Source organism: Corylus avellana, chromosome ca4 (assembly GCF_901000735.1).
Source record: "Corylus avellana chromosome ca4, CavTom2PMs-1.0".
NCBI classification, from domain to species: Eukaryota; Viridiplantae; Streptophyta; class Magnoliopsida; order Fagales; family Betulaceae; genus Corylus; species Corylus avellana.
Window position 1 is genome coordinate 32,709,132 of NC_081544.1, and position 131,563 is coordinate 32,840,694.

General features: G+C 35.7%; 19 protein-coding genes across 26 annotated transcripts in view; 11 read left to right on the top strand and 8 right to left on the bottom strand.

Annotated features, from left to right (window-relative positions):
* LOC132179146 (hypersensitive-induced response protein 1-like) overlaps positions 1–1,823 on the bottom strand; it is a 4,787-nt gene extending 2,964 nt beyond the window's left edge. Inside the window, exon 1 of one of the 2 annotated variants that reach the window (XM_059591796.1) lies at positions 1,806–1,823. The gene's annotated coding sequence lies outside the window, so the exon portion shown is untranslated. The other variant, XM_059591795.1, reaches the window with a different exon arrangement.
* Positions 1,824–5,475: 3,652 nt separating this feature from the next.
* LOC132179695 (2-oxoadipate dioxygenase/decarboxylase, chloroplastic) lies at positions 5,476–9,868 on the top strand. The gene is made up of 8 exons (XM_059592453.1): positions 5,476–5,932; positions 6,672–6,821; positions 7,294–7,509; positions 7,806–7,927; positions 8,131–8,294; positions 8,736–8,890; positions 9,506–9,619; positions 9,665–9,868. Exons 1-7 carry the CDS (start codon positions 5,702–5,704, stop codon positions 9,602–9,604), a joined length of 1,137 nt encoding a protein of 378 aa, XP_059448436.1. The 5' UTR covers positions 5,476–5,701; the 3' UTR covers positions 9,605–9,619; positions 9,665–9,868.
* An 885-nt stretch (positions 9,869–10,753) lies between these two features.
* LOC132178608 (vacuolar protein sorting-associated protein 25-like) lies at positions 10,754–14,764 on the top strand. 3 transcript variants are annotated; one of them, XM_059591068.1, is made up of 7 exons: positions 10,754–10,880; positions 10,955–11,057; positions 11,502–11,641; positions 13,037–13,090; positions 13,211–13,302; positions 13,402–13,477; positions 14,436–14,764. In XM_059591068.1, the coding sequence occupies exons 2-7, from the start codon at positions 10,999–11,001 to the stop codon at positions 14,555–14,557; spliced, it is 543 nt and encodes a 180-aa protein (XP_059447051.1). In that variant the 5' UTR covers positions 10,754–10,880; positions 10,955–10,998; the 3' UTR covers positions 14,558–14,764. The 3 variants fall into 3 exon arrangements, with proteins under 3 accessions (XP_059447051.1, XP_059447053.1, XP_059447054.1); XM_059591070.1 differs by having other exon boundaries at positions 10,983–11,057; XM_059591071.1 differs by lacking the exon at positions 10,754–10,880 and having other exon boundaries at positions 10,889–11,057; positions 13,214–13,302.
* A 1,114-nt stretch (positions 14,765–15,878) lies between these two features.
* Positions 15,879–19,291, bottom strand: LOC132178708 (protein AE7-like). Its single transcript, XM_059591224.1, has 6 exons — positions 19,183–19,291; positions 18,824–18,961; positions 17,969–18,072; positions 17,745–17,844; positions 16,562–16,607; positions 15,879–16,305 (listed from the first exon to the last, which is right to left on the bottom strand). The coding sequence occupies exons 2-6, from the start codon at positions 18,950–18,952 to the stop codon at positions 16,205–16,207; spliced, it is 480 nt and encodes a 159-aa protein (XP_059447207.1). The 5' UTR covers positions 18,953–18,961; positions 19,183–19,291; the 3' UTR covers positions 15,879–16,204.
* A 1,112-nt stretch (positions 19,292–20,403) lies between these two features.
* LOC132179260 (double-stranded RNA-binding protein 8-like) lies at positions 20,404–25,452 on the top strand. Of its 4 annotated transcripts, XR_009439900.1 has the most exons (6): positions 20,404–20,736; positions 21,588–21,850; positions 22,188–22,295; positions 23,523–23,736; positions 23,827–24,109; positions 24,983–25,452. XR_009439900.1 is itself a non-coding variant. In XM_059591947.1 (5 exons), the coding sequence occupies exons 1-4, from the start codon at positions 20,649–20,651 to the stop codon at positions 23,856–23,858; spliced, it is 597 nt and encodes a 198-aa protein (XP_059447930.1). In that variant the 5' UTR covers positions 20,404–20,648; the 3' UTR covers positions 23,859–24,109; positions 24,983–25,452. The 4 variants fall into 4 exon arrangements, 3 of the variants coding, with proteins under 3 accessions (XP_059447930.1, XP_059447931.1, XP_059447929.1); XM_059591947.1 differs by lacking the exon at positions 22,188–22,295; XM_059591948.1 differs by lacking the exon at positions 22,188–22,295 and having other exon boundaries at positions 23,523–23,617.
* A 1,884-nt stretch (positions 25,453–27,336) lies between these two features.
* Positions 27,337–32,762, bottom strand: LOC132179596 (serine/threonine-protein kinase PBL34-like). The gene is made up of 6 exons (XM_059592336.1): positions 32,050–32,762; positions 30,511–30,848; positions 30,204–30,339; positions 29,034–29,170; positions 28,831–28,954; positions 27,337–28,164 (listed from the first exon to the last, which is right to left on the bottom strand). The coding sequence occupies exons 1-6, from the start codon at positions 32,243–32,245 to the stop codon at positions 27,647–27,649; spliced, it is 1,449 nt and encodes a 482-aa protein (XP_059448319.1). The 5' UTR covers positions 32,246–32,762; the 3' UTR covers positions 27,337–27,646.
* Positions 32,763–35,981: 3,219 nt separating this feature from the next.
* Positions 35,982–45,844, bottom strand: LOC132177835 (uncharacterized). Its single transcript, XM_059590304.1, has 11 exons — positions 45,736–45,844; positions 44,648–44,952; positions 43,954–44,031; positions 43,267–43,835; positions 40,921–41,553; positions 40,623–40,777; positions 38,016–38,230; positions 37,782–37,912; positions 37,324–37,676; positions 36,960–37,063; positions 35,982–36,396 (listed from the first exon to the last, which is right to left on the bottom strand). The coding sequence occupies exons 2-11, from the start codon at positions 44,934–44,936 to the stop codon at positions 36,326–36,328; spliced, it is 2,598 nt and encodes an 865-aa protein (XP_059446287.1). The 5' UTR covers positions 44,937–44,952; positions 45,736–45,844; the 3' UTR covers positions 35,982–36,325.
* A 3,847-nt stretch (positions 45,845–49,691) lies between these two features.
* Positions 49,692–54,456, top strand: LOC132177448 (protein TWIN LOV 1). Of its 2 annotated transcripts, none has more exons than XM_059589778.1 (7): positions 49,692–50,867; positions 51,404–51,611; positions 51,725–51,789; positions 51,921–52,000; positions 52,102–52,137; positions 52,244–52,307; positions 54,146–54,235. In XM_059589778.1, exons 1-6 carry the CDS (start codon positions 50,297–50,299, stop codon positions 52,292–52,294), a joined length of 1,011 nt encoding a protein of 336 aa, XP_059445761.1. In that variant the 5' UTR covers positions 49,692–50,296; the 3' UTR covers positions 52,295–52,307; positions 54,146–54,235. The 2 variants fall into 2 exon arrangements, with proteins under 2 accessions (XP_059445761.1, XP_059445760.1); XM_059589777.1 differs by having other exon boundaries at positions 49,698–50,867; positions 52,102–52,157; positions 54,146–54,456.
* Positions 54,457–56,029: 1,573 nt separating this feature from the next.
* LOC132178439 (aldehyde oxidase GLOX) lies at positions 56,030–57,601 on the top strand. Its single transcript, XM_059590878.1, has one exon. It carries the CDS (start codon positions 56,069–56,071, stop codon positions 57,599–57,601), a length of 1,533 nt encoding a protein of 510 aa, XP_059446861.1. The 5' UTR covers positions 56,030–56,068.
* A 625-nt stretch (positions 57,602–58,226) lies between these two features.
* On the bottom strand, positions 58,227–63,283 carry LOC132179585 (protein NRT1/ PTR FAMILY 4.6). The gene is made up of 5 exons (XM_059592325.1): positions 62,844–63,283; positions 62,592–62,694; positions 62,210–62,427; positions 59,607–60,047; positions 58,227–59,521 (listed from the first exon to the last, which is right to left on the bottom strand). Exons 1-5 carry the CDS (start codon positions 62,844–62,846, stop codon positions 58,544–58,546), a joined length of 1,743 nt encoding a protein of 580 aa, XP_059448308.1. The 5' UTR covers positions 62,847–63,283; the 3' UTR covers positions 58,227–58,543.
* A 9,790-nt stretch (positions 63,284–73,073) lies between these two features.
* Positions 73,074–75,087, bottom strand: LOC132179136 (putative pentatricopeptide repeat-containing protein At5g40405). Its single transcript, XM_059591781.1, has one exon. It carries the CDS (start codon positions 75,013–75,015, stop codon positions 73,168–73,170), a length of 1,848 nt encoding a protein of 615 aa, XP_059447764.1. The 5' UTR covers positions 75,016–75,087; the 3' UTR covers positions 73,074–73,167.
* Positions 75,088–83,095: 8,008 nt separating this feature from the next.
* LOC132177598 (homeobox-leucine zipper protein HAT5) lies at positions 83,096–85,458 on the top strand. Its single transcript, XM_059589983.1, has 3 exons — positions 83,096–83,632; positions 84,431–84,828; positions 84,909–85,458. Exons 1-3 carry the CDS (start codon positions 83,419–83,421, stop codon positions 85,362–85,364), a joined length of 1,068 nt encoding a protein of 355 aa, XP_059445966.1. The 5' UTR covers positions 83,096–83,418; the 3' UTR covers positions 85,365–85,458.
* Positions 85,459–91,090: 5,632 nt separating this feature from the next.
* Positions 91,091–92,851, bottom strand: LOC132179013 (uncharacterized). The gene is made up of 2 exons (XM_059591622.1): positions 92,035–92,851; positions 91,091–91,646 (listed from the first exon to the last, which is right to left on the bottom strand). Exons 1-2 carry the CDS (start codon positions 92,556–92,558, stop codon positions 91,232–91,234), a joined length of 939 nt encoding a protein of 312 aa, XP_059447605.1. The 5' UTR covers positions 92,559–92,851; the 3' UTR covers positions 91,091–91,231.
* An 892-nt stretch (positions 92,852–93,743) lies between these two features.
* On the top strand, positions 93,744–95,234 carry LOC132178839 (uncharacterized protein At1g27050). The gene is made up of 2 exons (XM_059591402.1): positions 93,744–94,187; positions 94,657–95,234. The coding sequence occupies exons 1-2, from the start codon at positions 93,840–93,842 to the stop codon at positions 94,903–94,905; spliced, it is 597 nt and encodes a 198-aa protein (XP_059447385.1). The 5' UTR covers positions 93,744–93,839; the 3' UTR covers positions 94,906–95,234.
* Positions 95,235–97,207: 1,973 nt separating this feature from the next.
* On the bottom strand, positions 97,208–102,684 carry LOC132179059 (protein PTST homolog 2, chloroplastic). The gene is made up of 8 exons (XM_059591685.1): positions 101,867–102,684; positions 101,276–101,441; positions 100,583–100,778; positions 100,257–100,474; positions 99,789–99,934; positions 99,558–99,705; positions 97,644–97,712; positions 97,208–97,553 (listed from the first exon to the last, which is right to left on the bottom strand). Exons 1-8 carry the CDS (start codon positions 102,493–102,495, stop codon positions 97,458–97,460), a joined length of 1,668 nt encoding a protein of 555 aa, XP_059447668.1. The 5' UTR covers positions 102,496–102,684; the 3' UTR covers positions 97,208–97,457.
* Positions 102,685–105,090: 2,406 nt separating this feature from the next.
* Positions 105,091–108,179, top strand: LOC132178440 (putative protein NRT1/ PTR FAMILY 2.14). Its single transcript, XM_059590879.1, has 4 exons — positions 105,091–105,280; positions 105,410–105,627; positions 106,249–106,820; positions 107,339–108,179. The coding sequence occupies exons 1-4, from the start codon at positions 105,091–105,093 to the stop codon at positions 108,177–108,179; spliced, it is 1,821 nt and encodes a 606-aa protein (XP_059446862.1).
* Positions 108,180–109,406: 1,227 nt separating this feature from the next.
* LOC132178927 (protein NRT1/ PTR FAMILY 2.13-like) lies at positions 109,407–113,802 on the top strand. Its single transcript, XM_059591514.1, has 4 exons — positions 109,407–109,709; positions 109,836–110,053; positions 110,622–111,193; positions 112,621–113,802. The coding sequence occupies exons 1-4, from the start codon at positions 109,532–109,534 to the stop codon at positions 113,501–113,503; spliced, it is 1,851 nt and encodes a 616-aa protein (XP_059447497.1). The 5' UTR covers positions 109,407–109,531; the 3' UTR covers positions 113,504–113,802.
* Positions 113,803–120,411: 6,609 nt separating this feature from the next.
* On the top strand, positions 120,412–122,258 carry LOC132178441 (uncharacterized). Its single transcript, XM_059590880.1, has 3 exons — positions 120,412–120,975; positions 121,387–121,589; positions 121,881–122,258. The coding sequence occupies exons 1-3, from the start codon at positions 120,438–120,440 to the stop codon at positions 122,256–122,258; spliced, it is 1,119 nt and encodes a 372-aa protein (XP_059446863.1). The 5' UTR covers positions 120,412–120,437.
* Positions 122,259–122,884: 626 nt separating this feature from the next.
* On the top strand, positions 122,885–127,100 carry LOC132176934 (protein NRT1/ PTR FAMILY 2.13-like). Its single transcript, XM_059589094.1, has 4 exons — positions 122,885–123,088; positions 123,214–123,431; positions 123,997–124,568; positions 126,108–127,100. Exons 1-4 carry the CDS (start codon positions 122,911–122,913, stop codon positions 126,988–126,990), a joined length of 1,851 nt encoding a protein of 616 aa, XP_059445077.1. The 5' UTR covers positions 122,885–122,910; the 3' UTR covers positions 126,991–127,100.
* The last annotated feature ends 4,463 nt before the right edge of the window (positions 127,101–131,563 follow it).

A 131,563-nucleotide genomic window follows, 5' to 3' on the forward strand; every position in this document is an offset into this window, starting at 1 on the left:
ATCTTGAACATGCACAATTGGTAAAAGATTTAACAAGGTATGCAGTCCTCATGGAAGAGATTAAAAAGTAAAAGAAAAAAAAAAAGCCTACATAAATAAATGAATACAACAATCACCACAACAACCTTCAATAGTAGACAAAAAAACACAAATCTTCACATGCTAATAGATTTAATTGTAAATAACTGTAACTTCCTTACTGCACCTACATGAGAGCCTCCTCAAAAGAAAATAGTGACTCAATTGGTTTCCAGATAGTTAGAAAAAGATGAAAACAAAAAATCTTTGAGAAAAAAAAAATTATATATATATAGCAACAGAGGTAAATGCAACTAAAACGCATCATGTCGTACATCCCCCAACAAGAATGACAACAAAAAATGGAAAACATCAGTGTTTGTTTTTTAAATCTTTGGGGAAAGAAAAAAGGCTCTAAAAGGATAGATGATGCCACCTTTTTCCTAATGATATCCAAAGGCAACAATTCTCAATCTGATTCTGGTCATATGAAAGAAGTACTATATATAGTAAGAGAAAAAACCACTTCCCCAGGCAGCAGCGGGACCAAGCAATTCTATCTCACCATCTCATACATAGAACAAACCACAAAGCTTGCTCTAGTCATAGTCATTGCTAATTAAAAGGAAAAAAGGAAAAAGGAAACCAACAGTATGCATTGGCAGATGATATAAAGAATAAAAGCACAAGACAAATAGACATTTAGAGAATTCTTAACTATAATTCTAACAAAAGTTTAGAAAAACACTTCAACATGAGGTCACTGCGTGCGATGAAATCATATTATCATATTTGATAAGCAAACAAACGTTGACCAAACTTATATTGTCATCAATGACATCAGATTAGCCAGGTAGTGTCTGGGAGCCATTATAACAATATCATCGAGCAACCTAGCAAGGAAATGGTCGACAAAGAACATTTCGTGCATAACTGCAGATAATTTAAAACGGGTTGACTTCATCTTAAAGAAGCAACCCCAAAATGCTCAGCCAGGCAGCGTGCCAATAACGTACACATCCTAAAACTCTCTAGATTTACATCAACATAAGCCATGGATTGAGATCATCTGGAAGACAAGGAAACATCAATAATTCACCTGCAATCTAGAGAAGAAAGTTCAAGCTCAACTCGTACACAAGGTTTTCAGTGAAGATAAAGAGAATACAGAAACAGCCTGAAGGAATCTATATAGAAATTTATAATCTAAAAGGAATAACATGTTAAGAAGCAAAGCAAATACCATTCATCGTGAATGGCACGATAATTCAACGCTGAGGTGGTCAACCGTATAAATTACTAGTAAACAACTCTTTTTCAATCAAAATAATACAACAAGAAGAATTTCTGAGGCCAGAATTATATTATACACAATTCATTAAAAATACCAGGAAGAGTAGAAAACCAGGAAAAACCAAATGAATACATACAAATTAGAATATTTAATGCCAAACGAGTGATTTGCAGCTAATATATAAATCAGAATCGTATCTATAAATTGTGAAAGCTTGTGAGTCCATCATAGAGCGAATTTTCAAGGAATATTTCATTATGGTGCACTGTTATCTCCGATATCGAAGTGCACATGGGCAAAAGCAAGCGAAAAATTAACAATAGTTCACCGAATTCATCGATATGTGCAAGCGATAAAGCAAAGATTCTCCGCTCACCTTCCGAACTTTGAGAGGAAACAGGGTTCGGAGAATCGTAATAAAGACAATGAAGTACAAATTATATTCGGTATTTATCGGAGAGAAAAGCGCGTGGAGACGAAATAGCCGCAAAACCTGTGGGCCAGTGGCGCAGCCGCGTAGACATGGTATTCAAGTTTAAATCAAAAGCAAAAATGCTCGCCAAATTTTCTCCCTAAAATCTGTTCTATGCGTTATAATTTCACGAGACTTATGAACTACCAATTTTTTTAAAAAAATAGTAAAAATTATATGAAGTTTCACCCTCTTAAAAAAACACATATATTTTTTTTAATAATATGTATTTTTTACATATTTTTTTTGAATTGAGATCCCTTCCAAATGAGGAGAAATTATAGATTCTCTAATTGTTAATCGTGGTCCTTCATTTTAAATTCAACAGTTTATAAAATGCGAGCTGTTTTTGTATAACTGCTGACTTTTATTTTACTGAGATTTAAATGATTTTATAGACTATTAAAAATTAAAAATTAAAAAATCTCCAATATTTCCCCGATTAGAGAAGATCCGAATTTTTTTTTTTTAATAGCATTAATGAGAACCGTCTCTCAAAATATAACATAATGATTTTACAAATTTTTTAACCTATTCATTGCTGATCTTTCCCCCCTTTTTTTGTTCTCTCTTACTCCAATGTCAATTAGGAATTATTGTGTTTCTTTTCTTTTTTTTTTTTAGTTTAAATAGTTGAGGAATTATTGTGTTATTGTCTGTTAGTTTAGTTTATTTCAATAAGGAGTATCATTACTCCATTGGAGTTAAATCTCCAATACGATGTAATTATGTGAGAAACTACTCGGATAGGTCATATGAGCGTTTGCAAAGGAAAATTGGAAAGACCCGAAGAGCAAGTGTTGATATAATTATGAGCAACGATAAGTGCGCCACGCATTGTTGAGAAAATTCTGAGCACCTTCCATAGACAGAATTGGATCTGCTATGTCCGTACGATCCAGGAGAACATATATAGGATCGTTTCTTTCTAGTGTTTTAAGAAAAAGATTTCATTCAATTCCGTTCAATTTAATTTATTTAGCAACGTTTGCTAATGGATTTTGGTTTGTTTTTTTTGTTTTTTTTTTTATAAATGTGTTCTAATATGACATCAAAGTAAATTGATAAATGTTTAATGCTTTTGTTTTGAAAACAGAAAACAAAGAGAAAACGAGAAAAGATAAAAAAAAATTAAAATATAAAAACAAATAAATCTGGTTTAAAACTTATGATTTAGGGTTTGGAGAGGCAAATTTGTTCACAGTTTCATATAAAATATATATTTTTTGTGTTTCCAAGAGGTAGCTCAATTGGTTAAGATATATATATATATATATATATATATATAGTCCTGTTATTTGGCTGCCAAGAGTCAGACAAGTGTCTGCCAAAGTCTGACATGACTTTATTAAAAAAAAAAAAAATCATAAAAATCTCTCTCTCTCCCCCCATTTCGTATTTTTTTTGTTAGTTAAATTTTTATGAATTAATATTTAGCTTTTAATGCTTCAAAACTTATTTCTGAATTCAAAACTAAAATCTAGGGGTGGAAAGTTAACAATTTATGGATGGTATCACCCAAAAGAGATTCAATCATCCTAAATTTAGTGATAATGTCTCAAATTTGGTGCTAATATCTCAAATTTGAATTCTCCTTTAATGTTTATCTTCTTTAATTAAAAAAAAAAAAAAATTGTAAATGTCTGACGCTTGAGGCAGCCGTAAATCTTTACTCTCTCTCTCTATATATATATATATATAAGATAATTTAAATTTTCAGAATTGTTTATATGTCTCCTCATCATCCTTAAAAGAATAATAAATAAATAAATAAAATCTGTATCCTAACTGCCTACGGAATTTCTCGGAAAGAATGGTGTATAATGCTGTCTCGATTTCTGAGTGACACTGGTATTTTGTTGTGTGTGTATATATATATATATATATAATATAATTTTCTATTTCACTGACCTATCCTGAAGAGGCCATCACGTTGGGGGTAACTACGACAATGACGTTACGTATTGGGTTTGGATTAGAGTGAATGAGTGATGGACAAAATACGTTTACTTATTGAGTCAATATGGCTAAGCATTGGTAGGTGAGTGATGGCACCACTCATATGAAAGATGTGGTGGCACCACTAATATGAAAGCTAAGTTTGATGCTGAGTGTTTTCCCTAATAAGATTGTGTATTGCAAAAAAAAATTGATTGTTTGAAATTATATTTTTTAAAAATTATGATATGAAAAAGTAAAAAATTTGTGTTTTTAAAGTCGCAGCAAATAAGGTGTTTTTTTTTTTAAAACATGTAATTTTTTAATGACTAAACTACGATTTTATCAAATATTTAACTGCATTTTTAAAAATTACGTTTTTAAATTTCATATTTTAAAATCGCAAACTCAAATGAATCATAAATGTGGACGTTTTCAAAGGCTATATATTGGATACTTATGCAACATGTTACATTTGATAGTGATTTTAGAATTTATAATATTTTTTTTTTTAATTACATGGTATCCTTATCCTTTTTTTTTTTTTTTTTGAAAATACATGGTATCCTTATCCTTAAATATTGATATTAACTCGGAGTGGTCTAATAGAATAGCATAATGGTTTAAGACTTAAGTTGTGTTATTTCTTACTTGCTAACCTGTTGGGTGAGATTTTGAGAGAAATGCTAAAGGTCAATTAGTTTTTTATATTTGGCCTATATTTTCTTATAATTAATCATTAGATTTGCGAGGTCCACTAGTGACTTATATGGGATCTACATTAGTTTACAAATCTAATAGTTAACTGTAAGAAAATATAAATAAAAAATATAAGTAGCTTATTGACCTCTACCATTATTAAAGTAAATATGAGGTATTGTAGATTTGGTTAGCTGACGAGGCTGTCAAACTCGTTGATAATCATGGTGAGTTGGGACGAGAAGTGATTGAGGAGGAGCTGACCAAGAGTTTGAGTTTCTTTTTTCTTTCTTTTTGTAACATATAATTTTTAGTTATTTATTTAGATTAATTTTGTAATTTTAAAAATTTAAAAGAAATATTTTATTTATTTACCATCTGACATAACCCAAAACTTAACGAGATAAATAATATTGCAAACTTTTAATAGTTAGATATACAAAATGGAGAGTTTAAACTTCAGAGAATGATTGGAAATAGATGAAAGTTTATGATGTTAAAGTGAAATTTTTTTCTAATTATTATATGTCAATTTATGCATAATTAAATCTATAAAATTTAATTTAGAGAATAAAATAATTCTTCCCCGTTTGACCCGTAATCCAAATAAACAGTCCTTTCAGTTACGCTGTTATGTGTTTTTTTATTAACATCTCTATCCCCTGCTAACGTTCTTATTTATTTATTTCATTTTTTTAATTCAAAAGGATGAAAAGGCAGACAAGTGTAATTTTTCTTTTTGGGAGTGACCATCATGATTTTTACTAATATTCGGTTTAAGCCATAATTACATCTTGAAAATGCAAGTTCAAGCCAATAAAGTTTTTTCTTAATAGCATTTGCTTCAGGCAACTACTATTAGAAACGAATTCGAACACACGATTTGAAAGAAAGGAGAAAATTTAACCCTGCTGCTTTACCAACTCCACTGCCCCTTGCTGCAAGCGTACTTGTTTTATCCTCGTATGGGTCTTTGAACATTTCCAGGTGGGAAGTCAGGACTAAAGAAACAAACGAAATTACGTGGCACCCAAAAAACGAAACTTAACCCTGCTGCCTTCCCAACTCCACTGCCACTTGATGCAAACGTACTTGTTTTATCCTCGTATGGGTCTTTGAACATTTCCAGGTGGGAAGTCAGGACTGAACAAACAAACGAAATTACGTGGCACCCAAAAATAGCAGGCGCTAGAAGGCGTGAAGCTAAGGCAAACAGAACAGAAACAGGGACAGCGTTTGTACATAAGAGTGGCAACTTGTTGGATCAATCGCACAAATCCATGAGAACTTCCACCATGATCTCGTTATGCTACTCATCAACGTTCAAAGCTTTCCCATCATCGCTTTATTCTCTCACCTCCGATTTCTTCCCTCTCCAACCCAAATCCCGCAACTTCGTTTCCCTCAAGGAATCATCATTTCCCGGGAATTCAATCTCCACCAAGCGACGAAGTCTCTGCGTGGTTTCCGGCTCCAAATCGGACAATGGGTTCCAGGAATCTTCCTTTCAGGTGAGATCAAATTTGGATATGCAATTCTATGATTGAAAATGGAAAGTCCGATATTGTTCTTTGTTTTAATTTTTCCCTACTAATGTTTATCCAAAGGGGCTGGATATAATTAGAAAAATTAAATCTCCCTCAACCCTCTGTAAGCCCATGCATGAGAATATGTGAGTAGTAAAATATTCTTAGGGAATGAACTTCATAAAATCAAATTTAAACCAATAAATCAAAATGACAGAAACTATTTATGACATGTTCATCAAATATGATTTATTTCGCTTTCCTTTTTCAAAACAGTTCTTACTTTTTTCTTTGTCTGTAAATTCCTTTACATAATTTTTGAAGAGAAAAATGATAGAAAAGCTAGGTTGAAGAAGTTGACAGTACTTTTTTCTTTCTCAAGATTGGTTTATTGAGTAATTTGATTCTACAATGGACCTTTGGGAGGGAATGATCCAAAATTGTGAAAAAGAGAAGAAAATATACAAAAGATAAAAGATGTCGTTACTTCTTCCTTCTACTTTATGACATTTTCTCATGATTTTTTTTTTTTTTTTAAAAAATAAAAATAAAAATGTTTTGTTGTCTTAGGCAAACTAGCTAGTATCAGTATCTAAATATTGAGAGGCAGGGTAAAAAAAAGAAGAAAACTGTAGTGGGACGGACCTTTGAGAGGGGGGGTTGAGTCCATCCATGGTTAGATGGTATTCTTCCATGTTCAAGTGTGATAATGTCTATGTTGCAGGGAGCTGAATCATTCTTTAGGAGCGTGCTGGCAAGTATGGAAACGGTGTACTTAAACAGGAACCCCACAGCGAAAGCAATCTTGGAGCTTGTTCAGTCTGTGGACGGTGAACAAATTTGCTATGATCATCTTGCATTTAGGACATTTGGGGTATTTTTTGTCTTTAATTTTGCACATTCTGTTAGTCACCAGTCACAAGGTGTTGGTATCCATTTTTAATTATGATATACATATCATGTGTGGTTATTCATCTGATTGCATTTAGATGCCAAATTAAAATTCATGCTATTTGTGAGCTCGTTAAGTATGAGTAATAAATTATTTACTTGTTTGATGCTTCTTAATAGACCCTTAACTATTGAGAACTTTTGAATGATGTCTCTCATCTTCGTATTTATACAAACAACATATTTAAATACGTAAGCATGTGACTGGATTAGGAGAAAATTTACCTAATGCACACTCTCATGCACTTGCACATGCACAATACACACTCATTTACTGAACTTGATCCCAGGTTTTTGCTTTAGCATTGTTGCATTGGGATACCTTTTTTATTTTTTATTTTTTTTTACTTTATGTGTTATAATGTACAAGTTCTCTTTCTTTTGGAACATACTAGGTGAACGGTTATGGTATTGACTCGATGGCTAAATTTTTCCTTGATTTTGGCTATACACCACGGGAGGAGTTGAGGTTTCCTGCTAAGAAATTGAAAGCATTGTGGTTTTCTCCTCCTAGTGTTTCCCTTCTTGATGATGGTAGCGGTGTCAATGGGCCTTTGCCAAGAGTTTTTATCTCAGAGCTTCTTGTAGATCAGATGGGTACACAAACTCAGGTTTGTCCTAGGAACTATTCTTGATGGAGAATAATATGTTATTTGATATTTTCTATTCTGTCTCAAATTCATTGCCATGCCACTGCTTCTCTTATTTGTCTTACTCTTGCACAGTCATGTTGATACTCACCTTTCCAACATCTAATTAGACAAGACTTAGAATTCCATAATGTATTACTTATGTTTGATACCTTCCGTCTTGTGCTCTTTTTCTTTTATATATCCTCACATATTAACTTCTTCATGGTACTTGTATTAGTTACATTGTTGTTCTAACTTTTGGTTTCTGCATTCAGGATATAATTAGGAAATACACTGAAATATCTAGTGGTGGAAATAAGCACGCAGCTCTTGCAAGTGCAATCGGATCTCTAACATGGGGAAAACCCATATATTCTGAATTCCAACAATTGGCAAGGTATTTGTTTCTGTGTGTACACAGCCATGTTTATGTGGACAAATATTTGACCTGATCAGATAGGATCAACAATTGAGCAATATCTTCAGGCATCATATTCTTGGTCAGGACTATGGTTATATGGAAGTACTATAGCATAGTTTATATATTTAGGACTTTAATTTCCATTTTCAAAGGCTTCTGTTTGGTTTCTGGAAACTTAGGGAAAGTGAATATGCTGCATGGACCCTTGTCAATGGGTACGCACTGAACCATGCTACTATTTCGACTCATCGACTAAAATCTCACTTGAGAAATATCAAAAGTCTAAATCAGTTTATTGAAGACAATGGATTCAAGTTGAATTCCGAAGGGGGAGTTCTGAAAGGTTTGTCACCTATTCTCTTTGTGCCTTTTCTTTTTCAGATTCCTAATTTTGCTCCAAAACAAGAGTTATGCAGTGATGTGCTATGGCCATTGTTGAAATTAATAATTGTAAGCTGTTTATTTACACACATGAATCTGTGAGACTTGGCCAAACTTGCATCAAAGAGAGAGAAAAAAAAAAAAAAAAGATTCTGTGATAGTAAACTATGCAGGTCAATGCTGATATCCTTTGTAAAATATGTGATTGGAATCTGGTGTCCCATCTAATCAATTGAATTGAAGCAAAATGCAAGCAACCCTAAATTTTAAATTTATTACGAGCAAATCTCTCAGTTTAATTGAGCTATTATTGAGTTGTTGCTAATGCAACCATAATAAAAGTTCAAGGCTGGAGATGATGAATATATGACTTTTTTTTTTTTATTACTATTGCTGTTACTAGTGAGCCCTGACGGCCTTCTGCAGCAAAGTTCAACTGTAGCAGATTCGGTTTCTTTCCAATTTTCTGACGGCATCACTGATTTAGTTCCCTGTTCATACATTGAGTTTGCTGAACGTTTGGTGCTACCTCAGTATACAAATATACCTGAGAGAGAGGTAACCAATCTTTTGTTTTCTTTTGGAAAATTATTTTGATTTATTCGTTTAAATTTGATTTTATGAGATTGATGACAGAAAAATGAAAAATCTAAGATCAAGTTTGAACTTTAGGCCCTTACTCATTCAGTCCACTGTTCCTCTAAGTAAACCCCTTCTTAGAGCACTAGCAGTCGTTTCTTTTGATTTTCTTAAAGTTTGTGGAAATAGTTTCATTTACCTTTCCCTATACATTAAAATATTATTTCTTTACAAAATATAAGTTCTATTCCTACCCTCCAATTTTTTACAAAATCCCAATACAATCCTCAATAAAAGGCAAAAAGATAAAAGAGAAGAGAAGAAAGAGAAATATTTATATTAAAATAATTTATAGGAAAACCCTTTTGGTTCCCTACATATTGGGTAGTACTATAGCATTTTCAATGTTTATGGAAACTGCTGCATGTGACTTTTGTGTTTTTTTTTTTAGATTTTTCCTATATATATAGGGAATGAAATGGGTTATAGAGTGTCTGTTGATAGTGCTCCATGAATTTGCTAAGTAACCTCCCATGTAGCTTCTTATTTTTTCTTTTTTGCACAACTGCCAACCAATTATCAAATTTTGGATAGGTTAAAGAGTTCCACAGGAGAGATGGATTCGAGGTTGGCAATGCTGACAAGATCTTTGAGAGCACATCCAAGGAGCAGCTGACCAGGAAAGCTGCATGAGATGCAAAACCAACTTCTTTGGCACAATGCTTTTGAGGGAAATAATAAGGATTTGGTAAATCTTGCTGGAGGTTCCATCAAAGGTGGCCTTCGAGTCTGAGATGTTAATGAATACCATATATTTTCCCAAGTTCAAAAGGTTGAATCATGTACCGTTGGTTTGCTTCTGATAATAAGGAGGACAGTAAGTTTGTAAATTGAATGGTTTCCTTTCGAACTGTATAGAGCCTATGTAAGCGCCTATGCAAGGCTTTCGCATCGTCATGGTAAATAGTGAAACATAAACGAATATTAGCACAAAAAATTTGAACATTGCTAACAAAAAAAAAAAAAAAAAAAAAGCATGAACGGTTCAGATTGATTGTTACTGCAAAACGTGTAACCAACCATTGGATCAATGTGGTCAAAGCACACATACTCACTGTATTCAATGGTACTTTTCACTGTCACGTCAGATAATGAACACTTAGAAGTATGCATAACACTTTTCTTAAAGAAATAACACGTAAAGAAAAATCTTGAATTAACACTGAAATGAAAATAAACAAGGATAAGGGCTAATTCAAGGAATTACAATCTCTTGTAGATGAATTTAAATTTATAAGAAGGTGTAAATTTAATTAATGAATTAACATTTTAATTTTAGAAAATTAATAGTTACCTTTATTATTCTCATTTTGTTGGTTCTTTTTATATACAAAATAATTGTTCAAGTTTGGTTTGATACAGTCGGATCTTATTGTAAAAAATTAGAAAGGGAACACCTTCTAAATTATGATCTCTCTTCCTTCAAATTAACCGAAAAATATCCCGTTAGTCATATTGAATGTGTATTTTTGTTTTCTCAAAAAATGAAAAAATTGTTCTCAATGGGTAGTTCAATCAGTTGTGGGCCACGCTTCATAAAACGGAGGTCACTAGTTCGAATCCCCTTTCGCCCTTTCCTTGTGTGGACATTTCAAAAAAAAAAAAAAAAAGACAAAAATACTGCTCAAATATAACTAACTGAATCCTCTTCAGTTTCTCTTTCAATTTTGATACGAGACCTATCTGGGCCTGCAAATTTATGGGTTCTGTGGGCTTTAATTGGGCCCAAAGCTCAAAACATAAAATTTTCTTACGTTTTCCTTCGGTTTCTCAGCACCCAAACGGACATCCTTCCGAGCTTGATCAACCGAACGTTTCAAAAAAAAAAAACGTAGCCCCCACCCCATCAGTAGTAGCTGAGACTCAACCAATCAAAATCGCTCTTACCTTCTCTGCCTTGATTCCTCAGGTATCATTCACTTTCAAGGCACATTGATCCTTCTTCTTTTAATTTTGGCCCTCTTTGAATTTCTTCAATTACAGAGATGCTATTATAGGTCTCCTCTTGTAGTGGAAACCCCATAGAGATGCAGAAATTGGGTGATTTCAAGCTACCTCACTTCTTCAATTACCCACCGTACTTCACGTAATCTTCAGTTCCCATATTGACAATTTAATATAAATAGATTTATTTCTGCCTTTTTTTAATCATTATGTCAATATAATTTGTTTGGCCCTTATTAAATCTGAATATTGGGTAAAAGTATATGCATGGTGCTTTTCTTGCTGATATTGGAGTGGAAGCTACTGGAATTATAGTTTGAGACCTTATGGACAAACTCGTTGCAGGATCACTGGATCAGTATCCAAATTCTAATGTAGTTCAGCTTTGACTAATATAGGAGTTATTTTTAAAACAGTGAGGAAGTAAAAATCTTCTACTGAAATGTAATGTTTCATGAAAATATTTATTCTCTTTCATTGTAAATATTTTTTCCTTGTGGTCTTTCGCTTTTTCATTTTTTATTCTTTTTGTTATTTGGAACATCGTGATTCGATTTAGAACATAACTTTGGTGCATGTTTTTCAGTTTGCAGCCAGTAAGGGACACCCGTGAGAAGCAGGTACAAGTTTGGAAGGAACTCATTCTTGATTACTGTAGAACACAGAAAATATTTGTGATTGGACTGGAAGAAGATTTTCCACTATTTTCAAATCCTGTGATTGAAAGTGAGTTCATCATTCTTGTTAGTTTCTAATTTGGTCATTGAAGCAGCTGAGTCCTAAAAGTGTTTGACGTACTTGTGTTAGTGCCAATAAGCTTTGCTATTGTACATGACCTTTGTAAGTGGCTTAAAGGAAAAAGTTGGGATATATTTTTCTATTATAATTGCAAGAATTGTCCCGACCTAGAAAAGGCGCTAACCACATCTATACTATTATTCCACAATGACTAGTTATAGTTACAATTAGAGCTTCTTAAAATCCTCTTTAAAGTTTAGTTTCATTTAGAAATGAATCAATGTGGAACTTAGCACCCATGTAACACCTTTGTAATCCACCCACCCAATATTTAACTTTTCGAGGTGTCACCATCCCCCACGAAAATACCTAACGTCCTCATCAAGGGTCACGTCACTTTGTAGTGCTCCAATGCCACATGGTATTATTAAGTAATGCTAGCCATATCTGCGTTATTACCCTTGAATGACTAGTCAAAGTCACGACTAGAGCTTTCTAAAATAATTCTCACATAGTAAAGAACTAGTATGAAACTTGGCACCCATGTAATACTTTGGCAATCCACTCACCTGATATGAGACTTAATGTTCAAGATGTCACTAGAATGTCCTTCCTTCTAGGAGACTTGTTAGTAATAGTAGTTGGAGGATCTGGTTCGATTATATCATTGCATCAGTATTACTCAAGAAGTGTAATGCATTTATAAAAGCACCAATGTTGGTGGTCTGGTATATTGGAGGGCTGGAGCAGATAGTTCTTATCCATTTTGGAGCTTTCTTCTCAACTTTCTTTTCCCACCTTGCACTCATTAACAAGTTATTGAGAGGTGTTCCAAATTGAAGATAAAGTCAAATTGGATGATGAGCAGACATAAAAGGGACATTCTTGCATACCGTGATGCTTACAGATTTTCCTTCCTTCAATTCTCCGGGGATTCTATCTTATCAGATGGATTAAGATGCTCAAGCTAGCGTTAGGCATTATATTGGTTGTGTCAGAGGAGATAAGATGGAGGAGAAAAACTGATGGTTGTTGATAGCAAAGTTGTAGTTGATAATTTTTTTTTTTTGATAATTTTTTTTTTTTTGATGAAATTTCAACACAATTCCCAGTAAAAGGCAAAAATTCCGTATGTTCATTATGCTGCATTTATATTATAAAAATAAGAAGAAGAAAATTATGAAATGATGTATGAAAAATTATAAGGTATTGGGTGTAGGAGTACTAAAAAAGTCATCCTTCTTGGTGCAAGACACCCTTTACCAATTAAAAGAAAAAGTCATTTCTAAGTCAAATGATGTCCTGTATTCAGATTTTTCTGTAGTATGTTTTACATGCTTCTTTCGTCAGATATGTATTTAGTATTCTACTGTCATATTGTAGGATCTCTTAGTCATGAAGCCAGGGAAGCATTCATCTCAGCATTAGTTTCAGAAGGTTTGATATGGTATCAACTGCTTTTTTTTTGTTCTTTCCTTTTCTTTTGTGCTCGCTAAAAGCCTGTGCCACAACATTTATAATTGCATAGGTTGTTGATTAGTTGCCATTCTGATGTAGCAGGACGTGCAGAATGGTTGGGTAAAGGACATAGGAAATGTCTAATTCTCTGGCACCGCATTCAGGATTGGGCAGACATTATTTTACGCTTTGTGAGTTAGAAGTTTGATTTTGAGAATCACATTTCACATTTATAGTTAGTAGTTACTTGTCAATTCTTTTGATTTAAATATTCTTGCATATTTGATTAGGTTAAAGATAATGGGTTAGAGGACAGTGTCATAACAGTTGAGGAAATGCGTTCGGGGGTTGAATGTCGAGGAACAGGTAACTTTGATTGTATATACTGTGTAGTTGAAGTAATTTTGGAAATGATACCAGAAACTCAACTCTTTCATGATTATATTGCTGTTGCTACTTAAGTGTTTGAATACATTGAGGAGGATATTTTTTTAATTTTTTTAATTTTTTTAATTTTGTGGGAAGTGAGGGAGAAAATCTTCTTGTTCTATTTTTCTAAAAGAGATTACCGCAAGAGGACGTTGGAGGAGTTTTTTTTTTTTTTTTTTTTTCTTCTTCTACACTCTTTTATCTTTGGACGGTGGCATTTGTATCCCCTTTAGTGCTTAATTTTCATGGTGTATCAATCAGTTTTTTGTCAATAAATAATTTCCTTTTTTCTATCTCTCTCTCTCTCTCTGTCTTAATTGATTTCTTTCAGTATTAAATTATCTTGATTTTTCTTCCTGCTGATGTGCATGTATTTTCTTATGAGTTTATAACGGCTCTGTTTTCAACTTTGATGCAAAGCGATCAGTACAGATATGATTGATTATTCTTAACTAAATTCGTACTGTTTTGCAACGGCTATTTCTAGTGTTTCTTTCTCAATCAACTTACACACATGCTCTTTTATATTCAATTGATAGAATTTCCATGTATTGTGTAGTATAATTGGCATTTTGGATGCTTAATGTTAACTGACATTTCTGCTGAGTGCCCTTACTCTTCTTGTGGACAATGTTGAGTGCATTGGTCTGATTGCTTCTGGTTTAGTGTGGGTCGGAGTTTTGTATATAAACATGTCTTGTATTATGTCCGTATCTAGGAATCATTATATTTATGAGGACCTCTCTCTCTCTCTCTCTATATATATATGTGTGTACACACTTTAGCATGCACACCTTCAGAATACATTTTTGGGCTTATGATTTTGTATAAATTTTGCATGCAAGTTCATACACTTTATGACTAAAATCTCTCTCTTATTCTGTTTATACTTCAGAACTTCATGGGATTGACCGTGCAATACTAATGCGAGCTTTGAGACTACTAGAACAAAAGGGGAAGCTTGCTATATTCAAGGGAACTTCGGCTGATGATGAAGGCGTAAAATTCTCCATGTAATCCTTTCACTTGGTAGTTGGTTCCTTCCGTACGTTATCAAGCAGTGCCGCCTGTTACTGCTGGTCTGTTAAGAGTTTGCAAGTGTTACTGTTGATCAGGTTGAGGTTCTTTGTTCTTTTTTGGGCTCTTGTGAATTGGTGAAGACTAGCTCGTGACGTTTGGTTGTGTTGAATTCAAGCTTGTTAAAAAAATATGTATTTGTATGTCCTCGTTTTGTTATAAGAGAAACCCTATTGCAGACTCAAAGTCAAGGATGAGAATGGGAGCTTAAGATGCCTCTGGTGTGTCCTAGACTCTTAGATAAAGGCTTAAGAGAGGTTGGCTTTTCTCATTACTGATAGATGTCTCAGATTTCATCGATCTTGTGCGAATATGTGGGATTAGTTGGGGGAAAAAGAAGGATGATACGAAGAGGTTTCTTAAGCTTCCCCTCAAGAACCTAGCCCATTTATCCGATTAGCAATATCGCAACTCATTTTGCGTTGGACTCTGATTTTCATATAGACTTGTGCGCTAAACACGTTCCCTCCCACGAAATGCCTTAAAAGCTGCACCATGGCCGCATTGCCGTGGACCACTAAAGCAATCAAAATGAGTCATCTCAAGTGCTGTCGGGACAAAATTCTAGCCGAGTGGTGGAACCATGAGTCCATGACCAAGTCATGCTCTTCAATTACAAATGCAGAAACCTGAAATTTCCACACAACATGAAAGACAAGATAACTCGAACGTGGATACGGAGGGATTTGGATTCTCAGTAATTTATTGTCCAAATGCTAACATCAGATAGTAAATATGAAATAACTTTTATTAGTAAATATGAGAGAACTTTTATGACGCACCAATGTGAGCTGTCTAAAACTTGTTTGGGTGAGTAAACTTTTCATAAAGGCTCTTTCTAACTAAATTCGTAGAAATTCGAATAGTAAAATTGTTAGAAATTTCTATCCGACATGAAGAGCAGAAAAGATATAGCATGAAATTTGTAGCAATAGCATGATTAATTGGAGGAGAAACTCGTAACAAAAATGAAGTGTCCTCGACACTCATTCCAACCTGCCAGGCTTATTCAAATCAAGTAGCCCATGTAGCATAACACATCGTTCTTGAAAGGATGATTTCTAACCTTATCTCTATCGCTGACTTCAACTCCTAAACATCTGAATCCATTAACTTTTTTCGCACATGAGCAAAACTGGATCGATCTAAATATCTCTATGTTGTAGAGAGAGAGAGAGAGAGACCAATCTTCCATCGAACTACAAATAATGCCAAAGTTTCCACTGAAGAATAAGTTTGAATTATTACAATTTCACTCATGATGTTACACACGTAAAATCTTTTATTTCAATAACAATAATAATAATAATAAAATATACTATAAATATCCAATGTTTTCACATTTCTATCTAAGATACCAAAAAACTCTATAAATCAATGTAATGACCTACATTACAAGACTTAAAAAAAAATTATAGGACATTGAAATTATTCTAACTCATATTACACAACAGACATAGCCAAAAAAAAAATGCATGTATGAGATGGGGAAAGAAAATCGTATACTAATCATGGACAGGAGCTGATTCTAGGAAAGGCTCCAACAGACTATTCATCAAACTGCTTTGCATGGACGTACAACATAGTTCATCCATAAGATGGAGCCAGGCATTCACCAACCATATCCAAGAGATTTGGGTTCTCCAGTGCTGCTGCAACCCGTTCTTTATCATTCAATTGTTTGTTAACTGCATATACAACAGAAATACGAAGGACATGAAAATTAGGTCAAACTTTTTATGAGATCGTTCATTGACCAAGAATACTAGAAAAGGTTTTAGCAACTTTTGAAAAATGCATCATTTCTTCATCATCATTGAGGTTGCAGGTTGTACTTTTTCATTCAAGCACTTAATATATTTCTCTCTAGGCAATATTCAAGCAGCTCTTCAAGTTCAAAGTACCACATGTATACTACACTCTAGCCACACAGAGAGAGGGTACCTGCAGCTTCAGATGCATGAGATCCAGGGGCTACCCTTATATCAACCTAGCCAAAATTAAGAAAGAGCTGTAAGAAAAGGAGGTATAACTTGTACACACCATAGGAGCTGCCAAGCACAGTTCAAATTCCAGAGTTTGATTCTCTAAGCAAGCAGGTTTTAAACACACACACACGCACAAAGAGCAACAGAACCATGGTTTACACAAATCATGTTCCAATATGAAACCATAAAGTAACAATTTTTTTAATTTTTTATATAAGTACAAAGTGGAAATTGCATATCACCAGAAAGTAATTGGCCAGTATAAGCATCTTACAGCCTTAAAAAGTGAACCCTCCCCACCATCATGGACTTGTTTATATGCGATTCATTGCATTTTAACTACGCAAGAAGTTGAGTGGTCTAACTTCAATCTCAGTAATGGCGGTAAGCATATGCCTCCTAGGTGGGGTAGGCAGGAAATAGAATTTCCACAAAATTGCCTTTTAGAACGAGCTAAAACTCACCCCTTGTCACTGAAAATGTAAAGTTGCCTATCGATCTCAATCAGGTGCTTGCAGTGGTAGTTGTTTAGATACAGGTAACAGTAATGAATGAAGGCATCGATTATCTAGCTTTGATTGCACTTTTCTTTTCTTTTCTTTTTTTCCCTACGTATGAAAAACATTATGTAGTTGATTCTTTGCATGAAAATTGAAAACTCTATTTCTCTGCCAAACAAAGAGGATTGGAGAGAGAGAGAGAGAATAAGAATTCTGGTTTGTGGTTCTCAAGATATGAACTTACCCAATAATATATATTTCCTGAAGCACCTACATGAACACAGCGATATATGCCAAATGTTTTTAATAAGCAGTTACTGTATTTGTGTCCTTCTATCCACATTAGACTAATATCATTAGTTAAAAAAAAGTAAACATAATTCATCCTAAACTGATTATTGAGATGATTGTAAAATTCTATGCATGCATCCCTTAGCCATATACTCCTTTCTACCTAGGAAGCCATCAATGCATTCAAGGAAAGATAGGCACATTCCGTCAATCTTATGCATTAATCAGCCTGTTTAGAGCAGTGTAAAAAGTAATTGTGAAATCCTCATATTCAATAATACGTTTCACCTATATGATGAATGAACAATGTCATCAACAAAGTTCATGATAAGGAAATAAGGCTGATACCTTGTAACGAGAGGGCAAGCTCCTCAAAAGTTTCACTCGCAAGCAAAGCCCAATAATTGTTGCCATACTACAATGTTCAACTGTGGGAGTAAATGTAACCCTGAAGGGAAGCATCATGATGCATCATGAATAAAAGTTTCATTTTACTCATGTTCGAATGAGAGAACACAATAAAATGAAAATGCATTGCATGAATAAGAATGAGACAGAAGAACTGCGTTTACCTAACATTACTTTGTTTGTCATCTACTTCGATTGCATCTTCTGTTATAACTTTGAGCTCCTCCAAAGAGTATGGGTGCTCTGGGTCTTTTATATCTCTTACATGATTTAAGAATGTTAAGAAAAAAATAGAAAAATACAATTTTCAGTGAGACTGCCTACATAATCAGGCGGAGAACAGAAGTTTTAAGTTCTTTTCCATATAACAAGAGAACATGTATAATCAACGTCAAACACATATTAGAAGCATGATGTTCCGAAGAAAAAGGAACATAAACATATATTTTAATAAGTTCATCATAAAACCAAAGGACTAACACTTCATACGTAATATGTCAAGCACACAATATTACAATGTTTAGGTGATACATGTCATGTAACTAAAATCAAAGTAATTATTTGTTTGCACCTGCATCTCTGTGTGTGGGCATGTGGGGTGGCATGTAAGAGAAATGAGAACCAAATCCCATGTTTGATATATGTCCTAAAAAAAAAGAACTGTTTCATTGATTCACAGAAACTTTGAAGTTTAGTAAATGCACCCTGAAGCTAATACAGAACCAAATGAATTCCCTATCCATTTCATCACATTTTTACGTCAAAAGTAGATGAATGAAACCAAACATGAGCCAAAACAACTCGAAAGCAACAAAAAAAAACACAACCTTAATATGCGAAGTTTCCTCTATTAACTATTAAGTACTAAAAGTACACTGAATAGAAAGAAAGGAAAAAAAAAAAAAAAAAGTGCTAAAAGTACATAAACCAATATAAATAAATAATAACAATTGAAACCCAAAAACAAAAAGTGAAAAGAAAAAAAAAAAAAAAAACGAGCATAAGTCAAGGGAAAGGATATCAAAAACTTCTTGTTGGTCAATGGGTTCCACGGCGTATTCATCCGCATAATCACTCGGCTCGCTTCGAGCTCGACGCTCTTTCTTCTCGTAAACGATTGGGTTCGCGTTTATTAATTCAGAAACCATTTCTACCTACTAAAAATTAAATAAAATATATAAATGATTCATTTAACGAAACAAATTAAATTCCTAAATAGAATTCAATTTCTAAATCTATCATACTAAGATTACGTACCCAGAAATTCAAGGGACAAAATTACTTAACTTCGAGGTATGCCCAATTAAAACTCGGGCTTCTTATCATTTCAGAGGAAACAAGGGTTACAAAAAAGAGATAGAAAGAGAACAAAACTAACCACTTCGATTGTTGTTATTCTTCCTCTTGTTTTTCTCTTCCTCGTCTCGGAGTGCCTTGGTGATGTGTTTGGTAAAGAGACTATTGTAGTTGGTTTTTACTTGAATAGCAGCAAGAAAGAGACTACTGTGATATTAAATGTGAAATTATATTGAATGTTTTGTGTGAGGACAATAAAAAAAGTTATTTAGTAATCATTTTGAAAATATAACCCTTTTTTTTTTTTTCAGCAATGCAAACAAGGGAGAGTAGAAGTAGGATGAAACCGCTAAGTACTTTTGAAGATGGTTATGAAAAATCCTTAACCGTCTAGGTTGGTTACCATTTGCGGGTTTAAGTTTTTAAAAAATCACTAACAACTAACCGCCTTATATATAAATGTGTGCATGAAACGAAGTTGTTTTCGTGTTTAAATATATATAAAAATTTAGAAAGAATGTAGTAGGGTATTATTATATTACCAGATAAAAGATGTCATTTTGTTTTTTTTGTTTTTTTTTTTTTTCTTTAAATTGAATTTTTTAATTTTTATTTAAAAAATGATTATTAAGGTCATTAACCGCTAACTGCATAAGCGGTTAAGGAAGGCGATTAATAAATTTTACTAACGGTCTTTTTACCCCTAAGTAAAAGTCTACTTTTTTGGAAAAACATAACTTTTCGAGGACTTGTCAAGAGAACATTACAAAGAGGTCTTTGTTTGTAAAAGGCCTAATTAAGTCCCATTTTTTTTTAATTTTCTAATATATTTATTTTTTATTATTATTTAAATAAAATATTAATAATTTTTTTTTTAATCTTCCATACAAAAAAAATCAGAATTTAAAGAGAAGAGACATATCTTAAATATAGTTTGCTTAGAACATATATGATATATGATCTCTTAATTGTATTTGTATATAGTTTAGCGAAAAATTAAAGTCATAGATATCACATGATTGCTAAATTTTTTGTTAGCATGTAGTTATAATTTTGTAGAACTTTATTCTTTGTGTTGTAAGAATATTTTGTTATGTTACGTAAAAACTCTATCCTCATGTTTTTAATCAATGAAATGATCCTCATGTTTCCGTTAAAAAAAAAAATACCGCAAAATGTTTTATTTTCACTTTTTTAAATTAATATTATTAAATCACTGCTCCTGTTAATCAACTTCAAATATTTTCTTTTAAGTGTCTCGCACTTTTTTTTTTTTTTTTTTTTAAATGGTTGTATTTGGAAAAGAGCTTGGAGATGACAAATGAGGAATTGATTGATCGATGTATATTTCTTGGGGCGGGAAAAGCAGACGTTTGACAGCCTTTGTCATAAATCAGATGCGTAATCCGAGGCTTATGAGAGCTTGTCAGATGCGTAGGTGGAGGTATGAGAGTTCAAACAGAATTTTGAATTTCCCGCTCCAGCACCTCTACAAAGAAACAACCCAGATCGTTTCACTCACTGGTGGCCGCAACCCAACCCGTAGAAATGGGGCAGCCCATGGTATGTGCTCCAGCTGCAACAGCGACTCCGGCTCCTTCTGCCGCGCCGGGGACAAAGAAAGTTCTCCACCCAAGTAAAATTTTAGGGTTTTTTCTTTAATATTTCTTACGTTTTGCTTGTTCTCTGTCCAAAAAGATCTGTTACTCATTTTTTCTAATCGTGTATGCAATAGGTATCTACCAAATTTTTTGAATATAATAGTGAACGTCCATTTGTACGAACAAAACCTAAATAGCTGTTTTTGTTAGTGCTATTTTGCTGTTTTTGCTCTTTTCTTTTTCCATCATCATCTCAGCTTTCGTATTTTTCCCTGATTTTTAAGCTTTTTTTTTTGTTAGTTTCCTTTATTTCCTGTTATTAATAAATAGTTAATTATTATTATTATTATTAGTTGTTAAGTTTGCTCTTCTTTTGGCCGTGAAAATGGTGCATGTTTATTAAGCTTTACAATTTCGTGGACTCCGTGAGTAAAAAGGAAAGGAAAATAATCAGAATTTGGAATGTGATATTCATGTAGAGTGTGCAGTGCAGATTCATATTTAGTTATTCAATTTATTGACAATGATATGAGCAAACCCAACTGTTTGATTCAATTTGTTATTTGTAATTTATTTGGTAATTCACTTGTTTAAATAGGGCCTAAAATTGGTGATGCTTCGATTTTTATTTTTTGGTGTCTAAATCATTGTAGGTTAGTTCACTTCTATTATACTCCATATAAAGGATTGTGTGTGCCTTTGGAACTGCCCTTTAAGATATCACGTGATATTGGAAAATGCCCAAAAATATATGTTTATCGTTGTTTGTGCTTTACTGATGTAGATTATCAGCATGTAGCATGCCAAAAATTTTGGTTGAATTTGTTATGCCAATACTGGTGGAGGAGTAATATCTAAATGTTATGCGGATTGAATTTTGTTTTAGAAATTCTAGAACACTTGAGGTACAAGAAGCTCTTGCAGCAATACACTAAAAGAAGATGTATTCCACTGCCAATATACCAGACCATCAATGAAGGATCTCAAGGCGCCCTACAGTTTAGAGCAACAATATTGGTAGATGGAGTGAGTTATACGTCTTTGTATACTATTTCTGATCGAGAAGCAGCCGAATGGAACGTTGCCAAACTAGCATTGGAGGGCATATCTCAAAAGATCAAGGATGAAGGACGCCGTCTCATTTGTGAGGTTTGTTGCAGTGTGATTGTAGATTTAGACTTTGGATGTTTAGTAAGTCCTTGTTTGGATCAAATTGTATTCTTCTCTAATTCAATCTTCTGCATGATATCTTCTCTTTCCTAGTAGAACCAAGGTCTCAAAGGAGTTGTCAAGTTCTTTTTTCCATACTATGTTAGTTGCTAAAGCCAATATGCTTTTTGGGAAAAGATCTAATTAAATTTGTAGGAGCATGCATTACTACCATATTAGTGTGGAGGTCAACCATTCTATTAGCAAACCAAATTCATATTTTATTTGCATTGTAATTTGCATCCTTTCTTTCATAATTTTTTACTTGATGATGTAGGTTTTCCTTTTTTCAACCACTCACAACAAATATGGATTGCCTAATCATCTTGTTTGTGTATATCCTTTTCAAAATTTTGGACGAGGTCACTGCTCAATGCTTTCTTAAGTAAGTGGCAACCTCCTTAGCCCTTTCTTTTGATTTCATATAGGGGCTCACATTTTATATTCCTGTATACAGTATAGAATCCATTTAACCAGCCATTGGCCTTGACTCATCCATTCAAGCTTGATTCAGCCATGGAATTCTGGGAAGGAGTCATGTTAACTTACTTTTAAATTTCTTTGAATTTGGACCCTTTTGTTGGAGATAAATATATTTCTTTCCCTTGTATTATGATATGGGCAGTTTAATTATGAAGATAATCTTTTCACTTTATTTCAGTAAATTTTTGATAAACTGTCAAAACATAAGTATTTATGTTGCATCTTTTCTAAGTTTTATTAATTTTGAATATCAGCAATCCAGTTTGAGTCATATCTATTTTAACTGTTGGTAACCAATATTCCTTAGTGTCTATCTCTTTTTGTTCTTAGAAACAAAATTTGTTTATCAAAAGCACAACCTTCTCATCTGATTAGCATGTGTGAGATATTAATTTTGTTGGATCTGGCTTAGATGCTGCCAAAAAAACCAACGATTTAGATTGAACAATTTTTTTTAACAAACAGCAACGTTTTATTCTAATCACATCTCTTTGTCTCCCAACTCCATCATCTTCTTCGTTGTCAGCTGTTTTGAACTTTAGTGGATGCTAGCCATCATGCTGCCTCCCTGTTTTGAACTTTAATCAAATCCCCGCCTTTATAACCATAGGCAAGCGTTCCCATTAATCTCCTCTTCAATAGCCAGACCTTCCTCCCATTTTCTTGTTCATCTTCAACACCACCAGCTTCTTCCTTGTCACTGAACATGGCAGATCATTCTCATGCTTACAATGAATTCTAAGGTAGCAAGTCAAATTGACTCTTGGGACTGATGTCAGAGATGGATGTTCCAGTTTCAAACGTGAATGTTCTTTATAGTAGAAGCTTTGTGGGGTCAGAAACTGAGGTGAAGTTAGGGAAGAAAAAGGGTGAGAAGAAGATAAGAAAACTAAGATATGCCTTTCAAACAAGGAGCCAGGTCGATATGCTGACCCAGTTGCCTAAGAAGATGTTTGGTTAAAAAATGAGAGATGTGATTAGAATAAAATGTTGCCGTCTGGTTTAATATTAGGCGTTGGATTCTCATGCCATATATTACATTAAGTCTTCTATAATTGCTTTAAATATTATCCAATGTCTTAGTTTTTATTGTTTTAATAAACTTTTTTTTATTGTTGCTATTTTCCAGAATAAGGTGCCATGCAAGTCTACCCTTAATGCTTTTGCTGTCAAGATGAATCTAGAAATGCCTACTTACAACACCATCAAGCAAAAGCGAAAAAGGTTGCTTCCTTTCATATCTTCTTTGGTTTTCAATGGTGTAAGTTACATTGGTGAAGCTGGTAGAAACGAGGGAGAAGCTGAAGTATTGGCAGCACGCGCTGTTATTCTCTATCTTCTTGGTATCCATTTTCTCTGCGATCAATATGAATTTGTTTTGATTTACTCATGCATTCTTGTGTAGTTGACTATTTGAAGATAATATAATTCAGGTAGTTCAGATCCGGGAACACTTCTTTTTTAGATGAGCAAGCGTGATGTCAAATATCAACATGCTTTACTGCGTAAAGCCAAATTTTATGCTGCTCTGTATACAGTGAAGTACACATGCTATTGCCAAATGAGTGTTGTATCACAAGGAAGGAGTATAGGACAAATTAGTGCTATACCTCAAGGGGTATATGTAGGACAGCCTCCGAGTGAAGGTCCAAGTTCTACAAAAAAGCGCCACAAGAATAAGAAAAAATCTAATAAGAAATTGCGATCTGACACTCAGTAAGTTTCACTCTCTTTTTCCATGTTTGGCTTGATTCCTTTGTTTGGTGTGTAGTGGATTTCATTCTCTTCACTGTAATACTACTTTTTGTACTTTGTAACACTTCATTGATTGTGCTTGTTGGTATATTGTTTAAAGCCCTTTGTAAGCACATGCCAAATTTCACGTAGGACAATCAATAATCACTGATTATTAAAGTGAAAGTATGCGAAAGAGAAGAGAAGAAGCCAAAGAGAGAAGAAGGTAAAAGAAGAGAAAGAGAGAGAATCAATTTCTCATAACTTTATTCCATTAAAGTCCGTCTCTATTGGGGTTTCATGCATGCTTAAATAGACTCCAGCTAAACCTTAAGGCAACGCCCATTTATTAAGTTAACGTAATTTTATTAACTTACCTAACATGGCAATGCCTATTAAATTACCCAAAATAATTTAGAGCAACACTTAATATCATTGACTCTTGAAAATTAAATAAAATATAAAATTAAATACTAATAACTCGTTTCGCATCATTCTCTCCTGGTTGAAAAAGACCCCGAGTTTTGAAATACTGAAAATGACATTTACATAAAACATAAAGCCTTAGTTTACATTTTTGTTAAATTACTAACAGTTCTTGGTGTGCAATGTTCCTCACTTAATTTTAAGGGTTTTCTTCTCTTTCTCTGTCTCCATTACTCTAGTACTGTGGGATTCATTTAAGCTAGGCAGCAGCTCTCTCTCTCCCCATGCTTTCTCTGCAACATTAATTTATTTGTGCATATGGATGATGTTCTTCTTTGTGTTAAATTATGGCTATTGTATAGGTATTTATGCTGCTTTATGGAAGTTTATTGTTGCGAGTGTTCATTTGCTTTGCCCTTCAATTTGCAGGTTGCCGGTTGCCGTGCCCATGACTCAAGCCCCACCTACCTACATACACATTCCTGATACTCCCCCCTACATAAACATCCCTGATACTCCTCCTGAGCAACAAAGCTAGGTGGTTTGCTCCATATAAACTTTCTTATGCAGATCCCCATGTAAAGGCGTTTTTGATGTCCAACTAAAACAAAGGCCAATCAAGGTTAGCAACAATAGACATCAACACTCGAACAGAGGAGATCTTGGCAACCGGAGAAAAGGTCTCTTCATAATCTATCCATAGAGGTTTGCGTGTTCAGTAGCCCAATTGACAAAGTGACTCTGTTTGTTTAGTGTGTGTATATTTAGTTAGTCCTTCATCTTTGATTCTGTTAGGCATTATGTGCTTTGTGTGTAAAAACTTTATTTGGATCTGACTGTTTTCTGCACATTACTATTGTGAAAGGCGTCACATCAAGCTAATATTTCTATTTTGTTCTTGCATCATGTCCTACTCTGATGATTATACCAATTTAGATCTGACATTACCTTCATGTTATGTTGCTTTATTATGTGTGCAACATTTAAACATTAACATGGAAATCAGTTATAAGTTGGAAAATGCACCAATGATTTTCTCGCCATTGTAATTTATGATACCAATTCTTATAACTTGGAAATCAGTTGCAGATTATGGTTCACTTTTTCATTTGTGATGCCTTTGATATTATGTTCCTTTGTTTTGTGGGAAACATTTGAACCTAACTTGACTCAGAGAACACTCCAATTTAATATTATGTTGTTTTCTTATGTGTGCAACATTTGAACATTAACATGATTCAGAATAGCATAACTCTCTTTATACATTCTACATGTAACTTACTACGGACATCATATTTGCTTCTGAGTTTGCAAAGATCCCATATGGACTAGATCAGTGCCCGTTGGTGTTGCCCGAACAATGTTTTGTATTTATTTTTCCCAAATATTAACTACCTATAATTGTTTATGGTGTATGATTGAGTACCTAGGCTTATTAAATGAGATGGATTGGAGAGGAGTTGACTCCCTTGATATCAATGCGTAAATTTGGTGCATTGGGTAGAAAGACTGCAATTTCAATGTGTTTGATCAAGCAGCTCTAAGATAAACTCAACGTGAAGTTTTGACATATTACAATTGGGGAGTTACAATGTAAAAAGAGATTTCTTAACCCCTGACTAGAGTTTGGAGTTGTCAACAGTGTACTAGATTTTAATCACGTAAACCAACCCAACGTTTACAGGTTTGAAAATTTTGTTATATTTAGTGTGTTCTATCTGAATTTACATGATTTTACCACAACAACGCTTTGTTAGGTTTGAGAAAATTGCTCTAGTGGTCTTGAGCTTTGATTTTTATCAAATCATTCTTTAAGATTTAAAATTTACCAAATCACTTGCGTATTGTTATCAAATAAATAACTTACTCTACCCATTTGGTTAACTTTTTAACAGTAATGAGTGATGCATGGCAATCAGACCTTTTCATGTCCAATAAAAAATAAACGTGTCTAGAGTATTCAGTAAGTTAGATTACAACATTACACACCATGCAACGTCATTGACATATTAGCCAAAATGCGTCAACAAAAAAAAAACTTCATTTTTTATTTTATTTTTTCAAAACTGCGTTTTTAGTCAGTTTTAGAGTAAAAAAGTCAAATAAATATTTTTGAAATCTTTTATTAAACATGTCAACTTTTTATTTGGCACAATTTTTGAAGTACCAAAAGTACTTTTTAAGCTCCATAACAAATCCTAAACATGCTCTAAGAAATGGTTATCCTATACATGCTCTAAGAAAAGCTCCTAAATATGACGCTGATCAAGTCCGTGCTTCATCTTCTCCTGCGCTGTGGCCCCGCAAATTTGCCCGTTGCTGTCCTTGTCTCTTTCGGATAATCATCTTGAAGGCCTTTGCATGAAAAATATGCAAGAGATAGATCTCTCTTTCAATACGCCTCAATAAAATTCACTCTCTACCCATCTAAATCTTTCCTTTTAACGACTTTGAAGGGACGATTCCCACTGGTGGCATCTTCGATTCAATGACAATTGTATTCCAATTTGCGGTCGAATCAGAAGTCAGTTTGATTTCGTGTGTTCTTCATTATATTCGGCTTGTTTGGTGTAGAAACTAAATAGAGGCACATGGAGTTTGTGGGCTTATATTGAGTTATATGACTCCAAATGTTGATGAGAGTGCTAACCAAACCGGACGGCCAATGATATCTACGAGTACCCCACATCCCAATTCACCGATAAAAGAAGAAAAAAAAAAGGGTGGGGGAAGAGGGCGTTCTTCCTCAATCCACAGGGTCTTAATACCGTGGCAAAGGGGCAGGAGGCAATACACTTTGATATTTCCAAACAAACTGGAGAGAAATACATTGGTTGACATACAGATTTTCCTCAATAAGCTTTCACCTGCCCTCGCATTGTCCCCTGGTGGGAGGTCACCACTCTAAACACAACATAAAGCAGACATGTTTCTCTGTTGCTTTCTCAGTTCTCTAAGAACAAATGCTTTAACAGAAGATACATCTATACCGAGGAAGAATAAAGGGAAAAAGGGGGGGAAAAAAAAGAAGAAAAGAAATGAATGATGCCAAGGGGATGGGGAAAAGAAACAGATAAATTACCAAGGCCAATGCTATGGTTTACCATTGGGTTTGGGTGATGGATGAGGGAACTGATGATGATATGGAGAAGCATAGGAACCATTTATGGAAAGGCTCCTGTGCTGCTGCCCATTCCTTGAAAATGATCCTCCCTGTGTTCGTATGCCGTTTCTAGCATTTGGGCTAGACCCAACGCGGTCACCTTGCATGGTCTGGAAATAATATGATGAGCTAGCCATGTCTTTAAGGTTTGGCAGAGGTTTTAAGGCTTCAACTACTTCACTCATTAGGGGCCTCGCTTTTGGATCCCGACTAAGGCAGTGGGCAGCCAGTTGTGCGGCTTTCTGGGCTCCTTTAATTGAAAAGTGACCTTCAAGCCGAGGGTCTATCAACCGGTAGAATCTTCTTCTCTCTCCTAGATGCGGCCGAGCCCATTCAACCAGGTTATGTTCGCCATTAGGTCGGTTTTTGTCCATAGATCTTCTGCCAGTAAGCATTTCAAGTAGAACCACACCAAAACTGTAGACATCACTCCTTGAAGTAAGATGTCCTACAACAAAAATATGGGTAAGCATTGGTTGTATCTCAGAATTTTGGAATGCAGCTAATGAAAAAGAACAATGAACAAGATAATGAAAGTCTGACTTCTGCATGCTCAAGCACCAAATATGAAGCTAGCAAAACACCTCCATTTCCTAAAAGCAAAATACTGGAGATACAATAGACCTTCACAACGGTTTTGGGGTCCTGAACCATACATTCGACTTTAACAAGGCACTAAAGGGTGGCCTCCTAGCCAACCTATAATAGCTAAAACCAGTTGAATAGGACCTGATGTAACTAGTTATTACAAATAAATTATTTTAAACAATTAAATTACGTGAGACAAGATTGGCAATAGCTATGGGCAACACAAGGAATCCCAGTGCTTTAGGCTCCCTAGCAATTAGGAAAATTCATATGCACCAAGCAGAAGCATCATATGCATAGTGCTGAAAGAGGCCTCCCTAACATATGAAAGGCCAAGTTATATTAGCATCTGTGCATGGGATAACACACAATCAAAATTGGAAAATGCTGCAATTCATAGTCAACATCACATCAAAAGAGCATTAGAACAACTTCTTGATAAATAATAAAATACATGGTCATACAGAGGCCAAATCATAATCCAGCCTACTCAATGTGCATAATACAATTCAGGAACCACACTTACCTGTCATGACATATTCCGGGGCAGCATAACCGTAGGTTCCCATCACACGGGTAGAAACATGGGTTTTGTCACCCTCAGGACCATCTTTGGCAAGTCCGAAATCAGAAAGCTTTGCATTGTAGTCCTGAAATAGCATGTTATTAAGGCGACAAATGATATAAAGGGTAAAACTTTGTTATGTTGCCTTAGTTTTAGTTACATACTGCATCTAATAGGATGTTGGAGGTTTTAAAATCACGATATATAACTGGCCTTTCTGCTTCCTCATGAAGAAAAGCAAGACCCTTTGCGGCACCTAGTGCAATTTTCATTCTAATGGACCATGGAAGAGGCAGGGACCCTGCATATAAAACAAGTGATACAAGAGAACATCAAACAGGATGCAATCTAAAGGCAGAATATTATCACAAAGCAGCAACTGCCAATAAGCCTACACTCAACCACTTTACAGTTATTTAATGAATCACAATGCTCCATTTATGAGATTCCAAAATTCTAAATCGCTACTCTTAAATAGGAAACATGAAGTGGATAGACTACAGCACAATAAGAAATAACTTATGCAAAACCCATTAACATATATATTAAGCTGAGATGTATGCTTCCCCCCCTCCCTTTTTTTCCTTTTTGAACTCAGCCAAGTAATCTTCTTATCAAGATTATTAAAACTGCTTATTCTAAGCTCAAAGCTTCTTCCCCCGTCAATACGTTGTAAGACTGTTCCACAATGGTAGAGCTATTTTTTACCAGAAAAGAAAACTTTTATTTCCACATTAAATCTGCAGTATGTTAGAGAAGAAAGAACCATCCTAATCTAATCACAAAATCCAATCCAAAGTTTCCTAATTCAGAATCTCAGCAACTCACTGTAATACAAAATTTCCAAGGAAGGATATCCAGAAAAGCTCAAAGAGTTCTAAAACTTTCTTGTAAATACTAAGTTCAACAACAATGTAAGACCTACCTACACTTGAAGTTTGTGCTACATATCCACTAGAAGGTTACCACGACATGTAGCAATAACTCTACCTCATAAGTGATATTACCATAAATGAATCCTTCAAATGCATGGTTTCCACCATAAACCACATATTTGAGAGATAAAATATAATTGTCCCTTGTTGGATAACAAAATTTGATTTGATATCAAAATTAAAAAAATAAAATGCTAAATTCTTTGGTATTACAGACAAAGCAATCTCCGTTTTTATGGAAAGAAACATGCAACTTTAGGCAACAAAAGAATTATAAGAAGAGAATAGTTTTAAAACCCAGTACATGGTTCTAAAGATTTTTTTATTCAAGAAGTCCTCAAGAATCTAACATTTATGATCCAAAATGAAAGAGTGGAGGAAAAAGGAAAAGTTACATACTTCTAAACAGATGATTCTCCAAGCTCCCTCGAGGCATGAACTCATATACTAGCAGTCTCTGATCATCTTCAATGCAGTAACCAATTAGTTTGACCAGGTTAGGATGAACAAGATCCCCGAGAAAATTTACTTCCGCCTGTAACATGAGATGAGTCAAGATTAGAAAAAGAATATTAAAAAAAAGAAGAGAAAATTGATTATATAAAATAAGAAGAAAATCATCCAAAAATCAGTAGGGAAAAGAGAAGGAAAGAAAAAATTGTAGCTGAAATTTCATAAAGGAAAAGAAATTAGGAAAGTTACAAACCAGCCATTCTTTATGACCCTGAAGCCCATCATGATTCAGGGTTTTAACAGCAACAGTAAGCCCCGTGCCAGGTTTCACAGGAGCAGTTCCATTTTCTTCAATCCACCCCTTGAATACACAACCAAAACCACCTTCACCAAGAAGACTCTCAGGTCTAAAATTTCTTGTTGCCAACTTAAGATCATTAAATGAGAATTTCCGTAGACGAGAAGCAACTTTAAGCTCCTCTTCCAGTTTGGAAGTGGATGAATTACTTTCTGCATTACTAGTGGTTGAAGATGAGACTATTGGAGCTGCAGGTTGGTCTCTGCTTGTATCATTTGTTGATTTACTTTCAGCTGAAAAAGAACCACGATATAAGAATACAAACTAACAAAAAAGAATAAACAGGGCGGGTCAACAACACTTAGAGCAACACATTTTGCCATTGTGCAAATCAGAGTTAAGCAAATCTAAGAATTTGACATCAGCAGTAATTTGCTTGTATCACATTTTGCCATGTGAGAGTGACAAGATTACAAGGTCCAAGAGATAATCATAATAGATAAAAACAAAATACGAACCACAACATAACACGTTCGAATGTATTCAACATGACAGGAGTAAGGGAGGGAGGGAATGAGATCTGGATAGCAAACCAAAAGACAATTAGAAGAAAGGAAAAAGTATGAATATCTAAAAGAGTAAAAAAAAATTAAACCTAAACATCTATCCCACTTAATTAGTTAATAATTGATTCAAGTAAGGTCCCTTGAACGCAATTATTTCTTCATATATGCATTGCTTCCCACCCCACAGAATTATGTGTAGGCCTAGAGAGCGAGCTCTCACATTATTGTGACAAGCTCTGGCAGATTAGTGTTACTCTCAGGACTGAGGAGTGAGGGGCTCTTAGTTATGGGTTGGCTTTCTGCTTCTCGGAGATGAAATGCACTCTTATTAATATCTGCTCAGAGATTGATCTCTCCACTTTTCCTTAATCACGTCGCTGACCAAAGACGAGCAGAAATAGACATTTGCCCCGAGACCAGAGAAAACCCAGACTATACCAGGTATGCTTCTAACAATTTTCTTGAAAATTCAAGCTTTCATAGTAATCTCCTCACTTCTGCCCAAAACAAAATAAGGGGGGTGATGAAAAAGAAGAAGTTTTCATACAACATAATATTCCATAACAAGTGAACTTATATCGATTGACCTTGACCCTAGTTTTGATGCAGCCATTTTATTAGCACCTCAATCCCAGTCCTCACGTCGCATAATGTTTTCTAGTTAGAATCCGCTAATTACTTAACCAATATTCTGGGGCAAATTAGTCTCAATCACAAAAGTAATTACACCATCAAAACAGGCACTAGTTGGTTAAGGATTGACTTAATCCACGAGACATGCTAACACAAAAAAATTTCCTAAAAAAGACACGCCCAGGCGAAATCAAACATAAAGTAAGTGTAAAACCAGAAACATATTGAGTACAAGAAAACTAGAAGAACATAATATGACCTAGCAAAGAAGTTTTCGAAAGAAAATAGAAGTTACCATAATGAGTAGTGATGCCACTAACTGAGCTATCAACTTTGGATCTTGAAGAAATGCAGCTTCCAAGGAACCTCAGCCTAACCCAACACCCAATCTCTTGCTCTCCCACTTCTCCCACCTCCTTCTTCTTCTTCCCACCCTTTGATTTGCCCTCTTCCCAAGTCCCCACCTTTCCATTCTCGGCACCCAATCCCATATCTCACTAACCTAAACACTCAAGCCACACTTACCATCAGAAACCCCAAAATCCCAAAACACCACCCTATACCCACCTCCCCCACCCCCACCGCCGCTGGCCAGTCTTTCTTTACCAACAAACCCACAAGCAGAACTACCAGATAGCACCAAAAATTTCACAACTTTCCCTCCAAAACTGAGAAATTAGACAAACCCATATGAGAAAAGAGTTAGATCACATGGAGTAGATCAAAATTTTGAAGAAACCTTGACACCCAGAATTTGATCAGCTTGAGGAAACTGTTGGTGTTGAAAAAGTAGTACTAGCTTTACCAGAGAGAAGTAACAAATCTCACTGGAACCCAGAAATGTCTGCCCAAAGATACAGAAATCTCAGAGAGGGCCTCTTGCAAGCTGACCAGTTTAAAGCTGGAAAGAAAAGAAATTTGGAAAATATCAGATATATACTCTGAATTATCGATTCTCTCTCTCTCTATCTATCTATCTCTGTGTTTGTCTCTCTTTTTTTTTTTCTTTTTTTTTTTTTTTTGATAAACAGAATCGAAGACTAGAAAAAGTAAATCGAGCTGCCCGGAGAAAAAGGGTCAGTGAAGGGTTAGCTGCCAGAAGTGCTCGTCGTGTAGCTGACCGGACAGGGTTTGGGAGAACAGGCTCGAGAGTGGGTGTGCTTTGTGACACAATGGCGGGCATGTCGGGCAGAGAGAGAAGTGGGAAATTTGGGCATTTCGGGCAGGAGAGAGAATACAAACCTAGCGGACCCACCTTGATGGTGATGTGTCTTCCTTCCGAGAGCGGACACAAACGCAAGCCCGCGCGTCAGATTGATCTCATCGGTCCCATGCAATTCATTTTTATTTTTTCCCCAAAAAAAAAAAAAAAAAAAACTCTTTTAATGAGATATCTCAATAAGAACATATTAAAAGCTCGTTAATTTATCCATTAGAATGTGATAAGAACATATTATAAATATAATGTGATTATTTGATTATTTTACTCTAAAGTAGGAAGGATCAAACCTTATCTTATCATTATTATAACCTATTATACTTGTTAACGATTAAGTACATGTGGCGTCTATGGAAATTAACTTAAAATTTAAAGTTTATATAATTTGAAAATTAATCATGTCAATTTCGTTATTTTTTTTTCAAAGAGTTTTATTTTGGTCTTTTTCCCTTCTACTAGCTGTAGGACTGATGGTGATACCATGTTGGGACTACTTTTTCTCTCTCTTTTTTTTTTTTTTTTTTTTTTAATGACATGATACAATTTAAAAGCAAAGAACCTGAATTTTGGATAGGGTTGCAATTAAGACAGCTAATTGCAACTGATTTCAGTTCAAAAAGCCATAATCAACACTCAAACACATGAAAAGGATCATCCCCACACTAATCCCATAGGCTTTTAGAAATCCCAACCTCTTTTTTAACAATGGCCGATTGGTGGTCTTTGTTGGTTTCGATTAGGCTTTTTTTTAATTTCAAAATTGTGCCACATCATACATAACTTTCTTATCAATAAATTCCTCCACTTTTGAAAAAACACAAAAGAAAAAAAAAATTAAAATGTTCTTTTACTACATAAAAGCAAATTTTTTTTCGAATTTCGCAAAATTTTGATGAAAAATAAGAGCCCAGTTAGAGCTTAAGTCTCTCCGTCAATCTAAAGTGCAGAACCTACTTATCCAAAACACCCGTATCAGCCCGCTCTCCCACCCCCATCTCTCTCATTTTTGTCCAAATTATGTAGAATTAGAACCAAAAAAAATTCAGCCAATCTCCATCCAGGACCTAGAAAGAATGACAGGTCTTACCAAAAAAGAGAGAAGAAATGAAAAGGAAGAATGAGAGGAACAGGCCAATTTTTTTAATAGATTGTGTGCTCGTTCAAGTAATTGCACTTGACTTTAAGACCAACTCCCATCGCACTACTTAACTACTTATTTTTTTCTTTTATCCCGGCATGCTCCTCAACTACAATACATGTTCCACTTGTTTCATGTTTCAATTAAAGACAAATTCAGCAACCTTCAAAGATGTTGAAGAGCCATTACTCTTAACACTAACTACTCTCTGTCTTGGCTGGCTCAACTTAAAAAACAACAAGGATTGGTCATCCGTTGAAATATTCTCCTTTTTTAAAAATTCATGTGACCGTTAATATGGAATGTCACATATTTTAATGGAATAATGATAAATGTTATATAGACTATTATGTCAATTTTATAAAGAACTTGTAATAAGAGTTGTCGTACTTTTAACAACACTCATTTTTTACACTCCACAATTGCTAGATCTATTTAACTGCATTTATAAAAAAACATATTTTCAAATCGCTATATTTAAATCACAAATTCAAACGGACCTTAGTTAACCAAAATGTGTCTCCCATATTAACAATTTCCAAAAGGGAAAGATAAAGTTGTCTCTTCCACCTGGAAAGTAGTATTTCAAAAGCCGGGTCTGCATAAGAATATACCAAACTATATCATGTTTGACAATAAAATAAGATTAGATAGAGTTTAGGCCACAGAATTCTGAGCCATAATGCGGCTGCATGCCTACAGCCCAAAAGCACTATCATCCCCTTGCTTTCTTTCTCAACCATTACTTCAAAAGTCAAGGTCTAGAAAGGCACGAGGTGTTCAGACTTTGAAGTGCTTCAATAGGGGGGGGATCGAAGATTTAATCAAAATCAAACCAAAATGCCATGTCAATATCAGCACTTGAATAACTTCATGGTTGAAAACTCGCTGGTAGACCTAACCTAAGCCAGTTGAAAAGGCACACACAAGCATCCTCACTACAAGAGCTAGGAGCAATTACAATTTGGATAGTTTTCCTATAACCCCGTCTATTAAATTGCTATTTATTATTTGAGAATGTAAAAAATACTTGTATTTTTAAAAACATTAAAAGAGTTGAGGAAAATTCTACGTACTATTAAAAAATATATGTTTCTCACATGCTAAAGAACACATGGTAATTTTATAAACCAGATTAGAAGAACTTCTAACTTAGTTTGGATAAATACTCTTAGAATTTAATGGGTTTTTTTTTTTTAATATATATATATAATCAAGTTTTATTAAAAGTGTAAGGAGAAGTATACAAGTGAAAACACCGACTTAAAAAAACAAAAACGACCCACCCAAAGCCCGAACCACAAACACCCATGGCAACCAAGACTAGCCCAAAGAACTATCCCACAGAACCACCCAACAGCCCTCAAAGCCCACACGGAGCATTAATGGTTGATAGCAGTATTCTTTGAATACTTCAAGCACTCACAAGACCTTCAAAATTTCAACGAGAAAAAAAAAATTCATAATTATTATTAAGTTGATAGAAAAAAAGTGAATAGAATCACTTATCAATCTTACCAGTTTTCCTTACATGTGAGCTCAAACCCTCTGAACTAAACTTCCCTTTAGTAAGTGCAATCTAACAGATGCAATTCTTAACTTTCAATGGGAGTTAAAATAGAGTCTAGGTTCAAAATCAAAACCATATATTCTAATACAATCATAAATTAACATTTATCCCAAAAACTTAAGTTGACAAGAAATAGTGAATTTGATTACAATGTTTTAACAACTAATACCGATACATTGTACACCAATGGGAAAGAAGACACAGGCGAAATGAAGAAATAAACAGATGACAAAAAGAAAAGCTGAATAAATGATAATGAGCTGACTAGGAATCCAAAGATACAGACTGACCATTTCTGGAAAGAGCTATAACGATTTTTTCTGCTTTTATTCAGTAGTATGAATATGAGTAAAATTTTAACAAAGAAGATAATCTACAAAGCGCACATTCTTTTCCTGTAAAGGGTATATAACAACTACCATTCTCAAGATCATAGTATACAATACACAGTGTGAAGCTAAATTTCTAAAACAAATTGACATGACAATACCAACTTCACTCGAGAGAGGCAAACATGTACTTGGTGCTAGTTTTTTGTATGGCAAGACAAGCTTAATGCTGGTTTAATGGATAAGTTAACACATCAAACTTCTTTTCCCTGTTGAAGATAATGTGGTAAAAATGGAAATTAAAATGGTTCAATCCTAAACAATCACTGTGGAAATGCTGGAAGTTGCATTGATCTTCAGCGAGTGCTCAGGGACATAGGCAAGACCTGTTATGCCAGAAAGTAAATTTCCATAAGAACTTCAGCGTGTGTGGTTAGCTTTTTGGATTAACGTTTGAGGATAACATCAGAAAAGTACAACTGTTTCTAGGGAGCAACATGAAGAAGTAATCATAAAACCAGTCGAGAGCTTTCCAGTATACAAACCCTCCACTGCTAACATATATTAGCCTACAACAGATACTAACTGCTTGGAAAACCAAACAATCAGAGCCCGTAGCTGAGGATAGGAGTGTCAAAGATAAGAACCTTATGGAATCCATGACAGAACACAGCTATATGTGAGTGTGTAGGGTTGGGGGTAGGTTTGTGTCTTTAGATAATGCTAAGCTGTAGCTCCTTCTATGGAGAGTTTCTTTGAAAGCCAACCATGGTCTCATGGTATAAGCAAGAAAAAACATCCCTAAGCATTTACTGCATCTTTAACTCTCCAATCGTTAGGTGAGGACTTCATATGCGTCCAACAGAAATGCATAAATAACTCATTTCTTCTGACAGCTCGAGCATACAGGTATGAAGAAATCAATCAATGAAAATAAACAAATCAATACCTTTCTCCTTGACATCAATTTGTAACGTGTCCAATGTAATTATGCCATCAGTCAATGGAAGCAGCTCAAGCTTGATGGTTGCCGTAGATTGAGATGGAACAGATCTGATGCGACCATAGTAAAATGTAATTATCCTCATTATTTAATATATGTGTGTGTGTATGTATGTATGTATTTGGGTTCTAGGGTCTGTACATGGGATTTTTGTGGGTTTGCGGGTCTTACCTTTGTATACTTTTTGTGTACTGAGAGGCGCATTGCACTTTTTTTGATATATACAATATTATTTATCAAAAAAAAAAAATGTATGTATTTGGTGGGGGCACAGAGAGGGAGAGGAAGAAGAAGAAGAAGAGAGGCATACCCTAATGGAACTCTACTCTGCAGCCACAGATGCGTACAACCCAGACCAGTACTTGGAACAACATCAGATGAAGGAGAAGCCTGCCCATTAAAGGAAACTGACCGAGCTCCAACATCACCATTCTTTTTCTGATTATCTGATAGAAAAGGCGCTGAGCCCAGCCTTTGCATAGCACTACCACGTCTGTCACCAACCCTACTTGTTAGCTCAGAAAACCCAGCAAATGGACTCATTGGTGTTGTTGGTGAGGAATTTAATGACACCACAGAAGGAACAGAAATAAATGAGGCTGGAGCAAGAACTGTCAAAGTAAGAGCTTCAGATGTCAAGTTTGAAGCCTGAAGAGTTAGGACCTGAGAATTTGAACCAGTCAGACAAAAACTAGTTATAGTAGCATGAGTAAGAGATAGGGAGCCTACAGAAACTGAAATAGATGAATAATCAAATTCATATGAAACCTGAACAGGAAGCTGGGAGACTCCATTGGGGCTGGCAGATTGTCCTGACATTTCAGATGCAACAGAGATCATAAGATCCCTTGAGATACGGGGTCGCCATTTTGTTGGCTGCTTGAAAAACAACCTTGACTCTACATTCAACACAAACTGTCGGATAAAAATGGCAATAATAAAAAACAACAAACTGTTTATAGTTTTCCAGAAGACATGGTAAACTAAAAGCAATATAGATACCAGTGTAGTTGCACCGACATGACACCATAATTGCATACTGATCAGCAGTCGAAGCAATCCTCTTCCCTTCAACAGTTTTGGAGAGAAGGCGCAAACTTGATGCTACATTTCCAGATGATAGTTGTGACAACTGTGAGCTTCTTTCACCATGAGCCTTGAGATTCTTCAACATAGAAGTTGCAGGTTTAAGAATAAAAGAGTGCTCTTCGCCCCTCCTGTAATGAGGAAAATATTCAAGACAACATTTTTTTTTTGATAGGTAAAAATATTCAAGACAACATATAAACTTGCTATCTCAAATACTAAATTAAGATTATTTCCATTTACACACCACTTCCTAGACACTACAGAAATAACTCTATTCTTTCTTTCAATTGACACGTACATGCACCCATATATAAATATTACAGCAATATGGACAAATCCGGAATTATGCAATTTGTTACACTCTTTATTCATGATTAAGTTGGCATTAACATGCCATAAAATTACCTCTCACCATGGCACTGGAAACAACATAAAAAAGGGGTGAGAAATTCTTGACACATCCAGCTCATGTGACCCAAATCCAATGTAGAATTAAACGGTTTTGGAACACCTTCACCATGTTTAGGTTCCTCGGAACATGATATGATTGAGATTGTGGTATGCTCCTATTCCTGGTATGTGATACATTGGGGCTAGATTTAGTTGGTTTGCTAATTAGAGCCACGGTTCATATCATACACTGAATTGTGTTGCTTTGATATATATATATATGCAATACCAAACCAAATACAACGAGTAGTTGGGTCCTGAGTTAAGCTTTTTTCTTTCCTTTATCTTACATATAATTATAATTTTGGCCAAACATCCCCTCTTCATTCAACAATGATGAACACAACAGGTTCGGATCCTTTGTTTTAAAGACTTTAATGTGGAAGTACCACCAATCAGGATGCATGATCTCATGTGTGGCTCATAGGATGATTAGGGAATCTGGTAACTCTGGATTATAACCACATTCTATTCATTTATGTATACTTCTTTGGTTTTCTTGCTGAATCAATTTGAACCAAGTTGAAATGCTTAATAAACCAATGACATGATCCAACCTATGTTTTTTTTTTTTTTTTGATAAATAATGAAACTACTTGACCACCAACCAGCACATCACGTAAATGTCCTCCACCTTTCCAGTACACCTCTTCTCTCTCTTTCCTCTTGTCATCTCCTTAACAACTGGGCAACATATAAAAAGGTTCACAGAAGGTACTTTCTCTAGACCTCACTCCTAATATTTCGCACTTTCATCCAGTCTAACATGAAGACAAGATGTAGCAGAGTCACAAAGAGGTTTTCCAAACAGATGGAGCTACAGTTTAGCATTATCAACTTCCCATTGGCTCACTCATAAAAAAGTCACAAAGATGAAACCAATTTTACAACATGATATACTCAACCTAAAAATTTCAAACCATGGGGTTGGCAGTAAATCCACATCCAACATACCCATCAACAGATTGTGTACAATTTTTCTGTCATCTCCCTAGATAGTTTAACAAGGGCAGTAATACTGGTTAGCATATTTCAGTACAGCTTCAGTGTCAAATTAATACTGCAAGCAACATTGCAGAAAGCAATCCATAACAAAGCAGGCAAACTAGTCCTCCATGTTTGACCCAATATTTAGCTGGTCTCTCTTACTTGTGTCTTTATGGCTGTGTTTGGCAAAGGGCCGGACCGGACCGGACCCAAAAATAAAAAAAAATTCTTCTTAAAATCAACTCCAACATTCTTATTTTTTATATCACATCAATCACTTTTTATTAATATTCAAATATAAAAATCACTACAAAACAAATTTTTTCACTTTTTTATACAAAACATTCTTACTTTTTTCTCTCATATCAATCAAATCTACTACAGTACTGTTCCACTCCCTTTTTCCATGCCATTGCCAAACACAGCCTATGTTTCCATTTGTTTCTTTGTTTTGATTTAGTTATGGACTTTGACTACATTTTCTAGTATATTACTTCCAATGCACTTGAAGAAGCTAAAAGGATGCATGAGAATTGGAGGGTTGCTAAAGGCCTGCTACAAAAAGTCTTTAGAGCGTCTTGTAACAAGATTTTGGCATAAATATGAAAATTTCAGATTTGGAATCTTTCTTGAACCTTAAATTTCATGCTTTAAGTTCCAATTTCCTTCTTTGCTACCTTTTGTTTGTTGCTGTGCTAAATCTAGCTCTTAAAAACTGATTATTGCATCTGCTGACTAGAAAAGCGGTGCTTACTGTGTGCGCAGCCAAACTCAAAGTAGTGACCTATTTGCTGTGTCAGCATCAGCATAGACCAAGACCTTTTTTGCATCAAGTTAGTACTAGATCTGCTACCTCATAATTTTATTACTTATCATGCATGTAACAAAGGCTTCGTCCCTTGTAAACAAAATTTCCATAGCATTCAGTTTCCTTTACCCAAAATGTTTGGGATAGCCTACACAAATTATCTCACATTTAGACAATGTATATCCACCATCGATAGCAACAGTGATATATCTGGGGAATACAGTACAAGGGCTAACAATACATAATAAATTAAGATACCTAGAGTGAAGAACAACCTGAGGGCTAGGTTCGGCAAACTGTGTTCATTTCCAGCTTCAATACATGCAATTGGTAATGATGAGGGTGGTCCATCTTTCAAAGCCTCCTCAAAAACAATTGTTATAGCATCTATGTATACCACAATATCAGGTGTATGTGCTGGAGATATGTTCTGCAAACAGAAAAGGGGCAAAAAAATAAACGCAAAACTCGACAAGTATCATTTGTACATAGTATGGTCAAAATATTATATAATTTCTTGGGAAGAAGTGAACTTATTAAATGATTTTATTCAGTGGTAGACATCACTCATACCTTTACTTGAACACATATAAGGTCATCTGTATTGCAGTCAGCAGCAAACGAATGGATTTCTACAGGTTGAATAATTTCAAGTTTTCTCCTCCACCTTTTACCTGGTATATAGATGCCTTCTAATCCACAACGAACAGAAAAACGTTCTCGCTCCAAAGCCACACCTCGGAAAGATAAGAGCTCTTCACTTCCAACCTTTTGACTCTTTGAAGGCTTCTGAGATGAGAACTGATCCCATTCTTCAACGTCAAAGCTTGGCTTAGCACTGGCAGCTTTAGCAGGTCCAGGACTTGGTGCAGTATTTTGAGGTAGTGATGACATGGAGTAACTTCTAAAATGGCCAAAAGAAAAGAGTTGAGAGCCAGAAGAGGAAGAAAAAGTTGACTTTTGAGATGAGTTACCAATTCCTGAAGCGGAACTTAGAGGAGGGGGAGATAAAGGACGAGGTGGAGGGACAGTGTTATCTAAGGGAAGCAACCATTTTAACAGTTCTCCACATGGATCCTGACTTGCACAAACAGAGTTGTCCTGGCTTTCAGAAGACAAATTTCTGTCCTGATATTTCTCAAATTGAAGAATTTCAATGACAGGGTCTCTCAAAAAATCAACACCAACATTCACCTGTAAAAGCACCTGCATCCTTCCAAACAATAGAACAAGATCAGAACTGGTGCTCCAAACAACTGGTAAATGTAGCAATGTGCACCAGGAATATAAGCATTCAGCACTGAACAGTTCTGAGAATCAAAATAATGGATAAGGAATAAGAAGTTATAAAACAAAGCAGAAGCAATGCAGCAAATGCCACATCACTTAAACCTACATATTTATGCTGCAATCATTTTTACAGTCATAAATGCCGGTTACAATTAATTTTTATACAAACTAGGATCACCCAGGTTTTCCTCTAGTAAAATTTGAATACCTTAAAGTGCACGTGACTGGAAGTGACATATAACTCATAACGCATAACAAGGTTCTGTCAAACTGAGTTTCATACATCAACAATCCCTTTTTTGAGGCCGGACATTAATAGTCCCTTTTGGGTAGGCAAAGTATATTACATTCAGCCGCTTTATGTATTTAATTACAACTATAATCAAACATTAAAGAAGACTACACGCTGTAGTGGAGAATTTATTTTTTTGATATGTAAATCAAATTCGAAGAAAGCACAGAGGAGCATAACTCAAGCACACAGTAAGTATATAAGAGAGACCTCCAATTAGGGAGAAAAAGAAGAGCACAAGTCTAGAAAGTCCGCAAAGCTAGAAGAGCGAGGGCTATTGTACACTGCCATCAAAGCATACAAAGATTTGAACATAATGGCTCCAAGTTTTAGTGGAGAAATGAGGATTATAATTGCCATACATTTTTTTTATAATGTGATTCTAACTGCCAAACTGAGTTAGGGGGGAAAGCAAACAAAAGAAGAAGAAAAAGAAAAAAAGTATTAGCTTGATCCTGGAGCAGGATCTTGTCTAAATGATCACCAAAACATATCAAGATCAACTAGCAGCAAATGTAGGCCCGTTATGACATCTCCAAAGCAGACCCCAAGTATGGCAAAATTATAGTTGAGTGCTATCTCCACCAAACCAGAAATTTTGATGGCTGCGATTATATATGCTGAATGAACTATAAACCAAACTGAAATGCTCTTCACTCATACTATGACAAATTACATGTTTTTTTCCTGAGCCTCTTGTGAATTATAAAGGTCCTCCTCCTGTCTAGCCCTTCCCTAGTTCTCTAATTATTTAGCTTTTGTCAAAAAAAATCAATCAATAACTTATAGATCTTCAGCTTGTGGTTGATACCCTTTAATTAATAATAAATAGAGTATGATGTAGGGATTTTTCTAAATGCAAGACAGCAAAGAGATTATTTGTAAGTTGACCCTAAAACATTGATTCCATAAAAATCATTAACAAATCTAATACACAATTGAACTAATTGGATTTGAATGATATTTACGGAAAATTAATTGTTAGTCATGAGGCGCAACCAAAGTACTGAGCTGGCTCACACAGATCGAAACATAACAATAGAAAAATGCGCATCATAATAGCAAGACAAGATTCAAGGTACAAGTTGGCCGCTTCAAATTTGCATCACAGACAGAATGCTTCCCATGACCATAGTAAAACATCCAGCAAATCAGATAGAAATATCGAGCATTAAGTTACAATATCATCCAGCTCCAATATAATATATTGGCATATATGAATATGCACCATGAGTTCTATACATGTAAGAGTAACTAAAATGCAAGAAAAGATTCTAGTCAGTACAAAATAAAACATATTCTATATCATTAATAACCTAGAAGTTTGTGGCACATACCGCTATGTCTCCATTAGAAAGAGAGCAACACTTAATACAATTTCTTGCCACTCCACCAGAAACATTGGCATCAAAATTTCCTCTATCGATAACTGCATTAAAATGAGGGATGCTTTGTGCAGTTTTTTGGGTTCCATTAGCTGTAGAATCTTGACCATTCATCTCCAAAGATTCTGAAGATTTCTTGTGAGAACTTTTTTTTGACCACAGTGAATCACCTGAATCTGCAATCCTAACAAAAAAATGGGAGTTCTCAAACCTTTGCAACAATGTCTCTGTCTGTCTCCTGTGATCTTCCATTCTTAGAAGGGATTCACTAGCAGAAACATTCTCTACAGGATCAATCTTTTCTTCTGATAGCTTTTCACCATTCTTATCAATATCTTGACCATCAGGACTTTGGCCTTCTCCAGCCACTGAATTTGTTCCATCTTCTATGTTTCCATTTTGTTTCTTGGGGCTCTGCCCAATGCCATTCTTACTCATTACTGCAGCAACTTTAAATGGAGTAATAATTTCGGTATCCTGCTTATACGCTGACAAGCATGCCAAGATATGAACTTGTTCACCTGGATAAGAAATAGAATTCAGGTCCCATGTAACAAATGCAACATTTCTGTCATTGAAAAATAACTAATGCATGTCAGAAGTGAAAAATGTATAGAGAGCCAAGAAATAAATAAATACCAGGGAAAACAAAGGAACGGTCAATTGAGCGTAATGAATTAATATCTGGTGCATCATTCCAACTGTTAGGTAGTTCCTCTACAAGAGCAAACCAGGCATTAGATATACCACAACAGAGAAAATTAGTTATGAAGAGAATCTCATACAGCACATCATAGAACAAGCTAAAGGAAGACTTGAATGAAACAAATCTTCAACATAATTCACAAAATAAAATTGGATGATGTAAATCAAGCATTTGAGTCAAATACCAACGTCAGGAAATCCTTATCTTTGTCATAACAACTAGTATATAATCCCATCAACCTTGTTACCATAAGAATGCACTGGTATTTTTTAAAAGACTAAGGGAAGAGCAGAAATCTTTTTGACTTTTAGCCTTTGAGATAGAAGGGGAAGGATCAACAGAATACCAACTCACCCCCTATGATCAAAACCATAACCAAATCCACCATCACAATCCAGTTACCAACTGAGCCCCAATCAACTTATTGCACTATATTTGCTGATAAAAAAATTGTAATTTATCATTCATTTAATGATTTCCTTCCCTATTAAATTTAACTTTTCAAATTTTTCTTGATTTCTGCATGCATCAATCAGAACTATGCACAAAATGCATGTAAATGTCTGCATCTGATCATTTCACTTGATAAACCAATACGCATGTTTAACTAGAATTGCGAGCACGTACTATATGGAATGGTAATACATCCTTCTTCTTCAGAGACATCGGAGTGCTTCACTACAGTAGAGGACTCATTTTTTCCATGTGGATCTCCAACACTGCCATTTTCACCTCCACCTCCAACAGTCCCTCCATTGCGATCATCAACTGCGGAATACCGTGGATATGGATCTTCAGCTATAAGACCCTCCAAAGTTGCTGCAGGTTTTGACTTATAATGTGTATCTGCAGGAGATTCATTTGTAGATGGCTGTTCTGCAGCTGCATTTTGAGCAGGCCGCAGCAGAAAATTCATTGTCCCAAAGATTTATCTGCATAATAAAAAATTTCATCTTCATAATTGCAAGGTGGTAATCGCAAACCAGTGTTATAGGATGTGTATAGTCTTCCATAGATACTAACAAAGTAAACACCACATATTCAATCGTTTAACAAAATAAAGTACATTATCATCAACCCAAAGAATCAAAAATTATACGAGAATACGTGCAAACCATCAACTACATGCAAAACCACAACCATAAAGAATCTCCTCAAACGAAATTTCCATCGAGAAACCAATCTCACACCAAACCTAAATCTCTTCTCCCTCGCCTTCACGAATATTTCCACACGAGACTCCCCATGTAAATTCCAACACTAACTCATTCACCGCAATTTGACAAATTAGTTTTCTGATAAGCGCCCTTACTTAGTGACCACCACGAAGAAAGAAACCAAACAGCAACTACGTGCAGAAACAATAGGAATTAAAAATTATGAACTTCTACAAATGATTGTCCACCTAATCCAACAGATTTTATGCTTAGATTAAGCAGTATTAAGAGCCAGTAAAACTCTCACACTCGCCGCATTTTTGCAATTAGGCAAATAAACAGGATTCAACCAAGAAAGAAATTCCCAATTGATACGATCAATACATTCCTGCCCTCAATCCCATCCTGAAGTAATCAAATCTAATACCATTATCGAGAGAAATGAGAAATAGGAAACGCAAATTCAATTTTCAGATTGTGATCCAAATACTTTTGATTTCAATCAGAAACTAATACGCGTAGAAGATGACGGGAAAACAGGGTTTTTTAAAGGGTTACCTGGTCGGAGATCACGTGGGAGAGAGCGTTTGCCTCTGAACTCAGGTAGAGAGATCCACTCGCAGAGCAAAGCTTAACTCTCTGCTTCGATCTGATTCTGACACCGTGGATTTTGTAAAATTGGGGCTCCGTATGGTTACGATCGGGTCGTTTTGTTTTTTCGAACCCAACCAGAACTTAGACCATTCGGCTTTTGCTGCCAGCCCAACTTAACGCACCCATTGATCTCCAATGTGGGCCTGGCAATGTCTAAACATGCACTGTCGTCGTGTCGTTTCGCCTCCCTCCAGTTAAATCAAAAGAGCTCATACTATCAAGTCCATCCTGATAACACCATTTTTGCAGCTTCCAATTATCATGTGACACATCATCAATTTAAGAAAAATACAAAAAAATAAAAGTGAGAAGAACCATACCAAATCAAAACGCATAAAAGTGAGAACAACCATACCAAATCAAAACGCCAGACCCATGGCGTGGGTCTTGCCAGACCCATGTCGTGGGTCTGGTCATGACCCACGCCGTGGGTCTGGCTGTGACCCACGGCTTCTCCAACCACTTTTTTGCCAAATCGAGCCTCAAAATCTATTTTTAATGCTTCAAAACTTGTATCTAATGCTTCAAAAATCATTTTTAATGCCTCAAAACTTGTTTTTTGATTTAAAACTAAAACCTAGAAGGAAAGATTAACTCTTTAGGGATTATATCACCCTAAAGGCAAAAACAAAAACTTTAATTCGATTATGCAAAATGCAATATTCATGAACATTGTCACGCCACATATCTTATTTTATTTTGTCATTTTTTACATTTTCCTTTATCTCGTTCATGAACAATGTTCATCATTGATTGAATCCCCTCTTTAATGCATATGAAGATTTGTGATGGCAAATTGATTTGCAAGAACACACATGATTTTCGTATGAACAATTTTTTTTTTTTTTTTTTTAAATAGTTGGGTTTAGTTAAACTAAAAAAACCTAGGTTTTGCTTAATCATTTTGCATATAAAGGTAGATAAATTATTGTGAATCCTCTGAAATAGATAAAAGGTACTGTTCAATAGCTATTTTACACAAAATTTTAAAGAATATATTGTAAATGCTTTTTCTTCATCGAAAATGAATCTCTCCTTTGTTTGATTGCCCATAGATATAGTATTGTGTGTCGAAACTACTTATATGTTTGTCTTTTGTTTATGGTCCACACTTTATTTTGCATGGTTGATGTACGACTGATTCTTTATTGCTTTATTTATTGAAATATTTGCTAGATCAATTACTAGCAGCAAGTCTTCATTGCTACACTAAATTTTAAAAAGATTTAAATTAATGTTGAAGCATTTTCGGGTATGTTGGTGCGTTTCCAGGTCCAAGGTTTTGTTACTTCAGCGATTTCCTTAATGGTAGGGTTGAGAGGAGACAACATGCGGCAATGAGACCTAATACTCTCCGATAAGTGAACATATTTATTTGAGAAATTAATAAATAATCAAAAATTGCTTATATATATGTTCTAACAAACTAATGGGTGTGCATTTTATGGTCTTGTCCGTCAGCTACTGATGTCTGGAGTGTTAGAATTTTTTTTTTTTTTTTTTTCCATAAATGTAATGTTGCATATTGGAATTTTTTGCGATTAGTGGAAGAAATTTATGAAAATGGTGGGAAGGAAATGCTTACAGTATTCACTCGACAGGCTAAGAGCATTTGGATGAGAAGGAATGGGGTGATTCATAGAGATTTATTTACTGATCCTAATGAACTAGCCCGGGCAACTACACAGGCGATTGATGATTTTTTGTTGGTTCATTCTTCGTTCAATATGGCTGCTGGGCAGGAGCGGGTGCAGATTACTGCTACTTGGGAAAAACCTGATGTGGGCTGTTTTAAGGTAAACTGGGATGTGGGGATGGGTTGGCTATTGGATCGGTTTGGTATGGGCATGGTGATTCGTGACTTTGATGGACGCTTTGTTGCTGCAAGGGCTGTCTCACGGAATGGTTGTGTGGACTCTGCGGTAGGAGAATCTTTAGTTTCCTTTCAAGCAGTGAATTTTTGTAGGGAACTGGGACTGTCTAGTATTGTTTTGGAAGGGGATGCACAGATTATTGTAAAAGGGGTAAACTCTCCTCATAAGAATTGGAGTAAGTCTGGGCATATAATTGAGGATATCAAGTTAGCACTACAATCAATACCAAGCTGGAGGTGTCAACATGTGAATCATATGACGAATATGACAGTATATACGTTAGCTAAATTAGCAGTCAGCATTTTCATAAATAGGACTTGGGTGGGTGAATCCTCCCACTATATTTGTAATATTATTGAGAGGGAATTACAATCCCTTTTACTTTGATTTTCTATAATGAGAATTCATGAAGTTTCTTTCAAAAATAAAAAACTAATGTGAGAGAGAAAGAGAGAGAGTGTGTGGCGTGAGAGTGTCTACGAGATGGAGATGGAGAGGGAGACGTGAGTCTCTGAATGTGGAAAGGGAGACGTGATGGAGGAGGAAGAATAGGAAGAATAGGAAAAAATCTCCCTCTCCTCCTTCCTTTTTTTCCTTTTATCTAAATGTGCAAAAACAATGTGGACACATGTCTCTCAATTAGTGGATAAGCATATTACAAATAAGCATAAAAAGAATGGGATCCACTGAGAGATATTTTCTCCCCAACAATTAATAATCATTAAGCACCTATTTTAAAACACAAAGACAACTCGCATATGTTATAAATTTAAGTAGGGCATACGACTTATTATTTTAGACTTTTTAGTAAATAGTCGATCTAATTAGGAGAGAGAATATGAAAGAAATGTGAGATTTAAAAAATAAAAAGATTCAAAATAGTTATTTCATATTTATATTAACATTCATTAAATAATTATTTAAAAAGACAAAGATATAGTAAATGAAAAGGACAAATTAATTAAGAGATAGAAAGATAGTGAGACATGATAGAGTGCGGGTATCATGAATTGACTCGGGAACATTATTGATAGAGAATTATTATTATTTTTTTTCCTTTTAAAATATAAATAGGCAATCTAAATAGGAAAGAGAAAGTGAAAGAGATATTAAATTTACAAATAAAATAGTTATTTAAGATTTTAAGTTATGCATAGATTCAAAACCAACTACTCTTTAAATATTAATGCAGTTGTTCTCCATGAACCCTATCTATAATGAAAATTCTCAGTATTAAAATATTTTTTCAAACTAAAAAAAAAAAAAAAAAAACTCAATTAAATATACATTAACAAAAGATGGATACACGTAGGCTCACCTAATCATTAGTAATTACTGGATAATTGTCCGCTGGTGACTGGGTGAGTCAGCAGGGGACACGTGGGAACGCGGCGATGCGCGGTGCTACAAAAATTAAAAAAAAAAAAAAAAACAAAGATGGAGTATATATCGGTGGTGTCCCAAAAATAATGGGCTTTATAAAGTGGACGGCGCAGGATGACTGGAATTGGATAAGGATCAGCGTCGATTTTCGTATCGGTGTGTTTGTTTGCCTTGTTGTTTTCCTCCGGACCATTGAACTGCTTTAGCAACCGCTGTATCGGACAGAAATTGGGACATCTACTGGTTTCCTTTCCCAGTGGATCATAGGTAAATCCGGCTGTACTTTCTTTAACGCCCGGGGAGAAAAGGTAATTTAACAGGGATTTATTTATTAAACCCTTTGAAGCCGATCAATAATGGAGGAATGTTGGGGTCCACGTGCAAATGACTGGGCACGATTCATATCATTATGAGCCATTCTTTTGATGTGCTCGAAGTTGGACCGCTGAAATGTGACGCTAATAGTAAATAGTTAGAGATAATTTTGTTTTAAGAAAAATTTGGACGCAATAATTGAGCTAAAGTTTAGGCCTTTTGGCCAGGAAGCCGAAGCTGAAAATCGATGTACCTACCACTGTTCAAGAAAGAAACCTTGGAATGAGAGGAAAAGCCAATTATAAAAAGGGGCCATGAAGGATAAGACCGAAGGAAAAAAAAAGAATAATAAAAAAATCTTGAAAATTTGTGTGACTCTTGCCGAATCTGCGTTGTACTCGTCAGTGTTCTTGCTGCGTAGTTTCTCTCGCATTCCTAGCCAAACCAAAAACAAAAAGCGATTGATGGGCACGTCTCCACTGTCGCTGCCCTATTCAGTGCCACACACACAGATATTTTCCAATTTTCATCTCTAATTGAAACGGGTCCAGGTTGGAGTTCACTGTTTCAGCTCACTCTTCCACGAGATGATACCTCTTCACGTGATTTTGTGTCTTAGCTTTTCATCAAATCGAATTTCACCTTCTCAGAGAGAATTACTCAGAAATCTATGGCGTTTACGGTGATTATCACTTGGATTTCTGGGTGATCTGCTTCTTTCTATCTTTGTTTTGATTCCAATTTTCTGTTGGGTGTCTTTGAGTTCTGGGTGCTCTGTTTAATTGGGTTTTCCTCGAAGAACACGTGGTTGGGTACCACATGGGATTGGAACCAATCGGTACACCGAGGAGAGCCGTAGAATTCATGCAACAAGTAGTAGGTACCTGGACCACATGGCTCTCATAGAACAGTCATTGAACAGGCGGTACTCGCTCTATGTTCACGAAGAGCTCGACGAATTGTCTGAGAGTTTCACAATCACTGACCCCAGCATCTCGGGCCACCCAATCGTGTTCGCGAGCCTCGGGTTCCTAAAAATGTCGGGGTACTCGAAAGAGGAGGTGATCGGCAAGAATGGCAGGGTATTCCAGGGCCCCAGGACCAACCGAAGGTCGGTTATGGAGATTCGCGAAGCGATTCGGGAGGAGAGGCCGATACAGATCAGTCTGTTGAACTATCGTAAAGACGGGACACCCTTTTGGATGCTGTTTCATATGAGCCCGGTTTTTAGCAAAGATGATGGCAGCGTGATTCATTTCGTGGGAGTTCAGGTGCCGATTTCGCCGAAGCCGAGGCGGTCGAGGAGTGGGGTTGGAAGAAATGGGGTGAATTTGTGTGAGGATGGGTCTAGGATGAGAGGTGACATCGTGTTTGGGTCGTGTAGGAGGGAAGTGTGCTCGGATTCGTTGGTGGAGTTGGGTCCTGTTTTGGATTTGGAGTCGGTCTTGGATTCTGATAGTAGAGGTTTGTTTCTTTGTTTGTGATTTGATTGATAATAAAGATGAGCTTTACTTAGTTGGTAGAATTATATTGTGCTTGTGATAGTGTATTAATGTTCACTCTGGTAGCTGGTTTGAGTTTAATTAATGTGCAAAATAGCTGCAGTGTTTCCCTCCATTCCTTCCACTTTCTTTTGCAACTTCCTTATACTTGTTTTAGTATATAGTTGCAGGTTGGTTTTGCCAGCTTGTGCTTGTTTTAATTGGGAATTTGTTCTATCTTGGGTTGTGTTTTGTTCTGTCTGGCATTTTTTCCCCCTACCGATTATTTTAGATGAATGGAAGCTCACGCAGTTTGCTAACCTATCTTCTATTGCACAATGTGTCTTTTCATGTACAAACTTTATATTCATTATAACTCATCATTTCTAGATTTCTCTTTCATGTGTACTATGTATGTTTGTTCACATTTCTTTTTTTATTTTTTTATTTTGATATAAAATAAAAACTGTGAGCAACTTCTGGTTTTTGTTGTGTTCTGATTTACTCTGAAACACACAGGATTAGATATTGAAGAGACATGTGAGGCAAGCGATCTAGAGAAGCAAAGAGCTGCAAATGCCATTGAGAACATCTCCTCTTTGCTAACCCGCTACAGCGAGATAACAGGCAGATTGGTGTGTGAAAGGAGATGCAGCTTACCTGGGGCAGGCGTTCTCAGTTCATCCTTAATTATTTCTCTTGGTAGAATCAAACAAAGCTTTGTATTGTGAGTTTTTGCAGATTCTCATGTTCTTGCTTTATGGTGGATTCCGTCCATTATGAAGATTTCTGATGTCTTTAGTTTGTGTTTCTTGCAATATATATGTGTTGTCATTGCAGAACTGACCCGCACTTACCTGACATGCCTATAGTTTATGCAAGTGATGCCTTCTTAAGATTGACAGGTATTTGGAGCTTTATCAAACATACAACCTGATCAATTCATTACAATAAATTCCTCTAGACGATGCAGTTATATGCATACATTCAACAATCCATATATGCAATTACCTATATCTGTTGTGTGCTTTTGTAGGTTATGCTAGACGTGAAGTGTTGGGGCACAATTGTAGATTTTTAAGTGGAGAGGATACGGATCCCTCAACTTTATCTAAGGTATCTCCTTTATTTCTTTATATTACTCTTCTTTGATGATTTCATGGGTAACTTTATCAATACTGAACACTTAATTCAATTCTTTGCTTATTGTTTACCAGATGAAGGAGAGCATTCGAGTTGAGCAGGCATGCACAGTACGTATCTTAAATTACAGGTTGAAACTTAACTATACATGCAATTTGTTACAAGATTTGAACTTTAGTCATAAATTTTGAAAATAAGTTGCTGTTTCCTTATCAGGAAGGACAAGAGTTCATTTTGGAATTATCTTCATATATCACCTGTTCGTAATGCTTCTGGAAAGGTATTGTTATATGCTAAGCTTTTATACTCCGTACGTTTTCATCTTGATTTACTTTTGGCTTGATTGAAAGCAAATAGGATCAATTTCATTGCTCTTCTAGTGTCTGAGCAGTCAGGAGCTGAATGTTTAGCTTGTGTATAAAGTTGAATTCTTATTAAACTTCTCAGTCGAAGTTAATTTATTAATAACATAGATTTATCAATTTAGGTTATTGTTAGTTATGGAAACTGGTTGACATTGTTACATTGTATATTCAGTTCAGTAAAGATAGTTTCTGACGGATACTTGTTCACGGATCATGATATTCTATGTTTCTTATATGTAGTATAACCTGCAAAAGAAAATTATTTTGGGGTTTGGACTTTTAGTTGGCTGGTATATCAGGCTTGAAATGTTAGTGATGTCTGCCTTGTTTTGTATTGCGTGCTGGATAATGGTCTCATTTATTATGGTGCTAAATTTGAGGGAACTTATTTTCCTTCATTCTAGTAGTTATTCATTCTTTGGTGCTTGTGCAGTGGCTGTATTTGTTGAATCTTTTGCAAAAGGGAGATTATTTATTCTTAATATATACAAAGTAGTAGTATTATGTTTTCATAATGGATGGCTAAATATGATTATTTTTAAGATTCTGAACATATATATTTATTTGAATTTATCTAGTAATTGATTTGCACTGCTATGTTTAGTAGGAAGTTACTGTGATTATTGCTGTCATGCTTGTGTCAAATTAGTGAATTTAACGGCAGAAGAAGATTAAGTATATTAGATAGGGCTAGAGATGAAAATTGCTATAGATTATGCTAGATTTCTTGGTGTTCTATGACCAAACAAATGTCCAGAGGTTTTAGATGAAGATATGGCATGTTTAATCTCTGTAAAAAAAAAAAAAACTTGGTAGTCTACTAAGAAGGTAAATTTTGCTGCTCTTCTTATGGGCCTTGATTTTCATACTTTATTCTTGATGATGCATTCGTGATCATAGCTGGTGGTGTAGGACAAGAGAGGGAATGGTCAAATGGGTCCTGGTTGTTGGGTTGGAAACAGATTTTTGTTCTCCTATTTCAAAACTGTTCGTGAATTCAATTTTTCTTTTCTTTATTACATAAATGGCTGGATTATTTTTTTCCCATCTAGGAAACACTCTCTCTCCCGTTCTCTCTCTCTCTCTCTCTCTCTCTATATGTGTGTGTGCGTCTTTTGGGTCAGGTGTAAAACTATCAATAAATCTTCCAGGATAACTCCACAAGGCTTTGGCCTGGCCCACCCACCCATCCTACCTCAACTAGCCCCTCATGAAGGGGACGACTTGCCACCATGCAATGATAAGACTCCCATGGACTTCCAACCACCTGTTATACCATCACTTTCTAGATTTGAAAAAGCTGGACCAATCCCTTAATTTTTCCCATCTAGCCATGCTACTGTTATGTTTTGAGTAAGATGCTAATTTCGGACAGCATATTTTTATGGTCTTTCCACATGTCAAACCCATGTCTTAGTTAGAATTCTTCTTTAATATGCGGATTCTTAGCTGTGCGGCACTGCTGTCGTGATGGACTACTGTTACTAGACATTGATCTTTGAGCAAGAAATTCTTGTTGGTTTTTTACATATGGTTGATAGTTGTGATTGCTTGTTGTTAGCCAAGGGGAAAGCAATTAAAGAGAACGATGACATTTTAGATTCAAATTTCCAGTAATGCCCACTCAAACTTGTAAATTTGGTTTTCTTGCTAATGACTACATCTGATATGATGATGGTGGAGAATGAAATGACTCCTGTTCCCTAATACGGTTAGTTCTTTCGCTTCTCTTACTGTGTTTATGTTTGTTCAGATAGCATACTTTGTGGGTGTTCAGATAGAAGAAGGCTGCAAAGACCAGGTCAGACATGGTCTGAGCCCTGAGATGAGGCAGCTTGGTGCAGTTGGCGCAGTAAGGGTAGCAGTAAGGAGTTTATCAATAGGTGCTGGTCCTTCAATGTCATAGGAGAACCTCTGCATTCTTTGCTGCCGATTGTAGTCCATAATGTCACAGGAGAGTTGAAAAGGCACATAGTAAAATGATTTGTCACACGAGTGGACCCCTGTTACATTCATATGGTTTTATATAATAATGTTTCAATATAAGGTTGAAGCTTCGAGTCATATGTTTCAGTTGGACTGACTAGATTTTTTTTTTTTTTTTTTTGCAAGTGGACGGCTTGCTAGATTTTATGATCGAGCCTGTTGGATTTGACACCAACAGATTGAATGATTGTTATGGTTAAGATTGAAATATAAATAACAATGTGGGGGTCACTAATTTCCGATGTGGGCTGGGCCGTTAATGTTTCATACCAATACCATCCGTGGCACCCAGCTCTTCAGCTGCTTCCTTAGGGCGTTAGAAACAGGCCAATGGATTTGGATTATCAAAGCACACATTAGCAATTCATCACAAAAGAACCGAACCTGACAGACACCTTAAAAATAAAATTCATCTTTCAAAAATGAAAACATATATTTTGACATTTTCCTAATTTTTTTTTAATAAATAAAATAAAATATTCTTGTAAAAACGGGGTTAGGCAGGCTGTGGGTGGTAGAGTTGGGCGGCCTTTACTTGGTTGGTGTAAGAGCCGTGAGGCCCAAGTGGGCCCTTGGTATATCGACTACACTAATTGCCCCCAAATTCCCACAAGCGGCAAGGATGCAGGTTGTTTCTTCGTAGTTCTTGTTGTTCATGGCTGTTGAATTTGCTGATGAAGCTCTATCGGACGCACAATATTCCGAAGGGGATCTGGTTGCCCAGGTGGTACGTCTGGGGGAGTCTGTAGTCAATTACTCGGTAGGGACCTTTACCAATTTGGCCTTAAGAAAATAAGTATATCAATAGTGAATCCGGAGTGAAGACATGAATGAATACGGGCTCTTCAATTTTTCGTATGGCAGCAGCCTCTTAAATTAATGTTCAAAGTGACGCAAATCTCACTACTAAATAAAAGAAAAAATAGACAATAAATCTATAGTTCGCGTGTACGGATCGATATCATCATCGTTTACAACTTTCCCATGAAAAGATATCTCCAAATTACTTGTGTGAACTACCACTTTCCCATGAGTACCATTTCAAAAAGAAAGAAAGAAAAAAAAAAAAAATCTCAGAAAAATAAGAAAATAAGTTTTCCACACGTAAAATTAAACCCAAGCTGGGAAAACGTAATTTCGATCGATGGGTTGAAAATTAGTTAGCAATGTATACAATTTTAGTACGTAGAATTAATGTTTAGGCCATGCAAGGAAATATAAATCAAGAGAAGAGCTAAGCATAAAGCATCTACTCCCAAATCTCTATCCATGTATTATAAATGCAAGTTGGAAACATTTAAACGAAAATAAGCATTTCGCAAAAATATACTATTTACCGTCATCTCATCCATCTGATCGTGAATCTCCATATTCCTGTGTATATATCATATATGGATATGGATGGACACCCAAACCCGCTCTTTTTATTCTCGCACACGGCACAACAAAGGAAAGACTAAGAAGGCTAGCTAGCAAATAATTACCATAATACCACGCACAAAGAAACCCCAAGAACGTCCCGAGCATGGGGTCCAAGAACCCTTCTTTACCCTCGTTTCTACTCTTTATGATGACGTGTTGGTCTCTGTTCGCAGTTTGTCCATCCTTGGACGTTAATTTTCTGAGGCTTTCTCCGCCATGGATGGGCGGCCAGTGGTTCCTGCTCCACTCCAGCATCGGCGTCTCCGCCATGCACATGCAGCTCCTCAAAAACAACAAGGTCGTCATCTTCGACCGCATGGACATGGGACCCTCCAACCTCTCTCTCCCCAGAACCTACTGCATTCACAGGCCCAACAAGACCCTGCTAGATTGCACCGCTCACTCCCTCTTATACGACGTCCCTTCCAACACCTTCCGTCCCCTCCTCGTCAAGACCGACACGTGGTGCTCCTCCGGCTCCGTCGACCCCGACGGGACTCTAATCCAAACCGGCGGCTTCACAGATGGGGAGCGCGTCGTCCGCACGTTTACCCCCTGCGACGACAAGGCCTGCGAGTGGCAAGAGTTTCCCGGAGGCCTCAAAGACCGCCGGTGGTACGCGTCGAACCAGGTACTCCCCGACGGGCGCGTGATAATCCTCGGAGGTCGCCAAGCTTACACGTACGAGTTCTTTCCAAACCACAGGCCGCCGCCGCCGACGAGTTACTACATGAGGTTCCTGAGGGAGACGACGGACCGTTACGGCGACGAGAACAATCTTTATCCGTTTCTGCATCTCTTGCCGGACGGCAATCTTTTCGTCTTCGCTAACCGGAGGTCGATCTTGTTCGACTATAAAAGAAACCGGATCGTGAAAGAGCTCCCTCTTATTCCCGGCGCGTACAAGAGGAACTATCCAAGTACCGGGTCTTCGGTGTTGCTTCCTCTCAGGTTGAACGGGACTCATGGCTTGCCCGAAGCGGAGGTGATGGTATGCGGAGGTGCGCCGTGCGGTGCTTTTAACATGTCGGATAAGAATCGGGTATTCGTATCCGCGGCTAATACGTGTGGGAGGCTGAGAGTGACCGACCCGCAGCCCCGGTGGGTGATGGAGGAGATGCCGATGCCTCGGGTCATGTCCGACATGCTACTGTTACCAACTGGTGACGTGCTCCTCATCAACGGTGCAATGAACGGGACAGCTGGCTGGGAGGACGCCACCAACCCGGTTTACAGCCCGGTTATATACCGCCCAAACGAGCCCGACCCGGAACGCAGATTCGTGGTGCTGAAGCCGTCGAGAATCCCCAGGATGTACCACTCCACAGCCGTGCTGCTTCCAGATGGCAGGATATTAGTGGGCGGGAGCAACCCTCACACGAGATACAACTTCACAGCGAAACCTTTTCCAACGGATTTGAGTTTAGAGGCGTATCACCCGTATTACCTGTATCCACTTGTCTCCCCTCTGCGCCCTTCGATCTTATCGGTGGAGTCGTTGGGGAGTACCGTATCGTATGGGCAGGTGTTCTCGGTGACATTCGTGTTGAGGGTGTTTCGGCCGGAACGGGGGATCGATGTGTCGCTCATAGCGCCGCCGTTTAACACTCACTCGTCCTCAATGAGCCAGAGGATGGTTTTTGTGGAGGTGGTTGGACTGGAACAACTGAGCTTCTTTACTTTTAAGATTACGGTTATTGGGCCCCCAACTAAGACTGTGGCCCCACCCGGATACTATATGCTTTTCGTCGTCCACGCTGCAATTCCTAGCCATGCTGTCTGGGTGAAGGTTCAGCACTGAATAATGATAAATAACAAGTGAACAGATAATTCACTTTGATTGGCACAAGTGAATTATTGTGCTGTTGTTTCTGTTTTCTGGTTCTTGTGTTTTTTGGTGGTTGTGAATTATTTTGATTTGAATTAGCAAATGTTTCTTTAAATTGATGTAGTTTGACATGCCTGCAACATATATATATATATATATATATATATATATATATATATATATATAGGTAAGATCATGAATCATGCTAGTAGGAAGGAGGGTTTGGAGTTAGGTGGAGAATATGTGTCTTTCAGAAGGCTCTCTTAGCAAGAAAATTAAAACATTTTCCTTTCACAAAAAGCAATTAAGTAACGTATTGAAAGTCCTATTAATTAAAATTCCAGACCATTTTCTTTTCATATAAGCTAATCAAGGGACGTATTTGAAACTTTCAGATTAGTAGAACTGACCCAGCGATGTGTTTGTGGTCTATTAATTTCATTTCCAAATCGGTACTTTAGATGTTTTTTTCAATTAAGTATCGTGAGATATATATATACAATGTAATTATGTAGGTGATCATTTAGAATATGGGTTATTTGGTTGCTCGCATGAAAATGTAATAAGGTGATGTGTAATTTGCAAACAACAATTGCCGTAGAATTGTCCATGATCAACTTGCATTTTCTAACAGCATGATTCATGAACTAGTACATTCCCTACTATTAGTCTATTACAGTGATTAATCTTGCTTTTGACACGTTTAGCTGACCTTAGGCTCGGCTCGAACCGTCGAGCAGGATCAGGATCTACAACAATTTGGACAGTTTTTGTGAAAAAGTTTCCAGGTTGGTCCAAAATTTATTTGAGCAGCCGAGTCTAACCGCTCCTTCTCATAAAAAAAAACTGCTGGATTACTGAACGCTAAATTGTTGTAGATGCTCAATCATCCGGCCCGAGTGGCCGTAGCTCGTGTTAATTATGTGCTCTTGTTGATCTGTATTTGTACCGGGTGGCCCATAGAAGGTAGTGCAAGAAATTCAATGCGCTGAGCACGCACAGCAGCCAGTAGAATCGTTCCAGGTGGTAATGATTCAAATTGCTACCGGAAAGCCACGGCCGGTGATTGAAGTTACCGGTGGCATCGTTGACCAGTGATACAATGACCGAGCTAAGATAGTAGCCCATTGCCAATGAGGCCCAGGAAAGAGATGTAGCCAGGGATCTCATGCTCGCCGGCGCCTCTGTAAAGAAGAATTCCAACAATCCGGCCAAGGTGAAAAGATCTGCCGACCCGAGAAACAAGTACTGAAAAGCAATCCAAAAGAATGTGATGGGTAATGGGTGCTCCGAGTCTAGTAAGCCCGAGTTGGTCGCCACTCTCTTCCGCTTAATCTCCACAAGAGCTGCCACTGCCATGGCTATAATCGAAAGAACTAAACCAATTCCAATCCGTTGGAGATGAGTGATTCCCATTTCGGATTTTGTTGCTTTCCGAGCAAATGGGATGATGAGATGGTCGTAAACTGGCGCAAGAATCATGATGAAGGTGACAGGAAAAATGGGAAGCGAAGCTGGCGGGACATTGAGGGAACCGAGCTTGGTGTTCATTGTAGCAGCTTGTTGGACAGAGAATGTGGAGAGCTGAGCCAGGCAGCAATTGAGCATAAAGGTGCAAGCAAATATGGGGAGTACTTTTAGCACAATTTTGACGTCTTCTACTTGCTCAACCGTGCATTCTAGTGCTTTGTGGACCGGTTTGTCTACCACCGCTTTGTTTAGGAATTTTAGGCTCTCTGTTGCATTGTGGGTGGTGGACTCCATTGTTTTGTCATTATCCTTTTCAGCTTCCTTGCCGTTTGGCGTTGGGTAAACAGGGCTGGCGCCCATGCTTTCAACAGCAACACTGTGGCTTCTCCGGATGCAGATGTTGAATATTGCAGCTACCAAAACCTGTTTAATCAGAAAACATACACATTGTCAAAAGTTGCAGAAAAGAGATCGACAAGCCCTTGAATTTTGACTGTTAAGAAGTTACCTTGCTGATGGTCGTAAGGGGACTTCCAGAAGGTATTTTGTTTCTGTAAGTAGATGAACCGGCTAGGAAAACAGGGATGGATAAGAAAATGCTCAAGGTGGAGATTCCAAAGCCCCATTCCCAGCCCTTATTGTCCTCAATCCACACAACAAATGTTACTGCAATAAGCCCCCCGCATGAGAGGCAGAAAACAAAGTAGTTGAAAAAGGTTGACCTCTGTTTCCTTCCCTGTGGTGTGTTCTCATCAAATTGCTCAGCCCCATGAGCTGGCAGTGATCCCTTTATCCCTCCAACGCCCAGGGCCACCAGATAGAGCCCTAAGAAGAGCATTGCAGCTTTTCCACCATCGACTTCCTGGCAAGGAATGTTGATGTTCGCTATGTCACATGCCGCTGGCTTTAGTGAAGGTGACCGCGCTTGCACAGTCAGTATAACCAACCCCTGTTTCAGTAGTCGCAAAATGTAAATTTTTTTCAAAGTTCCATAAATTTAATGTACAAAAGTAGGCACCTAAAGCACTCCTGGACTTCACTATTTAGAGGTTGTTGGCTTTCAAGTGGGATGTAGAATGGCCCTACAAGGTATGGGTGGAGTTCTGAGTAGGATCTATCAAGATGGAAACAAGCAATACACGTGGCTCATCCACAGGCATGGAAGAAGACTCAGTTGCCATATTTAGCTCTATACAGTTGTAATCACTGGAGAGAAACGGAGATGAGGTCCATAAAAAGAAAAACAAAAAAACTTTTTCATATGAATGAATGGATTTTCCAACTGGGTCAGTGGCTCTTACTAGTAATTGTGCTTAATATTTTTGTCATTGGTGGACCAAAATTGGCATTATCTTTGATAAGGCCGCACGAGTGTCCCCTATAGGGGGCCTCGTGGCACAAAGACCGGCGTAACATGTGGCATGCGGGTGACACTGGTGGACGAGATTAGGAGGGTCTCATCGTGTACGGTAGCAGAGACAAGATTTTGACAATTCAGAGATATTGCCTTCATGCTCAGATGAGAACACGAAGATTCTCGACTTCTATGTGGGCTCGGATTGGATGCGATGCACAAGGAGGAGTTTGTGTGGGACCAGGATGTTCCCAAATCTAATTTATGGGACTAAAATGATGTATTTGGATTTTGTCATGATTAAGCTCTTGGACATAAAATTGGACATAAAATTGCTGTTTATGAATATATCTCATCATGCATAAATAATAATAATATGGATTTGGAACACAATTTAATGCTTATTTTTTTGGTTGTTGATGAAACATCAATGCATCATACCCCACGAAACTTAAAAGAATAATTCTCTGTAAAATAATAATCATCATTTGATCGAGTCCAATCACATCTCTTCTCACTATCAAGGTCAACCTCAATTTTTTATATGTATATAGGGATATGCACTAAGAATTTAATTTGCGGATAGACAAACTGCACTGAATTATTTTTTGTAAGGATGGATCATCATTCATTAACCAAGTAAAAAATATATATATATTTTACCAAATAAGAAAAATAATATAAATTGATTTTTTTCACTGCATTTTCTTCTGGACTTCGAATTTCTAATTAATCTTACGTCAGAATTCTTCATCCTAAATGTTATTAGTTGAGGTGACATGTTCCATGTTTTTTAGTTTTGTGGCCGAGAAGAAAAAAAAGATTAGAATAACCACAATTGTATGTCTAGTGGCACTCATCAAATGTGAACCTATTGGAATATTTATTAATGGGTGATATTGAACTTATCTGTATATTTAAATAAATTTATATGAACTATTTGAAAAGAAATGTTTAAATTATTGACTTTGAAAAAAAGAAAAAAGAAAAAAAAAAGGAGGGTAGAGGTTTCGTAATTTGTGTCAGTCAAAAAAGAGAAAGAAAATTTATTGAGAGATGATTAATTTTGCAAAAAATTGAGTGCATCAACTTGCTACTCTCACCAGTGAAAGCATGCCTTGTGAGCAGTGCCAAGTAATGCTCCTAAATTCAACTTGTATGTGCTTTAATTTCCACTCCTATAACAATCATAATTCTTGCATGCTTTTTCTTATCCAACAACGAGTTTTGGATTGTTTCAATGTTAAAAAAAAAAATTATTAAAAATAAATGGTGGAGATGAAATAATTAAAAATCATTAATAATTAATTTTTCCACTTGAGTAAGCCAAACTCTTATCTAAACAACGTAAGAAAGGAGCAAACGACAAAAAAACAATAATGATAAGAGCAAACAAATTCTTCGATTCCATGGCTTTGATTTGTTGCATCTGATGCAACTTGGCTCAAAAAGCATTAGGTGTTCACAGGCCACGTTTTCTTTAGATTCCCTTTCAGGAAATTTGCTATACAATTTTAGCTTTTCTTAAAGAAAATGGAAAAAAGGTGGAGAAATTGCACTACAAATCATTACCAAACAAAGATTAAAAATGGGAAACAAAATACAAGAAGTCTAATCTGTCAAGAAAAGCCAAATTAGCTACTGCTAACAAAAAGAGATTATTGTGGCCGACTCAAAAACTAATAATAATAATAATAATAATAATATATTATTAAGAAAAAGGAGGAGGAGGAGTGGAAAGAGGAAGGCAAGTTTACCAGGAATTCAATGACTGCACTTATCAGGTAGATTTGATAAGTAGTGAAAAAGGCATCAGAAAGGAAGCCTCCCAGGAGAGCAAGAAGGAAAGCTGTGCCCATGAAATTAGTGACACTGTTGGCCGATTTGGAGGGAGAGAAGTGCATGTACTTTGATAGATAAAGCACCAAATTGCTTGCATTTGCTAAATATGCCAGGTTCTCCATTATCTCCACCACTACATTCAGATTCAATAAAAAATAAATTAATTAACCAAAATTAAATGTAAACCATTGGAGAGGGCAACTTTTTCACAAACTCAGATATTTCCTGAGGAAAACGTGAATCAAGTGGTAACTTTTTTAAAAGAAGATCATGTGGGTGCTGAAATTTTGCACGGACCCAATACAAAGGAGGCTGCAAGCATGCCGCCATGGCGGCCTCTGACAGCAGGTTTGCTCCTCCAGTCCACATAGCCTTCCCATCTGGTTAGCTGCTCTTCTTCCTGCACATAATCTCTGGATGATTAAGAAAATGAAAGCAATACTTGTTCTAGTTTCCAATTAAGGAAACCAGGAACATGCAGACAGCTATAGTCTATAGAGAAACTGAGGTAAACAAAAAAAGGAGAAAGAGAGGTAGAGAGGAACCCACCATTATCTCCCCCCTTTTTTTTTTTCTCACAACTTGGGTTGATTGGGCTGGATCCCTGGTCTGAGAAAAGCAGAGTGACCCCTGGAGCGTTATGTATATATATATATATAGAGAGAGAGAGAGAGAGAGAGAGAGTTGGAAAAGGAAGAATCCAACTCAGGGAGAATGACTTTGATCCCCTCAAACTCTCGAAGTCTCCCCTTATGTTTTCCCACTAGGAATTTAATTAGCTTTTTTTTTTTTTTTTTTTTGGGTTTTTCAATTTATAATTTCAAATCATGCACATGGCGAGAGAGAGAGAGAGAGAGAGAGAGAGAGAGAAGAGTAGGTTCAGGGTCTTAGCTGGGACTGGTTTTGGTTAAAATAAATGTAATATTTCCAAAAGAGGAGAGTGGAAGATAGGGAGAGAAGCATCAAATCCTCTCTCACCAAAAAGAAAAGCAACGAGCCAAACAGGGAGTACCTTGTTACTACCTTTCTCTTGTTTGACCAAAACCCCCTACATTAAATGCAAAGGTGTTGATTCTTCACCATCCTTCTTATGGTATGTTGGCTTTCACACTCTAGCAAAGTTAAAAGGGCATTTGGCTTCTTTTGCTGTGTTTAAGGGTGGTTCAAATTTAATTTTAATTTTCTTTAGAGCACCTAAGCCGATTGATTCTTTATGCGTACACGTGTAGCATCATGATCCTCTTTAATCAACTTCACTAATCGAAGGGGGATTCATTGGATGAATAACGATAAAGATTAAGGACTTTTGAGTGGAGGTTTGATGACCGTTGGATTAAGGGAGTTCCATCAGATTAAGCAAGAAAAAAACAGAGTACACGTTGCTGATTCGGGTTAAAAGGAACGCGCAAATTGATTTTCAGATGGTCGTAAAGGAACGGTCATGGAGGACCGAAAGTGAGTCAAACTCTGACTTTTTAGGGAACATGCCCACCCACCCCCCCCCACCACCCCCCCACCCTTCCCCACCCTTGCTTAGTGGTACGACCGGAGGAAACATGAAGGTTTCTTTTTATTTTTATTTTTTTAAGTTACTAGAAATCCAATTGCCTCCCTCCGTATGGGGTCGAATCCCTGCTCTCTTTTGTTGTGAGTGCTAATATTATTTTAAATGAGGTTGGGGAATGATTGAACTATCATCACCGTCAGTCACGAGGTTCCCAATCTAGATATTTTGGAAGCATCGATTCTCACTTACAAATAAAAATATCTTCATATATCCTCACGTTATTATCTTAAGTCAGAGTTTAGATTGTGTCAAAATACAAGTAAAAAACGAGTCACATTGTTTAATCCTAACCTAATAATAGTGTCGAGTTCGTGAGTTATGTCAAAAATTGTCAATCTTTGAATTTATTTGGTAACGGGTTTTGGAATTTTAGTAATTTGATACTGTAACAAAAATTGATTGATAAAAAAAAAATGTAAGAATGTTTCGTATGAAAAAAATTTATTTTGTAGTAATTTTTTTTATTTGAATAGTAATAAAAAATTATTGATGTCAGGTAAAAAGTAAGATAATGTTAAAAAAAAAAAAAAAAAAAAAAGATGAATAGTATTGAAACAAAATCGTTTACCAAACGCAACATTTATGTTACGTGTAAGGTTCAAATTATATTTAAGCGTAAATATAATACTATATATGTCAACTATAATTTAATTTAATTAATTTAATAAATCAAATCCTTTAACTATAACTCGGTAATTTAAATTCGTGAGCAGTAAAAAATTGGGTGCCCACATTTTTTAAGTACTTTTAACGGTGCAATATAGCTGTCTTGTTGTGAGATCATGACGACGCTCTGATTGCGAAACCATAACTATTCACTAGCGATCTTTGAAGAGTAACTCTTCTAGCTAGCTTTGTAGTTGTAGCCTTAGCCTAACTAAAACAATTCGACCACAGCATGCCACGTAAGAGAGTAAGATTTGGGCTGTAGTACTTATCTTTCAGCTAAAGAGACAAACAAGTGATTAATTAGCACAATCGCCTTTGGGTTTCCTCAGTTTACAAAAGTAACTGACAGCAATGGTCAATTTGTAGCCAATCAAAAGCTGACACCGTCTGATGACAAGACAAACGGGCAGCTGTCACAAAATTTTTTTTTTAATCGGGCAACTGTTACTATGTTATTACAAAAGAACGAAAGCAGTTTGGATAATGAAAGAAAATGCAACTTGAGAGATAATAAGAGAGTAAATAACCACTAAGTGGTAGTTGAGTTGATAGAAGAACTCCTTTCATCCTAGTGGTTGTGTGTTCGAATTCGCTTGCGGTAGTAGATGCGTGAACCAGATGCTACTATGAAGGGGCTCTACTGGCTCACACTTTGGTGGGGTTGTGGTGACGTGCTCGCCTTCCCAAGCAGTAGCTATGGCTCAAACTGGACATTCCACAGCGGATGGGAACCCCAATGGTCACGCCCAAGGGGAAAAACTACACTGGTCGCCCCTTCCTATCATTTTAATTAGAAAAAAAAAAAAAGAGTAAATATTTATTTTCAAAAGGAAAACCTTATGATGCTTTCATATTCAAAATGGCCATTGATTATAGCACTACAAAAAACTTACCAATTTGTAATTTATCTATTATTCATTACTTTTTGACACATTACCAATTAATAACGTGTCAATTTGTGAAATATTTTAGTAACATGTTAAATGTAACACGTTACTAAAATATCATCTTGATTGATAGTTCAGATACGACTTGAGAAATAATATATATTGATAGCTATTGATGTTGAGAAATTCATCCGAATAAATGTATAGGATATGGATGTATGTTGAAAAATACATTCAAATGGATGTATCGGATATGGATATATGTTGAAAAATGATGTATGTTGGAGTTGGTAAATTGATAGCTATTGTTATCATGGTTTTGTAACGTGTCAAAATTGACACGTTACTATTTAGTAACATGGTTGACACGTTACTAAAGTTTAGTAACGTGTCAATCTTAGCACGTCACTAAATAATAACGTGTTAAAATTGATACGTTACTAAAATGGATTTTGCAACACCTAAATTATTAACACGCCACACAAGTTACTAAACGCACGTTACTAACATTTAGTCAACCCTATTAACATGTTACTAAAGTGCCGTTACAAATTATACAATTTTTTTGTAGTGATATGAGAGTGAAAAAATGTCCACGTTATTTATTAAACTAGATAAGGCGATTCAACATTGCGAATAGATTCATTTCACAAGTAATGACCTTTGACTCTAAATATGGATGCATTAAGGGGGAAAAAAAAAAAGAATTAGAAAACGAAAAAAATAAATAAAATGGCAGCGTTACATTCATGCATGATCCGAAGAAATTATGGGTTGTCCTCATCAAAATAAATAAAATCTTCAGTTGAAAGATTGAAAGCAACTTAGAATTGCAACGTGGAAGATATGATGGGCAACATGTCAACTCTAGTTAACGTCTATGCTTTGGCATTCTTCGTGTCTACATTTTTTTTTTTAATAGCGAAATTAATTTAAGAACATTAATGTGATGCAAGAGTGATGATGTTCTATCAGTGGCCCTATTGGCGGACTACTGTCAAGAAGCCCTTAATTTTAATAGAGATTTTAAAAGACATGTTAAAGAGTAAAATAAGTATATGCAAAACATTACTCTAATTTTAGTTGACAACGTTTGTCTTGAAACACGAATTTATCATCTCTAGGTGTTTTACTATAGAAAAAATTGTCTATTTTTATTAAATTTTTTCCTAACACTCAATTGATTATTTAATCTTTAATAATATTCAATGTGTGTGTACATTAGTGATCCCTAACTCCCACTGTCCCACATTAATGGTACGCTCTTCAAATTATCGTTGGGAGTTTAATGGTAATTTTTAAAAAAATCATGCTAGAGAGTATAAAAAAATTTACGTATCATTACTCTAATTTTAATTGACAACGTTTGTCTTGAAACACATTCATTATTCATCGTCTCTAGGTGTTTTAGTTGGGTCTAAATCGTTTTCAAGCTATAATATAGAAAAACTTTTCCCCTCTTATCCAATTTCTTCCTAACAATCAATCTATTTGTAATCTTTTGCACCACAATATGACAAAATATATATATAGAAAAACTCCAACTACGCTCTTAAAATTATTGTTGGGAGTTTAATGGTAATTTAAAAAACATCATGCTAGAGAGTATAAAAATAAAAATTTATGTAACATTACTCTAATTTTAATTGACAACGTTTGTCTTGAAACACATATTCATTATTCATCGTCTCTAGGTGTTTTAGTTGGGTCTAAATCGTTTTCAAGCTATATACTATAGAAAAACTTTTCCCTTCTTATCCAATTTCTTCCTAACAATCAATCAATTTGTAATCTTCTGCACCACAATCCCTTGGGCACCAAGGGGGTGGCATCCAGTGAGATGGGGGTGGCCACAATTTTTTTTTCTTTTTTTTCTTTTTTGAAAAAATATATATATATATTTTTAATTTTTTTTTTTTTTTAAAAAAATTTAATTAGGTAGTCACTTCATCATTAATGATGTAGCCACTTATACTAGGTGTCGAATTTTAATTGGTCCACGTGTCAATGACGTGGATTTCCGTTAAGTCAACTAACGGTCAATGGATGGAAGGACTAATTTGGTCTTTATTAAAACTATAAATACCTCATGTGATACAAATCAAAATAAAGTGTGCTAACCCTAAGGAATTTTTAGTATTTAACCCTAATGTAAATTGAGACAAAATGTTGGCAGAGGGACCCTACCCAAGAGTGGGTCAGAACAAAGAGAAAGAGATCACTGCCTGGAATAAATATGGTATGAATATTTTATAAATGATGTAATGTGGTGTTTTGCATAGAAATTAGGGAAGAAAGAAAGCGACCAAATATTTTGCGCATGTGGTTCCACTTGTACATAAAAGATTGATTTATGAAATATTTGTCTTATTATTGATCACATTGCTGTCTTGGCCCCAAAAGAAATAATTGATACGTTTACATGTTGGCCAAGCCGCCCAATCTGATTGGCTGTATTTTAAGGAAAAGGGAGGTTACGTATAAATATATATAATTAAAATAATTTGCTGTTACTGTTAGAACTGACATTTCGGCACCCACGTGAACCTCCGATCAACAGAGTCACCGCCGCTTCCGCTGCTCACGTCTCCGCCATTTCAATGCACTCTGAGACTTCAATTGTTTTGTCCCATAACTTTTGAGTTATGATTCCATTTATCCATTTCTCATTTTTTGTTTTTGCTCGGCTTAGGTTCCATTTATATTTTAATACAAGCTCTAAAGCACCACCCATTATCAGAATTTATTAACAAAAATAAAAATAAAAATTCAATAATCATATTGATCTTTTGTCAAGTACTTAATTTATTTATGATTAAAGAATGATATATGCACGAGCCATAGCTTATGTTGAGTTTGTGGACATAGCTTGAAAGAGAAGACTAGAGCAAGAATGACAAATATTGGCATAATTAGGCGTAACGGGAACTACAATGCACAATTATATTAAGAGTATACTCGACGACGGTGGTTTTGGGCCTCAAATTTTGCTTTTTTCCCTTTTAAGAAATAATTCAATCAACGAGTTAGGAGGGATTTTGGCAGCATATTTTGCCGAGATCATTATTTTAAGGGGTAATTTCACTTACTCCATGAACTTACGTGCATTTTAAAAACACTCTCAATGTTCAAAGCTTCTCACTTTAGTGTATCAAACTTTGATTTCCTTCTATTTTTTCCATTCCGTTAAGATTTTCTGCATTATATATACATACACTGGCGATGACTAGAAACACATGGAACATTTTATATTCCTTGCATGCCCATTCCGCCTCGATGCATACAGCTTGCAGTTGATGCTTAATTTTTTTAAAAAAAAATTTATATATATATATATATATATATATATATATATAAAAAAAAAAAAAACTCTATTTATTCTAATTAACCTTAATATACTTCCTTTGTAAGACATGGAATCCTGAATTCAAGCATTATATGACCCAAAATCTGTTTTTTAAAGTAGAAAAAAAATGTGTGTTTGTTTGTCTTTGTAAGATGACAAATTACGTGTTTTTTTTTTTCTTCTAGAAAATTCAGAATCAATTCTAGCAAAAGGGATCGAAGGGAGAGATGCGACATGAGAGGTCATGAGGAAGTGATGGAAATAAACCATAAGCACATCCTCAGATGGATGAACGATGACAAAACCAGACATGGAGAATGTTGTTCACACATGCATGCAAGTAGGCGATAAGTAAAAGCATGAAGGAATCAATTATATCATGCGTGCCTTTTAATAGAAACTGCGTAACCAGCTTCCAAACGAAAACAAATTAAAGAGAAGGTATATATATATATATATATAAAATGTTCTCTCAGTGAATAACTGCATGCCGTGCAGGCAGGAAATTCTTATTCCTCCATACCCAAAAATCGCATCTTCCTGACAGGATTAATGCTGGCATGGAATAGTTAGCAGCCTTCTTAATTTATGCGGATCATTATCCATCGCCCGCCATATCCCATTCTTTCACTTTCTAATCTTGTAATGCGATGGATCTTCAAGTCCGTTTCATACTGTTTTAAAAGTGACATTTTACCTTAATTATTTTTTTAAAAAAAATAATTTAAAAATCACTTTTTTTTTTTTTAATTTTTTAAAAAAAATCAAAAAGGTTAGGGGCGAGGAGACCAATTATGATTATCTTACCTGAGCGTGACCATAGTAGCACCTACTTGCTTGGAGCCGCATAGGAGAGGCCTAGACGGTGGGAACCGCAGTCACTCCCTCAAGTTTGACTGAGCCATAGCCTGACCCAGCCCCGCCAAGACATTAATGAAAATTCAATGCGACTAATATTAATCAGGCATATGTGAAAATTCTCAATTGCGAAAATTCAAACTCACATCCTAGTACATGCCCTGACCTCCATGGGCCATTGAACCACCACCTTTAATGGTGGTAAAAATCACTTTAAAACATGTTCCGTATTTATTATAAGTAATTATTTAAAGTGGTCGTACTCAAATTATGAGTGGAAATCAGTTGTTAGATTTGAAACCATATATATGTTTCTGGCTGGTACTAAAAGAGAGAGTCGAAAGGAGAAGATGCCAAAACAAAAACTTAATTTCAAGTGATGTCATGCAGAACCTTTTTCAGTACCACCATGTAGGGTTGTTATTGCATTTCAACTCCCAGATGCTCTTGCTTTTTTATTATTTGAAAAACACCATCATTTTTTTTGTTTTTTGTTTTGATTTTCTGTCTGTTCTCTGTTTGGAGAAGTTGCCAATTACTAGTAGTATTATTATTATGACCTTTCGAAATACAAGAATTCTAGAACCCAGAAAGGCAAAAGTTTTGAGGAATGAACGGCTGTTGTGGAGTAATTTTCTTTGTGTGATGAAGAAACTAAATACCAATTGCAAGTTGGCTGGACAGAATCAAAGCAACACGTACACGCTTCTGCTTGCTCTTTCGCTTCTCTGAAAAGTTTGAAATGGTTGATTTGATTGCGATAGATTAATTTACTCTTATCTTAAAAACTAGTTTAAGTCGATACAAAACAATTTAATTACTATTTTAACGTTACATTAAACTATGGTTAGGTCAATCGCTGATCGAGGTGAACATCGGTCTTTCGTTGTTGTCTCGTTTCATAAAATATACTATTTCATCAAAAACAAATGGGTCATTCTTGTGGATATATAAATTATAAAGACAGTATTAGTGTTAATATTTTGTCTATCTTATTTTATAAATCAACTATTAGATTTGTAAACTTATATGAATTCCACATAAGTCAATGTTGAACTCTACAAATTTAATTGTTGATTTATTATATATATATATATAAGCAAATTATTAACACCAATTATTTTTCTAAATTATAATACATCTAATCAAATTATTAACACCAATCATTTTTCTAAATTATAATACATCTAATCCTTATATTCCATGTTACACGTGGGAGTTAGGTGGCTTCTCATTAGTTTTAGGACTGCCCCCGTTTATTAATGTTTTTTTTTTAAATAAATAAATAAATATTATGATGTTATATAAGGGTTCAAACAATTTTAAATATTGTGTGTTTTAAGGTTTTTTTTTTTTTTTTTAATATTTTTATTCTGAAAAGACTTTTAACAAACAAAGCCACATGTCTCGTGCTACTTACGGTAAACGCCTATCCCACTCTCTAGTACCTACTTTTTATGATTTTTTTTTGGTTCTTTGGTAGAATAAAATATCAAGTATTAATAATGTTTCACTAAATAACTCCATTGTCGGAGGAGAGGAGTACGGGTGGAGCGGACGCCAATGGATGTGGCGGGATGGCGTATAGACAAAGGAGGTGGGAAATGAGCAATAGAATTGACTTTCAAAGCACAATAAAAAACTAAGAAAATGACAAAGAGAATATTAGGAAGGGAAATGGGGAGAGCAAGAAGTGCTGGAGTTTCCCCCTCTCCGAGCACTCACAAGGATGGAGGCAGCCTCTCGTTTAGAAGTGAAAATCTCCCAAGAAGGGGGAGAGGGAAGAGAGATTTTCTCTTTAATTCTTAGAGAGAAAAAGCATAAAAGTTATATGCTTTTAGAAATTAGAAAGTAGTTAGAGAAGAATAGTAGGGAGTTATTATTGTTAGGGCTTGTTTGGGATTGCGTAAAAAGTTTAAAAATGCTTTTTAACACTCAAAAAGTCTATTTGAAAGAAAAAAAGTTTTCGTTTAATAAAAAAATTAAAAGCGTTTTTAAGCAGCTGGTGGTCATGTTTTGCGGCAGTTTTGCATCAACAGAATCTCTTAAAAAGCTGAAAAACCAAACCTTTTCGGTCAAAAGTGCTTCACAAATCACACACCCAACAAAGCTAAACGAACCAAACGCCGACTTTAGACCTGAAACATGTAAACATTTCTCGCTTTTTATATAAAAGCTTAGGCATCTGAGCCTAACTTACACCACCCCTGTACATCTTTTCACCAAAGTATCTTTTTCTTCATTATTTTCTTTTAACGGGTTGACTCTTTAATTTCTTTTTTTTAGGCTCTCCTATCCAAACAGAAATGTCATTTGCTTAAAGATGGAGACTCTCTACTCAAACATGAGAGTTTTTATGTCCCGTCCTCTTCCGTATTCCAATTAAAAGAAGTTAGCTGGCATTTGTAGGGAAGATGCAATGAATTAACCACTGAGGTACCGTATCAACCATGGCATTTGGCCAGATATGTAATCTTCAACAGTTGGGACCAAGATTTAGGTATCATGACAATGTCAACTGGCCTTTCTTGTGTTACACGTTTTTTTTTATAAGTTGGTACACGTTCTTGAATTTCAATTACTTACAGAATGTTTGGGATTATATTGAAAAATTGAGCTTTTTGGAAAGACAAAAAAAAAAGCTTTATTTTTATTTTTTCTTTTCTGTTCAAACGCTACTTTCTTTATTATTTTTTTATTTAGATATTTATTTTTTAAATCGCTCCTTAAAAGTTTTCAATTTTTAACTGTTACGTTTTTCATAAATATATCCATTATCAAAAGAAAGAAAAATACTCCCCTTGTTTGGTATCATAGTGTATAAGGATTGACATGAGGCATTATATGTAAACTCGAAGAAGCTGACAGGGATGTATGATAACTATTAATGGAAAGAGCTTGAGATGAAGACAATTTTGTATTATTCGTTCAATTCTTACCCCAGAGAGAAGAAGCATAGTGGTGTGGAATTAAATTTCGTTCGATTGGACATGGAGGAAAGTAGTGACATTAAGGATCAACTTGATGCTTTTATTCAAGAAAACAATTGAATAATTCTGAAACAAAGGCCATTTGTGGTGATGTCCAAACCAAATCATGGAAGAATTTTGATAGGGAGCAGTCAAGGTCAAGCTCTCGACAAGGAAGGATGAGACATTATCAGTCCCAGTACAGAAAGTTAAGATTTATTTAGAAGAGTCTAAGAAAAATCATGAAAGCTAAGATTCCGTGGGCACAATGATCACCACAGTAGATAGTGAGATGATTGTGGTGGTAATGTTCGGGTTGTGAAAGTTAGTCAAGGTGTTTTGGTGGTAATAAAGTGAGAGTTTTTAAAAATCTGTAGAAGTTGATTGGCGACAAGATTAAAAGTCTAGCAAATGGTGGAGTAGAAGATAAAATGAGTAGTGTTTGGTTGAAATATCACGAAAGAAAGATGGTGATGGATGGAAAGGAGTAAAAATAGAAGTAAAGAATTTATCAATCTTTAAAGGTGAGTACATTATTACCTTTGAACAAATGAAGGGGGAAGGAGAGTGAGTTGTTTCACCAATAGCCCTTACAAGAACAGTCACCATCTTTAAAATGGTGAAACCTATTCCTGTCTCTCACAATAATCTCTCTGTCAAAAGTTTTAGATATCATTTTCGTTACTTCATGACAATCCCAACAAACCCTAAGGTTCTTCACAATCCTAATGGGTACACCTTCCTTCAAAGTGATCAAACCAAAAGCAATGGCTACCTTCTCAGTGTGTTTACACAAAGCATCCTCTTTCTCTTCCTCTTCTATATCGAACAGCACAGGGTTGGTGTTAGCCACATAACCTGATAGTTTCAGCCGCTTTGAGATCTCTGCCAACATTATCTCAATTTCTTCATGCCTAGGGTGGGTCTTATCCCCAACAATGAACTCATGAACTTCACCATCAACCTCTATAACACTACAACCAGGGAGCTTTTTCACACCTTTGGCCTTCATAATCTCTCGCACACTATCAACCCCTTCCCAGTTCTTGGAATCAGCGTACATATTGGACAGGAGCACATAAGCACCATGATTCTTGGCCTCCAGCTCCACTATCTTTCTTGAGGCAAGTTCACCCAGTTCCATATTTTTATGCATTCTACAAGCATTTAGCAAAGCTCCCCAAGCGCCAGAATGAGGCTTCACAGGCATGTTATTTATGAAGTTTAAGGCTTCATGTAAGCGGCCAGCTCGACCATATAAATCCACCATGCATCCGTAGTGCTCGAGCTGAGGCTCAATACCATACACTTTGCTCATTGACTCAAAATGCTCACGACCTTCTTTGACCAGTCCAACCACACTACAACCTTTAAGAACAGAAACAAAAGTGACCTCATTGGGCCGAACCCCTTCTTGTTTCATGAGGGAAAAAAGTTCAAGACACTTCTCACCAAATCCATGCATGGCTAGCCCACCCACGGCACTAGTCCAAGTATACACATTTTTTTCCTTCATTCCCCAGAAAACTTCCATGGCCTTATTCACGTTTCCACATTTCGCATACATGTCCATCAGAGCAGTCCCCAGCGTCACTGTCATCCTTAGCTTGTTTCTCTCTATATATGCGTGCGCCCATCTCCCTTGATCCAATGCACCCAAGTGGGTACACGCGGATAAAACCGAAACCATAGACACCTCATTGACCCTCACACCCATAATTTGCATCAAATTGAATAAATCCAATGCCTCCCTCGACTTCCCACTCTGCGCATACCCTGCAATCATCGCATTCCACGCAATGGGGTCCCTCTGAGGCATTACCTCAAACAGCTTCCTTGCAAAACCAACATCACCACATTTCGCACAAGCGCTCACCATAGCCGTCTGACACACTAAATCTGGGTCAGGAATTTCTCCGAACACCCGATGACATGAGCTCAAGCAACCCAGTTCAGCGTACATGAAAATTAACCCACTTTGAACATGCAGGTCGTGCTCAAACCCATGTTTTATTAGCGCGCCATGTACAGACGGACCCGTCTCACGCGCCAAAAGCTGCGCGCACGTACGAACCAAGAAATTGAAGGTGTAGTTATCGGGTGAGACATTGTTATTAGAGTGGAGAATTCTGTTGTAGAAGTGAAAACTCTTTTGAGGGGTTGAGCTTTTGCAGTGGGCTCTGATCATAGAGTTTAAGGCGAAGAGGGTAGGGTTCTCGCAGTGGTCCAGAACTTGGTTGGAATAATCAAGATTGTCGTGGTTTTTGAGGGCTGCAGTGGCTACGAATTGTCCCAGGAGGTGAGGGTCGTTAAGAACACCGTTTAGCAGCAGTTGGGTGTGGATTTGCTTCAGCTCTTTGAGCGTGGTGTCTGATTCTACCAGAGAAATGATGGGGTGCTTTGCAAAGCTTCTTAAGGAGTTCATGACCACTGAATCTGAGGTGATGAAGAGGGTTTGTTTAAGGCCAGTTTTCTGAAGAGTACATACAAATTAGGAGGGTTTTTTATTTTTTATTTTTTGTAAGAATATTAGGAGGGATTGAGTTGCGCCTCTCTACTTCGCAGAAAATTGCAGAATTAAGTGAGGGGTAAAATAATTTCTATTATTTTACTCCAAAATAAACTGGGCTTAAGATTTTACGGTATTTAATGGTAAATTGGTGATGGGTAACAGAGATAATATATACATCATTATATATCATACTATATATAACAAAAAACTAGTCTTATTTTTTCAAATTACCACTAAAGTTGTAATGTTCTCCAAACTTTAAAAATTTACAATGTATCCTACAAATCTATCAAGCCCTTTCATTTAGCATTTTTATTTGATCATGTTTCTCTGTTATGAGCATTTGAAATAGGAAAAGATAAAAATGAACGAAGAAAAAATGATAAAAGTACTTACAAAAGATGTATAAGGCCGAGAGTAATTATTGAAGGAAGACACCACTTTATCCTGAGTTGGAAATTTAAGTTTGTTAAACAGTAGTATATGTCGAGATGTGTATATTTTATGATCAGTATAGGGATCACGACCACGATAGCATTTTTTATTAGAGCTATAGCTAGCCAAAAATAATACTATAATGAAAATGAAAGACAAATGATTTTGTGTTAATCAGCCCACATGAATGGTGGGTGTTCTCTTGTATTTATAGAATGCTTTACATAATTGATGCTTATCAATATATACACTAGTGTGTTACAAACGTACAATATAAACATGTCACCCCCAAACAACGTCTGAGTTGTTGCCAAGTTGCCATCGGTGCTTGTCTCCTAGTCTTTGGTGTGTTTGAATTAGCTGACTTGTTGATGAGGATCAGATACATCTGAGATACGATCTCCAGTAAATACATCTTTTGCTTCTAATTAAGGGCCAGTTTAGAACTCAAAATCCAGTCTGATGGAGTTGCTGTTACATTGTATGCTATATATACTGTTCATATCAATGAGAATTTAAGCTGTCAAAAGCATTTCAACCAATGAAACTTTCATGTTATCAAAGCTATCAGTGTACACCAAATATAGTTTAACAATCTCAAGTACTTAATCCAACAAACTGAAAAACAATATAAATCTTTAAAAATATGAACAAAAGTTCAACATTATGATGAATATATAATCCAGTACTATCTCTACACACAATGGCGGAGCCACGTTACTCCTTGGGGGTGCCACGGCACTCCCAAGGATTTTAAATTATTATTATTATTTTTTTATTTTTTATTTTTTTTTTAACCCAAGGCACCCTCAAAATAAAAAAAAAATAAAAAAAAAAAATTTATTTTCACAATTTTACCTACCCATTACCCAAGACACAGCAACCCTTCCACCGCACCCCCATTTAACCCACGGCAATTTGAACACATATTTATGAACTTTTATAGATATTTTTTGTGATGCATATATTGTGTGAATTACAAAAATTTTAGGGTGAAGAAAATTTTTAATACGCCAAAAAAACTTTAGCGATACCCCTAATATAAAATGGCTGACTCCGCCACTATCTACACATCTACCTGGGATTTAGTAAATGAGCATCCTTTTTGGTTGAAAAGTTGATGCAGTCGGCAGCAATGAAAGAAAGAAAAAACAGTCAGGAATGAAGTAAATAGTCGTTTGAATCCGGCCTATTTATCTTCTGATCTTGCATTTTTTGTTGACTAGAAACGTTTTTTCATCCCCTGTTGAGTAAGATATGTGCAAACTAAATCAATAGAATAGATGTTTGCTTCTCTTTTTCAAACATCATTGCGTTTACGGAAAGAGAAAGACTACATACAGTAAAAGTATACTGATCTTATGCAGACGAGGGTGAGTTCAGTCTTCAGCCACAATTAATGATGTTTGTTAAAAATCATATGATTATTTACGTGAAGCAACTATGTACATATATGGCTACAAATCAAACCAGATAAAAACCTTAAGAGATGTCTTTCATAAACCATTGTAAGAGGGTTTTCTTTTTGGTTGATAAATTGTGTTACCGTGGCATAAAAGTGAGATGGGTTTTAAGTTTTATACGCTTAAGCCAATAAATAAAGATATATTTAATTATTTAATTAATATTTTAACAAAAACGAGAAATGAGAGGTTTATTAAACAAGCCCATGAAACAACCTTTTTACTTCATCAATCAACAACTTGATCCTCACTTTCCCTTACAAAACTTTGAAGCATAAATGAGATTTGATTATAACTTCCATTTGGAAAAGGGTATATCATCGGATTCTTTCCTTAAACAAAAGCACTCTCCATGAAACCAGCTAGAGTAAAATGCTGAACAGATATATCGTTGACTAACTTTAAGATAACATGAACAATAAGGCTGTGTTTGGAATTTGGATTCCTTGCGAAAATGGATTTCTATTGTATACCCTCCTTTTTCATAGAAAATGATTATGGAGTCATCTTCTTAAGTAATCCCGTCATGAAGCCGTTGCATTTCCATGTGAAAGCGTAGGTGAATCAAAATAATCAACGGTAAAATGTCAATAAGGCTGTGTTTGGAATTTGGATTCCTTGCGAAAATGGATTTCTATTGTATACCCTCCTTTTTCATAGAAAATGATTATGAGAGTCATCTTCTTAAGTGATCCCGTCATGAAGCCGCTGAATTTCCATGTGAAAGCGTAGGTGAATCAAAATAATCAACGGTAAAATGTCAATTTTAGGACAAGATGCACTTTTGAAATGTTGCAATTATTCAACCAACAATGCATAAGAAAGTAAACGTCCGGGCACCCACGAGCCTTGACTTTAATACACCCCATCACCTGCTTGTGAGCTTGTCAAATACAATCTGTACGGTACTCATATCAAACAGACTAAGACAGCACAAAAAAATGAAGAAAAAAAAAAAACCTATTTGTCTCTTTGACGTGGATTTCCATTTCTTCTTAATTATGGTCATTAAAACTATTAATTTAGTCAACTTAATGTAGCTGAGTGTCATAAAGTATAGTAGGACTAATACTTGACAAATTATGTCTTTGACATTTCATCAAACCATTACTCTGTTAACCCATAGATTGAGAGTAAGAAGCTGTAAGTATACGTGGCAAACATGCAATGGAAGAGGCAGGGGTGCCTAGGGTCTATACACGAGATGATGACTCCAACAAGAATTGTCAATGCCCAATCGAATCCGATGTCTGAGAATGAGAATCATGATGATCGCTGATATGATCATACGTTGTTCAGGGACGAGGATTTGCTGCAATCCTCTGTCCGAGAGATGGCTTCGCAGGGAGCTCACTGCCCGATAGGATAGGGCCTCGCCAAATCTACTCATATCCTCCTGCCCTGTTCAATTACAATTGAGCACGAAAATGCTCACGGTGCATGAGTCACCGTCAAATCGATCTATCCTTTATTTTGAGCAAATAAAAACAAAAAACAAAACAAAACAAAATAAAATAAAATAAGAGCCTTTTTTTTTATTATTATTATTATTTATTATAGTTTTTTGAGTCCTTTAGAGTAAAAGTTAATGAACCATTCCCACTTATTTTTCTCCTTCTCCCTCTTTTCTTATTTTTTCTATTTATAGCGGCAAAGATCCTCTTCTCTCTTGATTGGCAAGTTAACCTCTGTTTTGTATGCTTTTATTTTTTTTATGTAAGTAAATTTTGAGATTCAATCTTAACCGTTGCTTACACTACATCATATATACTGTTATTAAAATAACAACATATAAATCAGATCCGATATAATAATGTAATTACCAAAAAAAAAAAAAAAAAAAAAGGTGGACCAATTAAAATGCAACCATATATACTATACTGGACCAACAATAATAAATAGTTTTAACAACAAAATTGACCTGGAAAAGGACAACCTAAAATAAGTAAATAAGGAGACTTGTTTAATTTTCAACAACGAAGTCAAAAAAACGCAAATGTGGTTGGGTGTTCGAAAAACAGACGTAAGTGTATTTCCTAAAAACCTCTTTTTAACTAAAAAAAAAAAAGTTTAAATATTATTAACAAACATCTTTTATTCACTCTTAGTTACAGAAAAGTCAAAATGTCTTTTTCATGTCACGTCAACACACTATTTTAAATAAAAACATAATAAAACCCATCTAAAAAAGTTTATCAGGCATCACCTATTTTGAAAAGTAATATTTGACCTTTTGAAAATTTCCTTTCATTATTAGCATCCGGTGTTAAATGACGTGCTAATGTTTTACTTAAATTGTTCAATTTATACCTACATTTTTTTTTTTTATATGAAATCTTCAATAATTTATAAAAAAAAAAAAAAAAAGCGCTAAAGTCCACTTAATTTCCTTAAACTACCACTCCAATGACAATTTACCCCTCAAACTATCAATTGAGACAATTTACCTCCAAAATTATCAAAACAATGACAATACACCATCAATTTTAACAAAATGACGAAATTACCCTTACTAAAATAAAAACAAAAATTTTAAATTTTAAATTTTTCAAATTGTAAGGGTATTTTGATCTTATTGAAAATTTTGTAAAAGTAATTTTGTCATTTTGCTAGCATTGAGGGGTACATTATCATTATTTTGATAGTTTGAGAGGTAAATTATCATTAAAATGATAATTTTAATGAGTTAAGTAATCTTTACCAAAAAATAAAAAAAAGACTTATCATTTTCAAAATACGAACACATTAAAAGTGATAACTACCGTCGACCATAAAGTTTAATATGACAAAATCTTAACCATTAAATTATAAACTACTGGCTAGATTCCAAGCACTCGACCACTATGGGTGTGTTTGCCAATGGCCCTGGAATGGTACTGTTCCAGGGCCTCCCTCAATCCCCAAAAAAAAAAAACTTTTCACCTCAAAATTAATCTCAATATCTCTACTTTTTATACCATATCAATCATTTTTATTATTATTATTTAAATAAAAAAATCACTACAAAACAAATTTTTTACATTTTTTCATATAAAATATATTTTTTTACTTTTCCTCATAAAATATTTTCACTAAAACCAATCAAACGCTTATTCTTAAAAAAAGGTTACAGTACCGACCCTGTACCGTTCCAGGGCCATTGACAAAGAGGGCCTATAATATTCTAAAATGTCTAAGAAATCTTGATATCAACTACAGAATAAAAGGGAACTTTTTTTTTTTTTTTTTTTTCTCTTGTAATTCTCATCTGCTTATAAAAAGTAATAACGAAGAAATAAAAAAGTTGGAATTCTAAAAAAAAAGGTTTCCCATTTGAGGCAATGAAATTCGAATTTTGAATTGCACGTCCAAAAAAAAAAAAAAAAAAAAAATAGGGGATAGAGAAAACGCGGCGGCTGGGTGAAAAAGTGTGGAGCCGGAGGAGCCAAAAGGGAGCCGGATAGGCGCTTAGGCGAGGCCGCTAGTGTGAAGAGAGAGAATAGGTAGAGGCCATAGGGATGGTGAGTCATCACCTCTTCCCTAAATCGCGAGCTCCCGTCTGACTACGATTGATTGGACATGTTGCTTTTGTTTTCTTTCGCTCTCCTTCCCACTCCCTCGTTGTCATCTACATTTCCTCGCGATTCTTTTTGCTTCCCAAATTGCCCTTTTCACTCTTATATATATTGTGTTTTTTTTTTTTTTTTTCAATTTATCTTTCAAATGGAAAGCTTAGTAATAATATTTTAATTATTTATTATAAAATAATAAGTGAAGAATTGAAAAAATAATGCATAAACTATTCAATAGCTTAACATTTTTTTTTTAGTGGTTAGGAAACAACGTATAACTTATGTATTGACCTGTATACTTCGATAATGACTCGCTGAAAAATACACATTTTATATATAATTTAGCAAGGCTTAGGTTTTAAAATATAATAACAATAAGATAAAATGTATTTTTTTTTCCTTGCCAATTTGTCCGTTTATGGCCAATGATAAAATGAATAAATTAACAAAACTGTAACCCCCACAAATCTCGATGGAAAATGCCACGAGATTGTATAATTACTCAATTAGATCATTTTTAGGGTCTGTTTTGGATTGCGTTTGAAGGGGACGTAAAAGTGCTTTTAATACTCAAAAAGTCTGTTTGAAAAAAAAAAAAGTACTCGTTTGATAAAAAAAATTACAAACGCTTTTAAGAGTCTAAAAAGCCTAAAAATTGCTAAAACGCACTTTTGGCAAAAGCTTAAAAATAAAGCTTTTGCCCAAAAACACTTTTTAAGTTAAAAGGTCTATTTCTCAAACGCAATCCTAAACAGACTCTTAATTTGACAAGTATTATTTTTTAGGCTTAATTACTATAATTCTTTTTATAATGTCTTTTCAAATATTTCAACTTTTGCAATGTTCATGGTTCACCTTTTGTCACTCAAATGACAAAAATATCTTATATTTTGAGATTTTTTTTTTTTTTTTAAGAAAAAAAAAACAAAAAAAATGAAGTAAAATCTTAGGGTAACAACCGTAACATGCAAGTTTTGCTTTATTTATATATATTTATTTTGTGTCTTTTCGTTTTCCCCCTCATGTGCTCTATGTATAAAGCAGCATCCCTTGATCTTTTTGGCTTCCACTTTTGTATAAAACCAGCAAACTTTAGTTGAGAATCAGAGCATTTTTGTTGCTTCTTGATGTCCAGCACTTTCCCTTCTCTTTACCCTTTTATTCGTCCTATAACCCACCCTTACGAGTTACGGCCCTGAAAAACAAGTACCGTACGCAACCTTTTTTCATGAACTCGGAGATATTTTCTTTGTAACTTTCTCAGGTTCAATGGATTGCGCTTGAAAGGCAATTTTATTCATTTCATGCATTCGAGTAAATCAAAACACATAAAAGTAAATAACAAAAAAGCTGCTACCCTCGACCTTGTCATCACATATGCTTCTTTCTTGTCCTTCCATGGATAAAAAACCCCAACATCCCATGATCAAGATTATGATCAAACAAGTTCAAGATACATGTTCACAAAAGTCTAATCTTCCAAGGGTGGTTTATTGGGTCGCGGCTATAGTTTACTTTGACCTTATTTGCTCAAATATTTTTCTTTACTCATTTGTAGTGGGAAAGACCACCCCTATTAGTTTTGTTTTCTTGTAGTTACTGTTTTGTTTGTGTTCTTTGTGTCTCTTAAAAAAAAAAAAAAAAGGGTTCAAGATACGTTAATAAGCATGTAAAAAGTTCAACTAAGAAAAACACAAAACACACAAAACACAAATTAAGACATCCTAGTATTTCTCTTTTAATTCTGCCTTCTCCAACTCTAAAATTCTTGTTCCGCCTCTTTACGTTGTAATTGTATCACGGAACATGAAGAATACATAAGACGGTGAACTGTTTTATCCTATCGTTTGAAAATTGGGAGGATGGGAGAAGGACTAGGAGAGAAAATGAATCATTTCTCTTTTACTAAAATGACCACCAAAAATAAATGAAGAAAATGATAGAAGAGCAATCACATCCGCTCGCTAAATGTTTACTTCAATTTTAGCAAAAAGATTATATATATATATATATATATATATATATATTTTTTAGTTATCAACTTTTTTAAAACATCTATATCTATCTTAGCATTTTAACTATTTATTTTTCATTTTTTAATTTAAAATATTATTATTTTATTTACTTTTCTTATTCCCAAAAAGAGAAGAAAAATTGATTTATTATTATTATTATTACTACAGGTAAAAATTTGTTGAATTGTACCGTAACGGCTTAGCAAATTTTTAGTTATTTTGTTGAGTCGAAGGTCAAAATTAATCAAAAATAACTTTTTGACTATTCTATTGAAGAGGATGTGAGTGATGATATGAAGGGATAAAATTCGAGTAATTTGGCTGTGAACCCAGATTTTTGAGCATGATTGAAAGGAACTCCTCTTTCTAGAAAAATCCCCTCTCTTCAAGACCTCGGTGTTTATCTGACCCAAATAATATGAGAAAAAGACATTGCCAATTTATTTATTCATTTACGATTTCTTTTACCCATAGTAGGGCATTAAGGTAATTTCAGCCCGCCTGTCCACTCTTCCACAAGAAAAGAAAACCTCCAGTCCTTTCACCTAGCTCCATATAACCCCATCAAGCTCTCCATCCCAGAGAAGAATCTCTCTCTATCTCTCTCTCTCCATCAAAGTTCTCAACTTTGGAGCTCTCCCACCCAAACAGAATACTCTACCTCACGCACAACAGTTATCTGCGAGAAAATTTTTCTCTGACGAACTAAATGTGCTACCTCTTTGTCTTCTTCCGTTGCTGAGTGATGCGTTTGAGCTCTCCCCACTCTCAAACTTCCCACATTACAGTGATCCTCACCACCCGCTTCTTCTGTCAGAGGCTTTAGAGATTTAATCTCTGTACAAAAAGTCTATGACCGTTGCTTTTGGCTTTCTACAATACTACCGTTTAAGTTCCTCTGGGACTTCAAATACACAACTGAAAAAAAAACGAAAAGCTATGGCGGGTGGTAAAGTCTATGGGGGTGCTTCAAACATGAGCGTCTTACTTCAAAGCGAAAGGCTTCCTTGTTCTTCTGAGGTCCTTGAGCCTCTCTGGATTACCAGCTCTGATCCCTCTTTGCACGGTAATTTTCCAAATCCGTGGTGCAATTTTTTCATTTGCTTTTGGGCTTTTTGAGCTATTATTCATCCCGTTCTTTGCCTTCTTTGTTGTGGGGTTCTTGCTTTACCTTCTTTTTTTTTTCCTTTTTATATTAAGCCTCACTTTCAATATTTACCAATGGGTATTTCTTGGTTGATATTGGAGATGAATTGTTTCATCAATTCTTATGCTGGGAGTTCATATTTGTTGATCTTGAATGTTTCCTATTTTTCATTGGTGTATTTTTTTTAATCTGCCTTTTATCTCCGTTACGTGGCTTCATTGGTGAAATTCTAGTATTGATCGATTATTTTGGTTACGAAACAGAGTACCCCTGTTTTGCCAACATATTGAGAAGTAAAGGTTGAAACTTTCCTAGTTTCTGACATTAAGCCGCTGCGTTTGTGTTTTAATGTGCTCTCACTGGTTTATCTGCCTTGATTGTTGATTTTTTTCGGATCATGGCTGGTAGAGCATATGTAGGGTAGGTAGCAGATTCTTTGGCTATTAATTTCATTAGATTTGTTTCATATTAGAGAAGGAAGCAAAGTGGGAGTAGTTGCATAAAGTTGCATCTTTTTTTTCTTTTTTTAAAAAAAAGAAGATGTTTCAAAGCAATCGAGATTAACAAAAAAAAAAAACCACCCCAACCACCCCCAAATCCATTCCTTTTGCGCATCCATCCATGAATTTTGCAAATGAACTAACCAAGATAAGAAAGAAATACGAGCAATTTGAAATTTTTATAACCATCTAATTTTGGGTGTTTTCATCAATTCAGCTTCAAAATCCATGGTTAATTTTGACAAGGCTAGTGGAGGAGACAACACTGCTAGCCCATTTTTCCAACAGCTCAGTAACGATGAAAATGGTGATGAGGAGGATTGTGATGGGTGCTATCATCGACCCGGAAAGAAAAGGCGGCTTACAGCCAATCAAGTTCAGCTTCTTGAGAGAAGTTTTGAGGTGGAAAACAAGCTTGAGCCAGAGAGGAAGATCCAACTAGCAAAGGAACTTGGTTTGCAGCCTCGGCAAGTTGCCATATGGTTTCAAAACCGGCGGGCTCGTTTTAAAACCAAACAACTGGAAAAGGATTATGACTCATTGAAAGCTAGTTATGATAGGCTCAGGGTTGACTATGACAATCTCATCAAGGAGAAGGAAGGCTTGGAAAATGAGGTAAATCCTATATGCTTGCTCTTTAAAATACTAGTCTGGTGGAACTATGGTTCATAGGCTCACTGTTTCATATGCAACAGGTTAATTCCCTGAGGGACAAATTGCTTAGTAGAGAGAAAGGCAAGGAAAATGAGGAACCAATTAATGCCTGCAAGTCATCAAATGCAGAAATCCGAGAGCCGATACCAAATGCAGTTTCTGAGAAGGTTTCCAATGCGCCATTATTGGTGTGTAAACAGGAAGATGCAAGTTCTGTCAAAAGTGATGTTTTTGACTCGGATCGGGATAGCCCAAATTACACTGATGGGAACCATTCTTCATTGTTAGAGCCTGCTGACTCTTCTCATGCCTTTGAGCCAGAGCAGTCAGATTTCTCACAAGACGAAGAAGATAATCACTGCAAGATCCTCCTGCCCCTGCCCCAAGCATGCTTTCTAAAAGTTGAAGATGGTGGATGTAACGATCTCCCGCTTGCAAATTATTGTAATTTTGGTTTCCCTGTGGAAGATCAGTCCTTTTGTTTCTGGAACTACTGAGTTATATCATGTCACTTAAGCTTCTAAATTTCTATGATGCGCACTTAGTTGTAATTATGTTTAGCAAGCAATAAATCCTATTACCTTGCCCTTAGCCAGACTTGACATTGTTTCTATTTTGTGTTTGAGATTCTTTGCGTATCCTGGCAAGCATGTTTAATACTAAACCAGAAGTAAAACCCAACAACAGCAGTGTTTATATCAGCCTGAAAAACCCAATTCGAATCCCAGCCGTGAAAAGAAACGTGAAAGATAAATGCTATATTCACTTTTAAGGATTATCGAACAATTTAGAGTAAGACGTAACACGTCCGGATTGTTAAGTAATCACTTAACAAGTGAATGTAGCAATTTTTGATGGAAGAAAGTGTGCACTTTTAGATTATTGGAAGTGCTTTTAAGCATTTGTCATATGAAAAGGATGGGGAAATTCTTGCCAAGAAAGTCAAGAATTCGGTATGGTTCATCTTCAACAAGTTCTTGGATTGGCGTGGACTTTGATGCCCCTACAGCTTCTTGAGGATGTGGACAGATTGGTCTATTACTTATAAACAATTCACTGCTATTTTTTCTAATAATCTATTTGTTTATTCATTGAGATTGCGTCTGTTGCAGAATATCTTGCTGATGCAAGTTGATTCCCCTATGAAAATTTGTCGAAAATGTCTTTCTCTCTAGATAGGATCTCTCCAATATTTTATTTATTTATTTTGATGGAATATGGATTGCATCAGTAGGCAGTAGGCATCTGAAAATGGACGGACTTGTAATAGACGAGTGCTATTGGTTTCTCACAGTTCACGTGAAAAAGTTCCCGCTTTTTTTTTTTTTTTTTTCTTTTTTTTGTCCTAAGCAAATACAAAGAAGCCACAAGCTGTAAGTAAACATATTTCTTAAGACACCCAATATTGCAAACTTCTTGGGAGTCAAAACTCACAACCAAAATTCTAACATAATTCTGTCTTTATGACGTCGAAGGAACCTTTCCTCATGTGAAAGCAAGAAAACCAAATTTAGGAGGATAAAATAATAAAAGTAAAGGGAGAACCAGAACACATTGAAATTAGATGTTAAAAGTCAACAAAATCACGCTGTTCTTCAAAGTCTACCAAACGGACGTTTGGGATGAACAGCTGTGCACCAGTTATGGACCACGTATCTGCATTCTGAAATCATTAAATTTGATAGCAATAAAAAGCTGTACGTGTACCATCAGATGCTGAAGAGATCCATAAAGAAGAGGAAATTCAGAAGGCAGAGATCAAGGAAGATCTCGAAAAATGCTTGGAAAAGAAAGATTACATTTGTGAACTGAGCACCATCAGAATGGACAGTCATTGATGTTTGCAGAGATCAATAAATTCAAGTTACATTGAACAAGCTTAGATCTATGAAAACCCGCCAAAATTCATCATGGCAAATAAGCATACAATCACTGCATTTTTCGTGTAAGTAGCAATACCCGTGACATTTCCAAACTTACTTCTGCTTTCCTTCTCCCTGGGCGGGAAGATGTGGGTTTGATTCAATAATATTTTTTTTTTTTTTTTTTACATGTCCACACAAGAAAAGAGAAGAAGAATTCGAATTAGTGATTTTCGCTTCATAAAGCGTGATCCTCAGCTGATTGAGCTATCCCTTAGAGACGGATAATTTGCATTTGAACAGGTATTTACATAAAAAGAGAATATTATTTAGTAAATTATTATATGATTGTTATATAATTTGGATAATGTTGCCGTAAAAACTAACCCTTAATTTTTTTTTACAAGTCATAATTAATTTAAAAGGTTAATTTTCACTATAACATTAGCCTAATTATATAGCATTTGGATTAAACAAGTGTATAATTTTTATAGGGTAAGTAACTAATTTTTTTTTTTTTTTTTTAATTCAATTTTGGAAAAGAAAAATGATTAGAGTGGTCGCACAGCCACCCTCTCTTCTCTTCCATTTAAAGTAGCTGCAGTCACCCATCTCTTTCATATGTAAACCCACCCTAATACACTATTAAAAATACTTTTTTCATCTTTATATCACATTATAATATTTAAAAAAAATTAAAAACATAAAACACTCACCAAATACATTAACAAATATAATAAGTAAATAAGTAATGTTTTGTTCCGAAGGACTAGCTTAATTGGTTAGGGTTTTGGTGACGTCTTAATTGGGCCTAAAATAAGATGCTTAAACTCGAAAAATGGTTGATAATTTTTTCAAAATTCAAAAAAGCCTTTTTCGATCAAATCAAAAATATTTTTTATTAATTATTATTTTCTACCTCACAAAATATCAAAAAACTTATATAAATTATTTTTTAAAAATTATTTTACGTCAAAATAAACAAACGTGACCTTATTGATGAATAAATTTGCTGATCTATATATATGACTAAAAAAAGAAAAAGTCATGACAACTCGCCAGGTGTCTACGAGCCCTTGAACTTAGATATTTACTCAGGCGACGATGTCCATCACATAGATGAAACCCACACTTCTTGTCCGCCACGTGTCAAGTTGAGCTTTCCACGCAAACCGAGAGAGCAATCATCGAGTAGCTTCATTGTTGCGCCCCACTAGAGGCCCATTGGACCTCCGCAACGTGGCAGTCTATCGATGTCGAAAGCAAGCCTAGAGAGGGTGGGGTCCAATGCAGAAGTGTCTCGAGAGTATTCCAAAATCCTTTTCCATGAATTTTTTAATTTAATTAATTTAATATTCAAGTTTATGAATATTTTAAATTAATTATTATAAAATAATATTGAAATACTATCCTATCATCTCTATTAAAAAGTTAAAAAAAGAAAAAAGAAACAAGAGTAGAGTAGCAGCTACTTTCCTTTTGATATTGCTCGTGGCAAACTTAGAGGAGGCGACTAAATCAATCATTTCTTATACCACATCAAGTCATCAACAGATGAGTCACCTCATTTGATTTTTTTTGTTTTGAACTTTCCAATTTTTTTTTACGAGAAAAAAGATAATTATTTTTTTAATTTATTATATTATTTAGGTGTTGTTTGGCAAACTACAGCGCAGCTCCTAACACACTTTTTTTTTTGTAAAAAAAAAAAACCCGTGGAGTTGTATAATATTCCCCTCGAGTCACTCTCTTCCAGGAGGTACAGATACTAAAGGGATGTAACGCATGGAATAGGGCCCAAGACTTGATATGGGCTTTGTTGGCAGTAATATTTCTCTTTCGTGCTGATTCGCTTTCATGGGTCCCACGGCCCACGTGCGAACCTCGTCCTCTTGTCAGTGCATTCATGGTTCGACTCGACACAAGGTGCTATGACCTGGCCCCTGGGGAGGAGGTGGCTTCTGGAATATTGTTGCTGAATAAACCAACCACATTGGGCTTCCAGTTATTGAAATGGATGACACTGAAGTTGACCTTTTTCTTTTCTTTTCTTTTTTTAATTTTTTTTTAAATAATTAATTAATTTGCTAAGCAAGATTCTCATTTTTTTAAAAAAAAAATTTTAAAAAAATTTTCGAATAAGCAAGATTCTCATATTGATACACGTATAACAAAGCTGAAAGCAACTATAATTTGTCAGAGTTGGGCTGAAGAACTGGGCTCAAGTGCGGTTGACGCAGCCTGAATAATCCAACACTATTCTTTGTTTGCCAGCCACTTTTAGTTAGGCCCTCATGTAGGTTATTCTTGGTATAACGAGTCCAAATTTCAGAGGGACTTAGAAAATAATTCTTGAAAACTATTTTTAAGGAACAAAATAATAATAATAATAATCACAAATATGATGTTTTAATGATTGTTTTTGAACTTAAGAAAACAGTTTCGCAGTTTCCAATACAATAGAGATCCAAATGGACCCACATGTTATCTTTGTTAAGCGTATGTGATTACCTTGTTGGGTCGAGGTTGATTAGACAAGTATGTTTGTAAATGTGTGTTTGGAGAGTGTTTTTTTATTTAAAAAAACAATGTTTTAATGTGATATAAAAATAAAAATAATTTTTTTTAGAGTGTTTATATTTTAGATTATTTGTTAATATTTTTATTTTGAGAAGATAAAATAAAATACATGAACCAAAATGTTAGCAGCATTAGCTAAAAGCAAAATCATCCTTGGTGCTAATTACATTTTCCACACATGTAGTTCGAGTTGAATTTGAAACGATATATTTATAAATTAAACTCAATGAAAAACTCAGATGAAAAAATAAAATAAAAATAGGCTTAGAAATATTTATACGCCATACACTGGAGTACAATAAAAATATCCTCACTGGATTTTGTAAACCATTTCAAGACAGTGATACTTCGGTGTTAAACTCAATGAAAACCTCAGATGAAAATAATAATAATAATAATAATAATAATAATAATAAAAAAATAGGCTTAGAAATATTTATACGCCATACACTGAAGAGACCTACAGAGTACAATAAAAATATCCTCACTGGATTTTGTAAACCATTTCAAGACATTGATACTTTGGTGGACTCGACAGAAAGATTACTTGAGAGGCATTCCTCTTCAACCTCAAGATCAGGAAAATTTATTTTAGTGGCTCAGAAAGACCTCTCTACAGCTAAAAGCTTTCCATTCATGAGGCTTTGCAGTGCAGATCTCTAATGGCACAAAGAGTTAAAAACTCATCTTCCCTCCAAGTTTCTTACAAGAAGACCAAAACACCAGCTGTCAGGAGATTGGCTCCACACCCCCATCAAAATTTTAACTTTGTTAAACTACCTTTGAGGGGAATATCATTCAAAAAGCAAAGAAGGGAGACTCGGGTTCACTAAGAAGTCAGGCTTCCGTTTGAAATAGATCAAACTTGACAGAACAAATTACCCAACTCTTGGCAGGCATAGATTTTAGAGAAAGGTGCTTTGAGATCAGGAGATGAAAATAATCTCAACTCATGTTATCAAACGGTGTGCATGCAAGAATTTCTACAGAGGCATTAGTGAAAGGAGCAGCTTAGGAGTGATTTCTGAATCAAAATAGTTAATAGACCTGATCTTGGTTGAAAAATAAAGGAGTTCCAAGAAGTAACTAAGATTAACTTAAAAGGGTGGTCTGGATTCTGAAAGTAGAACATAGGATTCAAACAAGTGGGTTTACAATTGGCTTCATCAGCAAATTGTCTTCTTCTTAACTAACAAAAAGAATGCTACTAAATAGCATACAGTTTACTGCTGCTCCCTTATCCTGGAGATCAGAAATGCTTAACACATGGAAGGGACACTACTAAATCCTAAACCACCTCTTTTCTTACATGTTGAGCCAAGCTCCATCCTGCCTACTGCAACCTCTCTCACCCCTTTTCTGGATCCAACAAAAATTAAGCTTGAGCATAAGATAATTAATTGCTAATTGTCTTCAGGTTATTAGACATGAGGTAAATGAGCATGTTCCCAGCAAAATATCTGGCCAAGGTAGAGTGGCCCACCAAAGAAACTTTTAACATCCAACCTTGTATCTCTAATCAACAGTGAAAATTGGCATCTTCTTTTATATCCCAAATATTGAAGCAGAAGTAAGATGGTAAAAGATGCCATAGATCCAACAGCCAGCTAGTTCTATCTTTTTCATATATTACTGCACTAGCACACTAGTAACTTTTGTTTGAGATCACCTCTAATCATGATCAAAAGGATCATAGTGTAAGCAATATGGGAACATAAAACATGATAATGTGGGTATAAATATTAGATTGTAAAAATTGAAAAAAAAAAAAAAAAAAAAAAAAAATCCAATGCAATGTTATTGATAGAATCAAAATTTGCACAGGAAGGAAGATAGGCCTCGACATTGAGATTAAATTTAAAAATGCATAGATTGTCACCCCGCAGCTTTGAGGGGAAAAATGAGTTAAGTTTGTTAATTTATCACTTCGATGAGCTAGAAGACTTCCTGAATTTCCGAAGGATGCTCCACATGAATGTGGAAATAAAGAAGAGGATAACCCCAGTAACAACGGCATACTTGAGACCAAGATTTACCAGCAAATTTACCAGAAGCCCAGCCAACAAAACACCAAAGAAATTTGCAGATAGAGCTGACCAAAATGGCATCTCAAGAACAGAAGCTATAATGGCTCCTGTCCATGCTCCTGTTCCAGGGAAAGGCACAGCCACAAACAGCATCAGACCGAGCCATTGGAACTCTTCCACAGGACCAGCCTTCTTTTTGGCACTCTCAAATAGCATGTCGAGGAACCGAGAAGCAGCCCGATTCCTCCCAGCGAGAAAAGATGCAAATTTCTTCAAGTATAGAATGATGAAGGGCACAGGAACCATGTTCCTGCAGTTGTAGCCGTAAAGTTTGTTAATTTTAATCTCATCAGGCTACCAATCTACTGAAATCAAACTCCCTTGCACAATAATCACAGAGAACTGTAGACACAACAGTATCATGAATTATCCAAAAGCACTGAACCTCAAATACAAGCGCAATTTCTATCAAATGGGCCTAAAGGCGCTGAGAACAATGTATGCTAAAGATAAATGGTCTAAACAATGAAGTGCCTCTTCCACTTATATCACTATATTCATACAAATTCAATCAAACAGGTTCAGAGGAACTGAAAGAACCAAAATGATCAAAGAAAATGGATCAAAATGAGAATTCCAACAACAGCCACATAGAATTTCAGAAATGGGGTTTTGAGAATAAGGGGGAAAAGCCTAACCCAAGTACGGATAGGACGGTTAGGGGAACAGGATTGAGTTGCATCCAATACCCAACAGGAATAGCCCCACGAAGCTCGAGCACAGGAAGCGTAGCGAGAGCAAACACGACGGCCTCATCAGGCCAGCCCAAACGCCGAAGCGCACTCGCAATCTTCAGGCCAGAGCTCGAGGCTCTAATGGAAGCCAAAGCAGCATTAGCCTCCCCAGAAGCCGCAAACCAAACCAGGGATACAGAAGCCCAAAATATTACCCACAACAGAAATTTGCCAGGCCGTGCCTCAAAGGACGGCAAAGTCTCATTCTCCACAACTGACTCAGGAAACCCATCTGAAGAAGCTCTTGTTGCAAGAAGAGGACCAAAATGGTGAGAAGCTTGGAAGGTTAAGCGCCGCGCGTTTGATTTGAATAGAGGCTCTGCACTAGGAATAATGGAAGAAATGACATGGTTGAGAGAAATTTTCGGGTGGGTCTTTCGAGTAGAGAATGTTGAGGTCAATGGTGACACCGATAGAGAGGCAGCCATTGATAATAGAATTATATAGAAGGTTTGGCGTAGGTTACAGTTTATAGAACTTCAGCCCCATAAGCTGTGAATTGAGCAACAGATTCTACGGTCGTACACTCAGTGTGCCTGGCGAATTGGGAATCATGTGATTATGCAACAACAAAAATCATGATACTTTTCCCTCAGCAAGTAAGATACTATTTGGAAAATGCCAGTGTGAGAGAGAAGGGTACAAGGCTACAAAGCAGCATAAGCAAACAAACAAGGAGGATTTTCCGAGGTTAAAAGTTTTTCACATTTTGATAGGCCAAAGCTAGGAAGATAGGCATTGCCGAATGGGATCTATTGAGGGCTTTGCTTCAAGTTTAGTACAGACCACCAAAGAGTGATGACCAATAATTGATTTTTGACCCTTAGATTAGAGACAGATTGTCGATTAAATCAATGTAGTATTTTTAGTTAGAATATGATTGTTGACTCCACCTAATCCTCTATCAAACGGGATTGGGTTTACATTGACTATAATTGTTTGTCCCTATAACCGGGTCAATAATTTTGAGATATTTTTGTGGGTTCTTTCTACATAAGCAGAAGTTTACTTGTCTAAATAAGTGCTCGATCAGTGAACCCCTTACTTTAATATTAGGACCTCGTTGAAGTCTAACAATGTCCTATAATTCCATGAAATTTGTACAAAAAAAAATTGCAGGAAATCACCGTCCTTTCTAATGGACCAAAGCATATAATTGGCTGTATTTGGCAAAGGTCTGGATGACCAAATCCAAGAACTCAAAAAATTATTCTCAAAATCAACTATAATATTCTTATTTTTTACATCACATAAATCATTTTTTATTACTATTTAAATAAAAAAATCACTGAAAAAACAAATTTTTTTATACAAAATATATATATATATTTTTTTTCTTATATCAACCAAATCTACTACAGTACCGTTTTACTCCCTTTTTCCATTCCATTCCCAAACCCAGCCAATTGTTTTCCTAGTAACATTGCCAATGGTTTTGATACCAGTAGCATGATGCGAAGTGAGTTTATTTTTATTTATTTATTTGACATTGAAGAGAAACGAGGGATTCAAAGTTGAAACTAAGTTTCTTTTTAGAAAAAGGAAAAGAAAAGGAAAAAGAAATAAAATCCCAATAAAACTCAATATTTCAAAACATATCAGCACGTGTGGGCAACCTCGCTCTATCCCAACTCCCGTAAGTCCCAACTCCCATCTCAGCTCAGAAGTCAGAACGCAGATGTGTTAGAGAGAGATTCACAAGTAGTATCATGAGCCGCAATCGCAAGCGGGACAGGTCCTACCCCTCGCGCCACGTGCCGACCTCGTCGCTTGCCAAGCGGCGGCGTCCGACGCCTCGTCGAGAGGTAGACGAGGAGATCGTGGACAAGCCGATACAGAAGCCAGCGCCGGCGCCGGCGCTGCTGGTGACGGGGCTGCCCAGGGACTGCTCGGTGCTGGACGTGAAGTCGCGGTTTGAGATCTACGGTTCGATCTCCCGCATCCGCATCGACCGCGATGGTTCCGCCTACATCATGTACCGCGCCAAGGACTCCGCCCAAGCCGCTTTTGCCGCTGCCCTCGACCCCTCTTTCGCCATCACCGTTGATTCCCAAAAAGTACTCTCTCTCTCTCCCTTTCGTTTGGTTGTCGAGAAAGTTGAGGAATTTTAATAGAGGAAAAGCTAAATTGGAATCCTAATTTTTAGTTGCATTTGCTAATAGAGGGGTAATTGGGCTCAATTTGGTTGGTTTCTTTGCTTTTCAATAGAATGTCACTGAGGCTTTTTTGTTGTCTATTAAACTTGTTTTCCATAACCCAAACGGATAAATAGTTTGAATTTCAGAAACTTTCCCGGAAATAAGCCGAAATTTCGAAATTGTGATTTTCGATGTTAATACTTGACAAAGTTTCCAACTTTAGGGAATAGAGTACCTCTGGAATTGCATATTGAGGGAAAATTATATGCCTTGGGAAATCAAACAGTGCATTAACATTAATCTCTTGGTGGTATTCTCTTATTTTCACCTGTTTTCTTGGATTTTAGTTGGCGTTTTGGATATTGAACTGAGAGTGTTCATGTTGCAGGTAGAGGTGATGTGGGCAACCGATCCTCTTGCCCAGTGGAGGGAAGGAGTTGGGCTCGGTGCTAACAGGGATAATGGTTCGTCGTCTTCCAGGCTTTTGCGGGCTGAGGTACCTCTGAGCAGACATGGACGAGGTAATAAGCTTGCTTCAGCTATAGTGAGCCCCAAAAGTGATAATGATGGTCCTTCTAGTGCTTTACAAGTGCCTTTCAGGGGCAGAGAAATCGTTGCTTATGATGACATCCTGTAATTATAGGATTAGGTTTAGCTATATATATAGAATTTTTATGTAGGCCTGAAGCTGCTTGAAAGAAATCAGTGAAAGCTGTTGGATGTGGCTTTTAGTTTTATGATATTTTCATGTTGCTTCTGAGTCGTCCTGTCTAATTTATGGCTCTCTTTTTTTTGTGTGTGTATTTGGTTATGTAATTGTCCCGATTTCAAAATTGGATCTGAATGTGGTTTGCATGGCTGTTAAGTTTTCACCTTAGTGCAGATTTTCTCCGCATTTGTGATATGAATGTCTTATATATATGGCGTGTACTTGTATTCATTGAGAGTGATTCCATAGTTCAGCAATTCTATTGGCTTTTGAGATTTTTTCAGATGATGCAAATTTATGTTGACTGTTGAAGAATTGTCTCAATGACATGTTTTTTTGACAGCGTACGTTGGATTTGCAACCTAGTACTGTAGATACTCTCTCTCTCTCTCTCTCTCTCTCTCCAGAGAATTATTTGATTCTGGCTTATGACACACTCTGGCTCAGAATTTAGAAGTCCAGTGCTAAGATTTACTTCTTGAAAAAGGGGGGAAAAAGAAAGTCTGCTGCTAAGATTGATCATCCACATTCTCAGATGAAGTCTATTCTGATTATGTCCTTGAGCAAAATTGCAGCACACTTGAGTTAACAGGAGAAATCTAAACCAAAAATTGGATAATTAAAGTGCATTTGGGGTTATTAAGGGAATGATTTAGATCCTCTCATTGGCTTCATTTGTCACACTCCAGATTGAATTTCAGCCTGTTAGAAAAAAGAACCAGAAGACTTGGACATAGTTTTCTTTTAAATTGGGTTGCAAGAATTTCCTTCAACCTAATTTGACATGTGTCCCTTAAACATGTGAGATGTACATGTTTCTTTAATAGTAGGGACAAAGTTGAAATAAATTTTATTAAAAACTCATATGCATCTCAAATGTTATTAAAAAACGCTCATTTAGAGTTTTGCGTGTTAGAAATCTTATCAATAAACCAAGCGATCCTTTGTTTTAAAATACAAAGAAGGTAATAACAATGTCAACTCACTGTTTGTGTTATTAATTTTAAAAAGTACATGTTTGGTACATGACCCTATTTTTAGTGTTTGACAAGATATAAAATGATGAAATGCCATTAAAACTGCAAGAAAAAGAGAAAAAAAAATGTAAACTCGATATGGAAAAGGATGAAATTTACACTTAGGCCACAAGATAGCAATTACGAAAGGCGAGACGTGCTTTATTAAAAAGGTAATTAAAATGTCAATTCACTGTCTTGTGTTATTAATTTACTAAAACTTAGGTTTGTAGGAGCTAATCACTATAACTAATGTAGATTTAGATATTTAACAATATAACTGAAAGTTAATAGTTGACATGATACTAAACTTTTTTTTTGAAAGCTACATGATAGTAAACTTTTTTTTTTTTTGAAAGAACATGATAGTAAACTTCTTTTACCTCTTATACTCCCTAGTCTTTACTCCCAATAATCTTCCAATATATTGTTGTGGCAGTTGTGCTGATTATAAATTGCTATGCACTCATAATTTTGTGTAACTTCACTGCTGATTTTAATAATTTAAAATTTGTGCATATCGCAGCCAAAGCTAAGCACTTTGCAGTGGTAACTGGCAAGATTCTTTTCATCTCTATTTTTTGGTCATGGGGTTGGGGTGAACCACTGCTGCCTTCAAGCAGTGAGCTTCTAGATCAATTGGTGAAGGACAAGGAGTGTTAGGGTGGAGTAAACTTGTAACGACCCAGAAAAAAGCGCTAGCCACATCTGCGCTATTACTCCAAAAAGACTAGTCAATTTAGAGTTTCCCTAGAATTCATTATAAAGCCCAATTTCACCTAGTAACTAGGCAATGTGAAACTTAGCACCCATGACTATCTCTATAAACCATCCACTCTATATGGGTTTCTTCTCATCTTTCCAATATGGGATCGGGATATTACAAACTCTCATTCTTAAACTCCTGACATCCTCGTCAGGTCCACGTCATGCAGTGCTCTAGTACCATATGACCTGACGTTACTAGGTAGCTCTGATACCACTTGTAATACTCCACCTCAATGACACACAATATTGTCTGCTTTTAGCTCCCTCAAACTAGACTTTCCAAGATGTCACCCATCCTGGTACTACTCCAGCAGAAGCACGTTTAACTGCGAAGTGTTACAAAACTTCTTTTGCCACTTGCCAAAAGAAGAAAATAACAAGCTGCTTTAGCCATATTTTTCATGGCATGAGATCACATTGCATTCACTTTTTTTTTTTTTTTTTTTTTTCAACAAGTTATATGATTGAATTAGATCACTTGGTGTTACACACAGGTGTCTTACACATCAGTAAACATCGGCAAAACAACCACCCATTTGAAAAAAAAAAAAAATCTAACAGAGTTGCATATACTAATCCTCTGATAAAAGAATCATGAGCTACCCAGTCTCTGTTTACAAAGAGGTAAAGAAAGAAAAGAAAAGGCCCAGCTACAAGTACCACTACTGCTGCATGCTTCTGGCTTCTGGCGTAGCTTCATGTGATAATTAGCAGATTATTCTCATATCCGTTGTCATTGACGACAGGACGTAAGGGATCAACTCTCCATTCACCATCGACTATAAATTTGATCTGTAAGATAACACGTACGAGGCTCATCATCTAAACAGGAGCAGTGCGAATCTGAAACTATAACCAAGTTGATAAATATGACACACCAACCTCATATCTGCCCGGGTACAACTTCAGGCACAAAGAAAATACACCCGAACTTGACTCCTCCATCTTCCTCTGCAAAAATAGCACCATAATTTACATCTTTTGTCAATGTTAAGCATCTCAAAAGCACCATTCACTTGTCTTTTTGTCACTGCAAGCAGAAAAAAGGTTTGTACTAGTGGAGCAAGTTGAAAATCCTGTAATATGGCAATTGAAATGCATAATCTATGAAAAAAAGATGATCACAGGCAGTCTTTTTAAATGAAGGTGAAGAAATTGAACAATGCCATTCTTTACAACTGAATCCTATAAATTCCTGACATAATAAACTAAACACAATTTCGTAGCAGAGCAAATATTATTGCAGAAATGTGTAATCTTCTTCACAAATGCAAAAAGCATGCACAATTCCTTCACATCTTCGATGCTGATGATTGTAGTGATCAAACTAGAAAGATTAATTATCCATAACTAATCAAAAGTCCTATCCTTAAAAAGAGTCGCAACTAGGTGGCAAACCTACTGCAAGAAAGCTAGCCCCATCATTAGTTGCATCCACAATTTCAAGTGTACTAGATATATAACCTTTCTTTCCAGACAAGAAAGGGCAGCAAAAACTCGGTAATTCAAGGCAGTCCCTTGGCAGTAAATTATTAGAACACGCATACACACGATAAATGAAGATTTTGAAAGAATGGTGCATGTATTTGGATAGTTCTGGACCTTTAAGAGAAATCTGTCCTGTATGACATTAAAATTCAGTATACCTGTCTCAACAAATAATATATTACTTTGTCCACTTAGCACTATTGCAGCTTGCAACTTAAAACATGGTCTAGTACTAATGCTCCTCCATCCATCACTCCTGGAGAAATTTGTTAAGGTTCTATTTATGTTTGTAATAACAACACTCTAGTGCAGAACCACATCTCATTGTTCACCAAATTCTAATGAAATATGAGCTTTATTTTCTAGCTTATTAATATGAACAATTATTATGCAACCCAAGAATGGACCAGGGCATTTCAATACCTTACATCATTTGCAGATGCTTAACCAATTAAATTAAGTTCAACAAACCCTTATTCCAACTAATTTGGTCTGGTTATACAGACCCATTTTGTCCATCATTCCTACTCCGTTGAATTTCACCAAATCATACACCATATCCACTCTCTAACCATAAATTTGCTGCCCCTGTAAGTCCTTCAACTTCAACCAAGTCTCTCCTCCACTCTAGGCCAGTGATTTTAGTGTAGAGGATTGAACCAATGTAAGCGAACTTTCTGTTTTTTGGGTAAATGACACTTTTCCCACAAAAATTACCATCCATACGAAACTTACCTCATAAACTTTAACTCAATACAAGTTTGATCATATTTTGAAGTTTTGGCATCATATTAGGCCCTCCGTCAACATCAACTCGAGTTGATGGAAAAATATGTGAAATAACTAAATCGCCTCTTTATGTGAAAAAAGGAATCCTGTTTCATGCCAAGTACAATTTAGTCTTTTCGCACATTTTTTTGTCCAACTTAATAACTGATTTCGATAAGAAGGGGCAAACTGAAACCAAAACCTCAAAATAAGGTCCAAGTTGCATTGAATTAAAGCTTGCGGAAGTAAATGATACAAGGGTGGTAGTTTGTGGAGGGAAAATGTAATTTACATTTTTCTTTTCTTTTTTCTAGGTAAGAATCTTAACCAACTTACTATTGTAAGTACTCTCTCTAGCTAAAAATTATATATACGAGGAACTATGATGAAAGCAATATGACATCTTAAGATAGCCAGAAAACAAAATAGAGGCACTAAATTACAATGCAGATGGTAATTGCCAAACAAAATTTTGGTAGTAAGAAGCAAAACCATTAATTTTAATTCCAACTAACAGACCAATGCGAGATGAGATCAAACCTGGGTAGCCCAACCATCAAATGAACCAGTTAAGAGCACCTCTGAGGCTGAATTGGGCCAAACTATCCAAGTAGTACGAAGAAGTCGTAAAGCTCTACGAGCATCATCAATTCTCTTCTGTTTCACCTCCACCATCTTCTGAGCATCACTGCAAAAAGAATATAAGATCGTGACATTGACAATAGTTTAGAAATATATATATGTTGGTAAATGACCAGAAATTGTGCATACATTATTGCCAGGGTCATCTTTCCCTCTATTACTGTTAACTTTGCACGTATTGACCGTAATCTGTCCTGAGCATTCATGATCTCATTTTCCTGGAACTCCCAAGCATCAGAAAGCTTCCGCAACTCCTCAGAGGAGCTTTCACGATCCTAGTGAAGAATACAAAGCAGAATTTAGAAGATGATCTAAAATTCCCCATGTTGAAACTACAGTCATAGTATGAGAATGCTTTCTAGAGAAAGTGAATGCATAGCTGAATCTTCTCAAACTGAGAAAATAAGAATAGCTTGTAAGTTTAAAGCTTTATCTCTTTCTTCAAGAAAGAAAAATTCATACACAGCAAGAACACCTAAAAGTTCCATCTATCCAACCTGATAAATCATTAAACAGAATCAACATAATAAATTTCTAACATTGAAATTCAACGACCATTTGGAGGATTGGTCATAATGAAACATTGTTACCACTCACCTTCTGTGACATAGCTTCATCAGCATTCAACCTCAAGGTGTGAAGTACAGAGGAAAGCTGTAACTCCAGGTGCTGAAGGCGACTTCGTATTTCATTGTGGTTAATGTCTTTGTGACAAGGGCTCAATTCTTTCCCTGTGTTTGAAGGTTCACTAGGAACCTCTCTTATTTCAAGTATCTCGCCTCCAGTTCTAGTTTCAAGGGGAGCAATTTCAGCAGCTGTACATTGTTAACAAAATTTGATCAGTTAATCCAGCTTGGGGAACTGTGAAGCAACCTGAAATTTGTGACAATTATTATTATTATTATTATTTAAAAAAAAAAAACCTTCAAAATTGGCATCAGAAAAGCCAGCCCTCTGAATGCTCCAAGTTCTCCACATGTCTGGCTTCCTTGAGTTTCTAAAACCATCAACATCAAAGAAAGATCTGTTCTGGCCAAGCTTGCCCCCAAAATCATTGTAATTGTGATTACTGGAACCTAAAGAAGCCATTTTACCGCTTCTCTCCAGTCTAGCGACTGCCTTTTACAATGTAACAAACACCGCACATTATCATTTAGACATTTCTACTTAGCAGAAAAGAAAAAAAAAAAAAAAAAACATAATTTCTACAAGCAAAGGAAATGAAATCTAGCATCAACTTATTATCACGAAAATATCTCCAACTGAAAGAGGCCATGAACCAGAGTTTTTACTAAAAGGTTATTAATATTTTTCCAGGGCACAACCTCAATAATGTGTCTTTGAGAAGGCCACTATATTGTGGTTACATAAAATTTTTCTTATGCTTTGGAATCATGTTATGCAAAGGTATCTCAAATGTACTAAACCATAATTAAAATTCTAACATCCGAATATCTCAAACATATTACAAAGACAAGCAACTTTTCTTGGCATAATTTAATTTGTAGGAGCAATTTGGAAACGCAGAGAAATGCGAGCAGTGCACCAATTTTCAACTAAATATCACACCTCGAGAAAACACCAGTGATACTTAAAACATAACAAAACTGACATACCGTATCTAGCAAGGTTCCAGGTTGCCAGTCATCTTTACCACGATTAATTGGAAACTGAGAGTCATTTCCTTTCTCTTTCGATCCAACCCCAAAAGTCAAATTTCTTTGTTTCTCCAATCGATTCAATATACCCTCAATCCCAGACTCATCCTCTGTTGCCGTTTCCCTATGAAAATATCATGAGTCAAATCCCAAGAAAGGCATGATTTCTTTGGTCGCTAAAAATCCAAGGGTTTGATAAAAACACAAAGATATGGAATCTTATAACAGGTTGTGATTAACATGACTACTCTAAGATTCCAAAGACTTGCTTTTCATATGGTTAGTCACAAATAAAGCAAAGCATCAGTGAACATATATAATGCAAAACAGGGGTAGAAGGAACGTCATTGAAGCATAAAGAATCAACATGCGCAACAGCTTATTCAAATTTCAAGCAGTCTAAAAATTGAACAAATTTAGCCAAGAATGCATAATCCGAGCTTAGTTGCTAAAGACAACCCTTTTAAGAGCTCCAAACTAAAAGCCTTTCTTCATTGTACATAACATTTGCAAACAAAAAGAAAAAGAAAAAACGAAAAGAAGCCTCACAGTGATCTACCAGACGACGAGGCTGACTGAGAAGAATTTCCTGAAAAACAAGAAACCATCCCAGAGCTCCGAATTCCATCGCCCAACGAATCAAAAACACTACCAAATTCGTTGTCCGCTGAGGAAGAATTCGAAACCCTAGCGGCAACATTCTCTTGGACCATCTCTTCTTCCTCCTCCTCGTCACTCAAATCCCAGCCCAGCGAGAGCCAACCACCTCTGTTCTTAATAGCCTCCACCAAGTCCATCCTCCCAGCTTCAACCAGCTCTTTCTTGCCGGGAAACGCTCCTGGGTTCCTCGATTCCTTCATGAACTCCAAAATATCCGCCTCCAAATCAAAATCCCCCTCGCTATCCCAGTTCAAACACCTCCTCGCGAACCCAGAACAACTACCAGGTCCACCACCACTGCACAAAACCTGGGAAAACCGTAACTCAGAACCGCAGCTCTCCTTCACCGTGCCAAAACTCAAAGGCACAAACAGTTTCTGTATTCTTTTCGTTCTTCTTCTTCTTCTCGAATCAGTAACGAAGAGAATGGAGGGGAGGGCGTGAGAGCGAGGGCTCAAACGTGGGAGCGAGCAGTGCAAGATGACGAGGTGATTTGAAGAGGTAGTGAGGGAGAGCATGGCTCAGGCATTTCGTCGAACACGTTGGGGGTCTGAAGGCGAAGATAGGATTAAGAGCAAAAGAGGCGCGAGGCGAAAGAAAAGGCAGAGATAGGTGGCCAAGCAACGAACAATACCACTGGGAAGCGTAACGCGCATTGAATTGAATAGCTTTTAGATTATTGTCTCTTTGTGTGTTTTTTTATTGCTATTTTTAGGGTATTTGGGCGCGGAAAGTGAGAGAAAGCCACTAAATTAAATGGCGTGTTCGGCTTTATGTGATGTATGTCAAGGTGACAATATGTGAATTAATTTAATATGAGAGAATACTAAATTTATTTATTAAATTGAAAACTTGTCAAGTGAAGAGAAAAAATCAAAGCGAAAGAATCTTGTGAGTTTGGATATAAATATAATACATGCTATTCTTCCAATTTTTTTTCAACTATTTTTTAAATTCACAATTAGATCTTTACGACGGATCTTATAAATTTAATGGTAAATTTAAGGAGATGGACCGAAGTTTGACACAAGAAGAAAAAATAACATTTGTGTATAAATATAAATATTTGTGTAAGTAATGCTACAAGTCCTTCTTGTATCTCTCTTGAGTCCCTTTAAGAATGATGTAGCTATTAAAATTACCATTTAGCTTATAATTGATCATTATTAAATTTTGATCAAAATAATAATTTAAATAGACACATTATTTTTAGAGAGACTCAAAGGAGATACAAGAATAATTTTTAAAATTACTCATACTTGTGTGTATGTGTGTATATATTGAAAGAAGTTTGAATAATTGAGCCAGCTCAACACAAAGAGTATTGATAGGAAGGTTTCCAAGCATCGTTCGTACTTGTGAATGACATGCACCAAAACTGTGATTATGACAAATTAAGTTTGCTTGTCCCACAAGAAGGGACACCCGATTGTTTGAACAAAATGGAATCTGACACGAATTATGCAATCATAATCCCATTTTTCCTCCTCCATCACTTAAAATGATTCCATTTCCATCATCATCCACGTTGCCTTGCCACGGGAAGGCGGCAAAGTAAAGCGCTCACTTTATTTCCTTGTCAAATTCTTCCCATCTTTTTTTTTTTTTTTCCTGAAACACAATGCCAGTGCTTTTACGTCATTTTTATAGGACTAAGAAATTTCCAGTGCATAAGATTGAGATACTATTTTAATGTAATATAAATTAGTTCATATATATATATATATATATATATATATATATATATATTATTTCGTTTCAAAACCAAAAAAAAAAAAAAAAAAAAAAAAAAAATCTGCCCTACTAGGACTATCCGGCCCTTCGTGTGAGCAAACTTGAGGCAGCCCAAGTTGGATTACAATGAAATACTTTTCGTCGGCCTGGTTCCGCTCCAGCCCTGGCCCCTGGTAGCCCATATAAGCTTGGGTTACTAGCTAGCCCATTTCGTTTCAAAACCAATGCCTCCAAAATTTTAAAATTTTATTTAAATTATATGTTTTTTAAAAATAAAATTTCTAGTGTTACTAGCTAGCCCATTTCGTAGCCCATAAAAATAAAATGAAATCTCTCTCTCTCTCTCTCTCTTTCCTTTGCAAAGGTATCGAATTTCAAGTGTTACTTGCCATAGGATAAAACAAATTAATTATGGCCATGGATTTCTGAGTCTATAACACTTACTATATTATGATTTAACATTTTTATTTTTCCTGATTGATTTAAAAGTTAAAATTTTTCCATACTTCTTTATACTTTTTTACCATTTGGGTTAATCGCTAATTAAGTAAGATTTGTCTTTCATACTCGCTTGCTTAAATTAAAATTTATGTGATGCGAGATTCTGCTTGAATACTTTAGTTATGAGAGATCCAATCCTAATTAGCATGCTAAGAATTTAATTATCAAATTAAGGGTCCGTTTGGTTTAACTATTTAAAATTGTGATTCAACTTTTAAAATTGTGCGTTTTTAAAATGCACATCCTTATATGCAATTTTAAAACGTGATTTTTTTTTCTTCACATTTTTTCACACACATTTCCAAACGAAGCATTTTTTGTAATTCGGTTTATTTAAAATGCACATTTAATAAATTAATTTAGGGATTTTAGGGATTCTAAGGATTCTTTTGCACAATGTAATTTGTAAAAGAACTTCGCTATAATGTCCATTAAACTTTTACATTTTTCATGATGCCAGAATGGGCTTGAGCCCATTCTTTCCATTTTTCATTAGTTTTAGTTCTCTTATTTTAGTTAGAAAATTATTGAAAATCAGTTAATACAAAGGCAAATCCAAATCTTCAGATACTTAATTAATGTCATTTAACAACTTAGGCTCTTTAAAAAAAATGGAGGGTTTTGGATTTGGGATTACTTATCTAAAATAAAATTAATTTTAACGGAAATCCTTTGCAAAGCAATATGCATGAGATTCAACCATATGCCTGATGTGGAAGTGGGTCCCGAAACGGATATTTTTGAAAGAATGATACATGCATGATAGACACGTACACGTACGTCTGGGTGGAAGAGCTTGGTGGACACATTTATAGGAGAACACCATTGAAAGAAAGCTTCCCCAATACACACTCGATACATCCCTCCCTGGAAAAAAAATGGTGGCACGGAATGAGAGGAAATGGGGAAGCTCCTTATGGGCTTGCTGCTGTGGAAGTCCACGTGTTCGTTCATACTGTTCGTCATCCTCGGAGCCATCTTCACTAGAACAGAAGTTGGTGGAAGAAGATGGAGTCCATTTGTCAGACCAAACAAAGCCCGGATGGAAGGCCATGCCCTACATTTTAGGTCTCTCTCTCTCTCTCTCTCCGTTTGTTTTGATCAATAAAAACATGATCGTCGGTCTGGATTTGATCTTAATTATCACACACATAATTAAGGAAGCCACTTGGGAAAATGCGTGTATATATATTGCAGGAAACGAGACGATGGAGAGGTTGGCAACGTATGGGCTGACGGCAAACTTCATGGTGTATCTGATGAGGGAGTTTCAGATGGAGCAGGTGGTCGCTGCAAACATTCTCAACATTTGGAGCGCCGCCTCCAATTTCGCGACCATAATTGGTGCCTTAATTGCTGATAATTATCTTGGCAAATTTCGGATCATTGCTTTCGGATCCTTCGCATCTCTCGCGGTACGTACGCTTTTTTTTTAAAAAAAAAATTTCAGAATTTACTCGATCGGTAACATATGATCCGAAGACTTGCAAATAAATGAATAAAATATGATACGTTGTTTTCCTGTATTTTATATACTCTCTGTTTAGCTGTATTACTTATTTTGGGTTACAATCTCCCTGTTTTGAAGTGGTTTGATCTTGTGGGAGAGTCTTTTGATGCTGGTGGTTGTCCTTCAACAGCTCCATCTCGGTTCTCTACAGCACCATCCCCGCAACAATCATTTAACAGTGATTGTTGCATTTATTGTATAAGACTCTTCACTGACTTCTTGTGCATTTTAATACCACCTTGTGCGGCCTAGGAAAATACTTGGCTTGTTTATGGTTTTTCTGGGATCATAGATGAAACCATTACCTACTATTTGATTCTTTTGAACCAATCTTTGTATTTTTGTTGCATTTTCTGTTTAACCCTCTTTCCCTTATTTGATTAGGAAAAAAAAAATGAATAAAATATTTTGAAAAATATTTTAATTCAATCCATTTAATTAAATAAATAATACCATTCAAGCCTAAAAAATCATGTCGAATTTGCAAGTAGTATAAAAAACTGTAATGGATAGTCAAATATTGCAGGGTATGGTGATAGTAACATTAATAGCCTGGGTGCCGCAACTGCGCCCTCCGCCATGCATAGCTTCAGAGCAACAGCCGGGCCAATGTAATGTGTACACCAAAGCCCAACTGGGCGTTTTAGTTGTAGGCCTAAGCGGGTTAGCCATAGGCTCTGGCGGAATCCGGCCGTGCAGCATTCCCTTTGGCGTCGATCAATTTGATTCAACCACTGTCCAAGGAAGAAAAGGAACCACCAGCTTCTACAATTGGTATTACACCACACAAACAGTGATCATGTTGATCAACCAAACTCTGGTCGTCTATATCCAAGACTCCGTTAGCTGGACCTTGGCGTTCGGGATCCCGGCGGTGCTGATGTTATGCGCAATTATCTTACTATTTGCGGGAACAAAGATTTACGTGCACGTGAAACCAGAGGGCACCATGTTTTCTGGCATTACGCAGGTGTTTATAGCAGCTTACAAGAACCGCCGACTTACGCTTCCGGCTAATGGAAAGGTTGTTGGAATTTTCTACGATCCTCCATTGGAGGAAAGTGTAGCTTCAAAGCTCTCCCTCACCCAACAGTTAAGGTAATTACTGATGTCATTTCTTTTGAAATTTTTATATTATAGTGTTAAATTATTGATTAAATGATTACATTTATTATTTTGGGATACTTCACTTTATATTCTTGAATTACTATGTGATTTGACAAGTCTTCCAAACTTTAAAGCCTCTCAATTTGAATTTTTTCGTTAGATTTAGCTATTAACTTCTAACGGCAATATTTAAAAAAAAACCAAAATATCTTTTATTTTATTTTTTACTTTTTTTTTTTTAATTTTTAATTTAGAATTAAGGACAAATTTGAAATTTTATAAAAAAAGTCATGGGTATAAACGTCATTGTTTCATTTTTAATGTTTAAAATTTGAAGAAGAGGTTCAAATTAATTGTAATTGAAAGTTCTGAGGTTTAAATTTAGAGGTTTTGAAGTTTGGAGGACTTATCAAATAGCCTGATAATTTAGAAGTTTAAAGTAAAGTTACCCATATTATTTTTTATCAACTTATGTAATAAATGGTGATTTAAATGATTTGCTTTCCAAGGTTCTTGAACAAAGCAGCTTTGATAGGCGCCGACAAGGAAGTGAAACAGGATGGTTCTTGTACAAATCCATGGAAACATTGCAGCATCCAACAGGTAGAAGAGGCAAAATGCCTAGTAAAAGTTGTCCCAATATGGACATCGTGCATCATCAGCTTCATTTCCATGGCACAACAAGGAACATTCATCGTGTCACAAGCCTTGAAAATGGACCGGAACATAGGAAGTACCAACTTCCAAATCCCGGCCGGTTCACTGAGTATCATATCACTTATCACAATAGGCACATGGCTTCCATTCTATGACCGCATTCTACAACCCGCAATAGCAAAATATACAAAACGTGAAGAGGGGATGACGACTCTCCAAAGAATAGGATTTGGGAACGTTTTCTCGATTCTGACAATGGCGGTTGCCGGAATTGTTGAACAGAGGAGAAGGGTTTTGGCAGAGTCGCACGCTGGGCCTGATGGGGTCGCACCCATGTGTGTCATGTGGTTAGCACCGCAGCAAATCCTAATGGGTCTTTGTCAGGTGTTCAACACAGTTGCACTGATTGAATTTTATAACGAGGAATTTCCTGAAAACATGAGAAGCATAGGCACGTCTCTGTTCTATCTCACATCTGCCGGAGCAAGCTACATGAGTAGCTTGGTGGTGAATCTTGTGCATAATGTAACCGGAAAGGATGGCGGCCGGCGGCCTGACTGGCTGACCAACGATATTAATGTTGGCAGATTGGATTATTTCTACTTCCTCATAGCCGGAATGGCGGCGCTGAATTTTGTGTACTTTTTGTTCTGTGCTCGTCAATATCGTTACAAGGCCATTGTAAAGGTCTAAGAAGACCCTGTCTAAGATTGGAAGATTTTGATCAACAACTGAAATTACTTAGACTAATCTATATATAAAAGCTCAGAATTAATTAGGATTAAGACTTTTGGATTTTTTTTTATTTTAAATTTTTATGTATGGTTCTCATGATAACGCTTGTGGAATTTATTCCAAAGAAACTATTTGCTCCTACACATTTTAAAAGAAGCGATTGAACGTGTTCCAACCGTTCTCCACCCATTATTAATTCCTTGTTGGAAAAATAGGGAACAAGTAGGCCAACATCTTCTCTATTTATTTTCAAGTATATATACGATATTTTATAAAACATTATATATCATTTACTCTGGAACATATATAAAATAAGGGATTTGTTAATCCTGATTTAAGCGATATTTTTGTATTTAAAATATTTCAAATCACATGTAAAGCTTTATAAATAGAGTTTTGTACTGAAATTATATAATCAAGGAAATATGTAGCCTATTGAGGCTTTAATGTGTAGATGTAAGATATATGTCGAATCACCTTAATCTTTGTGTCTTTTTCTATTTCCTTCATTTTATATTCATCACATTTTGAGATCATATATGATATCAGTTAAGATCTTATAATAATTGAGGATGACTTGATCGAACACTATATATATAATGAGATCACTTGAAAGCGAAACTGTTTGGGAGGTAAAGGGCCATGGTTTTCAATTGAGATGTAAAAATAGAGATAGATCGAAGAAGAAAATATATATATATTTTCTAAATGAATTTCTACATATACACGAAACTAGGCAGCTAAATCTCTTAATTATTCTACGTATTTGGATTAAACGATCATTTTCATTTGGTTGGTGGGATTTAATTTGGCCAAGTTTCCATATTTGCATCCATCAAATTAAATCAACTCTTTGATCATTAAGATGAGAGTCTCTTCTAGCCAATAAGATTTTTTGTTTTTTTGTTTTTTTGTTTCCGACAAGATCGATATGACAGATCAAACCGAAAAAGTGACGGGAGTCGCTGAGATACAATATGAGAATTGAGATAGATGTTAATACAGGATTATGGATCCAATGGTCGGATTCCCATGTCCACAAACAAACAAATTAAAGTAGGCCCAAGTAAAAACACACCATTAGTACTCTTCCTTCTGTGCATGTGCTGGAATTGTTGAGAGTGGACTGAAAATAACACACGTCGATCTTTTGTCCTAGAAATTTTATGACACGACACATTTGCATTTCGTCATGAGCTAGCCATTAATCAATCATCCACCCCCTTCCTTATCTCTCCCTTCTGCTTTATTTATAGGTGTGCGAGAGCCAAATTTCTTTGGCTCAAATTGAAGCTGAGCAGAGAAAGAAAATGGCACTTGAGGGTAAAAGGCTATGCTGCAGGGCCAACTGTTTCCACATGCCTTCATGGTCAATATCGTCAAAACCATCGTCCCAACAAGAACAAAGGGCAAGAGATGACAAAGTTTTATCAGCTACAATTACCAAAAGAAAGCCGGGTGGATGGAGGGCTATGCCCTTCATCTTGGGTATCTCTCTCCCGATCACAAACACACGCACAAAATAACGATTTTTTTTCCCCTCTAATTTGTAGCAGGCTTGTAAAGTACGTATGTAGCTGACGGGAAAGGTTTTGGCGTTTTTTTGGATTGCAGGAAATGAAACGTTTGAAAGGTTGGCTACTTTTGGATTGTTGGCAAACTTTACGGTGTATTTGGTGAAAAAGCTCCACATGGATCAGGTTTCCGCTTCCAATGTTATTTACATATGGTCCGGTGTGTCCAATTTTGCGCCATTGGTGGGCGCTTTCATCTCTGATGCCTATGTCGGCAAGTTCCGGACAATTGCCTTTTCATCCTTCGCGTTACTTCTGGTATATATGTATACATATATGCCCCTCCCTTCTCTCTTCCATTAAAATCATAATTTTGAGGAACGTGGTGATAACATCAGTTCATAACGATGTATATATATATTGTAGATTTCCTTTTCAAATTTCTTTTCCGTTTTTGTTTTTGGTCTGGTTGGATTTAATGGTCGTGGTGGCTCTCTCCCAAATTGTGGAAACCGATTTCAATCAAATAATTGAGGATATATTGATGTCATAAGCATGATCAATAAGGCCAAATTTAATTGTTAGGTCAATTCATGCGCATGCTGTGATTTATGATTTGACGTAGTCACGTATCCCCCCAAGAGGTGATTGAACAGTGACAGTGCTGAGCCAATTTTCAAGTTTTCTAATGCATGGCTTCTGCTTTGAATAAAATTGAGTGAATGCGTGATTTCTATAATGTTTAATTAATTAGGCGATCAGGGTAGTAAATATTTATGTTATTTTATCTTTTGCATATGTTATCGTGCCGAGCATCTCTATCAAATGTTACTTTCATCATTCCAGCAGCGGTAAATAATTTTTACCAACGTCATGCAATCGACAGGGAATGGTGACGGTGACTTTGACGGCTTGGATACCGGAGCTCCTTCCTCCACCGTGCACACAACAGCAGAAAGTCTTGGGTCAATGCCTAGGTCCCACCAAAGCTCAACTGGGTATTTTAATAATGGGACTAGGATTTTTGTCGATAGGCGGCGCCGGAGTTCGGCCATGCAGCATTCCGTTTGGTGCGGATCAATTTGATCCAACCACAGATGAAGGGAAAAAGGGGATCAACAGCTTCTTCAATTGGTACTACACCTCATTCACGGTGGTCTTGTTGCTCGCTCAAACTGTAGTGGTTTATATCCAAGACTCTGTCAGCTGGGTATTGGGCTTCGGGATTCCCACTGTGTGCATGTTCTTCTCGATTATCTTATTCTTCATCGGAACAAAGTTTTATGTGCATGTGGAGCCTGAGGGAAGCCCGTTTTCCGGCATTATGCAAGTTCTTGTGGCGGCTTATAGGAAGCGCCGGATTGAGTTTCCAGCCGACGGCGAGTTAAACGGACTTTTTTATGATCCTCCCTTGAAAGGGGTTGTAATGACAAAGCTTCCTCTCACCGACCAATTCAGGTAACAACATATATATATATATATATATATGTATATATATATCTGTTATTTATGAACGATTAGGTATGGTTGATAGTGGGTTTAAAAGCTTTTTTTTTTAAAAAAAAAAAAAAAGTGATTAGGTATGATTTATAACGATTTGTGAAGGATTTTTGGTGAGATGCACATTTTTAAATTTTGAATTAATGATAGTGTTTAGTGTTATGAGTTTAATTGGGAGTTTATAATATTTCTCTACTCAAATTATATTTTTTAAAAGCCAACTAAAAACTTTGTTTTGTTGTATTTTTAGATGGATAAATATTAAACATATTTATTTTGAGAAAGATACAAATAAATATAAAGTTAATTTTTTACTAACAAAAATTAAATAATATAAGAATTAAAAAATAAGTAGTGATAATGTGACCATATCACAACTACCTTTGACCTATTGTGGCTCGTTGGACAGAATTGGTTGCACTTCCATAATTGGAGAAGACACAAATGTGTCATGTGACAACCTTGACTTAAAGAATTAAGCTCATTTGTTTTTTTTTTTAAATATTTATAGGAAAATGTGTGAAAAGTAAAAGTTATCAACCTATAGTTGTGATAATATCCTCGCAGTCGGGGACGGGAACCACGTTGAACCTTGGGGTCTCCCAAAAAAAACAAAAAAAAAGAATTATAAAAAATTATAAAATTTAATTTTTGACTCTTTAAATTATTTATTTTAGAATTTTGTCCTTCCAAACACAAATTTTTAGTTTGCCGCTGCTCTTAGCGATCGAAGAGCATTTTTATTTTGTAAAACATAAAAAAAAAACCAAAGGAGAAATTTTTTAATGCTATTCATAAAAGGTCGGTGAAGGTTAAACACATCATTTTAAATTTTTTTAAATTAACATCAAAATATTTTTACTTTTTATATTATATTATTAACTTTTTATTATTATTCAAATAAAAAAATTACTACAAAATAAAACTTTTTCATTTTTTATATAAAATATTTTACTTTTTTTTTACATTAATCTACATCATCAACTAATATCTAAGTTAATCCATTTTACCAAACACAGCATAACATCGATATTCCAAATGCTAGAATCGAGGTGGCTTGATCCATTTTGGATTATTTGAACCTCTGATGTCAGATAATAATTGAGCATTCATGCTTTTAGTTGATTTTTGTTGGGGGTCACTGTCTTACGTCATGCCAATAATGCACCTTGAACGTGACACTTTTTTCTTTAATAAATAAAATATTTTATAGTATAACATTCGTCCAACAATTTTATCATACTACTCTTCAGTTAATTGTTGATTTGTTTTATTCAATAAAAATTAATTAAAAGTAATATATTAACTTTCTTAGATAAAATATACATTATTTCAAGTACTTAATTTACATGGAATAACTGGGTTTATTTATTTATTTCTCTCAGATTCCTAAATAAAGCTGCCATAATAGAAGTGGGTGAACTAAAGGCGGCAGATGGTAGTCGTTCGGATCAATGGAGGCTCTGCAGCATCCAGCAGGTGGAAGAGGTTAAATGTCTAGTTAGAATCATCCCAATATGGTCTGCCGGTATCATTAGCCTCATGACCATGACTCAACAAGGAACATTTACTGTATTTCAAGCCATGAAAATGGACCGCCACCTTGGCCCCCGCTTCCAAATCCCAGCCGGTTCAATAGGAGTCATATCACTCATCACAGTAGGACTATGGCTCCCGTTCTACGACCGCATCCTCGTACCCGTCCTCCGAAAGATCACGAAACACGAAGGCGGGATCACGCTTCTCCAAAGAATCGGAATAGGGATTGTTTTTTCGATTCTGGCAATGGTCGTAGCCGGGTTGACAGAACGGGTGAGAAGGGCTTCGGCTATAAAACACCATCATCCCGATGGGGTTGCACCCATGTCAGTCATGTGGCTAACACCCCAACTTATTCTGATGGGCTTTTCTGAGGCGTTTAATATTCTCGGGCAGATTGAATTCTTCAACAGACAGTTTCCTGAGCACATGACAAGCGTCGGCAATGCTCTTTTTTCCTGTTCCTTTGCCCTAGCAAACTACCTGAGTAGCTTACTGGTGAATGTTGTGCACCACGTCACCGGAGGGCATGGCCGGCCTGATTGGTTGGCAAATGATCTCAACGCTGGCAGACTCGAGTATTTCTATTTTTCTATAGCGGGGATGGGGCTCCTGAATTTAATCTACTTTTTGTACTGTGCTCATCGATATCGTTACAAGGGCAATGCTGTACAAATACAAGACAATAATTCCCATGTTGACGTGGAGCTTCGGTCGGTCAAAGCTTGAATATTACGAACGTAATAATATTGTGTTTAATTACTTAGCTTTACTATGAGGACACCCAATAAGTAACAGAGGGCCGGGGTTTTCTTTATATGTATGTATAATATTCCAGTTGGAATGTTAGCTGTGGAATTAGGTATAACGAATTCAATGAATATATAGGGTACGTATGGCTATTCAAATAATTTGTAGCAGAACAAGTATGGGTTGCTTGAGAATTAAATATGTTATCTACATGCACTGCCTGGGTTCAACTAGCATGCTTGCCACGCTAGCTTGAGCATAGCAGTAGCATTTCTCTTTGTCAAATTGCAAAAGTTTTTAATAATGAATTATATTTAGTAAACTATTATGTAATTGTCATACAATTACTTGATGTTGTAGGTACTTGTAAAAATATTTTAAAGGTTGATTTTCATTGTCCGTTATTATCATTGTATAACAGTTTACTAAATAACATTACTCTTTTTAAAAATTTTACGTATCATAGAATATATTTTTTAAAATCTCAATCATTAATTAGTTTTAAATTCAATAATTGAAATTAGGTACTTTGATTATTTAGTAGACTGTTATATGATTATCACACAACTAAAATTGCGTGACATTAAAAATCAACTTTTGTTTTGTTGATCATTCAAAGGCTAACATTTCCTACTAGGAGCATTCATATCAAGCTCTTTAAAATTTTTTAAATTTAACTTTGCAAATTTACTTTTTTTTTTTCTTTAACTAGCCACTTTTAAAATTACAAAATATCACTCTTTAAATATTTCTATATATTCTTTAGCTAAATATTATTTTTTATTAATAAATGTAATTGCCATGAAATTCACTCACTTTGATTCCACGTGAAAAATTTACCAAAATGCCACTTCAACAACCAAAATAATATTAAAAAATAAATAGCTTTTGCTTTTGGTGTCTTTATATTTGAAGAGAACGTTAAAAGCAAATATTAAATTTAATTTTGGATAAAGAGTTTGATAAATAATGTTTTTTTTTTTTTTTTGTGGAATTTGTTAAAATTTTTGAGAAATGTTAAATATGAAGACTTGATGGGGATGCTCTAAGTCATCAAATTACATGACACTCATATATAATTGTCTATTAAATAATATTATTGAACAAAATTGTATCATGTGAGTAATTTTCAATGGGTACGTATTAATTATATTGATCCATATTTTGAAAGTGGTGGCCGGTGACGTGACAAAGTATGAATGATTGAATTCCAAACGAACCGTTGAAATTTTGAATGCTTGAGATGGAAACAAATCTATTTGGTAGAATATTGGAATAATTTCTAAATAATGATATCCATTAATTATTGTTGCTAAAAGGTTTATATATAGGGTTGTGTGAAGTCCAAGGTGTGGGTGTGGCATCACTGGCATGGGATGAGAGACATCCCACTTAAATTTGAAAGCCGATAAGTCTTGTCATGAGATCAAAGTGGAAAAAAGGGATTAGGGAGGTTCAATGATTGTACCCGCTGAGATCAAGCTTGCTTGGAGCCTTCGATCTCCTTGTATTTGCATGGGCATGTAATTAAAGGATGTCATGGGTTGCCTCTCCCTTTCCCATCTTTGAGCCTTCACGGATCTTTGCAGCCCACCGGAATGATATTGACAGACACAGAATGTGGTCAATTTATCTTCGTCTTCTTAATTTCTTGATCGACAAATCAATCTCATTAATATATATATATATATATACACACAAAAATATTGGGTGAAACTCACTCGATATCAATAGATGCCTTCCCATTAAAATTTATCCCTATATTGATTATATGACCACAATTACCATATGGTACTTACACTCATTTTAGGTCGTATTTAAATCAAATTAAAATATATATCTCAAGTGAAGTTAGTGAACCATGTCAATTAAGTGAGAAGCCAAATGTCGTAGTCGATCATAAATTAGATATGTAGTTAATTAATGTTCACAATAGCCTGCTCTATTAATACTGATAAGATAGTATAATAATTTATTTTTTAACAGCTTCATATTCGTGACTCGACCACAAAGTCACAATTTATTCGACATGGTAGGTGACTCTGATTCTAAATTTACAACCTATCGGTTTAAGCTTTTAAAATAAATGGTTATTTAATATAAAATAATTAAAGCATTGATTATATCATAAAATTCATCTCTTTCTTGTCAATTTAAACTTCTAAAATAGGTGATCTAATAAATTATAATTAAGGACCAGTTTAGGTCGATGGGCAAGATCGAGGACCACCACAGCACCACTAACCAAAATATGTCCATATCAAAGCGCGTTGTGGTATTAATCATGCACCATCCTAAAAGTTCCAAAACTCCCATTCCTGGCACTTCCATTTGCCCTAGACCAGTCCTGTAAATGGAAGATATTGCTAAAATATATCCGTCACAAGCGTATAGTCCTTGCGCACTTTATATGTGGTGCCCTTTAGTTTTTACGTGAATAAATAAAAAGATTCCATCATATCTATTCTAGAAATTTTCTAACTTTTTGCCCATATGCAACCCATCAATATATATCCTGAGTCTCCACCACCACCGCCTCTGATATTTCTAGGTCGTACCAGTTACAGATATCATTTTCAATGTTGACTCAGATCTCTGCATCATTTGAAGAGTAATGATACACATGAACAAGCTGTTACTTTAGCAATTTGCGTGTCTGTGTCGGATATTCTGTGGGTTTTATTCATGTATATGTACCAGTCACAAAGATACACCAATTAAGCCGGCCGGAGAAGTATTTCAGTGATCGAGCCATGTCGGCCACTAATTCCTCTCTAGCTAGCTTCCAAATATCTACATTGTACCAAAAGTAACCCACCAATGAGCCGAGACAAAATTGCACATGCATCACTAGCAACCGATTCTGCAGCTGGGTGGCTAGCTGCAGGTTCACTGAAAAGGCATTTAGGCATTCACAGAGTTTATAAGTTAGATACAACAAGCCATGGTTGTAAGATTGATGAGTCAAAATCAAGATAGCAACATTTGTAATGCGCTAAACCAGCTAGGCCCGGTCTAGCTGGTAAGGTAACTTTTTCTGTGGTGATCATCAAATGAATATGATTCCCAGTAACTTTTTATAAGTTAAAGTTTTTTGGAATAATTTATGATTTAATATGGTATTAGAACAAAAATTATTAATTCACTTGTGTTATGCATTACCTAATAAAATAGAGTTAAAATCCACATGCGAACGATTGATTTAATACTGATAAAAATCAGTTAATCTAGAGATATATGGTTCTTGTTAGTGTTTTTTTTGGTATTTTTTATTGTTGTTTTGAAAAAGTGTTGTAATATAATATAAAAATAAAAACTATTTTTATATTTTTAAGAGTGTTTTATGCTTTAAATTGTTGGTTAATATTTTTGTTTAGAAAAAACAAAAAAAAAAACAAAATTTTTGACAAACCAACCCTTTATGACTTTGCAAGTACTTTTTTTTAAGGTAATTTATATTGATGTTAATTGCACAACAGTTGATTTTCTGCACAACTCCATAACAACTACTCTTGATTTTCTACGTGTAATAACTAATGGTGGGTGCTCATCAGTTGGCAACCCAGCTGCGGTGTGCAGTGGGGTAATGTGCAACATTAACAAAACACTAAAAATTGCATGTAACGGGAAAACGTTTTTATGCTGCTTCTCAACTTGGATGTAAAAGAAACGATTAGACAAAACACTCTTGTTTTCTGAGGATGCAATCATGCAAGGCATTCAGACGGTATATATACCAACGAACTGGCTTACATCTTTAACAGTGTATGAGGTTGGGAAAGTCGTCTATTATCGTCAAAATACCCGGAAATGACTGTTCAAAAGATTTGTATGTCGTTGATCTATATATATCTCAATTGTCATCCCACATGTCCTCATGACATCTTCCCATACACTTAATTTCCTTGTTTAAATTGTCACTTGTCTTTTTTTATGCATGTGAGCCATCATTGATATTGAGATAAACCAAGCCCAGTAGGGATCCCTTAATCTTTCACTTTTTTCGCTTTCTCATGCCCATGCTTCCCATTCTTTTTCTTAAAATGAAAAAAAACATAGTTGAGAGTCGCATAGAATAGACCTAAACAGTGGAAACCACAAGCCCTCATTTAAGTCTGATTTAGCTATATATATAGAATGACTCTAGAGTATCAATGGGACTTAACACTGCTAATTTTGTGATTTTTCAGCTTAATTTCTGCAATATAGTTATGCATTTCATCTTAACAATGGAATTCTGTATAATTGTTTTGGATTAATTCAATGCTCTTAATATTTACAAAAAGAATAGAAAAAAGAGAATGCAACCCTCTTTCCCATGCCTCCCACACAATAGGCTTATCTGCGGTCTTGGAGCAGCTCTGAAGATGATGGAGGAGGGTCTTGCATTAACTGATCAACATGAGATCAAGCAGAGAGAACGTACAATTATCAAAGAGTATAGAGATTAAACATGTTGTCCACTATTGACATCTTCCAACCCTTTGACATTAATCGCGATTAATACTCGTGTAGGAGCATATTTGTGATTGTGTTTAAAAAATAGAACTTTTAAGTAAAAAAAACTTTTTTTTTTTTTTTTTCAAAAGTTTTATTTTTAAGCTTTTGCCAAAAATAATTTTTAGGTTTTTTAAACCCTTAAAAGTGCTTTTAATTTTTTTACTAAACATATACTTTTTTTTTTTTTTTCTTCAAATGGACTTTTGAAGTGTTAAACGTACTTTTAGGCCTTTCAAACCAACACCCAAACAGGCCATGCGCGCGCGCGCACACACATATATATAAAGGGAAATGAAAAGGGAAAATTATATAAAAAGTAAAAATAAGGAGTGAGTAATCCAAATAAAAGCCATAAACAACCAGTAATTACAACAAACCTAAAAACTAAGGCCGCCAACAAGGGCAATAACCAAATGCAAAATTTTGTAACCAGAACAACCAAAGAACCAATTGTGATTCAGCACACTGAATGAGCATGCATTGAAGGGGGTTGAGTCAGAGCCGCCATAGAGAAGCCATATCTCGGAGTCTAAAAATGCATGAGGATACCAAAACAAAAGCTACAACAAGATTGGTGGATCTCCGTACCTAGCCCAAAAAATGATACCATCTATCTATATATGGAGATCCATTACTGGAGAAATGGAGCTAGCACAACATGGCAGGAAAGCACAAAAATAAAATAAAAGAACAAACAACACACAAAACAACAAACAAAACAGAAGCTCAAACATGCACCACAAGAAAAACTAATTAACGACAGCAACAAATGTGGAGGCATTTGAAACACGACGATACTACAAACGCCTATCAAAACAACCAAAATTCTACTAGGCTACTAGCCCCACAAAACACCAAACAAAAAAATACTAAAACAAACGTACAAGAATTCAATTACAACTCAACAACACACATACAAACAAACAGATCCTCACACAGACTACCCATCTGCAGTTTTTGCAGAACCATAATATATACACTTATACAGCAATCTGCAGAAAACTCATTGAAACATAGCTCTTAATTTTCTAAGTTCTTCTTAAACTGGTAGCTTTCTTGATCTGATTTCCTCCCATATTTCAGCACTAGAGTATTGACCTCGATCTTTTTGAAATCACTCACGCTATAGCTAGTTTGTTTGAAAATTTTCTTTTGTTTCAACTAGTGGTGTACATCCTACGTTATTTAAAATTTTAAATGACATAACAAAATATACACCATATAATAATAATAATAATAATAATAATAATAATAAATTATTAAATCTGCAAAATATAATATGGACCATAAAATGATTTTTTTCTATTTAACTTGAAATAAAGAAAATCTTGATTCATGCATGTGATAAGCGGTTGCACAAATTAAAGTGTCTTGACAAAATAATTAGTTTATGTTTCGTAAGGTACTCTTTGTTTTTTGTTTTTTTAAATAAAATTATTAACAAATAACCTAATTAAAACATAAAATACTCCTTAAAATACAAAAAAAATCTTCACATTTGTACGACGCATCATAACACTTTTTTAAACTAAAATAAAGAATTCGACCAAAAACAAATAGAGCTATAATTATAGAATAATTTTTGGATCCAATAGAGGAAAAAAACACAAATGAATTTATTGCCATTCTTGAAGGCATGGAATTGAATTCCATGCATTTCTAGTTCCATTTCATGAACAATGACCATTTCATGAAGTGAGAAAACTAAAAAAAAAAGGGGGTTAAAGTATTTATTTCTTTGAGATCAAGGGTACGTTTGGCATTAGAATTTCATAATTAACAATCTTAAAAAAGCTGTGAGATATCTTGGCCATGCATCGAAGCAATAGTCGCGTACAAAATGGGACGTAAACTTCTTATTATAATTCGATCGGAAATGTTTATCCACTGAACTAGTTGACACATATATGATTTACCGCTACGAGACTCTAGCTATGATGCACCAAAAAAATAAATAAATTCATTTGAGCAAGAAAAACTTTTGGGTAGGCCAGAGCCCAACCCAACGTTATTTTGGGCTCATTTTAGATATATGGCCCATTGGAAAGGGCTAGTAATTAGCCCAGCCTAAAAATTTACACAGTGCGAGCCGCGCTGTGAACCAGACCAATCCTCAAAGTCCAATACACTTCAATCTCTTCCGTGGATCCACGTCACGCTCGCACCGAAATGTAAGGTGGGCAGGAGATCTCTCGCTGCGCATTGTACTGGACTGGAGCAAACGTCAAGGACCCCATAGACTCTGTACACGTGTACTTTGTCAGGTCCCACGAAGTCCACTTCCACTTCTCATTTCCTAAAACCCTTGGCTCCGAGGCCACGTTCATAGGTTTCCATGCTTTGAATTTTCACCGGTAGCGTAAAAATCAGCCTGTTCGAGAACAACACAGCGAAGTACCTCTCGCTCTCGTCCATGGATTCGTCTTCTTCCTCTTCTTCTTCTTCGTCTCCAACGACGTCGTCTCTGCAACTAGCCATGGCGGCCTTGGTGGGGGCCTCACTGGTGGCCATCTCGGCGTTCTACATCCACAAGCGCAGCGTCGACCAGGTCCTCCAGCGCCTCATCGAGATCCGCCGCAAACCCTCTCGCAATGCCGGCGACCGTTTTTCCATCGAGTATGACGACGAGGCAGAAGAGGAAGAGGAAGCGGAAGCAGAAGAAGAAGAAGAGCGAGACGACGACCGGGGGTACGGCTCCGACGGAGAGATGGTGGTTGATCGGAAAATGCGGGGCCGGAGTTTGTCTAAGTCGCTGGACGAGAACATGCTTCGGAGTTCTAAAATTTCGGCGTCGTTGCCCAATGTGGCGTCGAGGAATGATTGGTGGGACGAAGACCCCAAGCTTGATCAGCCACCGGTTGGACTAAGGGCTCAAGGTTTTGCTTTCTCGCTGGACAGACTCAATTTGATTCCCCAGGGGCTTCCGCCTCTTCGACTGGATCAAAGAGACGGTATGCCTTCCATATTCTGCTTGGAAATTTAAAAAATAATTTTATCAAGGCTTTTAGTGATATTATTCTATATAGGTTCGGAACACTTTGAATCAAATACGGTTCGTTGTTGGTTGAAAATAATTTGAGAAACTCATGTGATAAAAGAGAAAACAAAGATAATGCTATCTTTTACTTATAGTATTGCTTATAGTATTGTTGGCTTTCAACTTCTTGAGTTTCTGTATTTTTTAAGGAGTCTGTGTATACTATACATTTTAGAAGTTGCAATATTTTAATTACTTATAAATAAATAAAGCCATTTTCCCCATATTTGAGGATATTTTACTTGGTCTTGAATAGCTTTTCAATCAAAGGACAATTTGGGATCCTAAATTGCATCAAAATTTGTTTTCTTTTGGCTATTTGTAGGAGAGAATCAGTATGTCAAGCGTTCTGGTATTGGTACAAGGATAGTATCTGTTGGTAGGCTAGTGACTCCAAGATCCCCTGCTGGCAATGCTTTTGATAATGCAGGAGATTCTGACGAGGAAGGAACTGAGCTTGCAAATGAAGATGACATACTTTTTAGCTATGGATATATAGATTCTTCAACTGATATCACAAATGCACAAGTATGTGTTGTACTATTTACTTAAGCTCTTAACTGTCACATTCTAGTATACCAAAAGTAGGGTACAGATGATATTGAGGTTACCAAAATTAGCAGTTTCCTTGAAAAGTAAACTCCAATCTCAGGTTGTTACTTTGTTGTTCATTACGGGGCGAGTCATGTCAACATAGAGAAAAGTTCTGTAGTCTAATTATATACGTATTATTTCTGTTACTAAGGATACAAATGTGACAACATATTTATGATTAAGTGAGAAATAATAAATCCGTTTCGCTGGTTGATGGATTTGCAGGATGTAAATTCTGACAACCACCAAAATTTGTGCACTGTTCCAATAATGGGTGACGATGGGAACTTCATGCAAGATAAGATGTGCAGTCCAACAGCAAGTGAAGCAAAAGCTGGTGTAGATCCGCTTAGCAACGGAAAGATAGATAATGCTTCAGGGCACATAGTGGGGAATGATCCTAATTTTGGCAACACTAATACTCTGAGAACAACAGTACATGGTATTTTCAACTTCCTTGTCCTAAAGAGTTTCATGGAGATCTATGTCTCGTTTCCATCACTTCTCTATTTTGTTGATGCCTGTATTTACTGGTCATACGTACTATCTGTAGACCAACTCATTGGCGTTATTGACATTTTTCTACTTGTTGGGTTTTTTTAATCACAATTCTAGGGGGAAAAAACCTAAAAAGTATGTTATTTTCTAAATGAATTTCTACATATACACGAAACTAGGCAGCTAAATCTCTTAATTATTCTACGTATTTGGATTAAACGATAATTTTCATTTGGTTGGTGGGATTTAATTTGACCAAGTTTCCATATTTGCATCCATCAAATTAAATCAACTCTTTGATCATTAAGATAAGAGTCTCTTCTAGCTAATAGGATTTTTTGTTTTTTTGTTTCCGATAAGATCGAGATGACAGATTAAACCGAAGAAGTGACGGGAATCGCTGGGATACAATATGAGAATTAAGATAGATGTTAATACAGGATTATGGATCCAATGGTCGGATTCCCATGTCCACTAACAAACAAATTAAAGTAGGCCGAAGTAAAAACACACCATTAGTACTCTTCCTTTTGTGCATGTGGTGGAACTTTTGAGAGTGGACTGAAAATAACACACGCCGATCTTTTGACCTAGAAATTTTATGACACGACACATTTGCATTTCGTCATGATCGAGCTAGCCATTAATCAATCATCCACCCACTTCCTTTTCTCTCCCTTCTGCTTTATCTATAGGTGTGCGAGAGCCAAATTTCTTTGGCTCAAATAGTCAAATTGAAGCTGAGCAGAGAAAGAAAATGGCACTTGAGGGTAAAAGGCTATGCTGCAGGGCCAACTGTTTCCACATGCCTTCATGGTCAATATCGTCAAAACCATCGTCCCAACAAGAACAAAGGGCAGGAGATGACCAAGTTTTATCAGCTAAAATTACCAAAAGAAAGCCGGGTGGATGGAGGGCTATGCCCTTCATCTTGGGTATCTCTCTCCCGATCACAAACACACGCACAAAATAACGATTTTTTTCCCCTCTAATTTGTAGCAGGCTTGTAAAGTACGTACGTAGCTGACGGGAAAGGTTTTGGCGTTTTTTTGGATTGCAGGAAATGAAACGTTTGAAAGGTTGGCTACTTTTGGATTGTTGGCAAACTTTACGGTGTATTTGGTGAAAAAGCTCCACATGGATCAGGTTTCCGCTTCCAATGTTATTTACATATGGTCCGGTGTGTCCAATTTTGCGCCATTGGTGGGCGCTTTCATCTCTGATGCCTATGTCGGCAAGTTCCGGACAATTGCCTTTTCATCCTTCGCGTTACTTCTGGTATATATGTATACATATATGCCCCTCCCTTCTCTCTTCCATTAAAATCATAATTTTGAGGAACGTGGTGATAACATCAGTTCATAACGATGTATATATATATATAGTAGATTTCCTTTTCAAATTTCTTTTCCGTTTTTGTTTTTGGTCTGGTTGGATTTAATGGTGGCGGTGGCTCTCACCCAAATTGTGGAAACCGATTTCAATCAAATAATTGAGGATATATTGATGTCGTAAGAATGATCAATAAGGCCAAATTTAATTGTTAGGTGAATTCATGCGCATGCTGTGATTCATGATTTGACGTAGTCACGTATCCCCCCAAGAGGTGATTGAACAGTGACAGTGCTGAGCCAATTTTCAAGGTTTCTAATGCATGCCTTCGATCTGCTTTGAATAAAATTGAGTGAATGCGTGATTTCTATAATGTTTAATTAATTAGGTAGTAAATATTTATGTTATTTTATCTTTTGCATATGTTATCGTGCCGAGCATCTCTATCAAATGTTACTTTCATCATTCCAGCAGCGGTAAATAATTTTTACCAACGTCATGCAATCGACAGGGAATGGTGACGGTGACTTTGACGGCTTGGATACCGGAGCTCCTTCCTCCACCGTGCACACAACAGCAGAAAGTCTTGGGTCAATGCCTAGGTCCCACCAAAGCTCAACTGGGCATTTTAATAATGGGACTAGGATTTTTGTCGATAGGCAGCGCAGGAGTTCGACCATGCAGCATTCCGTTTGGTGCAGATCAATTTGATCCAACCACAGCTGAAGGGAAAAAGGGGATCAACAGCTTCTTCAATTGGTACTACACCTCATTCACGGTGGTCTTGTTGCTCGCTCAAACTGTAGTGGTTTATATCCAAGACTCTGTCAGCTGGGTATTGGGCTTCGGGATTCCCACTGTGTGCATGTTCTTCTCGATTATCTTATTCTTCATCGGAACAAAGTTTTATGTGCATGTGGAGCCTGAGGGAAGCCCGTTTTCCGGCATTATGCAAGTTCTTGTGGCGGCTTATAGGAAGCGCCGGATTGAGTTTCCAGCCGACGGCGAGTTAAACGGACTTTTTTATGATCCTCCCTTGAAAGGGGTTGTAATGACAAAGCTTCCTCTCACCGACCAATTCAGGTAACAACATATATATATATATATATATATGTATATATATATCTGTTATTTATGAACGATTAGGTATGGTTGATAGTGGGTTTAAAAGCTTTTTTTTTTAAAAAAAAAAAAAAAGTGATTAGGTATGATTTATAACGATTTGTGAAGGATTTTTGGTGAGATGCACATTTTTAAATTTTGAATTAATGATAGTGTTTAGTGTTATGAGTTTAATTGGGAGTTTATAATGTTTCTCTACTCAAAATATATTTTTTAAAAGCCAACTAAAAACTTTGTTTTGTTGTATTTTTAAATGGATAAATATTAAACATATTTATTTTGAGAAAGATACAAATAAATATAAAGTTAATTTTTTACTAACAAAAATTAAATAATAGAAGAATTAAAAAATAAGTAGTGATAATGTGACCATATCACAACTACCTTTGACCTATTGTGGCTCGTTGGACAGAATTGGTTGCACTTCCATAATTGGAGAAGACACAAGTGTGTCATGTGACAACCTTGACTTAAGGAATTAAGCTCATATATATTTTTTAAAATATTTATATGAAAACGTGTGAAAAGTAAAAGTTATCAACCTATAGTTGTGATAATATCCTCGCAGTCGGGGACGGGAACGGGAACCACGTTCAACCTTGGGGTCTCAAACAAAGAATTATAAAAAATTATAGAATTTAATTTTTGACTCTTTAAATTATTTATTTTAGAATTTTATCCTTCCAAACACAAATTTTTAGTTCGCCACTGCTCTTAGTGATCGAAACCAAAGGAGAAAATTTCTAATGCTGTTCATAAAAAGTCGGTGAGGGTTAAACATTAGAATGATGATAGAGATATAATTTTTTTATCCAACAAAAATCTAACTTTTATTTTATTTTTTAAAAAAATTAAAATAAAATAAAAAATAAAAAAAATGTCTGAAGCAACCTTATCTTTTTTTTATCTTTTTTTTATTTGGTATTTTTTAAAAAATGAAAAAAATGGTATTTTTTTTTGTCATTATTACGAAGAAAAATATTATTTTTCATTTTTTAAAAAAAATACTAAATAAAATGAAGACAAAAAATAGATAAAGTTGCTTTAGACATTTTTTTTTTAAAAAAAATTTTTTTTATAAAATAAATAAGGCAAAAATTAAATTTTTGTTAAAGTTTGCTCTTTAGTATTTGCCTAAACATTAATTGCATACGCTAGAACCGAGGTGGCTTAATCCATTTTGGATTTGAGCCTCTGATGTCAGATAATAATTGAGCATTCATGATTTTACTTGATTTTTGTTGGGGGTCACCGTCATACGTCATGCCAATAATGAACCTTGAACGTGATACTTTTTTTTAAAAATAAATAAATAAAATATTTTCTAGTATAACATTCGTCCAACAATTTTATCATAATACTCTTTAGTTAATTGTTGATTTGTTTTATTCAATAAAAATTAATTAAGAGTAATATATTAACTTTCTTAGATAAAATATACATTATTTCAAGTAGTTAATTTACATGGAATAACTGGGTTTATTTATTTATTTCTCTCAGATTCCTAAATAAAGCTGCCATAATAGAAGTGGGTGAACTAAAGGCGGCAGATGGTAGTCGTTCGGATCAATGGAGGCTCTGCAGCATCCAGCAGGTGGAAGAGGTTAAATGTCTAGTTAGAATCATCCCAATATGGGCTGCCGGTATCATTAGCCTCATGGCCATGACTCAACAAGGAACATTTATTGTATTTCAAGCCATGAAAATGGACCGCCACCTTGGCCCCCGCTTCCAAATCCCAGCCGGTTCAATAGGAGTCATATCACTCATCACAGTAGGACTATGGCTCCCGTTCTACGACCGCATCCTCGTACCCGCCCTCCGAAAGATCACGAAACACGAAGGCGGGATCACGCTTCTCCAAAGAATCGGAATAGGGATTGTTTTTTCGATTCTGGCAATGGTCGTAGCCGGGTTGACAGAAAGGGTGAGAAGGGCTTCGGCTATAAAACACCATCATCCCGATGGGGTTGCACCCATGTCAGTCATGTGGCTAGCACCCCAGCTTATTCTGATGGGCTTTTTTGAGCTGTTTAATATTCTCGGGCAGATTGAATTCTTCAACAGGCAGTTTCCTGAGCACATGACGAGCATCGGTAATGCTCTTTTTTTCTGTTCCTTTGCCCTAGCAAACTACCTGAGTAGCTTACTGGTGAATGTTGTGCACCACGTCACCGGAGGGCATGGCCGGCCTGATTGGTTGGCAAATGATCTCAACGCTGGCAGACTCGAGTATTTCTATTTTTCTATAGCGGGGATGGGGCTCCTGAATTTAATCTACTTTTTGTACTGTGCTCATCGATATCGTTACAAGGGCAATGCTGTACAAATACAAGACAATAATTCCCATGTTGACGTGGAGCTTCGGTCGGTCAAAGCTTGAATATTACGAATGTAATAATGTGTTTAATTACTTAGCTTTACTATGAGGACACCCAATAAGTAACAGAGGGCCGGGGTTTTCTTTATATGTATGTATAATATTCCAATTGGAATGTTAGCTGTGGAATTAAGACATCCAGTAAGTAACAGAGGGCCGGGGTTTTCTTTATATATATATATATATATATATAATATTCCAGTTGGAATGTTAGCTGTGGAATTAGGTATAACGAATTCAATGAATATATAGGGTACGTATGGCTGTTCAAATAATTTGTAACAGAACAAGTATGGGTTGCTTGAGAATTAAATATATATATATGTTATCTACATGCACTGCCCGGGTTCAACTAGCATGCTTGCCACGCTAGCTTGTGCATAGCAGTAGCATTTCTCTTTGCCAAATTGCAAAATTTTTTAATAATGAATTCTATTTAGTAGATGTGATTGTCATACAATTACTTGATGCTGTAGATACTTGTAAAAATATATTAAAGGTTGATTTTCACTGTCCGTTAATATTATTGTATAACAGTTTACTAAATAATATTACTCTTTTTAAAAATTTTACGTATCATAGAATATATTTTTTAAAATCTCAATCATTAATTAGTTTTAAATTCAATAATTGAAATTGGGTACTCTGATTATTTAGTAAACTGTTATACAATTATCACACAAGTAAAATTGCGTGACATTAAAAATCAACTTCTTTTGTTTTGTTGATTCAAAGGCTAACATTTCCTACTAAGAGCATCCACATCAAGCTCTTTAAAATTTCTTTAAATTTAACTTTGAAAATGTACTTTTTTTTTTCTTTTTCTTTAACTAGCCACTTTTAAAATTACAAAATATCAAACTCTTTAAATATTTCTATATATACTTTAGCTAAATATTATTTTTTTTACAAATAAATGTAATTGCCATGAAATTCACTCACTTTGATTCCACGTGAGAAATTTACCAAAATGCCAGTCCAACCACCAAAATAATATTAAAAAATAAATAGCTTTTGCTTTTGGTGTTTTTATATTTAAAGATAACGTTAAAAGCAAATGTTAAATTTAATTTTGGATAAAGAGTTTGATAAATAATGTTTTTTTTTTTTTTTTTTTGTGGAATTTGTTAAAATTTTTGAGAAATGTTAAATATAAAGAGCTTGATGGGGATGCTCTAAGTCATCAAGTTACATGACAATCATATATATAACCGTCTACTAAATAATGTTATTGAACAAGATTGTATCATGTGAGTAATTTTTGATGGGTACGTATTAATTATATTGATCCATATTTTGAAAGTGGTGCATGGCCGGTGACGTGACAAAGCATGAATGATTGAATTCCAGACGAACCGTTGAAATTTTGAATGCTTGAGATGGAAACAAATCTATTTGGTAGAATATTGGAATAATTTCTAAATAATGATATCCATTAATTACTGTTGCTAAAAGGTATATATGTAGGGTTGTGTGAAGTCCAAGGTGTGGGTGTGGCATCACTGGCATGGGATGAGAGACATCCCACTTAAATTTGAAAGCCGATAAGTCGATCTTGTCATGAGATCAAAGTGGAAAAAAGGAATTAGGGAGGTTCAATGATTGTACCCGCTGAGATCGAGCTTGCTTGGAGCCTTCGATCTCCTTGTATTTGCATGGGCATGTAATTAAAGGATGTCATGGGTTGCCTCTCCCTTTCCCATCTTTGTGCCTTCACGGATCTTTGCAGCCCACCGGAATGATAGGCCCTGTTTGCCAATGGCCTTGAAACGGTACTGTTCCAGGGCCGGTATTGTAGCATTTTTCTAGGAATAAGTGTTTGATTGGTTTTAGTGAAAATGTTTTGTGGGAAAAAGTAAAAAAAAATATTTTATATGGAAAAATGTAAAAAAATTGTTTTGTAGTGATTTTTTTATTTAAATAATAATAATAATAAAATGATTGATGTGGTATAAAAAGTAGAGATGTTGGGATTAATTTTGAAGTGAATTTTTTTTTTTTTTGGGGATTGAGGGAGGCCCTGGAACAGTACCGTTCCAGGGCCATTGGCAAACACACCCATATTGACAGACACAGAATGTGGTCAATTTATCTTCGTCTTCTTAATTTCTTGATCTACAAATCAATCTCATTAATATATATATATATCAAGTGAAGTTAGTGAACCATGTCAATTAAGTGAGAAGCCAAATGTCGTAGTTGATCATAAATTAGCTATGTAGTTAATTAATGTTCACAATAGCCTACTCTATTAATACTGAACGGATAATATAATAATTTATTTTTTAACAACTTCATATTTGTGACTTGACCACAAAATCACAACTTATTCGATATGATAAGTGACTCTGATTCTAAAATTACAACCTATGGGTTTAAGCTTTTAAAATAAATGGTTATTTAATATAAAATAATTAAAGCATTGATTATATCATAAAATTCATCTATTTCTTGTCAATTTAAACTTCTAAAATAGGTGATCTAATAAATTATAATTAAGGACCAGTTTAGGTCGATGGGCAAGAGGACCACCACAGCACCACTAACCAAAATACGTCCATATCAAAGCGCGCTGTGGTATTAATCATGCACCATCCTAAAAGTTCCAAAACTCCCATTCCTGGCACTTCCATTTGCCCTAGACCAGTCCTGTAAATGGAAGATATTGCTAAAATATATCTGTCACAAGCGTATAGTCCTTGCGCACTTTATATGTGGTGCCCTTTAGTTTTTACGTGAATAAATAAAAAGATTCCATCACATCTATTCTAGAAATTTTCTAACTTTTTGCCCATATGCAACCCATCAATATATATCCTGAGTCTCCACCACCACCGCCTCTGATATTCCTAGGTTGTACCAGTTCCAGATATCATTTTCAATGTTGACTCAGATCTCTGCATCATTTGAAGAGTAATGATACACATGAACAAGCTGCACGTACTTTAGCAATTTGCGTGTCTGTGTCGGATATTCTGTGGGTTTTATTCATGTATAGGTACCAGTCACAAAGATACACCAATTAAGCCAGCCGGAGAAGTCTTTCAGTGATCCACCCATGTCGGCCACTAATTCCTCTCCAGCTAGCTTCCAAATATCTACATTGTACCAAAAATAACCCACCAATGAGCCGAGACAAAATTGCACATGCATCACTAGCAACCGATTCTACAGTTGGGTGGGCTAGCTGCAGGTTCATTGAAAAGGCATTTAGGCATTCATAGAGTATATAAGTTAAATACAATAAGCCAAGGTTGTAAGATTGATGAGTCAAAATCAAGATAGCAACATTTGTAATGCTCTAAACCAGCTATGCCTGGTCTAGCTGGTTAGGTAACTTTTTCTGTGGTGATCATCTAATGAATATGATTCCCATTAACTTTTTATAAGTTGAAGTTTTTTGAAATAATTGATAATTTAATATGATATTAGAACAAAAATATTAATTCACATGTGTTATGCATTACCTAATAAAAGAGAGTTAAAATCCACACGTGAACGAGTGATTTAATACTGATAAAAATCAGTTAACCTACAGATATACAGTGCTTGTTAGTGTTTTTTTTGGTATTTTTTATTGTTGTTTTGAAAAAGTGTTGTAATATAATATAAAAATAAAAACTATTTTTATATTTTTAAGAGTGTTTTGTGCTTTAAATTGTTGGTTAATATTTTTGTTTAGAAAAAACAAAAAAAACAAAATTTTTGACAAACCAACCCTTTATGATCACTTTGCAAGTAATTTTTTTTAAGGTAATTAATGTTAATTGCACAACAGTTGATTTTCTGCACAACTCCATAACAACTACTCTTGATTTTCAACGTGTAATAACTAATGGTGTGGGTGCTCATCATGAGTTGGCAACCCAGCTGCGGTGTGCAGTGGGGTAATGTGCAACATTAACAAAACACTAAATTAAAATTGCATGTAACGGGAAAACGTTTTTATGCTGCTTCTCTACTTGGATGTAAAAGAAACGATTAGACAAAACACTCTTGTTTTCTGAGGATGCAATCATGCAAGGCATTCAGACGGTATACCAACGAACTGGCTTACATCTTTAACAGTGTATGAGGTTGGGATCGAAAGTCGTCGACTATTATCGTCAAAATACCCAGAAATGACTGTTCAAAAGATTTGTATGTCGTTGATCTATATATATCTCAATTATCAAAGAGTATAGAGATTAAACATGTTGTCCACTATTGACATCTTCCAACCCTTTGACATTAATCGCGATTAATACTCGTGTAGGAGCATATTTGTGATTGTGTTTACAAAATAGAGCTTTAAGTCTTTTTTTTTTTTTTTTTTGCAAGAGCTTCATTTTTAAGCTTTTGCCAAAAATAGGTTTTAACAATTTTTAAGTTTTTGAATCGGTTTCAATTTTAGGGCCCTCAAACGCACACCCAATCAAGCTCTATATATATATATATATATAAAAGGAAAATGGAAAGAGAAAATTAAATAAAAGTAAAAAGGAGTGAGTAATCCAAATAAGAGCCATAAACAAACAGTAATCACAACAAACCTAAAAACTAAGGGGAAAATTATATAAAAAGTAAAAATAAGGAG

Excerpts from the sequence above, each read along its gene's own strand:
- LOC132179695 (XM_059592453.1), top strand. The coding sequence starts at position 5,702 with ATGAGAACTTCCACCATGATCTCGTTATGCTACTCATCAACGTTCAAA. Across the intron at positions 7,510-7,805 it reads AGATGGGTACACAAACTCAG|GATATAATTAGGAAATACAC; the intron begins GTTTGTCCTAGG and ends TTCTGCATTCAG. Across the intron at positions 8,891-9,505 it reads CAAATATACCTGAGAGAGAG|GTTAAAGAGTTCCACAGGAG; the intron begins GTAACCAATCTT and ends AATTTTGGATAG.
- LOC132178608 (XM_059591068.1), top strand. The coding sequence starts at position 10,999 with ATGCAGAAATTGGGTGATTTCAAGCTACCTCACTTCTTCAATTACCCA. Across the intron at positions 11,058-11,501 it reads AATTACCCACCGTACTTCAC|TTTGCAGCCAGTAAGGGACA; the intron begins GTAATCTTCAGT and ends CATGTTTTTCAG. Across the intron at positions 11,642-13,036 it reads TTCAAATCCTGTGATTGAAA|GATCTCTTAGTCATGAAGCC; the intron begins GTGAGTTCATCA and ends GTCATATTGTAG.
- LOC132178708 (XM_059591224.1), bottom strand. The coding sequence starts at position 18,952 with ATGGTTTCTGAATTAATAAACGCGAACCCAATCGTTTACGAGAAGAAA. Across the intron at positions 16,608-17,744 it reads GCTTGCCCTCTCGTTACAAG|GTTGATATAAGGGTAGCCCC; the intron begins GTATCAGCCTTA and ends AATTTTGGCTAG. Across the intron at positions 16,306-16,561 it reads TCATGCATCTGAAGCTGCAG|TTAACAAACAATTGAATGAT; the intron begins GTACCCTCTCTC and ends TTGTATATGCAG.
- LOC132179260 (XM_059591946.1), top strand. The coding sequence starts at position 20,649 with ATGGGGCAGCCCATGGTATGTGCTCCAGCTGCAACAGCGACTCCGGCT. Across the intron at positions 20,737-21,587 it reads AAAGAAAGTTCTCCACCCAA|AAATTCTAGAACACTTGAGG; the intron begins GTAAAATTTTAG and ends ATTTTGTTTTAG. Across the intron at positions 21,851-23,522 it reads GACGCCGTCTCATTTGTGAG|AATAAGGTGCCATGCAAGTC; the intron begins GTTTGTTGCAGT and ends GCTATTTTCCAG.
- LOC132179596 (XM_059592336.1), bottom strand. The coding sequence starts at position 32,245 with ATGGGATTGGGTGCCGAGAATGGAAAGGTGGGGACTTGGGAAGAGGGC. Across the intron at positions 28,955-29,033 it reads CCAACATCCTATTAGATGCA|GACTACAATGCAAAGCTTTC; the intron begins GTATGTAACTAA and ends ATGCTATTTCAG. Across the intron at positions 28,165-28,830 it reads CCCGGAATATGTCATGACAG|GACATCTTACTTCAAGGAGT; the intron begins GTAAGTGTGGTT and ends TTTTTGTTGTAG.
- LOC132177835 (XM_059590304.1), bottom strand. The coding sequence starts at position 44,936 with ATGAATTTTCTGCTGCGGCCTGCTCAAAATGCAGCTGCAGAACAGCCA. Across the intron at positions 41,554-43,266 it reads TTTCTAATGGAGACATAGCG|GTGCTTTTACAGGTGAATGT; the intron begins GTATGTGCCACA and ends GGAAGGATGCAG. Across the intron at positions 38,231-40,622 it reads TTGCCGAACCTAGCCCTCAG|GAGGGGCGAAGAGCACTCTT; the intron begins GTTGTTCTTCAC and ends TCCTCATTACAG.
- LOC132177448 (XM_059589777.1), top strand. The coding sequence starts at position 50,297 with ATGGCTCTCATAGAACAGTCATTGAACAGGCGGTACTCGCTCTATGTT. Across the intron at positions 50,868-51,403 it reads CTTGGATTCTGATAGTAGAG|GATTAGATATTGAAGAGACA; the intron begins GTTTGTTTCTTT and ends TGAAACACACAG. Across the intron at positions 52,158-52,243 it reads GTACGTATCTTAAATTACAG|GAAGGACAAGAGTTCATTTT; the intron begins GTTGAAACTTAA and ends TTTCCTTATCAG.
- LOC132178439 (XM_059590878.1), top strand. The coding sequence starts at position 56,069 with ATGCACATGCAGCTCCTCAAAAACAACAAGGTCGTCATCTTCGACCGC.
- LOC132179585 (XM_059592325.1), bottom strand. Across the intron at positions 60,048-62,209 it reads GTGCAGTCATTGAATTCCTG|GGGTTGGTTATACTGACTGT; the intron begins GTAAACTTGCCT and ends CTACTGAAACAG. Across the intron at positions 59,522-59,606 it reads CCCTTACGACCATCAGCAAG|GTTTTGGTAGCTGCAATATT; the intron begins GTAACTTCTTAA and ends CTGATTAAACAG.
- LOC132179136 (XM_059591781.1), bottom strand. The coding sequence starts at position 75,015 with ATGAACTCCTTAAGAAGCTTTGCAAAGCACCCCATCATTTCTCTGGTA.
- LOC132177598 (XM_059589983.1), top strand. The coding sequence starts at position 83,419 with ATGACCGTTGCTTTTGGCTTTCTACAATACTACCGTTTAAGTTCCTCT. Across the intron at positions 83,633-84,430 it reads CTCTGATCCCTCTTTGCACG|CTTCAAAATCCATGGTTAAT; the intron begins GTAATTTTCCAA and ends TCATCAATTCAG. Across the intron at positions 84,829-84,908 it reads AGGAAGGCTTGGAAAATGAG|GTTAATTCCCTGAGGGACAA; the intron begins GTAAATCCTATA and ends CATATGCAACAG.
- LOC132179013 (XM_059591622.1), bottom strand. The coding sequence starts at position 92,558 with ATGGCTGCCTCTCTATCGGTGTCACCATTGACCTCAACATTCTCTACT. Across the intron at positions 91,647-92,034 it reads ACCGTCCTATCCGTACTTGG|GAACATGGTTCCTGTGCCCT; the intron begins GTTAGGCTTTTC and ends CTACAACTGCAG.
- LOC132178839 (XM_059591402.1), top strand. The coding sequence starts at position 93,840 with ATGAGCCGCAATCGCAAGCGGGACAGGTCCTACCCCTCGCGCCACGTG. Across the intron at positions 94,188-94,656 it reads TCACCGTTGATTCCCAAAAA|GTAGAGGTGATGTGGGCAAC; the intron begins GTACTCTCTCTC and ends TTCATGTTGCAG.
- LOC132179059 (XM_059591685.1), bottom strand. The coding sequence starts at position 102,495 with ATGCTCTCCCTCACTACCTCTTCAAATCACCTCGTCATCTTGCACTGC. Across the intron at positions 100,475-100,582 it reads TTCTGATGCCAATTTTGAAG|CTGCTGAAATTGCTCCCCTT; the intron begins GTTTTTTTTTTT and ends AACAATGTACAG. Across the intron at positions 97,554-97,643 it reads TGTACCCGGGCAGATATGAG|ATCAAATTTATAGTCGATGG; the intron begins GTTGGTGTGTCA and ends GTTATCTTACAG.
- LOC132178440 (XM_059590879.1), top strand. The coding sequence starts at position 105,091 with ATGGTGGCACGGAATGAGAGGAAATGGGGAAGCTCCTTATGGGCTTGC. Across the intron at positions 105,281-105,409 it reads GGCCATGCCCTACATTTTAG|GAAACGAGACGATGGAGAGG; the intron begins GTCTCTCTCTCT and ends TATATATTGCAG. Across the intron at positions 106,821-107,338 it reads TCCCTCACCCAACAGTTAAG|GTTCTTGAACAAAGCAGCTT; the intron begins GTAATTACTGAT and ends TTGCTTTCCAAG.
- LOC132178927 (XM_059591514.1), top strand. The coding sequence starts at position 109,532 with ATGGCACTTGAGGGTAAAAGGCTATGCTGCAGGGCCAACTGTTTCCAC. Across the intron at positions 110,054-110,621 it reads CATCCTTCGCGTTACTTCTG|GGAATGGTGACGGTGACTTT; the intron begins GTATATATGTAT and ends TGCAATCGACAG. Across the intron at positions 111,194-112,620 it reads CCTCTCACCGACCAATTCAG|ATTCCTAAATAAAGCTGCCA; the intron begins GTAACAACATAT and ends TATTTCTCTCAG.
- LOC132178441 (XM_059590880.1), top strand. The coding sequence starts at position 120,438 with ATGGATTCGTCTTCTTCCTCTTCTTCTTCTTCGTCTCCAACGACGTCG. Across the intron at positions 120,976-121,386 it reads TCGACTGGATCAAAGAGACG|GAGAGAATCAGTATGTCAAG; the intron begins GTATGCCTTCCA and ends GGCTATTTGTAG. Across the intron at positions 121,590-121,880 it reads CTGATATCACAAATGCACAA|GATGTAAATTCTGACAACCA; the intron begins GTATGTGTTGTA and ends ATGGATTTGCAG.
- LOC132176934 (XM_059589094.1), top strand. The coding sequence starts at position 122,911 with ATGGCACTTGAGGGTAAAAGGCTATGCTGCAGGGCCAACTGTTTCCAC. Across the intron at positions 123,432-123,996 it reads CATCCTTCGCGTTACTTCTG|GGAATGGTGACGGTGACTTT; the intron begins GTATATATGTAT and ends TGCAATCGACAG. Across the intron at positions 124,569-126,107 it reads CCTCTCACCGACCAATTCAG|ATTCCTAAATAAAGCTGCCA; the intron begins GTAACAACATAT and ends TATTTCTCTCAG.